At 33.0% G+C, this 131,609-nt stretch overlaps 9 protein-coding genes, 2 long non-coding RNA genes and 2 other non-coding genes across 17 annotated transcripts; 5 read left to right on the top strand and 8 right to left on the bottom strand.

Moving 5' to 3' along the window:
- Positions 1 to 8,436: 8,436 nt before the first annotated feature.
- LOC112703647 (uncharacterized) lies at positions 8,437 to 12,709 on the bottom strand. Its single transcript, XM_025755198.2, has 9 exons — positions 12,522 to 12,709; positions 12,350 to 12,416; positions 12,181 to 12,259; positions 11,420 to 11,501; positions 10,555 to 10,663; positions 9,715 to 9,803; positions 9,564 to 9,628; positions 9,395 to 9,473; positions 8,437 to 8,839 (listed from the first exon to the last, which is right to left on the bottom strand). Exons 1-9 carry the CDS (start codon positions 12,597 to 12,599, stop codon positions 8,669 to 8,671), a joined length of 819 nt encoding a protein of 272 aa, XP_025610983.1. The 5' UTR covers positions 12,600 to 12,709; the 3' UTR covers positions 8,437 to 8,668.
- A 22,288-nt stretch (positions 12,710 to 34,997) lies between these two features.
- Positions 34,998 to 39,647, bottom strand: LOC112703648 (uncharacterized). 5 transcript variants are annotated; one of them, XM_072199805.1, is made up of 6 exons: positions 39,437 to 39,638; positions 38,520 to 38,916; positions 36,899 to 37,379; positions 36,399 to 36,814; positions 35,603 to 36,226; positions 34,998 to 35,412 (listed from the first exon to the last, which is right to left on the bottom strand). In XM_072199805.1, exons 3-6 carry the CDS (start codon positions 37,356 to 37,358, stop codon positions 35,401 to 35,403), a joined length of 1,512 nt encoding a protein of 503 aa, XP_072055906.1. In that variant the 5' UTR covers positions 37,359 to 37,379; positions 38,520 to 38,916; positions 39,437 to 39,638; the 3' UTR covers positions 34,998 to 35,400. The 5 variants fall into 5 exon arrangements, 4 of the variants coding, with proteins under 4 accessions (XP_072055906.1, XP_025610985.1, XP_025610987.1 ...); XM_025755200.3 differs by having other exon boundaries at positions 34,998 to 36,226; positions 38,520 to 38,921; positions 39,437 to 39,647; XM_025755202.3 differs by having other exon boundaries at positions 34,998 to 36,226.
- Positions 39,648 to 54,218: 14,571 nt separating this feature from the next.
- On the bottom strand, positions 54,219 to 56,085 carry LOC112704160 (uncharacterized). The gene is made up of 3 exons (XR_003154807.3): positions 55,664 to 56,085; positions 55,021 to 55,168; positions 54,219 to 54,569 (listed from the first exon to the last, which is right to left on the bottom strand). It is a non-coding gene; the product is annotated as an uncharacterized lncRNA (long non-coding RNA).
- A 2,895-nt stretch (positions 56,086 to 58,980) lies between these two features.
- LOC112704161 (tetraketide alpha-pyrone reductase 1) lies at positions 58,981 to 60,365 on the bottom strand. Its single transcript, XM_025755688.3, has 3 exons — positions 60,078 to 60,365; positions 59,257 to 59,801; positions 58,981 to 59,188 (listed from the first exon to the last, which is right to left on the bottom strand). Exons 1-3 carry the CDS (start codon positions 60,363 to 60,365, stop codon positions 59,032 to 59,034), a joined length of 990 nt encoding a protein of 329 aa, XP_025611473.2. The 3' UTR covers positions 58,981 to 59,031.
- A 4,211-nt stretch (positions 60,366 to 64,576) lies between these two features.
- TRNAR-UCU (transfer RNA arginine (anticodon UCU)) lies at positions 64,577 to 64,649 on the bottom strand. The gene has a single exon. It is a non-coding gene; the product is annotated as a tRNA-Arg (tRNA).
- Positions 64,650 to 71,033: 6,384 nt separating this feature from the next.
- LOC112704162 (dehydration-responsive element-binding protein 3-like) lies at positions 71,034 to 73,473 on the bottom strand. The gene has a single exon (XM_072199808.1). It carries the CDS (start codon positions 71,963 to 71,965, stop codon positions 71,120 to 71,122), a length of 846 nt encoding a protein of 281 aa, XP_072055909.1. The 5' UTR covers positions 71,966 to 73,473; the 3' UTR covers positions 71,034 to 71,119.
- A 6,480-nt stretch (positions 73,474 to 79,953) lies between these two features.
- LOC112703651 (uncharacterized) lies at positions 79,954 to 84,488 on the top strand. Its single transcript, XM_025755204.3, has 13 exons — positions 79,954 to 80,118; positions 80,215 to 80,368; positions 80,455 to 80,660; positions 80,839 to 80,876; positions 81,234 to 81,313; positions 81,669 to 81,736; positions 81,840 to 82,167; positions 82,589 to 82,701; positions 82,775 to 82,840; positions 83,105 to 83,195; positions 83,366 to 83,433; positions 83,820 to 83,857; positions 83,987 to 84,488. Exons 1-13 carry the CDS (start codon positions 80,029 to 80,031, stop codon positions 84,171 to 84,173), a joined length of 1,527 nt encoding a protein of 508 aa, XP_025610989.1. The 5' UTR covers positions 79,954 to 80,028; the 3' UTR covers positions 84,174 to 84,488.
- A 1,165-nt stretch (positions 84,489 to 85,653) lies between these two features.
- LOC112703650 (proteinaceous RNase P 1, chloroplastic/mitochondrial) lies at positions 85,654 to 89,193 on the top strand. The gene is made up of 6 exons (XM_025755203.3): positions 85,654 to 86,933; positions 87,054 to 87,143; positions 87,218 to 87,399; positions 87,670 to 87,790; positions 88,070 to 88,138; positions 88,476 to 89,193. Exons 1-6 carry the CDS (start codon positions 85,797 to 85,799, stop codon positions 88,617 to 88,619), a joined length of 1,743 nt encoding a protein of 580 aa, XP_025610988.1. The 5' UTR covers positions 85,654 to 85,796; the 3' UTR covers positions 88,620 to 89,193.
- An 876-nt stretch (positions 89,194 to 90,069) lies between these two features.
- LOC112703652 (aquaporin TIP2-1) lies at positions 90,070 to 92,375 on the top strand. The gene is made up of 3 exons (XM_025755205.2): positions 90,070 to 90,894; positions 91,048 to 91,298; positions 91,823 to 92,375. The coding sequence occupies exons 1-3, from the start codon at positions 90,768 to 90,770 to the stop codon at positions 92,189 to 92,191; spliced, it is 747 nt and encodes a 248-aa protein (XP_025610990.1). The 5' UTR covers positions 90,070 to 90,767; the 3' UTR covers positions 92,192 to 92,375.
- Positions 92,376 to 93,163: 788 nt separating this feature from the next.
- LOC112703653 (photosynthetic NDH subunit of subcomplex B 3, chloroplastic) lies at positions 93,164 to 95,074 on the bottom strand. The gene is made up of 6 exons (XM_025755206.3): positions 94,626 to 95,074; positions 94,423 to 94,533; positions 94,268 to 94,324; positions 94,127 to 94,189; positions 93,652 to 93,714; positions 93,164 to 93,542 (listed from the first exon to the last, which is right to left on the bottom strand). The coding sequence occupies exons 1-6, from the start codon at positions 94,863 to 94,865 to the stop codon at positions 93,462 to 93,464; spliced, it is 615 nt and encodes a 204-aa protein (XP_025610991.1). The 5' UTR covers positions 94,866 to 95,074; the 3' UTR covers positions 93,164 to 93,461.
- Positions 94,999 to 95,072, bottom strand: TRNAN-GUU (transfer RNA asparagine (anticodon GUU)). Its single transcript has one exon. It is a non-coding gene; the product is annotated as a tRNA-Asn (tRNA).
- A 3,935-nt stretch (positions 95,075 to 99,009) lies between the features above and the next one.
- Positions 99,010 to 103,130, top strand: LOC112703654 (tRNase Z TRZ3, mitochondrial). The gene is made up of 11 exons (XM_025755207.3): positions 99,010 to 99,532; positions 99,605 to 99,649; positions 99,727 to 99,781; positions 99,938 to 99,981; positions 100,068 to 100,490; positions 100,605 to 100,855; positions 100,946 to 101,072; positions 101,158 to 101,208; positions 101,334 to 101,737; positions 101,833 to 102,463; positions 102,553 to 103,130. The coding sequence occupies exons 1-11, from the start codon at positions 99,104 to 99,106 to the stop codon at positions 102,868 to 102,870; spliced, it is 2,778 nt and encodes a 925-aa protein (XP_025610992.1). The 5' UTR covers positions 99,010 to 99,103; the 3' UTR covers positions 102,871 to 103,130.
- Positions 103,131 to 114,181: 11,051 nt separating this feature from the next.
- On the top strand, positions 114,182 to 116,743 carry LOC112703655 (uncharacterized). Its single transcript, XR_011864271.1, has 2 exons — positions 114,182 to 114,613; positions 115,991 to 116,743. It is a non-coding gene; the product is annotated as an uncharacterized lncRNA (long non-coding RNA).
- The last annotated feature ends 14,866 nt before the right edge of the window (positions 116,744 to 131,609 follow it).

Below are 131,609 nucleotides of genomic sequence, written 5' to 3' on the forward strand. Positions count from 1 at the left end.
CAAGGAGAGGGAAAGGGAAGCCAGGAAGAAGGAAGAACCCGGTCTCGAAAGGCCCAGAAAGTATCACTCTTATACTCCTCTAAAGACTTCTATAGTGGACGTATACAGAGAGATTTGCAACACTGAAAGATTGCCACCCCCAAGACCTATTAAAAATAAAAAAGGGGGAAGTCGCGGCGATTATTGCGAGTACCATAAGATATATGGTCATTCCACTAACGACTGCTACGACCTTAAGAATGTGATAGAAAAGCTGGCTAGAGAAGGTCGGCTTGATAGATATCTCATAGAAAGGTCGGACGGTCACGGAAAGAGAAAGCGAGATGACATGGATAGAAGAGATCCACCTCCACAGACCCCAGAGAGACATATCCACATGATCTCAGGAGGGTTTGCAGGAGGTGGAATCACCAAATCTTCTCGCAAAAGACATCTCAAAAGAATCTATCAGGTCGGGGATGAGACACCCGACCTCCCTACTATATCATTCACAAAAGAGGATGGGCAAGGGATAATCCCCGGGCATGATGATCCCGTGGTGATAACTATAATCCTAGCCAACGCCCATCTCCACAGAACCCTAGTAGACCAAGGAAGTTCGGCGGACATCCTTTTCAAGCCCGCCTTCGACAAGCTAGGGTTAGATGCAAAAGAGTTGAGAGCCTACCCTGACACCCTATATGGGTTAGGGGATACGCCAATAAAACCACTGGGATTTTTACCCCTTCACACCACTTTTGGAAAAGGGGAAAAATCAAGGACTCTGAGCATAGACTTTATAGTCATCGACGAAGGGTCAGCCTACAATGCCTTAATCGGCAGGACTACCCTTAATCGCCTCGGAGCAGTGGTATCCACTCCCCACCTTTGCATGAAATTCCCGACTCCAGGAGGAATAGCAACGGTAAGGGGAGATCAAAAATTGGCAAGGAAGTGCTACAACGAAAGCCTAAATCTGAGAGGAAAGGGCAAAGAAGTCCACACCATAGAGCTAGGCGGCGCAAGAACCAGAGAAGAGCTACGACCCCAACCGGGAGGAAAAACCGAAGAGATACAAGTCGGGGCGGAGGAAGGAAAAAACACTTACATAGGAGCCAACCTAGGGGAAACCCTAAAACGAAGGTTGGGTGAACTCCTAAGAGCTAATTCCGACCTCTTCGCCTGGAAGGCTTCCGACATGCCCGGGATTGATCCCGAGCTCATGTCCCACAAACTCTCAGTTTACCCAGGGTCCCGACCTGTACAGCAAAGAAGACGCAAGCTCGGCCCAGAGCGAGCCTCAATAGTGGAGGAACAAGTACGGGCGCTCCTAGAGGCCGGCTTTATCAGGGAGGTCAAATACCCAACGTGGCTAGCCAACGTAGTGCTAGTCAAGAAACAGAATAGTAAATGGAGAATGTGCGTCGACTATACCGACTTGAATAAGGCATGTCCTAAGGACCCTTATCCCCTACCGAGTATTGATACCCTGGTGGACTCCAGCTCGGGGTACCAATACTTATCGTTCATGGACGCCTACTCGGGATATAACCAAATCCCGATGCATGAACCCGACCAGGAGAAAACATCGTTCATCACACCAAGAGCCAACTATTGCTACGTGGTCATGCCATTCGGGCTCAAGAATGCAGGAGCCACATATCAAAGGCTGATGAACAAAGTGTTTTCCCCCCATCTAGGGACCCTAATGGAGGTATACGTCGACGACATGTTGGTAAAAACCAAGCAAGAAGTCGACCTCTTAACCGACCTCTCACAAGTCTTCAACACTGTAAGGTTGCATGGGATGAGGCTAAATCCCGCAAAATGCGCCTTCGCGGTAGAAGCAGGAAAATTTCTAGGATTTATGCTAACACAAAGAGGGATTGAAGCCAATCCCGACAAATGCCAAGCCATCCTAGAAATGAAAAGCCCGACTTGTTTGAGAGAGGTTCAACAACTCAATGGCCGACTTGCAGCCCTCTCCAGATTTTTGGCAGGATCGGCACTAAAATCCCTTCCATTATTCTCCCTATTAAGGAAGGAATGCCAGTTTGAATGGACTCCGGAATGTGAGGAGGCGTTCCAAGAGTTCAAAAAATTCTTAAGCCAACCTCCTATATTAACTCGACCAATACCGGGGAAAGACCTCGTCCTATACCTATCCGTCACAAACAGGGCTGTCTCATCAGCCCTGATCAGAGAAGACGAGGTCGGGCAGCACCCGGTCTACTTTATCAGTAAGGTCCTACAAGGCCCTGAACTAAGGTACCACAAACTAGAGAAGTTTGCCTACTCCTTAGTGATAGCCTCACGAAGGCTACGACCTTACTTTCAGGCTCACACAATAAGAGTCCGTACGAACCAACCCATGAAGCAAATCCTCCAGAAGACGGATGTTGCAGGGAGAATGGTTCAGTGGGCGATCGAGCTCTCCGAGTTTGATCTGAGATACGAAACTCGGACAGCAATTAAAGCCCAATGCCTCGCCGACTTCATTGCAGAATATGCCGGTGAACAAGAGGAGCTCTATGTAGACGGGTCCTCCAACAAGACAGGGAGCGGCGCGGGCATAATATTGGTAGATGGAAAAGGAACCCAGATAGAGGTCTCCTTAAAATTTGAATTTCCAGCTTCAAACAATCAGGCAGAATATGAGGCCTTGATTGCCGGATTAAAATTAGCAGAAGAAGTCGGCGCCACAAAGGTGATGATCTACAGCGACTCACAAGTGGTGACCTCCCAAATAAGTGGAGAGTATCAGGCAAAGGACCCCAATATGAAGAAGTACTTGGAGAAAACCTTGGAGCACCTTGGGCGCTTTGCAGAAACCGAGGTTAAGCATATAACTCGGGATCTAAATAGCAGAGCTGACGCCCTATCCAAGTTAGCAAGCACCAAACCCGGAGGGAACAATAGAAGCCTGATCCAAGAAACTCTCCAAGAGCCCTCGGTGTCAAAAACAGAAGACGAACAAGAGGTACTTGAAGTAGTCGGTCTAGACCTCGGATGGATGAATCCCTTAGTCGAATACCTGAAATTCGACATCCTCCCCAAGGAGGAGAAAGAAGCTAAAAGGATCCGAAGGGAAGCACAGCTTTATACCTTGGTGAGAAATGTCCTTTACAGAAGAGGGATATCAACACCATTGTTGAAGTGCGTACCGACCTCAAGAACCACCGAAGTATTGGAGGAAGTGCATAGTGGGACCTGCGGAAACCATCTCGGAGCAAGGTCGCTGGCCAGAAAAGTAATCCGAGCAGGATTCTATTGGCCGACCTTGCAGAAAGATGCCACAGACTTTGTGAAAAGATGCCAACCATGCCAGATGCATGCGAATTTCCACGTAGCTCCACCAGAAGAGCTCATCAGTATCACTTCCCCCTGGCCTTTCGCAAAATGGGGAATGGATTTGTTAGGTCCTTTTCCCCAAGCACCAGGGCAAGTAAAATACTTGATCGTGGGAATAGATTACTTCACAAAGTGGATAGAAGCAGAACCATTAGCCACCATTACCGCTCAAAGAAGTCGCAGGTTCCTCTACAAAAACATTATCACAAGGTATGGAATACCTTATTCCATCACCACTGATAATGGAACCCAATTCACCGACGCCACCTTCAGAAGTCTAGTGGCCAGTATGAAAATCAAGCATCAATTCACCTCGGTAGAACACCCACAAGCCAATGGGCAAGCCGAGGCAGCTAACAAGGTCATACTGGCAGGATTGAAGAAGAGATTACAAGAAGCAAAGGGAGCTTGGGCTGAAGAGCTCCCTCAAGTGCTGTGGGCTTATAGGACAACACCCCAATCCGCCACAGGAGAAACACCCTTCCGACTAGTATACGGTGTAGAAGCCATGATTCCTATAGAAATCAGTGAGCAAAGCCCAAGGGTAATTCTCCATGATGAGGTCGAAAATGTACAGGGGCACAAAGAGGAGCTCGACTTGCTCCCCGAAGTCCGAGAGAACGCCCAGATAAGAGAAGCAGCATTAAAACAATGAATGACTACCAGATACAACAAGAAAGTCATTCGAAGAACATTTGCTGTAGATGACTTGGTCTTAATCAGAAACGACATTGGAGTCAACAAATCAGGAGATGGAAAGCTCGCCGCAAATTGGAAAGGGCCATACAAAATCAAGGAAGTGTTAGGGAAAGGTTATTATAAAGTAACCGACCTGAATGGCACTGAGCTACCAAGGTCGTGGCACGCTTGTAATATGAAAAGGTACTACAGTTAAAAGCGAACTATACTCCCTGATGTACTCTTTTCCCAACTTCATAATTTTTTCCCAAAAAGAGTTTTTTCTGGAGAAGGGTTTTTAACGAGGCATCATAGTAGAGACTAAGGGAAAAAGCTATCAAGACCCTTAGTAGCAAAGAGGTACCTTCCCAATTAATAAAGATCTTTTTTACAATATCTCTCTTAAAATCCTCCTTTATTTTCATAAGTCTTTCTACGAAACGCGCCGACTTAAGCTCGACAAAGCGTGAAAATCCCATGAACCGACCTAACATGGTCGTCAGGATGAAACGACGAGGTACAAGTCGGCGTAAAGAGGTTATATGAGTTGATCGTATTAAACTCGGAAACTATCCGACTCTTAAGTCGAAAAGAAATCCGAGTAAAGCAAACTCGAAAGAGCTCCGAGTAAAAGAAAACCGAGCTCCGAGTAGATGAAAAACGCATCACAAAAGTAACCTAAGTCATAAAAACTCACTAAAGCAAAGTTGAGTATAAAGGATAACAAAAGAGATATGAAAACCTGAAAAGTTTGAAGTTTGCATACAAGCCTTTGCACGAAAAAGGCTCAAGAAAACAATGCAAGCTAACAAGAGGTTTTTCCGAAAAGATCAAACATACTCAAAACAGAAAAGCATGTACACGCGTAAAGTAACTTAAACCCTTATCCGAAAAGGGGCACCTACTTCGATTAGAGAACCCTTATCCAAAAAAGGGCGTTTATTTTGTTTAAAACCCTTATCCAAAAAGGGCACCAAACAGAATATTTTGTTTACGGCCTTAAAAGGCCAGAAGGAAATTGTTCACAACCACCAACAAATAAATAAGTTTTAAAAAGGGGGGACCCACAGGCCGGGCCCCCATATAGCCATAAAAATAAAGAAGTCATTTCTTGAGTGGAGTAGAGGAATCACCACCACCAGGAGAAGCACCGCCAGGACCGGGAGGAGGAGCCGAAGAGGAAGTCGGGGCAAGGATTGAAGAACTCGGAGCGTCTTTGGAATGAGGAGGAGACTCTACAATCCTCTGTCCCCGAGTCTTTAGGTCTGACTCGGAAAGGACCTCGGGGGCAGGAGGATAAACAATGGCGCCATCAATAACTACCTTGTCGGGATGTAAAGGAGAAAGGTCCAAGTCGGGAGCGATGACTCTGACTTGTTCCAAGAAAATTCTCCAAGACTCCTCGGCACCCTCGGCGATAGAATCCTCCAACTCGGCGTATGCGTTCCGGGAATTCAGCAAGTCCTTCCTCACAGCAACAATATCTTGAAAAAGACTGTGATAGCTCTCTTGCGCTGTTTTCCTCAAATTTGCCTCCAAGGTGCATTGGGCCCGCAGCTTACCCTCCTCCTCCTTAAGGTGATCCCTCTCCTTCCTCAGTCTATCTCTCTCCTCCTTCAATTCTTTCTCATGTTTTTCATAAATGAGAAGTCTCCCCTCCAACTCCTCAACCCTCGAGGATGCCCCCAAAGAGCTGAGGGGAGCCTTCTCAAAAATGTCCAAGAGTTTGTTACAAACACCCGCTGTCCTAAAACTCTCCTCGGCCATGGCGGTGAGGTGGTTTCGAACAGAAACATCATCCATACTTATAAAAGGATAGATGTTCTTTCGGACGAATGCCAAAGCATCCGCCTTAACCCCGCCATCAAAAGAAGAAGAGCCAGACTCTGAAGTCTTGCGCTTCTTCTTCTCGGGCTCGGAGAGAGTTTGGGCAGAAGGGGGTGGTCGGGGCAAACTTGAGGAAGAAATGACAAGGGGTTGAGAGGGAGTACCCACATTCTTAGGAGGAGGAGGAGGTGGAGAGATGACCGTCTTGGCCCTAGCCCGGGACTTTGCCTTAGCCTCCTGGACCCTTTGGTAGGCCTCCTGAGCGTTCCTTTTTGCCATATCTACAAAAGAAACAACCAAGTTACAAGTCGGTAAAATACAAGTCGGCGGGAACAACTCGGAAATAAGAAATGCATGCGCTACCTATACAAGACTGAACAAAAGTCGACGTCCCCTGAAGGATTTTCCTCGTGTCCAAGTATGGGGCCCTCCCCCATGCTTCTCGGAAAAACCCCACAACTGCCGCCTCCACCTCGTCCAGGTCATCTGGACCAATCTTTTCGCAAGGGGAGGCCGGCAACCAGTAAAGGGGAAAGCGAGGGGAGGAATGCTCGTCCAGGAAAAAGGGGTGGTGACCCTCTACGGCTTGAACTTTGAAAAAGAAGTTTTTGAAGTCGTGAAAAGATTCGTCAAAAAGGGTGAAAATCCTCCGACCTTGAATGGCTCGGAAGGATACCCATTGTTGCTTGTTGTTTAGCCCACTGAAGGGCTTAGTCATATGAAAAAGGAAGAAAAAAAATCCTCAAAGAGGTCGGGAAGTCCAGAGCATGGCTTATAAACTGATAAATCTTCAAAAAACCCCAAGAATTGGGGTGAAGTTGAGTAGGGGCGACTTTACAGTGGTGCAAGACGGATATCTCGAAATCTGAGAAAGGAAGAAAAACACCCAAACGGGTGATCATACATTCATACATGAAGAAAAAATGAGGGGCCGCCTCATTGACTCTCCCAAAACAAACCCGGTCTTCAGGACCCGGGGTTATCAGTTCATATTTGGGCTCGTCCTCCTCCGAAGTACAGAGCCTATGATGAGTACGAAGCTGAGTGATGAACTCAGCGTCGACTAACGGTTCCTCCCCAAGGACCGTCACGTCAACCCACTGAGAAAGAACATCTACAGAAGCCATTTTTTATATAAAGAAAGGTGGCAGAAACCTACAAAAAGGGAAAAAGAAAAAGAAAATCAAAAAACACGGCCACTAAAGAAGAGAGATTCGAAACTAGAATCTATAGGTCAACCTATCTACTCGCAAAACAAAACATGCAAACATAAAGCATGACATGGAAAAAGCAAAACTAACCTTTATCCGAAAATGAAGGATGGAGAAGAACAGAAATCTTCGAACGCAAGGAAGTAGTACGAACAAGATAAGGAGAAGTTTGAAAGATTGCAGAAACGGAAAATAGAAAGAGAGGGAAAGTATTTATAAATACACCCAGGGGCATAATGGTAAAAAACGGGGCAGTCATTAATGAGATTGCACCGTTACCAAAGCCCTCAACACTTCCTCAACGGACACGACGCTTGAATTGACGTAACTGTCAGAAACTAAAGGTCGCGAAAATCACGTCGGTTTCCAAGACCCATGCTCTTTCAAACAAGTCGACTACGCACCCGAGTTGAATACTTGAACCCAAACTTTAAAGAAAATTCGGGCTCAAGTAGGGGCACTGTTCATACCCTGGCCCAATGCAAAGGCCCAGGTCCAACTAAAAGGCCTAATCTAAAGGATTAGAGCCTTGCTAAGTGCCGACCTTCACATAAGAAGTCGGTGTCAGCCACGACTTGGTCTGAAGAGGTCGGATGTGAGATTAGCTGGCAGATAAACACTCATTCAAATGAGTAACCACCCCTAAAATCTCTCTAACCGCCTCATAAAGCCATATCTTAACCTCCCCAAGATAATAGGGACGGTTATCACCCTAAAGATACGGCACTACATCAACGGTGGTTATTGGCTCACCACTATAAATACACTGACACCCCTCAGGTATCTCTAAGCCCAATACTCTCTAGACCTGCTTACACCCTTGCTAACTTAGGCATCGGAGTGTCTTTGCAGGTACCACCCCCCATTCACACGCGAGCACAAGTCGGACGGAGCCTCCCGAGCTGCGTACCTACCCGGAGTTCTCATCCATCGCACACTTGGGCCGCCAAACGCCATCCGTTGTACTAATCTCCGGTTACCTACCGTAACAACTATATACATAATTTTGGCCATCATTTTATTTCATCTAACTATTCGTACTTTTGGTCATTTTATTTCATCTAACTATTCGTACTTTTAGTTTATATTACGAAGATTCAACTAAGTTTTATTGAAAAAGTCAAAGGAGATCTACGCGTAAACAATCTCACTGTAGATATGATACATAATAAGACTCAATAATAACTCATGTAGTCGACTCTACCTAGTGGGATAAGACTTTGTTGTTGTAGTAGTATTCCATGCTTTGTGAGGGAAAAAGAAAAGGGAAAAAAATATTAATTATATTTTTCTGATTGTGAAATATAGCTGCTGATTTATATTTTGATTGGAGCAGACATCAACCAACTAATGAGGTTTTGACAGTTACAGTTCAGAAAATACTAAGATATCAAAGATAAAAGCATCAATATGCTTAAAACCTAACAAACAACATCCTTTTTTTGTACTTGTAAATTCTACAAATTTCTTTTAGAATAACAAAACTTGCAACAGATTTAACATATTTTTGCCACTTAGTATACAATTGAGCTTATAGTAACAGACAAAAAACTACATTCCTTTTAACTGAAAGTTCTAATTCAAAATTTAAGCAAACAAAATAACCTTTGAAGGTGGCAATACTATGATTCAATTATAGCATGGTTGGCATTTGAAGTATCTTCATTCTTTGGTTTCTTTTTATTCTTCCGTTTATTTTGCTTCTTTTTGAGCCTAAACTGATCTCTTAAGCTCCTTTCCCACTCTTTTCTATTTCTTTGGTAAAGCAGCATAGCAGCACGAGCATCTTGTATCTGATTACAACATAGGTTAAGGTAAGCTTAGTAAAATTGTTTTGTCTTAGGATATAAATACAGAGACCATGAGAGAAACAATCTTATTTGAAAAGTAAAAAAAAAAAAAAACAATCAAACGCACAAAAAGAAGAGCACGGTAAAGTATACTTTTTATCAGTAACGTTTGTAATTTTTTCAAAAATACTCCTAACATTTAATTCCATTCGATCTTATCCCTAACGTTTTCAATTTGTTTCAAAATTACACTAGACGTTAGCCATCTTCAACGTTAGGAACAAAATTGAAAACGTCCAAAGGTAGCTTTGACACAAATCGAAAATATTAGGGGCAAAATTGAATCAAATTAAACGATAAGTGTTTTGAAGAAAATCGCAGACGTTAGGGACAAAATGAATACTTTACCTGAAGGGCAAAACATATTTCTTATAGAAAACAATTGTCCTTTAGCCGACATACTGACAATTTTATTGGTAAAGTGATGAAGTAAAACAAAATGAAAGGGGGGAGATGGGAATGGGAAGGAGGTAAAACCAAAAAGTTAGTTAGACTAACAGGGCAGTGCTCTCCTGATTGGATCTCGGCACCAAGAATTTCTGCAGCAAGATGCCGCAGCGCTCTTCTACAACCTGACCTGCTCAAACCAAAAGGGAAGCTTGTTAGCATGAATAAAGGAGACATACGGATCCAAAACGACAAAAAGAAAGCAGTAAGGTGACATCACTTTAGAAATGGCTGGTACTCGGAGGTATCTCGAATGTCCTTTTTCGGATGACTTAATAACAACGCCTGCAAAAATACTGTCTAATTCTTAGTTTTACACACCCAAGATTGATTAGGAGAATAATTCTTTTAAAATAAATATGAAAAAAGACCTTAAGATCATTCTGCAAGGCATGACCAACAAGGATCCTTCCTTTCATCAACTCTGCAACTTTCTTCTGAGCAGTCCAAAAGTCAATTGCTACAATTGAAAGATGCATTTGCTTATCAGCATAGAATCATCATGCTAATCTTGAAAACATCATGACAAATCAAAATCCTAAAACTGATGAGCACGGAATACCTGCTTTCAAGCATTTCGACATTCTAATTATCAAACAGTCTCTAACATTACTCTAAACAATAGTCCACTTCCAATTTGTAATCAAATTAAAATAAATTTCCCATAATAAAAAAGATTGAACAGAATGCAAATATTTAATGCTAAAGACTATGATTGGAACATTCATTGAAAATTCCACCAAATAAGCCAGATAGGCCCACTAAAAGTCTAAAATCAACAAAACGCACGAGTTGTAACTTTGAAATCAAAGAAATAAGCTCTTATAAAATGTGAAAACTTTGTGGGTAATTTTTGTATGATTACATTCCAAAAGTTGAAAACTCGGCTACTATTGTTCAGAGGAGTCCATATCATATAGTTCATGGCAACTTGTCCCCCCTTTTTCCTTTATAAACTAGCAAAGCAAGAGGAAGAGGTTCTAATATAATATTAATCTATGAAGCAAGCAAAAGTCCTTTTTCATGAAATGTGACTGCAAGAAATTGAAACTTCCAAACACTGACCATTAACATTTCCACAGGGAAATTGAAAGCTAGTACAGTTACTACAGTAGATTATGGTGTTCAACCTCGTTGCATTTTTTGGATTTTGACGTATAAATACTTCCAATTAGAGTTTAAAATTGTAGGCAAAGGAATACTAAACAAACCTTTTTTCAAATCTCGAGGTCTTATGCCACTAATTTTAGTACGGAAGTCAACAACCCGTTCTACTGGCCGAACAAACTCGTCATAAAGAACATTTCCCCACTTATTAACCTGCCATAAACCAAACTATTATTAGAAACAAATGACTCAACAAGGAAAAAAAATGAAATGAACAGCATAATATAATTGCAATAATTATTTATGTTACAAGAATTTGGAAAATGGCATTTTATCATTTAGTATTTTGCTTTCACTATTAGATCTTAAATTAGAACACCACACTGAGACAAAGGTGATGTCGACTTCAAACAGTCATTCGTGAAAGGTGATAAAAACACGGAAAGAAGTTCTTGTGATCAAATATGAAAATGAGGAACTCAAAAGAAAAGTTCTGTGAATAAATATATATCTTCCAAAAGAAATCAAATCCATTTTTTCTTGGGTCTCTAATCCACCCTAGGTTTCCGATGGCAATATGGCATAGGCATGGCTACAAGGTGCATCCATTTAAGTTCAAAAATTGACACCTTGAGGCTTGAACAGGTAAACTTATCGCAAAATGAGCTACGATTGCTGAGTCACAACAAATGGTTAAACAACATATGATCCTACTATATACAACAATTAGCAAATACATGTTAATCTTCAAAACTTTCCACATTATATTTAAACTAGATAAGATAAAGGCAATTTTCAACAAAAATTTTAGGAAGAACAGAAAATTGGATGGCAATTTCATTATATGAATTCATCAATCACTAGTAAGTTTTGTTTTTTTTCCTTGTTTTTTTTTTTTTGGGGGGGGGGGGGGAGGATGACATTCTACACATGCATAGATATAACAAGGTGAAGAGAACAGATTAATACCATTGTTACTCTTCCCAATGCACTTTTGTTTCCTTGACCAACGCCAACCATTTCACAATCTATGGCGACTGCATCTGTCAGACTGCCAAATGGTTAATAAGTTAAAGGACGTTGAATTTTAAAGCAGCATAGAGACAGCATACCACAATGTCGTATCTCTTATAAATTGAATGATAGTGAACTTTACAACAGATTAGAAACCTCCAATAACAACATAGCACGCCTAGATAAAATTAACATAACCATGAAAGAAAAAGCCAAAGGCCAAACCTGTAACACGATTAAGTACTTGCTAAATCCAGTGCAATAACAGTCGAGTCCTGACCCATTTCGATGGTTGGCTACATGCAATTAATAATACCCTAATGTTCTATTGTAAACCATGTATATCTTTGAATAATTTCCATCTACCTCCGACTAATGAACTACCCTCCATCTCATCTACTTTATACTCACTATAGGCGTTCTCCATGTATGACCAAACCACTTAAGGCAAGATTCTAGCATGCTTCTACACAAAGTTTCCCCATATGCATTCATTACAAATTCTATCTAGTCTTGACACAGCTCAAATTCATTTATTTGCTACAAAAGACATGTCCAATTTCTTAGAGGTAAAATAAAAGCATGGTGTTACCATGCATATGCATTCAAGTTTAGGAAGCAAGCACAGCCTAAAGTCATCAGCAACAAAGTCGAATTGCAAATTCCAGAATAAATATATAACAGACAAATACACGCTCAACACTCAAAATAGTCACCTTGAGTCGTCATTTACAGGAATAAGAGGATCAATCTGAGAGTCATCGGATTCATCATTCGGGCTCTCTTTACGTTTCCCTGCCCAAAAGATTAAAAGATAAAAATAAAACTCACAACATAATCTTCAAAAGCTGCATACTTTTTCAACACAGACAAATTATGGGGTACCCAGTATTGATTTTGGGGTGTCTTCTTCTTTGTAGGTCCTTGAAGACTTATTATTGAGCTTTAGCTTCTGCAAAGAGACAAGAAAACACGCGAATGAGTTGAAGTTGAACAATGGGTAGTGTCTCTTTAGATGGATAGGTAAAAAAAATGTGAAGAAGAAGAGAAAATGTACTCGTTGGAGTTGAACCCAATTGGGGTTCAGTAGGTTTTGCTTCGCTTTCTTCTTCATGGGTTCGCCGGCGGCAACCATGTGGTTTTCTGCGCGCTTCACTGAGCCAGGGTTCTTCCCAGTTCCTACACCTGTAGAAGTTTCGCTCTTTTTGAAACCCAAAACAAAAGGCAAAAAAGAAAAAGAAAAAAAAAATATATATCCGATGCAAATTGAATATTTTTTTGACAAAATTAAAATAAAATAAAATTTAAAAATATTTTTAAATTTTTTAATAAATTTTATAGAAAAAAATATTCTTTTTTCTTATTATTAAGTATGTTTTGAATTTGTCTTTATTCACACAGAGGATTTTACTCATCAAAAAATAATATGAATAGAATTCACATGAATTTTTCATAATAGAAAAGGGACTCGATGTTATAATACTAAGTTTTGTTCGAATCCTTTAATCTCACTCGATAAAATGGTTGATAAGAGTGACTGGAATAAGCATTTAAAGTATTATAACATTGTCCTCCTGAAGTACTGGAGATCCACCCTTATGGTATCAAAGCCTCAGGTTTATAGGAGGAAGAAGAAGGTCGGTTCGTCTTCTTCAAAACCTATACATCACTCTACCTCCTTAAGCATAAACTGATTATCCTTTAGTTTAAAGAAAATTCTTGCCAATAAAATTGATCAATTGGTAGAATTTACTCATGTTCCAAAAGACTCTCGAACTCCAACCACTGAATACCTTCTCATTAGTCCCTATTCTTTCTACCAGAAACAAAAGAAATCAACCCTCACCTCCATCCGCCATCTTATTACCAGAAACCTTTCTCCTCCTCCCAAAAAAGTCATCCAATCTTTCCATCTACAATAGTGTGGTTTAAAAGCCACTACTACTGAACAATATATAACTCTAGAAATACCACAAGAACTCATTCAAAATTACCAGAACCAAGGCTACACTCAATTGCATCTAGGAGCAGTTAGGCTTATTCTAACTCTTCATGAAAGAAGATCTTTTCCGGTGACAGCCAAAATTGTTCTTTTGGATTCAACTTTCAAAGAATACCAACATGCCTTGGAGCGTTAGTAACTACACTTTCAAATAGAAGTGTCATTCTTATTATAGCTCCTAATTTCATCATGAGATTATCAGACCCAACCATATCTCAAAGATTAAAAATACAAATACAGTTAGTTGGGGTAATTTAAGATTCAAATGTTGAACAAGCCACCTTGCATCACCAAGTCCTCTATAGAGTTCAAGACCATGCCCTTGATCTCAATCTCCCAAACACTGTAGAAGAAACATTATTTATGTTCACAGATAATGACAGAGGACCAGCAATAGTAAACATTTTAAGAATTATCACTACTAATGAACTTTCTTCTATCATTCCATTGGAATGGATTATTGATTATGAGAAAGCTTTTCCAAAGAACAGGTAGATATTCATACTACAACACCTCCAACTATTACCCATAATAGTGATGGAATGGTGACTACTGCTTTCCAGAGACCTGGAATAATCAAGCAAAATTCACTGCGAGGATTGATGATTGGATTTTTGATGGTATAGAAATTCACAAATGAATTCTCGTTGCAAGTATAGTTTCTAAACCAATCACTAATCCTTTCATACAAAAAGTTGTTTGTCACTAAAACAAACCCCTAAAATTTATAAACCGAAATATTCAAACCTCGGGTCGTTTAAGTGCGAAGAGGTCGGCTTGACAGCTTTCCGGTTCTTTCATTTCTTCATGAGTTCTCCAACTTTTCATGCTTTCTTTCTTCATTCCCTTGATCCAATCTTTGCCTCCTAAACCTTAAATCACTTAACAAACATATAAAGGCATCTAATGGAATCAAGGTGAATTAAATTTATTTATTTTAAGACCTAAAAAGCATGTTTTCACTCTTAAGCACAATTAAAGGAGAATGTACAAAACCATGCTATTTTATTGAATAAATGTGGGTAAAAGGTGATAAAATCCCCTAAAATCAATACAAGATAAGCCCTACAAATTGGGTTTATCAACCTCCCCACACTTAAACCAAGCATGTCCTCATGCTTAAACCAAGAATGAAGTAAGGGTATGGCATTTATTCAATGGGAACTAACTAAATGCGCCATGCAATCTACCTATATGCTACTATCTAAATGAATGCAATTTGCTTGGTCAAAATAAATCAATTCCCAAGAAGCATATATGCACAAGGGCTAAGGACTAGCAAGTCTAATCCAAAATTGAATTGAGTTATTAAATATTTTTACAAACTTGCATGAAAGGAGATGATCATAGGTGGAGACATGTAATTGAGCATCAAACCCTCACCGGATGTGTTTGCACTCTATTCGCTCAAGTGTTTAGGGTTGATTCTCTCAATTCTCCCCTAATCATGTTTTCTAGGATTTGTTCTTCTTCTAACAATCAACATATATTTCATGCATGCATACATCTATCATGAGGTCTTTTCCTTAGGTTGTAATGGGGTTAGGGTCAAGGTAGGATGCATATTTAGTTAAGTGATCTCGAAATTTGAATCTTTGATAAGCTTAAACTTCCCACCTAACCTATGACATCCTATACGATTAATTTCTAACCTAACTACCCATTTTTCACTTTTTCACATACTCATGCATCCCTTTTCATTTCACAACACTTATGCATTGATTTTATTGAGCTACACCTTGCTTTGGGGCATTTTATCCCCTTTTTATTTCCTTCTTTTTCTTCTTTTTCTTTCTTTTTCTATATTTTTTTCTTTTTTTTTCTTTTCCCTATTGTTTTTCTTTTCTTTTTTTCTTTTGTTTTTCTCATTTTTTTCTTTCTATATACAAGAACCTCAATGCATAAGGTTTTACATTTGATCAATACATGAGTATGTACCCAATTCCCAATATTTCCAATAATAATACAAAACTACCCTTTTATTCACCCAATGTCCCAAGGTTCCCACACTTGAATGATACTCACACACTCTAACCTAAGCTAATCAAAGATCCAAATAAGGACATTTATTGTTTTTCGCTTTAAGGCTTGTAATGTGCTAAAATTAAGAACAAGTGGGTTAATTGTAGGCTCAAAATTGGCTAACAATGGAAGATAAAAGGTAAGGCTTTTTGGATAAATGAGCTAATGAAATGATGGCCTCAATCATATAAATGCATGTATACACAAAATAATGGACATAAAGAATCAAACAAATCAAAGATTACATTCATAGAAAGAGAATAATGCACACAAGAAGGAAAATAAGTGGTTATAAGATGTAACCACACCATTAGGCTCAAAACTCACTTGCTTGTGTTCTTAGCTCAAAAACCATGTTTCACAATATATATAATTCAAGCAAGTTTAATGAAAAGTTTTCACTCAAATCAATTGGTGCCCTATAGATAGAATTCTTGAAAAATTTCATTATTTTGACTAAGCTTATTGTGTATATATATGCAAAAATAAAAAAAATGCAAGTAAAAATCCTAAAATCCTAGAATGAAATGCAAAAGTGTTGGGATTAGAAACTTGTCACCCAAAATCGCCGATCGGTCGGACGACCTCCCCACACTTAAAAGTTTGCACCGTCCTCGGTGCACTCAAAGATAAGCAAGGGGGTACGGCGACTCTCCGGATTGCTACGTGTTCTTAGTCTTGCTTCCGTTATTGCTTGTGGTGCATCATTTATGAAAAACAAAAATATAACACCATAAGATGAGAAGATATAAAAACAAGGAAGCATACATTGTTGGAATGAGGTAAATCACTAGAAATGAGTGAGTGAATTAGTGTGACATGAATGACGAATAAGTGTGTGAATTCTAAATTGCGCGGTTTAGAACACACATTAGCATAAAAGTTATGTCACAAAAGAAGCATGCACTTTACTCATTTTAGTGTGCTTGAGATGCTTTAAGTGAACTTGTAAGGTAAAACAAGCATTAAAGAAGCATGAAAGCATTCAAGCTAAAACATATGGATGCATATAATCATGAACACAATGCATTAAGGTAAATGCATAACATCATCCATCATCAAGAGGTTGCCTAATCACAAAATAAGACTCAAATCACATGGTGGCCAAATCATACAATTCAAAAAAAATCACAAGCTCGAAGGCAATTCTCATCACTTGGTATTGTTGAAAAGGTAAGCATGAAAAACTCAAAACCAAGTAGCAACATATAACCTCAATCATAGGATCCAACAAAGATTATCTAAAAATATTAATGCTAAATTAGCATTTAGGCAATAAGGGGGAAGCAATGCATAGTAAACAAAGTCAATAATCCAACACTTATAATGAAAAGAGAGAAAATAAAATGAAAACTAACTAATTAACCAACTAAAATAAATGGTTATCCATGGTGTTAGGAAGTGTTGGATGAGGGGTAGAAGAAGGAAAGAAGAAAGGAGAAGGAAAGAAATGGAAAAATGAGAAGAAAAGAAATGTAGTGAAGGAAGGGCATCCAAGCGTACGCGCACATGGCGCGCCCACGTCGATGGCTTATTTCGAGAGTGGCGCGTACGCGTCATGTGCGCGTACGCGCAAGTGGGGTTGTGCCAAAGGCACAATGCGCGCACAGTGCAGGCCTAACTCTCGGGTTAATGCATGGAAGGTGGAACTTCTCAACCCACGCGTACGCGTGCATGGCGCGCTCGCATGGATGGTCGAAAATGCTCAATGTACGCGTACGCGTGCAGTGCGCGTACGCGTGGATGGTGCTCTGTTTTTTAAAAAATTTTTGGTATGTTTTTACACCAATCCAAGCATTCCAAACCTCCAAACAGCTACCACAACACCATAAAACCTTATTTAACATACTAAACTATCAAATGCACTTAACAAACTACCAAAACATGAAATTAAACTAATTCTACCCATATATACAAAAGAGAAAATGAAAAGATTTTACCATGGTGGGGTGTCTCCCACTTAGCACTTTTATTTATTGTCCTTAAGTTGGACTTATGGGGAGCTCCTCATTAAGGTGGCTTGTGCTTGTATTCATCTTGGAACTCCCACCAATGCTTGGTTCTCCATTGTGCCCCAAGATTCTTCATGGATTGAGCCAAGTCTTGATGGAGTTCTTCACAAGCTTGGGGCTCCCAAAGTTGATCCTCTTCTTGTAATCTGGGATCCCACACTTTATTTTCACACCCGTCTTGAAGTTGATCATCATTATTAGTCCATCCGGGTGGTGAGTAAGGTGAATTCTCTATATAATGGCCAACAATCCTCCTAGACCCATCTATTTGAGCACTACTCCAACCTTTATATCTCATGTTTGATGCATCAACCATAATGAGCCTTGATTTGCAACGCCCACCACAAAACCTTTTCTGCTTACACTTCATCCCACAAACTTCCCTAAGTTGGCCATCCGTTTCAAGCAAACCATATTCAAGTGGGATAATAAAGCTAATAGAAATGAATTTCACCCACTCAAATGAATGTGTATATGACAACCTAGGCAAAGATGCTTCCAAAGATCTTGACAAAGCATAACCAACCCCCGTTCTTCTATTTCTACGGACTTCCACCTCTTCACAAGATCTCTTAATCTCAATCCTTTGTTCAACAATTTTATCTAAACCTTTTCCTTTACTCAAATCATAATAGGGAGGGTGAGAAAAATTTACCTCCTTAACGCTTTCAAATCCAACCGGAGAAGGTTCTTCATGCTCAAAGGATTCTTCACCACTAAGACTTGATGCTTGATCTTCATCACCAAGGGAACTCAATTCTTTCTCTATCCCATCCAAGCCTTCATATGGAATATGCCTTGGAAGGTGTGCACTTTCCTCCCTAGCATCAATTTCAATCATCTTGGAGGGGTTTTCTTCAACTCTATGTTCCCATGGAGGCTCCGCATCTCCTAAATCTTCTACCACTTCTTCCTTGTCTTCAACAATTAAAGCTTCCTCCAATTGTTCCAATACAAAGCAACTTCTCTCATTTCCCACTAGAGTTCCCAATCTCTCCTTCATGCTATGTTCTTCATTTGATTCTCCACATGTAGCCATGGGAGTTCCTTGAGTGTTCAAGCATTGGGAGGCTAATTGATTTGTTACCGCATCCAAGGCGGCCATGAAATTTTGCACATCCCTTTTCATCTCTTCTTGCCCTTGAACAAGAACACCAAGGATGTCATCCATTGGAGGTTGGGGTGGATGGAAGGATTCATCATTTTGGGGGAAGGGTTCATAGTAGGAAGATGGTTCTTCTTGGTAGAGTTGTGGTGGTTCAATATTTTCCATTCTTTCCACTTGTTGCACAACACACTCCATGGTTACTTGAAATTGATCCAATGCTTCCTTGAGATGATCCCTTGACTCTTGTTCCTCTTGGATAATATGATTAGGATCATGTGGCTCTTGGATCAATGGATATGAGTGTTCTTCCATGGGAGGTTGTGGTGGAAAGTAGTATTCATCTTGTGATTGAAAAATTTTATTTATTGGAGGTGGTTCATCTTGGTAATAATGTGGAGGAGGTGGCTCTTGAAAATATTGATGTTGGAATGGTGGTGGCTCTATATGTGGTTCATATGGCTCATATGGTTGTTGGTAGGATGGATATGGGTTAGGGTCATATGAAGGTGGTTGGTGAAAATGGGCTTGTGAGTGTGGTTGAGGGCTATGTTGAGGATATGATTCATAGGCATATGGTGGTGGTTCTTGAAAATCACAAGGAGATTCACCATAGCCATTGGATTGATATGCATCATAGAATGGCTCTTCTTCATAGTGCATTGGTGGAGGTTGTTGCCATGAAGATTGATCATATGCACATTGCTCCTCCCACCTTTTGTTATCCCATCCTTGATACATTTCTTCATTGTAATCTCCACTTCCTACAACATAGTTGTAATCACACTCATAGCCAAAATGAGAATTCATAATGGAGAGAGAGAACAAAAATCAAAAGATAATGGAAAATAAGAGAAATAAAATTCTACAACTAGCAAATAAAGCAAAAAACAAGATATTCACACTATTTACATATGTACAATAACCAATAACATAACACCATTGCAATTCCCCGACAACGACGCCATTTTGATGATTGGATTTTTGATGGTATAGAAATTCACAAATGAATTCTCGTTGCAAGTATAGTTTCTAAACCAATCACTAATCCTTTCATACAAAAAGTTGTTTGTCACTAAAACAAACCCCTAAAATTTATAAACCGAAATATTCAAACCTCGGGTCGTTCTCCCTAAGAATTACAATAAAGTGTCTTGTTATTGGTTGTGAATTATTTTGGGGTTTTGATAAGAAGTATGAAAGATAAATGGCAAGAAAGTAAACTAAGGCCTAAAAAGGCCTTGGCAAGGGTTGGTGGTCAAGGATCTCTATCCTAATCACTAACCACAATATGAGAATTGGCAAGGATTAATTTCATTAAATCATCCTCTAACTAGTAGTAAAGAAAAGTCAAATGAGTTATATCAATCCTAGTCTATAAGTCCTAACTCTCCACTAATTCAATTAGTAAGAACTAAAGTCAATGGATCCCAATCATCAATTACTTGGACATTAGTAACTCAAGAGTTCCTAAGTTACCTTTCCAAGCCAAGAACATAAAGCTCTACTCTAAAATCCAACCAAGCATTTCATCAAACACTTGGAAGGCATAAAAGGAAAGCATAGTAAATTGATAACAAGAATAGAATCTAACAACAATTATTGAAATGAATTAACAATAACAATCAAAAGGAACACATTTATTATGAATTACCTTGATTGAATTGAAAGAGAGTAGAAGAAACAAAAGTAGATCTACAACAAAGCATAAGAACAACATAAAGGAAATTACACCAAAGGAATGGAAGAAGAATGAATGTAACTACAAGGAATTAAGAAGATAGAAGTTGAAGAAGATGAATTAAAATCTAGATCTAAGAACTAAACCTAATCCTAATCCTAATCCTAGAGAGAAGTGAGAGCTTCTCTCTCTAGAAACTACTTCTAAAACTAAACTATGACTAATGATCAAAAGTATGAAAAGTATCTAAAAGTATGTTGATTCCCCTTCAATCCTTGGCTTAAATAGCATCAGAAATGAGTTGCATTGGGCCCACAAGGCCTCTAAAATCGCTGGCCACATGTTGCATTAAGTGGGTCATGTGCCACCATCGGCGCGTCCGCGTACCGTGCGCGTGCGCGCCCCTATGCGTAATGCAACTATGGAAAATCTTATATCGTTTCGAAGCCCCGGATGTTAGCTTTCCAACCCAACTAGAACCGCATCATTTGGACCTCTGTAGCTCAAGTTATGGTCATTTAAGTGCGAAGAGGTCGGCTTGACAGCTTTCCGGTTCTTTCATTTCTTCATGAGTTTTCCAACTTTTCGTGCTTTCTTTCTTCATTTCCTTGATCCAATCTTTGCCTCCTAAACCTTAAATCACTTAACAAACATATCAAGGCATCTAATGGAATCAAGGTGAATTAAATTTATTTATTTTAAGACCTAAAAAGCATGTTTTCACTCTTAAGCACAATTAAAGGAGAATGTACAAAACCATGCTATTTCATTGAATAAATGTGGGTAAAAGATGATAAAATCCCCTAAAATCAATACAAGATAAGCCCTACAAATTGGGTTTATCAAGGATCATCCTTCAAAAGAATTAATATGATCTCTCTTGTTCATGTGCAAACAACCCATGATCAAGATGATCCACCTGTACATTTCTATGAAAATAGAAAACCTGTTTATGTTTTTCATATAAATGGCCACTTCATTTGGGATGTTGATCTTTTCATGTGTGATTCTGACTGTGACTGTGCTAACCAATGGAGTGACACTGATGATGAAGATTACAGTAGGCGGCAGAAGAACAAGAAAAAAAAAGAAGAGGTCACTACAAACCCCTTGCTCATATAAAAGGCCTGAGCCCCCTGATGATGCAGATGAGTCACCGACGCTCAGGAAGAAAAGACTGTCCCACAAAAGTTCTACAGATTATCTTTATACAATTCTATGCATTGCAACCCTCAGATCTTATAAGGAAGAATTTTCACCTTTAGTAACTCAGACTGATGAAAAGAAAATCACTAGAAAACCTTATGTAATTCTCCAGGGGATTACTCCACATGGACATCAAGCAACAACTCTTCAAGAGGAAGTCTTTAACTGGCACACGGATAATATAGCAAGTTAAAATAAAGTATTACTCCGAATAGACCATACTCTTGATGCTCTTGTAGAAAAAACTGAAGGTCTTTCAGCACAATTAGGATCTGTGGCAGAGCAAGTTACTAAACTCAGAAACCGGCTCTCTACACAGGCCTTTCAATTTGACCAAGAACTCAAGACCTATATTGATAATAGGTACTTTGGCCCAGAATTCACAAGAAAAATAGAGAACGGGATCAAGTTAAGGCCCAACTTTGACAGATTAAGATGGACAAAAACAAAGCAGATGTACCCCAGGCACTAGCTATAGACCCATTATCCATGTATCCTAAACCATATCCCTCATATTCACCTGTCTTATTTCCCTCAACATATTCACCACCTGAAACCCCAAATTATGAGTCCATCTTCAAATCCACTTATCATTTAGTCAGACAAGCAAATACCAAAAGATCTATATCTCCTAAAGGGCGGCGTTACTCATCTCAGCCACAACCACCTCAGTCTCAGCCATCTCTCCAACCCAGATCTCGTCTTCCTTGAAAATCATGAAATTTTTTAAGAGAAGATACACTTTTTAATGCCCCTACAAAAGATAAGGACATCAAAGAAGGGTCACTTACCCCAGGCCAGACAATTAATACCTTTACTCTGGATAATCAATCGCACAGTAAAAAAATAACTGATGAATCTAATGATGAGACTGCTGAATCTAGTGAAGAAACCGATGAATGGTCCGAAGAAGACTATGAAGCAGACCTCTCAGCAATAGCCATAGTCAACCCTGTAGAAGAAGAAGAGGAAGAAATAACCTCTGAAAGAGATGAACCAGCAGCTTTAGCTAATCCTACTCAAACAGGATCCTCTGAAGTAACAACTTTTAACAGATGGTTCACCTTTGATGATATTCCACCATCAAGATACAGAGAAAGGTTTTTGAATTTGGTGCCTGGATTGAAAATACCATGGCCAATCTAAATCTTTCAAGCAGACAAGTCTTTGCAGATTTCATAAATCGGATGACTGGCAATCTCCGAGAATGGGTTAACAACCTTTTTGAGTATGAAAGACTCCAGCTCATTAATAGTACTTCTTCTCAGTTTTTGGGGATACTACATCAAGAATTTTTTAGAGATATTACAATTATCCAGAAAAGAAATTTTCAAGAATATTTTGAAATGAAATACTGTTCACTCAATAGAAAAGACTTGGAGAAACATTATAAGAAGATGGCTGTTAAATATCATCTTCTTTGAGGAAACAATAATCCGCCACTTAAATAAGTCTTCATGGCATCCTTGCCAGATGAACTTCATCCAGAATTACAACGGATGATGATGACTTTTCGCAAAGAAGTGGCTACCACCACCATTGGAGAAATATATCAGTTGGCTCTAGCTGCTCTGGATAAGCTGTGTGAAAAACAACAAATGTTCAAACGGCTCAATCAAAATTCTAGTAAACTTAAAGGGGCATGTAATAAATCCTACTTGAAGATCAAATACAAAGAGTCAGGCATGTGTGAATGCAAGCCAAAGAAGAAAACACATTGGCAACCACAATCTAGAACATTCCAATAGAAGGCATTCAGAAGGGAAAGAAGGAAGCAAAGATACCGTTATTTCAAAAGGAGAAAGTCCCATACTAAATCAAACAAATGCTTTATTTACGAAAAACAGGGCCACTTTGCTAAATCATGTCCTAATAAGATAAAGAAGGAGATAAAAATGCTTCAGTTTTTAATGGATGCAGCTTCCATCGAGGATGAAGAAGATCTTGAATCAGTACTTGAAGAACAAGAAAGCAAAGATGGTGAGACCCAATATGTTTTCCAAGACTCTGATTTAGGAGGAAGCAGTTCAGAAGAAGACCTCCCACCAAAAAGGTCAATCTTTACCATATCCTCCATCGCTTCTATCACCACAAGAATTTCTAAAGGATCAAACATCCCAAAAGAAGAACTTAGATATCTAGGATCCTTTGGAATTAAACAGATTGATGGCACTCCCTGACCTCATTTTGATATAAAGATCAAGACGTCCATCTATGACAAACCAATAAGTGTTGTTGCTTTAATAGATACTGGTTCTTGTGTCACTGTCCTAAAACTACATGTCTTACCAAAAGAAATATGGGCACCTTTTGCCAAGAGATTCACGACAGCTAACAGTGAAGTCTTCACCATCAATCTCATTTCCAAAAAATCAATTGGATTGGAAATATTTGCAAGCTAGACCACTTGGCTCAGAGTACTGAGAAGTTATCTCCCAGATAAAGATGTCTTGTTTGGATTTGATGCCTTTTTTTCGAACCCATGGACTACACATTAAGTCCATTGGCCTAAGTTACAAAGGGCAGTTCTTGCCTTTTACAGGAATACAAAGCATCTTTAAAATTCAAGAAGCTCCAGAAGAATACAAGGAGATCCAGCAACAACTCCTTAATGCCTGCTGCGATAGTCATGATCAATTCAACCATCCTGCACCTTTGTGAAAAAATCCAGATTTCTATGTTCGCCTTCCTTTTAAAAAAACGAAGACATCAACCCAACAAAGACCATACATTCGGAAATGAATCCTGAAGATCTCAGGTTGGCAAAAGCTGAATGCGCAACCCTTCTTGTTCAAGGACTCATTGACCCAACCAATTCTAACTGAGCATGTCAAGCCTTTTATGTTGAAAAAAGGGCCAAGCAAAGTAGAGGAAAAAAGAGGTTTGTTATTGATTTTTAAGCCACTTAATGTCTTTTTACAAGATAATCAATTTTCTCTACCAAGAATCTCAGTTATTACACAAAGACTGAGTGGAGCAAAAATATTCAGCAAGTTTGACCTAAAGGCTGGCTTTTGACAAATCGAACTCCATCCTAAAGATAGATACAAAATAGCATTTTGTATCTCTAAAGCCCAATATCAATGGACAGTAATGCCATTTGGACTCAAAGTAGCCTCATCTCTCTTTCAAAAAGCAATGACCAAAAACTTTGAGCCCATGTTACACTCCACACTCATTTACATTGATGATATCTTACTGTTCTCAAAGAACAGTGAAGCCCATAAGGAGTTTCAGGCCCAATTCACTAAAATCGTCAAAAATCAGGGAATCATGCTATCATAAAAAAAGAGCTCTCTTGCAAAAACAAAAATTGAGTTCCTCGGGATGGTCTTCGAAGATGGATTCTTTCAACCAGGAGATCATATTGCCAAAGAACTAATCCACTTCCCTGATGAAAACATGATGGTTAAACAAGTCCAATGATTCTTGAAAATTATAAACTACATCAGAGACTTTATCCCATATGTGACCAGACAACCAACCAGCTGTCAAAACTCTTGAAAAAGAAGCCCTCTACCATGGGGACTTGAACAAACTACAACTGTCAAAATCCTAAAGAAGATAGCACAAGACCCTCTCCTTTAAAGATTCCCAGCATGGGAAAAAGAATATTGCAGACATATGCTAGTGATGAATTCTGGGGAGCTGTGTTACTTGAAGAAATTGATGGGACAAGACACTACTATGCACATGCTAGTGGACAATTCAAAAAATCTGAAAAACACTAACATGCTACTTACAAGGAGATCCTTGCTATTAAACGAGGGATAGAAAAATTCAATTTTCACCTCAATTCTTATCATTTCACTATGGAGATGGATAACACCTCTTTCCCATCAATGTTGAAAATAAAAAAAAAAAGATTCTGCTAGACTCTCAGCTCTTACGATGGAAAGAATGATTCTCTTGTTATAAATTTGAAATGAAACACATAAAGGGACACCAAAACATACTTGCTGATTTTCTGTCTAGACCTACCAAGGAACCAATCCCAAAATCAGTCTATTACATTTGCACTATGAGTACACACAATCCTTCATACACCATTCTATTTTCTGATTGTCCGCTTCACAAAAGCCCATACAGAAAAAATATTGGTCTTTTTTCTCTCAAAGCAAGACTCCAGACAGAATTTTAAATAGATTGCCTAGTCGGACAAACCTTATTTTACTCGTTACACCAGCTCCTTATCATAACCCAAATCCATCCGAACCCAAGGTACTTCAACATGAATACCCTTTTTTGCACTATACCAATAATCCAGGGACCTATATCAGAGGAAATGATGTGGTATATATGGGCTCTGTCTTCCATATACACATGTGCTATTATAGTACCGATCTTCCTTATTTACCATATCTTGTGTAACAGCACTCAGGCACAATTTCATTTAGTCCGGTTATTCTCCATGTATGCTCCACTTGATGCATGGAGAGGAATGTTATATAACATGCTTGACTGCCATCAATTGTGGGATAAAACTTCTCAAGCAAAATGAAAATTCTGTTATTTTATCACTCTACAGAGGAGTTATTTTACTAGAGGAGACCCACACACCATGAACAAGATCAATATTGTTAAATACTCTACAATGTGACCCACAGATGAAAGACAGTCTTAAATGCCTTAGCCAAATACCTCTGTCAACTTTGACAACCTGGATTGTATGGAGAAAGAGATGCAGTCGAAGGACTCCCATTCTAGATAGATGTCCCGCCAATAACACTCCAAGAGTTCTAGTCTAGATTCATAACCTCAGAAAAAATTAATCAATTTTGACAATACTCTTTTTACGCTTCAAGAGATCAGCCTAGCACATCTAGACATATCCCAATAGCAAACAGAAATTTTGATGAAGATCTAAATTCTGAAGATCTAAGTGGAAGAGTATATGCCCTACCACCAAACCCAACCATAATTGATTCAGGGATATCCAATGACACTGAAAACCCATACTCAGACCCATATGACCCGTATCTGCAAGATGCTTGAGATCTTAATGAAGGAAACATTGAAGATCCGTTTATCTATTTACAGGACCCGGATATGGATCTTAGAGAAGTTAATTTGGCCTCTGATGATACGTCATCTTTCTCAGACGGTGACGAGACACTTCCAGAAGACTATTTTAAACTGTCCATTTACTAAAAACAATGTCCCCACTATGTATAATTATTGAGTGCACTAAAATAAAGTGATCTCCATCACTTGTCTAAGTAAAGTCAGAAAGAGATAAGGCTTATCCTTATCTTCCAGCTGACATTGTATGATAGGTTTGTTTAAATTCTGTAAGATATTGTTGTCATCTCGAGACTCCTATAAAAGGAGAAACTCACCCCAATTGTAGACACATCTCAATGAACATTGTAATATATCCACTTTTTCTATCTTACAAGATGTTCTAAATCTCCTTTTTCTTCTCTGAAAGTTTAGTTAGTGTTATTTCCTTCTTCCTCATCCAGTGCCATTAAGTATGTTCTGAACTTGCCTCTGTCCAAAAAGGATCCTGCTCATCAGAAAATGGCATGGATAGAATCCACAGAAATTTCTCATAGTGAAAAAGGGACTCGATGTTATAATACCAAGTTTTACTCGGACCCGCACTCGATAAAATGGTTGATAAGAGTGACTGGGATAAGCATTCAAAGTATTATAGCATTGTCCTCGTGAAGTACTGGAGATGATTTTGATAATAAATTTTAAAATAATATACATTCAAGTCTTTTTGTTAATTAAATTCGATTAAACTAGTTTAATATAACAAAAATTAATTATGACTAGTTTTATTTCAAGTCTTATTATTTAACTTGATTAAATTTAATTCATAAAAGACTTAGATATATAGTACTACTCTAAATTTAAAGATAGGAAAAATAAAAGAAAGAAGTAAAAAGAATTTAATGTCTATATAAAATTATTTTTTTTAAATAAATTCTTTTTAATAATTTAAATATAAGTGTTCATTTTTATCAATAAATTAGTGATAATAGTTACGAAGAACTTAAATAAGACTTAAATAAGTTTTTATTTTTTTTTATAAAATATACGTATTTTGGACAAAGTAAAAACATATGTTGTGTTCTATATGAGATAATACATAAGAATATATCAAATTTTTATTTAAAAAATAAACAAAAAATATATATAGATAGTAATTATTATAAATATTTTACAAAATTATAATTAAAATTAAAATTTAATGATTGTTAATATTAAAAATATTAAAAATAATTAATATTTATTTTAATCAATTTGGATTGGATGAATAGTTATTTCTCTCGTATGTTTAGGTAAGTATTAGGAGTTTAAATTTCACATTGCGTATGTAGTAATTCATTGGCTAGCAACATACTTTTAATAAATGGAGTTGCAATCCGTAGTAAATTAGTCTTTGACCTACCGAGTTAAAAAATATCATGAAAAATAGTATTTGTCTTTAAAATAGAATAATTTTTCATTGATAGCAATACTTATAGAGATTTATTTTTATTAAAATTTATCAAAAATAATTTTATTTGTTGATATTATATTCATTCCTAAAATCAAAACAATATGATTAATATTTTTATCCGTTAAAACTTCACATTTTATTACCATAATACTATTGTTGAGTATTAGTTAGTATGAAGAGAAGTCATAATAATTTTTGTTATTCAATATATAATTTATTGATTTATTCCATTGAAAAATAAATTATTATCCCCTAAATTGGTCAATACATTTTTTTATTTCTTACGCTATTTTATCTGACAATAATTACCATTAATAAAAAAAGTAAGTAACCACATTATCCAATAATATAAGATACAAAATAATTTTTTATTTTAAAATTAAGTCTAATAAGTGAAATAAAATTTAAAATAATATATTATTTTTTATTTAAATTTAAATTTGAATTCAAAATTGATTAGCTCACCTTTTTAATTTTAATAAAAAAAATTAGTTCATTGCAAAAATTTAGCATTTAATAATTTTAATTTTAATTTTAATTACCAAAAATTAAATTTAAAATTAATTATAACTTAACAATCGAGATATATATATATATATATATATATATATATATATATATATTGTATTAATATGTAATAATATCTAATGTATAATTTATTTATTTATTTTGGCAGGGTTAATATATAATTTATTAAGAGTTAATTTATTGCAAAAAAATTTATAAACTTTATAATATGTGAAAATAATAATCTCACTTTTTGTTATTATTTGAGAAATTATTCACAATTTTTTAGTATGTAATTAACTTAATTAATAATTTTTTTTATTGTTTTTCTACTAAAAAATATTAATTTACACTATTTATATAGTTTTTTTAATATTAATAAGTAAGTAAGTATTTATACTATTATATTTATTGTCTTAGATGATGATTTAAGTTTTTTGGTACGTTAAATAATATACCTAACATCTTATACTTTAAATTCATTAGTTTATCCATCTTACGAAAAAAATTATACAATAAATCATATGTAATAAAAATTAATTGATTGACATGCACATAATTAACTATATGGTCATCACAAAAAATAAAAAATTATTTATCATATATAATAACTTTTATATATAAAGTGTCGTGTATATATTGAGATGAGCTATTTTAATTATGTGAGTAAATATTATTATTTTATTTTTTTATTATATTAGTAAATAATATTTAAAATTAAAAGAGACAAAAAAGATAATTAATTTTTTTAATTTATATTTAATTTTAATATATACTAAATGTTATAATATTTAATAATATAATATTTGTTACAGTAATAAGTTAAAATATTAATCTAAGATATACTTAGGCTCAATAAGATCCACAAACAAGCAAGATCAACCTAAGCCTATTGTTAAGATTCTAAATTCAACTTAAATTTAAGAGAAAATGACAAATCGATCTCTGACTTTTTGGTCCAACCACATTTAAGTCCTGAAATTTTAAAAATACATTTAAGTCCCTTACTTTTTCAAAATCTAGGCACATCGATCTCTGAGTTTAATTTGTCCAATTTTAAAAATTCTCTCATGTGTGTATCTGTATCAACTAAGCCAGTACAATAGAAGTCACGTTTGATTTTTCCGTTGGGTCTGACAGGCCAAAGTGAACATGATGGATCGATATGTCCAAATTTTGAAAAGGTCAAAAACTTAAATGTATTTTCAAATTCTTGAGAATTTAAATATCCGCAAATCAAAAAGTTAAGGACCTATTGGTCCTTTTCTCTAAATTAAATATTTTAAAATCTAATGCAGATAAAATTCACGTGTCTCTTGTCAAATTGGCTCGGATTAGATCTCCATTACTATTTAGAGGTGGTAATGGATATTTTGGAGGAGCAATAGACCCCTTTTTCATCCCTCACTCCTGTTTAAAAAAATCTCCCACGTTTCCCTTTCTATCTTTGTCACAAGTTCTTGTTTAATTATTTTCTTTAGGGAACGTAGATACTAAGTTCTTGTTTAATTATTATCTTTAGGGAACGTAGATACCACACGTATCTATGGATTATAAAATTTTTGAATAAAAACTTACAAAAAAAATATAATATAATAATTATAAAATAATCAATTTAATATAATTCAACACAATTTATAATATATTCATTATGAAAATAACATTTCAAAAGAAAAAATATAAAAAAAAATCTTCTAACATAATAATATAACATATTTTTTTTGTACAAGACTAAGCAATGTAGTGACGGACTTGAAAGGTATAGAAAGTGAGTTAGAAAGAGAGATGCAAAATCGAGGCTGAATATAAATATAAGTATTAATTATTTTAAACTAAATTAATTTATATTCATACCAAAGAATATTTATTTAAAATTATAATTTAAATTTCGATTTTACTAAGTAGACAATGATTTTTGTAAATAATATAAACAATGGGTTCTAGAATTGACCAATAAAGTAAAAAATACTCCACCCCAAATTACCTCATAAATCTTAACATTAAGATAAACACATCTAGTGAATTGAACATTCAACCATTGTTAACTGTGCATGAATAAATCGAATCAAAAGAAATAATCATCCAATTAAAAATAATGAAGATAATCACCTGCACACCTATTGAATTGAACATTCGACATATCTATTATTCACATTGTTTAGTATTCTCATTGTCTATCATTACTTTTCTTTTAAATTTTCGTACGGGGAATGAAACTAGTTTTTTCTTTTTCTTTTGAAAAAGTATAGGTAGACAATAAAAATACTAAATAATGTGAACAATTGATATATCATATGTTTAATTTATTAGGTGTGCTAATGATTATCCTCATTTTAAGATTTAAGTGGATAATTTGGGAGTGTATTGCGTTTTTATTCTATTAGACTAATTTTAAAGCCCATTGTTCACATTATACACAAAAATCATTGTCTACTTAACAAAGTCACTTTTCTTAAAAGAAAAAGTATAGGGAACCAAGTATGTAACCAGCCAAGAATTAAACAACTCAATTCATTATAATTATTAATAATTAATTTTAAATTTTTTAATTCAAAATTTAAATAATTACAAATTGATTAAGTAAACCTAATTAAAAACTATAAAAACTTTCTCCATCTCTTTCATATTAACCTGCACACCCCAACAACAACAACACACAGATTCTCCCTCTCATTATCAAGTCCTCTCCACCTCTGTCCTCACGCAACACGACCTCAAAAAATTTGCCGCTGATAAAACTGTCGAGTACGTCAAATCCGGCATGGTCTTCGGCAACGAGTTAGGGTGTGTTTGGAAAACCCGTTTGAAAAGAATAAGTACGTTAAAATTTGTTGAAAGCTTCAACTTTTGGTTTGGCAAATTTTTTTCTCATGAACCCAGAAGTGATTTTGCTGCCAAAACTACGTTTACAAGAAGCAACTATTTGTAGCTTCTGCGTTTTCTTAACTGGCTTTTAGCCATAGATACTAACAATTTGTTTACCTTTTACCAACTTTATCCTTTGTATATGTTATTGTATTAATTATAAAATTCTTGTTGTTTCTATTTATATGAGTTCTATTTTCTATTTTTTATTTTTTTATTTTTTTCAACTATTTGTTTGACATTATACACTTTTATAATTGTGATTTTTGTGTATTATGTTTGTTATTATCTTTTTTATAATATAATTTATTAATTCTATTAGGTAAAGTAAATTAAACAAAAAATTAACTGTAAATAATAATAATAATAAAAAATTATAACATGCTAAAAAACTAGTACCAAAAATACTAAAAATATATTATATAAAAAGATCATCAAGAACTTTTAGATTTGTTTCGATCACTATAAAGTAAATATTTATTTTTTTATTATTCTCGGTATTCTCTTTTATAATTGTAATTCTCGTATACTATGTTTTAGTGTAATTTTTTATAATATAGATTATGATTCCATTAAAAAAGATAAATTAAATAAAAAATTAATCATAGATAATAATAAAATCATAAACGTTGGATTTCAAATTAATATTAAGAATAAGATTATTGAGAGTACTAGAATAAGAATACGATGTAAAAAATATTAAAGTAACATTTAATACTTAGAAAATGTAACATATTTGATTAAATATTCTTTTATATATATATATATAATTTATATTTTTTTATTTTTATTTAAAAATATATTTTATCTATTTTTATATGTTATTTTTATTTTAATAAGTAAATATTAATTTTATTATAAAATTAACTAATAAGATGTATTTAAATATTTAAATTAAAATAATAGAATAATATAAAAAAATTTTAAGTTGATGTCTATTTTAGTAATTTTTTATCGAAAAGTAATTTTAAATGGTAGAAGGCAAACAACATTTATTTTACTATAATCCATTTTGATACAAAAATTACCAAACATAAATCACTTTAATACAAACTTACTTTTGATCAAAATCAAATTTACAAAATCAATTTTATGCAAATTCTCGTTTGAAAACTGTAATCCAAACACACACTTATCCGTGGCTCTCCCTTAGTGGCGCCACGGGAGTGGATCCTCTCCAGTGAATAAAAAACTGGATGGTGTGCAGTGTTTAATCTAATCATTTACTACTCTCTCTCTCTTATTTATTTCTGGTCTTACTATTAAAATTAAAGGTGAGAGATTGCACTGTATTTTGTCAAGTGTTGAAAAAACTGGAGAGGATCCATTTCCGTGGCGCCACCATTGCTATTCCTATCTTACCTCTATTCATCATGTTGAAGGCGGTAACTTCCGAAGACCAACTCATTTTTTAACCTTCCAATTCCTCAAAAGAAATCAGTAACATCATATATCCTATACCCGCGGCATGGATCAATTATTCATCGGGTGGTTCCCTGTCCCTTCAACTCACTTCATACAGCTCTGGCAACATCTCCGTCAGCCAATTCACCAATAAATCGGGTGGAATCTTTTTTACCAGATTTTCGTCGGCCAAAAATGCTAGTTTAGTTGTCTAAATCTAGATAGAGTCGGCACTGACGATTTTTCCGTTGAGGCACTTAGCAAGTTTAAGAGCGAGGCGGCTTTTGTCGGGTGTTCAAAGAAGAAGGAGTAATGGAATAGTAATTTTTTTGAATAATTATAAAAATATATAAAAATATTTATTTAATATAAAAAAATATCTTAATATTTAAAAAAAGAAATATTTAGTTATAAAATTTAAAAAAATCCATATAATTCTTAAAAAATAAAAATATTTATATTTATAATATAAAAAATTTGAAAAATATATTAAAAAATATCTATTTAGTATTAAAAAAAATATTATAATGTTTAATAAAAAAATATCTATATATATTAACTTACCTTTATTAAGACGAATTTGGAGATTTAATCCATTAAAAAGTTGGTTGAAATTGGCTAGAGCTAATGGTTCCTAAGGGTACTCTTCTTAAAATGAATAAATAAATAAAAGAGTATGTGGCAACTTGCATGCATGGTCACGTTAGCTATAGCGGCGGCCATATTCGAAAACCACTAAAGATTTGACCTTGATTGTTGACCATTCTTTGACCAAATTAACTCATACCCACCAATAATGGCCGCACCTTAGTCTCAACTTTAATAACTACCCACTATGTATAACTACCTAAACACACACTAATCACTATCATGTTCTTGTGTTATATATACACACACCCTGCACTTTGCATTGGTTTATCACCACTTTTTGCTTCTTCAACATCCATTCTTAATAAAGCATGTCACATCTATTTAAATGTGTGATTCTTTTCGTCATGCTGTGTACCACAGCTGCGAGGGAGTTCAAAGTTGGTGATCACTTTGGTTGGCGTGTTCCTGATCCCACTGACACTTCATTCTACACCCATTGGGCTGAAAGAAACAGGTTCCAAGTTGGAGATTCTCTCGGTATATATCTATCTCTATATCTATGGCATTTGCACTTAGACTTATGCAACTTATGAATGTTAATTTTCTTTGTTTTTTGCAGTATTTGAGTACGAGAATGACTCGGTTCTAAGTGTGGAGAAATGGGACTACTTTCACTGCGATGCAAGTAACCCCATCACAGCCTTTGACAATGGCAAGAACATTCTCAATCTTGATAGCCCTGGTGCCTTCTACTTCATCAGTGGAACCGCTCATCATTGTAGCAGAGGACAGAAGCTTCTTGTGGAGGTTATGTCCCCACAACATCATCCAGTTCCAGTTCCAGAATCCCCACCACCCTCTTTGCTTGCACCTCAAGGTATCTCGCCTATCTCGTCATCGCCGATGTCTCCTTCGCCTGAAGCCTTCTCCCCAGTAGCTTCATCTCCTTATGGGAGCATAGAAGAAGATTCAGCCTCTATTATGCTTAGTAATTCAGCAGTTATGGCTCCCTTTGCTACATTTTTGGTTGTGTTACTCTTAGCACTCTGAATGTACCTCTTGTTATGTTTTTTTTTTTGAACTCCCTAGTTGTTTAGGCATTAGTGCATTACCATTTAACCTATTCTTTTTCTGCAGCAGAGACTCTGATATATTGTATGGATTTGTATTGTATTTAATTATTTATTTATGATCATGCCTTTAGTTTCTCTCATTTAAGTTTCTTTTTTCCTCTTCTGTGCTCAACTATTTTATTAGCTTAGTCATTTTTACTTAAGTAGAACATTCAGCTTTCTACTTTATTTAGTGATTCTAATTGCAGGATATTGCACTGCTTAGGTGTATATAATTATATATATATGTGTGTGTGAAAGTTTTTAGCAAATAAATTTGAAGACTAAGAAAGGGTAAAACTAAACCCAGCATAGACCAAATATACAAATGCATAACATTAGTTAATACCAAATATTCTATTTGAGTATGTAATTAGTAATCAGTAAACAAAGGATACATAATCTCTTCAATGTGTATACAGGGTCAAAGTATTCCCATGGAGTGCAATGTAACTTTCATAGTCATATATGATATCAGCTATGAATTGGTAAAGAGAACTATTCTATTCCTAATTTTATGAGGTTGGACAATTCGACTTTGAACCAAATCTTAATTTAAACAATTTTGAATTCAAATTAAGCAACTTTGTAATACCATATATTATATATATTATATACTATATATAACAATAGATTAAGATCAAGTAGCTTTCTGGGCATTCCTGTATGAAATACTTTGGAATGTATACACATTGGCCACTATTATAGGGATGGTGACACATTATTTTCATTATGAACCAAATTAAGTTAATCAATATGAATGATAGCCATGTAAATAAGAGCTCTCAACATCTGAGTTTTGACTTTCTCCATCAGAATTTGCACCTTCCTTTCTTGTCTTTTTCCACTTGAATTTCCTCAGCCAATGTTCAACCAGCATCACACTAAGACCAATGAAGATTGTCCCAAGAGAGCCACCACCAAGTGCTATCAGCATCACAGATAGCCACTGCATCCCTTCACTATGTGGCAAGATCACCCATGTTGCTGTAACATAACCACTTGCCATAAATGCAATAGCCATCCACATAACCTTGTGAGCTATACTCAATAGTCTCATATGTGGTTTCCTCTTAAAAGGAATGATACTAACAAGAACAATGACTATAGATAGAGAAGTGAATAGTGCTATGTCGTTGCTTATTGCAAAGACCTTAAAAGCTGTTGTATTACTCACCATTGACTTCCCCTTCATTGGTCCTTCTTGGTATACACCACCAGGAGGAGAAATACCAGCAGCAAAAGTCACAGTTGCAATCAAAACAGCAACTAAAATGATGGTGTTTCTTGCATTCAGTAATGCCTCTTTGTGCATCTCCATGTGCTTACTCCTTTTAGCATAATAAAGTTGATTCAGATTTTCCATTTTCTTTTGGCTCTGATGCTTATGTTTCCCTGAACTTTTTGGGGACAAGTATTGTGGCTTGTAGGCAGCAATATCAAATCTCTCGCTTACTTGAGGCTGCTGAGGCGATCTAGAGTCTGCGCTTTTGCTAAGTTCTGGTGGGCTTGTGCATTCAATAGATAGAATTTCATGTGACATTTCCAATTCATTAGAAATGTACCTTCTTGAGAGGGAAAGCCTAGAAGCTATAGGTGACAGAAAATTGGTTCTGTCTCCTTCGAGCGCGCGAGAGGAAGATTGGATGCTTCTTTTACCACCGGCTCTGATAAATATGGCTTGCAATTGCCTATTTTCTGCAGTGTCCTTAGCCTTCTCAAGGATGTCAAGTGCTGTGAATCCTTCGCTGTTCCGAGTATTAATGTCCAGCTTTGTCTTGCTGATCAAGAAATCTGCTATCTAAATTGATCATAAAACTATAAGCACAATCCACAGGTATAGTTTATCATTCAAATTCAATATAAATTTGATTGGCTATGACATATAATAACAAGGTTTTCAAATCATTGACACATATCAATGGATGTAATGGAATTCCAAATTTGATCACAAATTGAATTTTACTCTTCACCTTGTGGCGCCCTCCGGAAACTGCAAGATGCAAGACACTGTTGCCATATCTATCTTGGCAGTGCAATAGGTTTGTGCCATTAGAGACTTTCACCAAGTATTCTAAAGCATGATAGCACCCGTACCTCACAGCTATATGAAATACTGTTTCTTCTTCTGTGGTGAGATAGTGAAATGATGCAGAACAAGTTGACACAAAATCTTCAAGGACAGAGACTCTCCCATTCTTCACTGCCAGATGCAATGGTGTGTAGCCATTGTTGTTGTATTGTAAAGCCAGATTCGGATCACGCCTTAGTAGGATCCATATAATCTCTCTGTATCCTTCATTACAAGCATGATGCAGTGATGAATTCCCATCTTCATCAATCACTTGAACAAGCTCAGGCCACTTATTCAACAACTCCCTAACAATATCTGCAGATCAAACACAATCCATAAAGGTAAGTTGTAAAACATAAAGCAACATTCAGAATTGCTATAGAAAACTATGATCCCAACCTGTGTGTCCTCTTGATGCTGCTATAATGATACAAGTTTGATCGAATTCTGCAATGCTTCGCTCCGCGATCTCAGGTAGATTCAGGAGGTGGTTAACCATGTCAAGATGGCCATGACTGCATGCTAGAAACAAAGGACTCTTGCAAGAAGCATAAAGCTTATAAGCAGCATTAGGATTGGCATCAAGCAGCAACATTAAGACCTTAGTATTCTCTTGGCGGCACGCCTCATGAATCGGAGTCTCATGTTTCTTATTCTCAACACAAACCATGTCAGGACACATGCTGATAATCTCAGACACCATTTCAGTGCAACCATACTTGGAAGCAATGTGCAATGGAGTGCTGTAGGAATCAGCTGTTTTCTGATTGAGGATTCCTTCATTCTCCTTAAGCAGGCTTGAAAATGTTGCTATATCATTTTTTCTAATTGCATCAAACAGATTTGGATCCATATTCATGGGCTTGAAATAAGGCAACTCCTGAAAGTGAGAAAGTGAATAGAGCAAAGTTCTGTGCCCCCTTTATATAATGTTTAGCAGTTAATCAGTTATACCGAGTGAAGTTACAGAAAATGTTTGGAAACTTACTGTACAAAAAATGAATACGTTGGTTATAGACTTTTAAAAGTCTCAAACATGTTCAAGGAAAATTCTTGTGGAGTTGTCTTTCAAAGTGTCAAATTTATTCAGCAAAACAAACTTCTTGGTATGACTTTGAATGTGAAAGTAAAACTTCACATTCTTTCTATTCATTTATCAAGTGTATTATAAAATTGAGCATATTTTATTAACTAAATCCATACGCATATAATTGTTGGAATCATTATAAGAGGCGCTTTGATGATTTAGCAGTGACCTGAGACTTAGCATAATGGCCAAACAAACAATAATACATTTCAAAATTTTTCATTCAATTTCGCCGAATATAAGTTGACTTGGAATATAATTCACTTAAACCAAGATTTTGTGTTTTATTCTTAATTCGAAAATAGGGATGGAAGTGAGTCGAGCTGGACCAAGCTTAAGTTCGATTCACAAAAATTGTACTTGACTCACAGCTCAACTCATTAATAATTGAGCCTATTTTTTAAACTCAAGTTCGGCTCACCGAAAACTCACGAGCTAGCTCAAATAATAACATAATCTATAATTTTATATCAATTAATTATAACTTATATATTTTAAAAAATATTTAAAAATATTAATTTTATATACTGTTTATCTATCAATAAATTATAAATTCTTTATTTATATCCTACATCAAAATTATATATAAAAAATAAATATAAAATTTTAAATAATTAAGATCATATATATATATATATATATATATAATCGAACCAACTCACAAGTTAATGAGCTAAACTTATCCAAGCTCAAGCTCAGCTCATTTAATTTATGAGCTCAATTTCAAATTCAACCTTGACTCACCAGCTCACGAGTTTAGCTTATCGAGCTTTTATCGAGTCGAGCTCGAACTTACTTATGAGCTAACTTGACTCACTTCTAGCCCTATTCGTAAGCATTTTAGCCTTTGCTACTTTTCCTTCTCAGCACCTAAACCATATGTAATCTAGAAAAATAATTGGTTTCCACAAATCTTCAGTGCAGTTTACTCACACTTTGTTGTGTAGTTTCTGATGGGACCTAACAACAGCATGATAGCATGATTCTTTGAACTTACCAGCTCCAAAAGTCCTGACAAGTAGAGAATATAACTACGAAAAAACGGTCGCAAAAATGTTGTTTTGTTGAAATATATCACAAATCCAAAAATGAAATGTTCTAAAAACAAAGAAAAAGATTAACATAAAAACAAAGATGTCGCGAATTTAAATCCAAAAGAACTCCGCTATCCCAGGCGGTGGCGCCAGGTCATCATCCGGTGGTGGCGGCAGCACATCGTCCCTTGCGGTTGTAGTCACTATCTGCTCCACCGAGTGTGTACGCACTGCTCGCGGCGGCTGTGAACGCCTGCGAAAACTACACTGGTAACCCAAATGGAGTGTAGCGATTGCTGCGCTGATTAAGAAACCCTCGTCGTCAAAACCGAACTAATAAAATCAGAAAGCATGTTTCTCCCTATAATACAAAAATATTCTCAATACATAGGACACAGCAAAATCGAAAAAAAAAAAATCAAATTCTCAGGGAACAAGTTCAGAATTCAACTCAAATGTGACACAAATTCAAGTCAATAATAATACAAATTCAACTCTAAATCCTACTGTATTTCTATCTCACAGAGTTACTAAATATTTTTCCTATATGCAATGAATTCAAACTTTTCAATGGCCACAGCAGCTTTCAAATCCACCACAGATATGATAATTTCAATAACAGTCATCAATTATTACACAAATCTTATACCAATTTCACAAATTTCACTCCAATCTCATCAATTTCATCAAATATGAAACCAATTTCATCAATTCTTTCTTACTCTTTGACACCAAAATTTGAAAAAGGGACAAGACCAGAACATGCATTGAATGTAAATACTGAAGAAAAGAAAGAAAGAAGGAAAGAATCAAAACCTGAAGCTTCTTCCTTGGCTGGCGACGGCGTTCTCCTCCACTCGGCCAGGCGCGGCGACGACGTTCTCCACGGGATGGGATCCAGGCGCAACGAAGACGAAAATGAAGATGGCGATGCTTCTTACTCCTCGCGACGATTCTGCTTCTCCCAAGCTTACGTATCATGTTTGTTGGGTCAAAGATTGATACTAAAATTTTTGTCTCTGTTTCTAAAATTTCAGTATTTTAGTACTTTCAAAAAATAGGGACACAAGAGACTGAAATTTTTATAGACGGAGACTAAAACTTTAATAACATTTTATACTTAAAATACCCTCATTTCAATTAATTAATTCCAATTTTATCCTTTGTGTAAATTAAATTAGAGTTTTATTTTTGTTTCAATTTCTGTCTCTCACTTTGCACCAAACAAAATACTAAAATTTATTTCAGTCATTGTCTCTTAGTCTCTGTCTCTCAGTCTCAATCTTTCAGTCTCTATCTCTCTATCAAACGCTACCTAAAGGCTTAGGATTCGACTATCTCATAAGAATTGGACTATTAAATAGTTTAAGAAAAAGTATTAAAGAGACAATAATTTTAATATACAAGGTATATAATAGGATTTAAAAAAAATAAAAATTAGATCATTAAATATTTAATTTTAAATTTTAAATTTTAAAAAATTAGAATTAACATTTAAATTTATTTACAATTTACGATTATTTTTAATCTTCCAAGTTTCTTATAGCCCCTTCATTCTCCAACTCTGTTTTCTCCACTACTGTATTCTTATCCTCTAAATCTGGATAACTGCATCACCCCTCATCAAACATATGTTAATGTTGCAAGTATGAGGAGTATATGAAGTTAGTCTCACACCAAATAAAGCAAGGAAGAGTGAGGAATTTATAAGATGAGAGACTCATTAACTTGACACTTTAAGGTTTTGAGTTTGATGTGGTGTCTTTTCATCTTATGTTCGGACAATTCTTCGCACCTCCGTCAATCTCCTTCCCGACTTGATTCTGCTCATTGGGACATTATCACCTCCGTCACTAGCAACTAACTTCCACGCTATACCAAGCCTATTTGTTAGACCCGAACCCTGTCTTAGACCCGATGAAACCTACACACTTTCGGACCACGATTAAACCGGGTGAAAACCGGGCCGTTAACATTACCTTCTTGTAAGCTAGCATGTGAAAATATCCAAATTTTCAAAACTTCAACAATTATTCATTATTTGACACGGTAAAATTTACTTAGAAAAATATAACAAGAACCAACATTCCCTAAAATTAAATCACAACCACAATCAATACTAATATTGTCTAATAATACCAAATATTTAAATCAATACAAATAACACAATATTATGTATTAGTCTAAAATTTTATACATTTTAAACATAAAACATTAACTTATAGTCTTATAATGACTAATAACACAAAATATTAAGGTTTACAATACTTAAATTTCACATAAGAATAGCCATCATCCATCACTAATAACACAAAATATTAATTGTGTATGATGACCAGGCCATCGGGCCGAGTTCGGGTGACCCGAGTTATGGCCCGAACCCAACCTAAAATAATAACCGGGTCTATTTTTGAGACCTTTACCCTGTCTTAGACCCGATGAAAGCACACCAAATTAGCCTTTAAAAGGTTCGGGGTCGGGCTGAGTCTTCAGGTCGGGCCGGACCATGAACACCCTTACCCTTCGCAAACTCCATGACCAGCCATGCCATTCTCTTCACCATCGCCTGCACCAGCCAACAAGGAGGCCCTTTTAAAGCGCACAATGACGTACTCTTTGTCGCACCACATAACCACTTCGCTGCCACACTCTACTAACATATTGGGCCTTATATGCTTCAACCCAGCCCCAACTGAACTTTTATTCAACACCAAACTAACCCTTTCTTTTCGTTTATCCCCATATTTCCAAGTCTCTGGTCTTTCAGAAATTGCTTTGTTATTGATTATTTGTGTAAGAACCGAATTTTTCACGTAAAACTGTTTTAATAAAATAATAATTTTAAGTGCTCGAGATGGATTCAAAATTTAGAAGTTTTAATTTGAAAATATAAAGGTGAAATTTGGTTTCAATGAATTTTCTGAGTAAGAAAATGTATTTTCTGAAAAAACCGAGAAAAGCTGCGAACCGGCAGCCGAACTGGTCGAACCGGCAGCCGAACCGATCGAACCGGTTTAAGTCTATCCGGTATTGTGTTTTTAGAAAAATAAGATTTTGAAAAATTGGTTTATTATTTTAAAAGGACAAAAATAATTTTTGAATTAAAAACCGGACACTAACCTTAAAGTTTTGGCTAAACGGACCAAAAATACTAACGGATTGGACCGGACCCAAACTGGGCCCAAGGTCCAACATATATAAGCTTACTTAATGAGCTTTTTAGCTCATTCATACCCTCATTTGATGAGAGGGGCGCAGCTGCCATGAGAGGGGAGGGGCGCAGCTGCCATGAGAGGGGAGAGAGAAGAAAGAGTACTATTCACCTCCACCTTTCGGAAGCCATAACTTTTGATCCGGAGCTCCGATTGACGAGCCATTTACGGCCACGCGAAGCTCTTGTCGAGCTCTATATTTCTATTCAAAGAAATTTGGTAAGAAATTTCTGTTCACTCTCAAGTTTTGTGCCCTAACTTCTGTGCATTTTTATGTTTGATTTTTGAGTAGATTTTGTGGTTTTGGTTGTTTAGGTGATCTCTAGTAGCTGGTAATTATTGGATTTTATCCCTAATCTCATTGGATAAGGTAAGGTTCCACTAAATCCTTGTGTTTAGTTGTTTTGTATATCTTAGGTTTTGATTTTGGTGATATGCGTGTTGTTAGTTTGAGCTTTGGTGTTTGTTGGAGTTGGTTGAGGCTTTGGATCAACTTTGGTGGCTTCATTTTGGTGTTTGATGCGTTTGGGAATCAGCCAATGTATGATTTCAGTTTTCTTTATGTAATATGTAATGTTCATAGACGCTTAGGCTAGTTGACCCTAAGATAGGATTGAATGTTGTTGGTGTATGAATGATTATATATGAATTGATGTTAATTGTTGGTAGTATTGGAATATTGTGGTTGAGGATGGTTATTGGAAATTGTTGTTGTTAATGAGTATTTATGATTGGTGTTGTTGATGTGGATGGATTGGTGTTGTAGTGGTGTTGTGTGGAAGGAATTAGAATAATAATGATAATGAGTATATGATTTGATGATGATTGTTGATATTCTAATGATTATGAAGGTTAATAACGAATGTAAAATTTATTATTATTGATGAGGAGTGGTTGATATAGTTGATGATTATTGATGAGTTGTGTTGATTAGTAAATGATGGTGTTGGTGTATAATGTGGGAATTAGGTAATGAAGATTTTGAGGATTGGTAATAATTGATGTGGGTTTATTGATGATAGTGATAAATTGATGATTGCTGAATGTATTGGTGGAAGATTAATTTTAATGTTATATGTATTTGATGTTGGTGATTGAGGATAGTGAAATGTGAATTAGGGTGGATTTAGAGTTATTGAATGATTTAGAAGGTTGTGTGATTGAGAAAATAGTTGAAGTAGTGTTTGGTATAAATTTTGGGCTGTTTTGGTATGGTTGAAATGTGATTGAATTGGTATTGGATTGAGGTTTGGTTAAAAGTTTAGTTTTTTGAGATTTTGGGTAAAAGTTAGTTTTTGATGAACTTTGTCTGATCATAACTTTTGTCTCGATTTTCAAAATCTAATGAAACTTGTCTAGAATTAAAGATCTTTGAAAATCCTTTAAATCGATATAAAGTTTATGAAATTTGGAATTTTGTAGAGGAAATTATGATCATTCAAAGTTGGTGTTAAAAATATGAAATTCTACAAAGTTGCAAAATTTCAGGATTTTCTGATATGGCACAACCCTGCGAGAATTCTATTCTTTGCGGATGCACAAACCTGTGCGTACACACAGGCAGGGGAAAGGGCTCTAGTAGCAGCGCTAGCATAGGTTGTGTGCGCGCACATCAATGAAGAATTACAACTTGTGCGGACGCACATCCCTGTGCGCACGCACAAGTCGGGAGGGACGTCTGTTAGGGGCGCTCGCACAGCTTGTGCGAGTGAACAGACTTTATAAATTTTTGTATCTGTACGTACACATACCCCTGTGCATATGCACACTTTCAAAATCTTCCTGGGCGTGCACACGCACACCTTTGTGCGTACGCACACGCCCTGTTTTGCAACTTAAACTTTGTTTTCAATTTTTTCACCTTTCCAACAAGGTTGTAAGCTTCTGTGACACCATTTTATGATTCTTGGGCTTTGTTTTGGGCATTATAACATGGGAAAGGTCCTAGGAGGTTTGGTTTGGTTTTATTCTGAAAAGTAGCAAACGGAGGTTTAGGTTTCTGGTGTATTGAGGATGAGTTTGGTTGAGAGAGAAGAAAAAATAGTGAACTTGATAATTATAGACAACGAGTTGAGAAACTGATGGACTAATGAACTTAGAATAGAAATCATGAATTGATGTTGGTTGTGATGAGTTGAGGACTCAAGATGGGATGAGGATCTTGATGAATGTTGAGAGTGTGTCAGGCACTATCCTTGGAATGACAATGATTGAAAGAGAGTGCGCCAAGCACTATATCCTTGGAATGTTGAGAGTTGATAATTGGAAGTGATTTGAGATGAGAAATGATGATGATTTGAGGTTGATGGAATTGTGGATGTGGATAGTGAGCCAAGCGCTATATCCTTGGAATGATAGTGTGTCAGGCATTATATCCTTAGAATGATTTGTGATGAGTTATATGTGTTGTTATTTTCCTTCTCTGCCACAAGAGTGTGCCATACACTATATCTTTGGATTGAGCATGCAAGTGGGCCAAGCACTATATCGTCGGAACAAGAGTGGGACAGGCGCTATATCCTCGGAATTGGCAAAAAGGTGACATCCAAAAGGATGTGTCGAGTTGGCATCCATAGACCGACAAGTGATATCACGAGCTAATATGATAGATATTCATCATATGCATCTTCTATATGCTTGTTTGCTTTGATTACTTGAGTTTGCCTAATTGTATAACATGCCTACTTGCTTCTTGAATTACTTGCTATATATGAAAACTATTTGTGTTTTATTTGTTTGCATTAATTGTGTTTGTCTTGTGCTGAGGCGGTCAGGTAGGCGGTGGCGATGGGATCACACAGAGGTTAAGTTGGCGAAGGCTGTGGGATACAGCGGTATGATTAGTATTAGTTAGAATTTCCCTAAGTTTAGATAACCCGGTTTATGGTTTAAGTTCTTTATGTATTTATTTATTTTGTTCTAAGCTTGAAAACCCGTATGCGATGTAAAGTTCTAGGATTGCCTTCGGCGTCCCGGTGCCTTACATCTTACATCATTGGGCACTGTTACCATATTGAGAACCTCCGGTTCTCATTCCATACTTTGTTGTTATTTTTCAAATGCAGGTCGTAATCTACTCCGATGAGATTGCGGATATGGTGACAGAGTGGAGTATGGTTCGTTCCTTGTTTATTTCTGTTTTACTTTCGTCATAGTGTTCTCTCACCTTTTGTATATTTATCTCTTGGCCTTAGAGGCTTATTTAAGAGATAAGTTGTATAAGCTGTTTTAATTCCAAAACTCTGTATTTTCTATTTGTAACTAGTCGGCTTAAACTCTGCAAGCTGCGGCTAGTTCTCTATGATTATAATAATATGGTATATATATATGTGTGTGTGTGTGTGTGTGTTTTATTCTTTTACATCTAAACCTCGTGTCTTTTGCGTTAGCTTCGTGTGACGTTTCGCGCTTTTGTAATTCTGTTTTTTAGCTTAATCCTTCATCAGGCTTCTAGAATATATTATTCCCTTCTATATATATATATATATATATATATATATATATATATATATATATATATATATATATATATATATATATATATATATGTATAAGCCTTAGAACTGTCGTAACCTCTGATTAACCTCTGCTTTACGGCTAGAGGTAAGGCTTAAGGTAATTGGGGTGTTACAGTTTGAGATTCCATAAATTCTGCATTCACCAAAACTGCCAGATACACCAAAGAATTATCCGTTCGCGTTTTCAAAAAACCCTCATGCCACTCGTCCAAATCTTCAACGATAATTACCTTTCTATCCTTGTCATGCTCTGTCTCCCGTAGCCCTTTGGCATCATTCATTACTGCTGCATCTCATCCTAACTACAACGGTTCCCTAAACTTCTAGTTTTTCGCTTCCATGGTGTTCCAAGACAACTCTCTTTCTCATTCACCTCAATATCTTTTTCTTTAATTCTTTCGTGTTTTCCCTCACGTGACTCCTTGTTATTTTTATTGTGTGTAGTAGTTTTTTTTCGGACATCAATCCTCCTCCTATACTTAGCCTTACCCACGAAAATCTCTTTACTTTTTAATTGCATTCCATCATCTCTTTGATGGCCTTTAATACCTTTTCTTTTACGGTATACATGATGAAAGTAAACAGATGATCCAGTCATACCTTCTTTCGTGATAATTAGATGTTATTTATCCTTCTGGTCTGCATGAACATATGAAACAATTCATTTTTTAAAATCTATTACATTATCCACCAAAATTGTGAATGATTCACTCTCCAATCTTCTAGTTTAAAATCCGTAGTCTTTTTAATATGGAGTTGCCTAATTTTATCTCACCTTATATTAGATATAGATAGATTATAGAGTACGAAGAATACGTACTCTCATATTTTAAAAGTCTAAAGAAAAAAGCTAGATAATCTCGCAAAATAAAAAAAATAAGAATATCATCTTACATGGAGCAACAATTGCTGGCATGATCTTTGTAGAGTAGTATAATTTTGCTTGAAAAAAAATTACATAAAAACACAATGATTGGATGATTAAATAGAAAGAAAGAAGAACACTAATCCAATCCAACCCATTTTAAAATTTGCCTTTGTTTCAAAGAAAATGAGGATATGTAAATGTGAGAGAGAATGATAAAGGAACTACCAAATATATATATATATACATATAAAATTTGTGTCTACTTTTAAACTAACAATAATGATGGACACAAAATTTAATAAAATAGACATGAAATTTTTTATGATATTTTTTTAAATTTTGTTATCTCAATATCATTTTTATTTTATTGGTTTATAGATTAATTTTTTTATAATCTCTGTACTCCCATGTACTCTCATTCTCTATTAAATTAGTTATATTTGAAGCAAAACATTTGGAATCACATAGTTATTTTAGTTATTTTGTATAATATTTTAGTCTTATACATGTCTATTCAAACATAATATAAGACATTACATTAGTGTTTTGTACATTGTATTCAAACACAATATACAAAGAATAATTTTAGTATCTCTATCTTAATGTCATATTCTATCATGTCTACAAGAACAAACACAGCCTAATTGACTAATTTGAACCATCCCGACCTCCTCTTCTCCTTCCACAAATCTAGAGTTTCTCTCCCGCACCAATCACTTGTATTTTTATTGAATAAGGTATTTTTTATTTATTTAATTTAATATTATTCTATATTTCATTGTTTATTTAATTGAATTTTTTATATTATGCAAAAAAATAGAATATTCAATAAATATTGGTATTATTGTATTTTTATAAATTAATAAAAAATATTTAATAAATATTATAAATTTTAATATTTATCTTTTTAACTTTTTTTTACATATTTCACAATATATATATATATATATATATATTTTCAATTTTTTGTACAATCATAATGATAAAAAATTAAAGAATTTATGCATTTTTTAAGAGGAAGACTAATGTTCAAGAAGAAAAAAATCTAACTTCTACAATATCAATGTATGTAGATAGTTCTTCTACTTCAATGAATCATGAAGAAAGTGAGATGCAACTTTCAATGGTTTTTAAAGAGTTGCATCTGATGAGTTTGATCTTAATTCTTTGGAACAAAATCCTGGAAAACGGCTTCAAATTTGGCAATATCATCTAAACCAGAGAGTTGAGGTTAGACGAGCTTATCTTAAATGGGGTCCATATCAGAAGCATCTTGACAATTATCCTTTATCTGGTACGAAGCATCCAAGACGATTTCAATATGCTTGGTTTGGTATTTTTCCTTCATGGTTAGAGTATTTACCTTCTGAAGATGTTACATATTGTTTATTTTTGTTATTTGGTTAGCAAAAAACTCAGCGGACATAATAGTTCATATGTTTTTATTAGTAAAGGATTTAGAATTTGAGAAAAGGTTAATGATGGAATGAATTGTGCTTTTTTTAAACATATTGGAGATCCTTACTCACCACACAATAATGCAGTTGGAGCATGTCTAGACTTACTAAATCAGGCAAGTCACATCCAAAATGTAATTAAGGATCATATTTCTAAAGAAATTCAAAAGAATTGATTGCGTTTAAAATCTTTTATTGATGCAACTCGTTGGCTTACATTTCAAGATGGTGCTTTCAAAGGCCATGATGAGATTTCAGAATTAAAAAATCGAGGTAATTTCTTGAAATGATAAAACTTGTAGCTTCTTACACTGATGAAGTTGTAAAAACTGTGTTAGAAAATGCTCCATATAATGCTAAATATACTTCACATCAAATTCAAAAAGAAATCTTGTATATTCTCTCAAACAAGGTGAGAAAGCATCTTTGTGAGAAAATTTGAGATTCTAAGTTTTACATAACAGTAGATGAAGCTCGTGATGAATCCAAAGGAGAATAAATAGCACTTATTTTGAGATTTGTTGATCTACATGATTTTATTCAAGAGCGTTTTTCTTGATCTTGTATATGTTAAAGATACTATATCATTAACTCTAAAACAAGAATTGTGTGACATTCTTTTTCGACATGGTCTTTATATCTCTAATATTCGTTGTCAAGGATATGATGGCGCCAGTAACATGACAGGGGAATGGAATAGTTTACAAGCCCTCATGCTTACAATATCCACTGTTTTGCTCATCGATTACAACTTGCATTAGTTGCTACATCTAGAGAAGTTATTCCTGTGCATCAGTTTTTTTTAAATTGACTTTAATTGTCAACATCATTTGTTCTTCTAGTAAGCGATATGATGAGTTACATGCTATCAAGACATATGAAATTGCTCATTTATTAGAGATTGATGAACTTGAAACTGGTAAAAGGACAAATCAAATTGGTACTTTAAAACGAGCAGGTGATACTCGATAGAGTTCTCATTTCTCTTCTGCTTGCAGTTTGATAAATATGTATGGTGCAACGTTGACTGTTTTACAAAATGTTATTGTTGATGGATCAACTTTTTCTCAGTGTGGTGATATAGATAGTACTTACAATACTCTGACCTCATTTGAGTTTTTATTGATCTTGCATTTGGTGAAAAATATTATGGGAATAACTGATGTTCTTTATCAAGCTTTACAAAAGCAGTTTCAGGACATAGTTAATGTTGTGCAACTACTTTATTCTACAAAAATACTTATCCAAAACATGAGAGATGACAGATGGGAGGAATTATTAAAAAATGTGAAATCATTTTGTGAGCAACATGATATTCTAATTCCTGATTTAACTGCTTCTTATGTAGTAAGATAAGGACGCTTGCTCTCCAAAAGATCATATTACAGTTGAGCATTATTTTAGAGTTGGGATATTTTTAGTCACAATTGAAAAGAAATTACAAGAGTTGAATAATAGATTCAATGATCAAGTAATGGATCTACTAAGTCTGAGATCTACTTTCATGCCTAAAAATGCTTACAAAAATTTTGACATTGCTAAAATTTTTACTCTTGTTGACGATTACTATCCTGAAAGCTTTAGAACAAGAGAAGGTTAATTTGCCTTTTCACCTTCAGCATTGTATTCTTGATGCTCGTCAGCATCTAAAAATGAATAATTTGTCAACTATTCATGAATTATGTAGATGTTTAGCAGAAACAAAAAAAATCAAAAGTATATTACTTGATTAATAGATTAAGTTGTCTGATATTAACTCTTCTAATTTCTAATAATGTTCAAAAAATCAGATCAGACCGTCCGATTGAACCGGTTCAACTGGGAATCGGCAAAAAAGGTCCGGTCCAATGTATAAAACCGTCCAATAAAAAATTATTTGAAAATCACTAAACCAACCGGTTAGACTGGACCGATAATTGACCGGTTCTTATAAATCCCATCATTTTGAGCTTTAACAGAAAAAAAAGAAACAAACGCGTAAACGCGTCACCCTACCCCCCTTCCCCCTTCGTGAAGAATTGAAAAGCTTAGCAAGTTCAAAAATTAGGGTTCTACCGCCGCCATCCGTTGTTGTTGGCGCCTCCAAGGCCCCCTCCTTCCCCCTGTCTTGAACCCAGCCACTCTCTTGTAGCTCGGCACGTCATCTGGTTGAGGGTTGGAGCTGCTCGCTGTCGTCTGTTCGTCGTTCTGCTCTCCGTTGAAAGTTAGTGGCACTGCTTACAGGCTTACAGGCTTACAAGATTTTTCACTTCTTCGGGTCTTGCTTTTATGCTCTATTTAGTGATAGACTAATTTCTGAATGTGGATTGAAATTAAATTATTGATTTTATGTTGTTAAAAATGAATTCGTTACTCTTCTGCTGCTCTTTTTAATTTCTAGGGAAGTGAGTATGCTGTTTTTGAATTTTAATTGATATATTTATTGATTTCTGATTTAAGGTGATTAATTGTTGCTTTTTTTATTTTTGTTGCTGATTGTTCTTGAGATCTTTGGTTTAATTTCTAAGAAAGTGAGTATGCTATTTTTTAATTTTTTTTTGTTTAATTTTTTTTTGGAATCCTTTAAGAGCTGCTGATAGTGTGTTGCCTTTGATTTTAGCTATAGAATTATGGATGATTAATTGATATTTGGCTGTGTTACTACTGTTTTTAACTTTGTGAATGATTTATTGATTTTAGTCACTCCCCCTTCTCCAACCCTAACCTTTCTCCAAGCCACTGTCGCCGCCCGTTCGTGGGGAGAAAGAAAAGGGGGGAGAAAGATTTTTCTTACTAGCAATCCTTTGAGACTTCATTCATTTGAGTTTCGGCAAATGCTACATTATTTCTTCGGACATTAAAGATTAATTGTTAATATTTTGATGTTTGTACTTTTTTAGGATATTTATTTATAATTTATTTATTATTTTATTATAAACAATTTTTCTGCTTGAACCATGGTTAGACCAGTTGAATTAGTGAATTAGTGATTAAAACGGTTTAATGATCGGTCCAGTTTTTAGAATCTTGGTTTCTACAGCTACTACACAGCACTCATTTTCACCAATGAAAATAATGAAAACAAGGTTAAGAAACAAGATGGAGAACAAATTTTTCACGGATAATTTGGTTATTTACATTGAGAAAAAAATTGCTGAAAAATCTAATTATAATTCAATTATTGAAAATTTCAAGTCACTTAAAATTTGAAGAGTACCATTATAAACTATTTTATATTTTTTATATATAAAATTATTTATTTATTATTTTATTAATAACCAACTTAAAAAATAATTATATTTATAAATTTTATTTTAATATAAATATTATTATATAATTTTTATATTAAATTTTTTGTCCCTAAAATTTTCGCTTAATTTTCGATAAGCCACCTTTATTTACCGTCTTTTAATTTATTAGTTATTTTGTACATGGTAAACCACATGCACTTTTTTTGTCATGTTATTCGGTGTTATTATGGAACAAAATTACTTTTACACATACATCTAATCTTATATTATCTATCATTAAAAATATTTGATTTAACTAAGTACTTATTATTTCACTAGTTACATAAATACAAATATTTATAATTTTTTTCAAATTTCGGTACATACTAAATAATCTGTTAAAAATTATAAATGTTTTCCTTTCCTTTGCTGCTGGTATGTATATATGCGTTTGATAAAAAGGATTTGATTATCCTGAAATTATTTGAATGAGTGATCAATATTATTAAAATAAAATAAAACTGTAAATACAATATATTATTTTTTGTTTTTGGTGAAGAGATGAAAATATAAAATCTACGATCACGAAATCCATTATGAATGGGCCCAAATGTAGTGGTCCAGTTAAAACCAAACCAGCCATGAGTATGTTGCATGTGAGCTTGTTTCATTATTTATGTGATCCTTTTGAGTAGAATACTTTTGTCAACAGAATATGGAAAGCGTGTTTAGATAACTTTTGGAGCTGTTTTTTTTTCTATTTAGGTTAAAATTTTATGAGCTTATTTTGCATGGATACTTCTCACTTCTGTCAACACTCAACAGGAAATGGCTTTCAAAAACCTATTATAGATGTTGCATCCATTTTTAAATGAAAAGCATTGCTCTAGTTTTAGTTTCATATTCTCAAATCTAAATTTCGTAGGAAATATAATTTAAAGGTTTTAATATTACCCAATCAGACAAAAGAATCTGTGCAAAAAAAAAAATCAGACAAAAAAAATAGTTATTCAGTCTAGTTTGGTCTAAAACTTATTAAAAAATTAACAATTTTTTTACAATAAAATTATTTTAAAATTTTTTAATAAAAATATTATATATAATATGTTATATTTAATATTTATAAAATTGTTTAAAATATTTAAAATATACAAAAATGTTTATAATAAAATATAATAAATTTAAAATATTTAATAATTTTGTTAATAATAAAAAATATTTATATGTTTAATTATGTTTTAACAAACCAATAAGATTAATTAGTAAGTTTAAGTCTGACCATTAATATATTAAAACTTTTACAAAAATTTTAATTCGTGTCTATTTTATAATAAGTAAGACTAAAGTCAAATATATATTTCGGATAAATAGCAAATTGGTTGTAGTGAAATAACACACAAGCTATTGATGTTATTGTTATATTATTCAGGTTATTTACACCTGCTATGAATGTTGTTACCATCAAATGATGTAGAATCCTACCCTCTGGTCTTCCGCAAGTATTTTTATGATATGCAAATCCTAATGTATTATTTAACCGCCACAAATAACAGATGGTCATGACTGCATGCTAGAAACAAAGAACTTTTGCAAGAAGCATAAAGCTTATAAGCAGCATTATGATTGGCATCAAGCAGCAACATTAAGACCTTAGCATTCTCTTGGTGGCACGCCTCAGGAATCGGAGTCTCATGTTTCTTATTCTCAACACAAACTAGGACACATGCTGATAATCTCAGACACCATTTCAGTGCAACCATACTTGGAAGCAATGTGCAACGGAGTGTTGTAGGAATCAGATGTTTTCTGATTCAGGATTCCTTCATTCTTCTTAAGGAGGCTTGAAAATGTTGCTATATCATTTTTTCTAATTGCATCAAACAGATTTGGATCCTTATTCATGGGCTTGAAATAAGGCAACTCCTGAAAGTGAGAAAGTGAATAGAGCAAAGTTCTGTGCCCCCTTTATATAATGTTTAGCAGTTAATCAGTTATACTGAGTGAAGTTGCAGAAAATGTTTGGAAACTTAACTGTACAGAAAATGAATACGTTGGTGATAGACTTTTAAAAGTCTCAAACATGTTCAAGGAAAATTCTTGTGGAGTTGTCTCTCAAAGTGTCAAATTTATTCAGCAAAAGAAACTTCTTGGTATGACTTTGAATGTGAAAGTAAAACTTCACATTCTTTCTATTCATTTATCAAGTGTATTATAAAATTGAGCATATTTTATTAACTCTCATATCATGTCAATGTTAATATTGAACTTTAGTCCTAACTGAAACCTCAAAACTAAATCCATTAGCATATAATTGTTGGAATCATTATAAGAGGCACTTTGATGATATAGCAGTGACCTGAGACTTAGCATAATCGCCAAACAAACAATAATATATTTCAAAATTTGTCATTCAATTTCGCCGAATTGCCCGAATATAAGTTGACTTGGAATATAATTCACTTAAACCAAGATTTTGTGTTTTATTCTTAATTCGAAAGTAGGACTGGAAGTGAGTCGAGCTGGACTAAGCTCAAGTTCGGCTCACCGAAAGCTCACAAGCTAACTCAAATAATAAGAATATAATCTATAATTTTATATCAATTAATTATAATTTATATATTTTAAAAAATATTTAAAAATATCAATTTTATATACTGTTTATCTATCAATAAATTATAAATTTTTTATTTATTCCTACATCAAAATTATATATAAAAAATAAATATAAAATTTTAAATAATTAAGATTATATATATATATATATAATTATATATTTCTATTTCATATATATATATATATATATTTCTATATAATCGAACCAACTCACAAGCTAATGAGCTGAGTTTATCCAAACTCAAGCTCAGCTCAAATTCAAGCTCAACATTGGCTCACCGGCTCACGAGTTTAGCTTATCGAGCTTTTAATGAGTCGAGCTCGATTTGACTTATGATCTAACTTACTCACTTCTAGCTCTATTCATAAGCATTTTAGCCTTTGCTACTTTTCCTTCTTAGCACCTAAACCATATGTAATCTAGAAAAATAATTGGTTTCCACGAATCTTCAGTGCAATTTACTCACACTTTGTTGTGTAGTTTCTGATGGGACCTAACAACAGCATGATAGCATGATTCTTTGAACTTACCAGCTCCAAAAGTTCATGAATTGTAATTTAAACACTACTATGTAACAATGCTCTAAACACAAGAAATGAGTTTTGTATAGCAAGTCTTCCTTCACTGATGGTAGTTATTTATACTTTTTCGGCACATTAATAGTATGCTAGTTAGAAGTTAGAACCCTGACAAGTAGAGAATATAACTCTACGAAAAAACGGTCGCAAAAATGTTGTTTTGTTGAAATATATCACAAATCCAAAAATGAAATGTTCTAAAAACAAAGAAAAAGATTAACATAAAAACAAAGATGTTGCGAATTTAAATCCAAAAGAACTCCGCTATCCGGTGGCGCCAGGTCATCATCCAGTGGTGGCGGCAGCACATCGTCCCATGCGGCCGTAGTCACCATCTGCTCCACCGAGTGTGTACGCACTGCTCGCGGCGGCTGTGAACGCCTGCGAAAACTCCACTGGTAACCCAAATGGAGTGTAGCGATTGCTGCGCTGATTAAGAAACCCACCAGAATCGTCGTCAAAACCGAACTAAAATCAGAAAGCATGTTTCTCCCTGTAATACAAAAATATTCTCAATACATAGGACCCAGCAAAATCGAAAAAAAAAATCAAATTCTCAGGGAACAAGTTCAGAATTCAACTCAAATGTGACACAAATTCAAGTCAATAATAATACAAATTCAACTCTAAATCCTACTGTATTTCTATCTCACAGAGTTACTAAATCTTTTTCCTATATGCAATGAATTCAAACTTTTCAATGGCCACTGCAGCTTTCAATCCACCACAGATATGATAATTTCAATAACAGTCATCAATTATTACACAAATCTTATACCAATTTCACAAATTTTATTCCAGTCTCATCAATTTCATCAAATATGAAACCAGTTTCATCAATTCTTTCTTATTCTTTGACACCAAAATTTGAAAAGGGACAAGACCAGAACATGCATGGAATGTAAATACTGAAAAAAAGAAAGAGAGAAGGAAAGAATCAAAACCTGAAGCTTCTGCCTTGGCTGGCGACGGCGTTCTCCTCCACTCGGCCAGGCGCGGCGACGAAGACGAAAATGAAGATGGCGATGCTTCTTACTCCTCCTACGATTCTGGCTTAGGATTCGACTCTCTCATAAGAATGGCCTATTAAGCCTAGTTTGTATAAATAATTTAATTAAATTTTTTTAAAAAAATAATTTAAATAATAAATAATTATATTAAAAATAATTTATAAATAAATTATTTTATATTTAAATTTTTTATTTTAAAAGTATTTATTTTATAGAAATATAATAAAAAGTAGTAGTATTACGAGAGAAGTTATTTTTTAATTTTTTTATAAATTTTTAAATAATTTTTTAAAAAGTTACAATTTTATTTTAAAAATTGCACTAGACATTAATACTATTATAAGTCAAAAATTAAAAAAAATTACTTTTAAAACTTTTTAAACGGACACTAAATAATTTAAGAAAAAATATTAATATACAATGTATATAATAGGATTAAAAAAATTAAAAATTAAATCATTAAATATTTAATTTTAAATTTTAAATATTAAAAAATTAAAATTAACATTTAAATTTATTTACAATCTACGATTATTTCTAACCTCATCATAATCTTTAATACATGTTTAAAACTTACTGTCATCTTTTTATGCTCCTCATATCATACCGATACACTGCCCGCCAGAGATATCGACACCGCCATAGCCTCTCACCGACACTGCCTCCACTTCGGTCGGTTAGCCTGACGCGTCTCTTTCTGTTTTGCGCCACTCTCCCAGCAACCATCATCGCGGACGGCAAGTCCTACCTTTCCGCGCGTTTGTTGTGCCAGATTTGTCTCTCTCCCACTTTGGAAGCTAATGTCAAACTCGTTTTTAACCACCGCCATCTCTCTCTTTTCATACGCTCGTACTCCTCTCTCACTCTTGGAAGCAAGACAAACTTGTAGAACACGTTCTGCTTTTTTTAGTATTTAAATTAGAAGCAAAAATCCTAGTTACTTGATGCAAAGCATGTGATGAGATCTCTTCCTATTGTGGCAGGTAAGAGACGGGTTTGATTGCTTTGGGTAATTTACCTGTGGTATGTATTTTTAATTATCATTGCATGAAAGATATTTTTGACTTTGAAATACTTAAATGGCCACTATCATAATTTAACATATTATAGGATAGTTATTTTAGTAGTATGCATATATTTATTTTAAACATTTTAAGAATCTATTTTAGTTATAAATTATGTAAGCTTTGTTTATAGAACAATATATACAATCTTAAATTTTCATCTCAGCTACTTTTGTTCTTTTTAGATTTTTGATCCTTTGTTTTTTCATTTCTAAAATAAGCAAGTTTATGCTTTATGAGTTTAGGCACATTTGCTCTTATTCACGTAGAATTTGTCACTGAGTGGTTGTTCTTTGTATATAGTCATACATTTAAATTTTAGACATACATACAAGTTTGACTAAATATCATTTAATAATTTTTAATTATTAATTTTATATAAAGACAACTTACAAATATATTTTTATTTATTATTATATATTACAAATATTTATTAAAAAAATAAATTATGAATAATAAAATTTGTTTGTTTATCTTTTTAATTGATTTAAAAATAAATAACTTTAAAATTAAAATAAATTGAATAAAAATAAAACTAAATATTGCTATATATATATATATATATATATATATATATATATATATATATATATATTGAAACTTGGCAACGCTGGAGCATAGGACATGGTGGATTTGTAGAACGTAGGAGTGTGGTAAACTCGCCTTCAACTGGATCAAGTAGTTCGATTTGGTTCGATCTAAATTTTATTAGATTTGACCGGTTTGTACTGATTTATTCTAAATTTGACCGATTCAGTTCGGTTTATTATCTTAAACGGTCGTAATTGCAGACTAAATTAATAATAGATCTAATTTATTGATTTTTCGGTCGAATCGACTGGTCCAATTCAATTTTAATAACTATATTATATTATATATACGGTCAAAAAAATTTAGTTGACCATATTTTAAAATTAAAATTTTAATTTTAATTTTTTTGTTTTATTTTTTTAAATTGAATTTTAAAATTTTGATAAAAATAAGATAATTTTAAAAGTGAATTTCTATACGTCCTTGAAATTTGTTTGCATTGAGTCGAGTTATAGATAGGCATTCCTTTAATTTATCTAATAATGTTACTTATCTTTCTAATTTATCTAATAATACTAGTTATCTTTTAAAATTTAGTCTTTATTTAATCTTTTAATTTAATAATATTATTTAATTAAATCACTTTTTTAAATTTTTAGGAATTAACTACTTAAAAAGACTCACAATACCAAATTTAAAAATAATCCTAACTTCACTTTTCTCCTTCTCATTCACAATAAACTATACAAATTCTTATTCTTTTTTCTCTAACCATGTTGTCTAGCCACCGAGAATCATCACATCTGCCTTGCTGCCAACCTGCACAGCGTCTATCCGTCGCACAATAGGATAGCGTTTGTTTTGAGGTACTGAGATAGAGATTGAGAGACTGAGATTCAGTATCGTGTTTGTTAGTTCTACTAAAATTTTTGTCTTTGTCTCTAAAATTTCAGTATTTCAGTACCTCCAAAAAGTAGAGACATAGAGGACTGAAATTTTTAGAGATAGAGACTGAAACTTTAATAACATTTTATACCTAAAATACTTTCATTTCAATTAATTAATTCTAATTTTATCCTTTGTGCAAATTAAATTAGAGTTTCATTCTTGTTTCAATTTTTGTCTCCCATTTTGTACCAAATAGAATACTAAAATTTGTTTTCAATCACTGTCTCTTAGTCTCTGTCTCTTAATCTCAGTCTTTCTGTCTCTGTTTTTTCACCAAACGCTACCTAAGAGAAAGAAAGTGACAGAATGGTGTTACAATAAAAGATAAACATTAACGGTTTAATTCAAATAGTGACATTTTAAAAGGCGGTTCAGGTCAAGTGGAGGGCATCTGGAATAGTGCCATTTTTAAACCAAATAGATGAAACAAGCAGAAGGAGATACACTTAGGTGTGATTCGTAGTAGTGCTTCTTTTACTCTAATTTTAACATTTTCTTTTGACATCTCTATGAGAAATAATATGTGGTACGGTGATGCAAATGATCAAGTCAAATATTATAAGTTTATAACAAAATCCATTGTTATAAATAACACACTAGTTTTGATATACATCTAAAATTTATTTTAACACATCTAAAATAATAAAATAACATATAAAATAATTTTGGTATACATTGGAAACTCATGCAAAGATTTTTGTATTCATTATTGCTAACTAAATAATTTCTCAGTACATTCGAAATTCATGCAAAGATAATTGTATTTATTATTTTTGTTAAATAATTATATACCCACTTTGTCTCTATCTCTATAATTATTAAAATTCAATACAAAAAATTAAATTTTAAAATTTATATAACTACCATCATATATATATATATAACATAAATTAAAATAAAATTTAAAAATAATATAATATTATTAATTATTTTACTAATTATTTTGACTAATTTGATTAAATTTTCTTTTAATGACTCTCAACTATCAACTTCACGTGAATTCGATTACACCAGAATTTTCACCATATGCAATCCAGACTTTAAGAATTCAGTATTACGGAACGTATATATAAATTCCTGCTTTTTGTTTTTTTGAGTCAACAAGAAGGCAGAAGCAACCTCTTCTACTAGTTTTCTAGATATGTGACTCATCTTACTTATATTTTACCAAGCAACCTTTCTAATTTTTCTTCTTTTGGATTATTTCTATCCACAGTGTTATAGGGCCTAACCTAACAAGTAACAACAACTTTGATTTCTTGGCCGGCAAGGTGGTTATAAACAATAAAATAATTCATATGCAAAAAAGAACTTGACAACTTTATTAAGTGATGGATAATTTGGTGTTAGATTACAAGAATGATCATTCTGAAATAATAATGTATAGATGGAAGATTGATGATTAAATTGGAGCTGCAGGTTGAAGTGTGAGATGGCCTTGCTGAACAAACGATGCAATGCAGTCATCAAACATTTCTTCAATTGACTTAAACTTGACTCCCAGACTCTTCAGTCTTGATGTGTTCAGATCGTAATGCGGTCTATCTAGTTTCTCGAACCTGAAAATCCAACTAATTCTATTTAATAATTCACTTTAAACCCAAATTAAACATAATTAGCAACAAACCTTTTAGGAATAGGCAGAGTAGGATAACGAGCTGAAAGCAAAGCAACCAAATCATCATTATCCATCACAACAGAGCTGCAAAGGTATCTGCCATGGGAGGCTTCATTCTCATACACAAGGATATGGCAGAGTGCCACGTCATCGATGTGAACGTATCCCATCCTTCCATGCCATTGAAATCTGTCGGTTTCACCTTTGAGCAACCCTAGCACATCAGATGCCGTAGAACACAGATCTGGCGGCAAGCTTGGTCCAACGATGAACGAGGGTAGAATCGTCACTAAATCGATCCCATTCTCTCTGCAATACTCCCATGCCGCTCTCTCCGCCATTGTCTTCGACATCACGTACCATGCCTGCAGTTTCTCGCAGAGATCCAAGGAGCTCCATGAAGACTCGTCTAGAGGTACTTTTGGATCAAGATCGTCTCGAACCCTAAGAGTTGAAGAAGATGAAGTTAATACCACTCGACGCAACGCCGGATTCTTCTTACACGAACGCAGCACGTTTAGAGTACCTTGGAGAGCCGGCTCCAACATCTCCGCCTGTTACATGCACCAGATTCCATCAAAACTTGAAAGAAAAAGTTTAGGAGCCAGTAACTTTATTAAATTCTGGTCAACATATAATTAGCAAAACAAAAATGAATAATTTTATATTATTGTATGAAATCTCACACCATTAAAAATATTATCGATAGTTATTTGATAACTATAAATCACAAAAGTTGCTGGCCTCTAACACTCCTCAACTTAAAAAGTTAAGTTCTCATGTTGCGCCTCTTTATAAAAGACACAACAAAATTTGAATGAATAATGTACCTTGGCATTTGACGAAGGCTTGAGGACAGGAGAGGCTATGTGGAAGACACCTTTGCATCCATTGATGGCATTGTCGAAGCTTCCTTCTTCCATTAGATCAGCTTCGACGAGGTGCAGTCTCTCTCTTGCACCTTCTAGAGTCCATAAGTGTTCAAATTTCTTTTGCTTACGTAAATCTCTCACAGTTCCAGTGACATTATAACCACACAAAAGAAGTCGCTTGATAAGCCAAGAAGCTAGAAAGCCTGAAGCTCCAGTCACACACACTCTCTCTTTCTCTTTTTCCATCTTCATATCTCTCTCATTCTTATAACATGCATATATATATATATATATATATATATATATATATATATATATATATATAGCAACTCTTTCCACAAGGATAGAATGATAGAGCTAATTAATTGGCAATTTATTATATTCAACTCCTTGCACCAACAATGCATGACCTTCCTACCTTTGCTCTAACCATGCTGCTAGCCTCCATTACAAATTTCAAACCCTATTCCGTTCAACTACTATATTCATTAACTAATTCAATTCTCATGGTGGTAATTCGTATATAGTATAGTATATATTGTAATTGTATAACAAAAAAATGATACGTATATTTTAGAACTTTCTTATTATTATTATTATTATTATTATTATTATTATTATTAATATTATTATGATATTATCATCAATTGCGTTAAATGTGTACACTAAAATAAAATACTAAAATTAATCACCAGAATATAATATACGTTAAAAGATAAATTTACATTAAAAATATATTAATCAGTACTTATATTTATACATCAATTATATGATAAATAATTTAATGATTGATTTTAATATATAATAATATTTTTATATTATTGTATATACAACAAAAAATATATGAAAGCGAAACTACAACATCATGTACTTGATTGAGCAACCCACCAAAGTCCAAACTAGACCCAGAGACAGCGGAACAACTAGGTGTTCCAAGAAAAAGAAGGTCATGGCCCAAATCTGAATATAAAAGCCCGTTTGATTTTTTTTTTAAATTAGGTATGATATTTAAATTTAAGACTTTTAAATAAAGATGGAGAATCTATACTATAAACGAAAAAGAAAAAATGTTTAAATTTAAAATTAAAAGACTATAACATTTGAGTTATAATTTATTAACGATTAAAATTATTAATTAAAAAAATTTATATGTGTAAGAATATATATTAACTAAATCAATTACATTAAATATATATTAAAATATAAAATATATATAAAAATAAAATAAATTAAATATATATTTATATATAAAATACATAATAATTAATTTACTAACTGATTTTTAATTTGCGTATCGAATTTTTTAAACTCAATCTTTAACAAATATAGCTAGATTCTTTAATCTTGACCATAACGAAATGGTATTATATGTATATAGGATAGGTACGTAAAATCCAAGAGAACAGGACCCAACTAAGTACGGATATCTCTATTGGCCAGAAATAAAACCAAATTTCTATTTCTAAATTTTCCACTTCAGACTTCTGCTTTGAAAACGGTTCTGTTAAAAAACTAATTAGGAGTGTAGTTAATTATTAGAGCCAACTAATTAAAAAAATATTTATTATAAAAAAAATTATTATCTTAATTTTTAAAATTTTAAAATTAAAAATAAAAAAAATTGAATTGACTTATGTTATAATTAATTTTCTAAATTTTTTCTTCTAAAAATTAACTTGCTTAATTACCACCTTGTTTAGTATTTATGTTAAGGTTGGCTCCTTAAATTTTTTCTTTCAATATATATTATTGTAATGTTTACTTTAAGACACACGTCAAATTAATAACAGTAAATAATTCACCTTCTAATTTTGTTAATGTGAAATAGACACTTATTATATTTTGCAATGTTAAAAAATTATATATATATATATATACAGGAAATCTAAACTGGAACATTGTTGATTACATTGCAATTATTGGTTGTACGGGAGAACCCACCATGGAAGGGGAATCAATCCACCAATGCCTCTTTAAATAATGGCCTATCAGTATAAGATCACTCCAAATATTGTGTTTGTTTGATTGACATTAAAAAGTGAATGCAGATATTGAAACTACAAAAAAATTCACAGTTGTCATCCACAGCTAATGGCTTTAATTTCTAATAAAACACATGCAAATATTTTTGTTTTCTAGCTATATGGCAAATGCTTTTCCAAGATGATGATTGATATATGTGACATATAATAATGTATATATATGTATGTTCTGAGTATCAACAAAATATTTATTATTACAACGTTCACTAGCCTTGTATTAAATTTTTCTTCACACATACAAACTCTGTTAATTTAATTATTTCTCCCTTTCAATTTTTCCTCGTTTTGGTGTGCATATATTAAGAGCAATTCCAACACTGAGTTTCCTTTATATTTTTTCTGACAAATTGAGTTCCCAACCGTTCGACAGAAATAAAGTTGGGTTCCACACAATTTTCAATAGAAATAAATCCTTCAGGATTTGAGATAGCTAATAATAACTTGTCATTATTATTTAAATAAATAATTATATAAAATTTTAATTAATTATATTAAATAATTAAATAATAATTAATTTAATAATAATTATAATAATTAATTATATTAAATAATTAAATTTTTATTTAATTAATAATTTATATTAATTATTTATGTCATAATTAATATTAAATATTAATTATATTATTATATTAAATTATAATTAATTAAATTTATTTATATTAAAAAATAAATTTAATTTTTTCACTTTTTTTTCAATTATTTAATATTAATATTTTTTAATATTAATATCTTTTAACAGTGAATTTTTTTTAAGTTTATAAATTTAAATAATATTATTAAAAAAAATTAATTACATTAATTTTAAGTATTTTATTTAATTAATTAAGTGAAACCGCAATAGAGACTAAAGTTAGTTCTTTCTAATGAAAAAGAGAAATACTTTGGATTCCTATTTACTATTTATGACGTAAAAATTACTTTTTATGACAGGTGGGTCATAAATAAAAATTAGGATAAATTTTTATTAGAGATGGTCTAATTAACTCGTCAATCATATACTTAATTAGTTAAGTTCTTCTATTAAAACAGAGTTTGGAGAACTTGAAAACGGAATAAAGAGCAATAAAATTAAATTTTTTAGGCAAAACAAAGTAGTAGTACAATGACTTGACAATGATTATAAGAACCCACCATTGACAAAACCACCATAACTTTCAAGATCACAATCCCTGTAGAATATTTCCTTTATTAGCACTATGCAATTTTCATGCAATTGAAAATGAAGTGACTTCTATCTCCAATTCATTCATATTCAGACACAAAAATATAATCATAATCAGAAGGGTATGCATGTTAATTAATTATTACTATTCTCCAAATCTTAGCCCAAATTTTTGTTTTCGTGAGGCATCCAACTTCCCTCAGCTTTGCCAACTGTATTCAAATTTTCTTAGTGTATGTATGCATGTTAATTATCTATGGACAAAATATAACAGGAACAAAGATGCGGGTCATATATATAAACAATGTAACAAAATTATGACTTATATATAACAAGTGTATGCAAATATGCATAATCATTAGTAAAATCCATAATTTGGTTCACGTTTTTCATGGAAGAAGGACATGAATCCAAGTTGGCAAGTCACGTTGCGTTGAAAATATTTGGCACTTGTTTCAGTGTAGCAAGCGTTAAGGGACACATACATCTTGTCCCACCAAATTAACTTAATTATATTTATATTATATTGTTTTTTAGCTTAGCTTGGCCATTATTTTACTTTCGGCTTTGATTTATAAGAAGATAATGTTTTATCCATACAGCTTTCAATTTAAATCTCACGGCTTGTACTTAATTATTCGAAAAGGTGAAAACTCAAGTGCAATCGACTTCACGTGAAGTTGATAGCTGAGAGTCATTAGATGAAAATTTAGTCAAATCAGTCAAATCATCTAACAGTTCTTAGCTATCAACTTCACGTGAAGTGGACTGCACTTGAATTTCCACCATTCGAGAAACTTGCGCAAATTGTCAAACTCATTATTATCATTACTGCTCATCATTTTAATGTGTTTATATTTTTAATATATTTTAAAAATAGCTTTATGTTAAAATTCTTAATTTTCTTTATTAGTTTTTAACATTAAAAAAATTAACAAGCAAGGATTTATCATAGTGAAAAATAAGTGCCTAGTGGCAGGAAAATGAAGACATATAGTTAAGCCAAAAAGAATCTAATCACATGTTAATGTTCCCATTTTCACTCAAATCAGTGTCTCCAAGTAGCATTTTTCTTATTTTTATGTCCATCTAGAAGCATATATTTTACATTGTTTAAAACATGACGGTAGTGGATTGAAACCTGAGGACGAATATACCCAAAAAAAAAAAACTGAGATGGAGAGATTAGAGTATGTATGTAATCGAGGCAATAAAATAATATATTAATTAACAAAATTTGAAAAAAAGAGGAACACGCCCAGTGGGACTCGAACCCACAATCGCTTGATTAGAAGTCAAGCGCCTTATCCATTAGGCCATGGGCGCTGTTGTTGAACAACTAACAATATAATTTTAATAATATTAACTACGATAACACCAATAATGAAAACTATTAAAAAATAAGCAAATTTTATTATTTTTTGTCATTATTTTTAATTATTAACTTAATTTTTTTAATTCAAAAATTTAACAATATATTTTTATACATTAATGACTAACTACTACTAGTTAAATTAAAATAATAAATTCTGATAGTTTTTAATATTTCTCACTAAGAATATCAAATTGAACTTTCAAGCACTATCATTAACTATTAATTATGTGATAGATTTTTTTTTGGTGACTGAATTATGTGATAGATATGTCATGTCACTCTATTTGATTCAACAACCATCATAATTTTATATTATTTTTTTAAATTATCATTTTTAATTTGTTGAATACAAATAATTAATCAATATCTAATAATAATGAAACCGTAGAAGCTAAGAAAATCCAAGTAATTTAAATAATTATGCTAAATAAATTAAAATAAATGAGAAAGGAACAAGAAGCAGGTTCTGGTCCTTAGCTTCTATATTGCTAAACAGCTAAGCTAGCTTTAAGCAGTGACTAAATTATCTTAACAACCAAATTCAGATTTATTTAGTTGTACTTTGCCAAAAATGTGGAATCGTCAACTGCATTAACAAAATTGGTTCAAAGTATGAATCATATTGATAAAGGCTACTATCCCCAGTGATTAGACATAAAGTTTTATTTTCAATATATTTATTTAAAAAATTACGGAAACTTGGTGTTTTTGAAACCCTTTATATATATATATTTCATCAATTAAATTAAACAAATAAATAACTAACATATAACGGCTAAAAAATTTAGATATGAAAGTAGAATGAGTGTTATACCTTAACGTGGTAATTTTTGATATTTTTTAAAAATTATGGAAGGTACATAAACCGTACCTTCCGATTTGTATTTAAAAAATTTTAAAAATTTGGTTCTGATTTGTGTTGAAAAAATTAAAAAAATATGAAATACATAAATCGAATTCCAAATTTTTTTAATTTTTCAACACAAATCAGACGGTCAAAGTACAGAAATCAAACGGTCCGATTTGTGTACCTAATAATTAGACGGTCCGATTTTTGTACCTCTTAAAAATTGAACGGTCCGATTTATATTTCGTACATTAAATAATCCTACATTTTAAAAAAATATAACAGTAAATTACAATTTTTAAAAAATACTATTATTAATCCAATATTAAAAATAAAAAAGTGACATATAAATATATAACTAATTGAAACAAATTAAATAATATACTATTTTACATAATAATATATATTAGTACAAATACTTAATTATTAGCAATTGAGGACATTGGTCATTGGTGGCAATGATTGAGTAGAATATAATATAATATAAAAATTTTAGAACTGTTACACATGTCATGGTAGATTGCGATTACGAAGACAAAGCAATCAAAACCACCAACCCCTGCTGCCTCCTTTGTCCATTGTCCTTTTCAACCTAAACTTGCAATTAATATTTGCTGAATCCTATGTATAATGCCATGTGTTCATTTAATTATTACATGTACAAAATTCACATAGCCAACATATTACATTGATGTAAATTAATGGATTATTTATTTTTTTTTCCAATGTTGATCTTGTTGAAGTAAAATGCAAATGTATATGCATCAAGGAAGGAAAAATACGGGAATTTTGTGTTCTTAAAATGTTGATGTTCGTAGTTATCTAAAGCATTAGGATCTATTATTCTTTGAGCTGGTGAGTTATTTAAAGTGTTGGAATCCACTATTTTTTAAGTTGGTAACTTTTGCAGTCTCTAATTTAATTACAGTGGGATGATCTGTAGAGATAATATGATGATCGAATCAGAATGAATCTTAGAAATAGAATCAAAAATGCTATTTGTACATTAAAATTAGTCACTAAAATCAGTCACTAATATATTTCTGTATAAATATATATGTAGTTTAATTTATTTTCAATCTGTGTTTGTATTTTAGCATGTATTTTATATTAGTAGTTGACTTTGGTGGCTAATTTTAGTATACACGTAGCAGGGAGTAGATTCTCTCCATTAAAATAATTAGATGGTGTCCAATGTTTAATTTAACCATTTATTATTCTCTTTTTCTTATTTATTTCTGGTCCAACTTATAAAATTAAAAGTGAGAAATCACACTGTATTCTCTCAAGTATTAAAAAAATTGGAGAAGATCAATTTCTCACGTAACATATAACTCAAATAGAATTAATAAGATAGGAATGAGTTAGGTACTTGTAAGAACTCAGAACTCTCTTATTTATATATTTGGTTGCTTATGTTATATGTTAAATAGTTATTAGAAAATCAAAAATTTTAAATTTCAAAAATTCAAAAGGATTGTATTGCACGTACAAAGATTTTTGGATCTAGCCTTAATCAATATGGAGTTAGAAACATCATATCATTTTAAGATTGAGCGGTCGTTAGACTTGGAAGTCAGGTATGCAACAATTGATATTTCAATTTATTGAAAAATGATATCATACATCAATTAAGTTATTTGAAACAAAGATATATACTTCATAAAATTTCTACAACTAAAATAATAGTCTTAATTTGTACCCAAAATTAAAAAAAATAGTCTTAATCTTACCCTTTCTATCCCAAAAGAAAAAGTGTCCAATTTCGTGTGTCTCGTCTTTTTCTCTTTTTTTTCTTTTTTTTTTTTTAGTTTTTAATGATGTAGTGAGTGAAAGTGTGTGGTCCGGCATGAAACCATACCACATAAATAATGGAATAATCTAAAATCTAATTAAATTGTTTATTATGATGAATGGAATCATTAGAAAGACGAAGATATATAGTGTAGCTTAAGTATCAAAATGTAGTGAAGTTTGAATTATTAAATCAAACTTGACATTACAATTTTATTTCCATGCATTAATATATACTTTATATTTAAGTTAATACTAACTAATTGTGTCTATTGTATTACCCTTTATTAACTTTTTAGCATTTTCTTGGAATTAATACAAATTAAAAATGAGATGATGACATCATATATAAAAGGCTAATAGGAATAGGTAGGAAGAACGTAAAATATAGCAGTGTAGTGACCCACACAATGCATGGCATTGTTAATAATAATATTATTGGGGACACATTCACAGTGCTGTAAGCTTCAACTTGCATGGAAGATTCAAAAGTGACAAAAACAAAGCCTAGTTCTAAGGCTTTTTTATTTGTGTTTTGTGTGGACATCCATCACCATATGCATGCATGCAATGCAGTAATAATATCTCTTATGTAATATAATTTGGAGAATTATATAAAATGAACGGTAGACAAAATATTTTTAGATGAAGTATATATTATGATCAAATAATAATAATGTGACATATATATATATATATATATATATATATATATATATATATATATATATATATATGTATGTATGTATGTCGTAATTTTATTATTAGTTAATTTTTTTTATTGAGCCCACAATGGTTAAACCAACTTAAATAACTGATTTTTTTAAATTAAAATAAAGTAAAATAGTTAACAATAAAATACACTTGTAATCAATATTAAGTATTTTATCTTTTTAAAAATCCAATTGGTATTGATTCAATTGATTTAATCTTCTTTTTTGTTGTACAAAAAACTAAGTTTGAAGGAAAAAAAAATTCATACTGCATAAAAAAAATGTTTGAGAGACAATACTTTTTATTAATATTAACTAACACGTTAGTTAAATATCTTATTTTTATATTACTAGAATATTAAATTTAAAATTTAATATTTAATATTTAAAATCATTCAAATTAACTAAAACTGATAAATTTTATTAATCATATAGCATTACTATTATTATATGATTGTGGATGAAAAGTAGATTTTGAAAAGATTAGATAATGTTCTCAACTTGCATTGCAAGATAAACTTCGAATTACTATTGCTACCGAAATCATGTCCTCAATAATAATATTATATTATTATTGTATAGTTTAAGAGAAACATTAGATAAATAAATTATTTTTATATTCAATTTTATTTTTATGTTTTTTTTTGTAACTAAAATTTATAGTTATCAATCATTAAAAGATTAATTTAATTAAATACGTATTATTAAAATAACTTGATAATGTAGTATCATTGATAATTTAATTTCTTCCACATTTATTTGATGGATGATGATGAAGATAGATGGCAGGACATTTTGTAAATGTGATAAAATAATAAAAATACTTTTTTGTTTGGTTTTTCGTGTCTCAGATGGGTCGGAGATGTTCTCAAGATGAGATAGTGGAGGTCGGTCTGAATCTGGTGTTTGGTGAGTGAGATATGAGGGCAGACGACTTTTTAAATTGTTGTGGTGTGAAGGGGGTGTTACCTGCACGCTCAAGTAAAAAATGATACAGATAACAGTAAGAGTAAAATGATATATATCCTATCAGTAGGGCGGATCTCACAGAATTGGTGCCTTTTTTAAAAGTTCTCTTTTCCAACTATCAGATAACTAGTTACTGGAGAATAAATGTCCGGGTCATGGTCCGAACGCGCGACACTCGTCAAACCGACCGTTCGAGTCGAATAGTCTTATACACCAAGTCGAATTAGACAAGATGTCAGCTTAACTGGACCGTAACACTTTCACACTTTTTTTTTAGTTTCTTTGTTTCTCCCTATAATAATACTTTCAAATACTTATGTTCTTAAAAGGATTAAATTCCTATCCAATGTAAGCCTTGTATATAAGAAGGTGGACACTAAGGTGCAGCTGACTTCACGTGAAGTTGATAGTTGAGAACTGTTAAATGGTTTGACTTATTTGACTAAATTTTTATCTAACGGCTCTCAGCTATCAACTTCACGTGAAGTCGACTGTAACTGAGTTTCCACCATATAAGAAATAGTAATTAAAGAACGTGGAAATCAATTTTATGTTTCCCTACACGTTTTTCTCCCTCCCTTTTTTTTGCATGTTGCCCTATTAAAATTTTTTTATTAATAACAATTTTAAATACATATTAGTTAAACTCATATATATATATAATAACATTTAATTTAATATCAGTATAAAATTATTTTTAAATATTGAGAGAAAAATGTATTATTTTCAAAACTTGAACAATGAATTGTCTCGTGCATTTTTTGTAATGGACGAAAATGTTGAGGTTTACTAAATTTCTATATGTAATGAAACATTCTTTAATAATATATTAAAAACCTTGTTGAATTTAAAATCACATTTATAAAGGCATGATGAATTGCAAATTTGTAATTCATACAATATTTAAAAATATTAAAATAAATATGCTAGAGAGATTTCGGAAAAGATAATTTTTTAGACCCGTCAATTTATAATATTTATTTATGATGTTTTCTTTTTAAATGCCTCAATCTGATAACAGTGATAAGTAAATAAGTTCCGACAACCTTATTTAATAATAATAGGAAACGAATAAAGTACTACTGTTTACCATGTAATCATGTATGAAGAATTGCATAATTGCCATGAAGCATGAATCACGCGTTAACCTCGTTCGTACCTTTCCTTACTCACCACTATATTAAGAACTTGATGATTTATTATTCATTTTAAATTCATAGTATATATTTAATTTAGGTACTTTTTGTTAGGTTTATATTGTAGTAGATAATCGCATATAATGAAATTTCTAGTTGAATACTATTATATAATTTAATATTTAATTAAATTATCATATGATAATTTTAAACTATTATCATATTGATATACTAGAAAACTCTATATTGTATTGGTAGTTCTTTTTGGTAGGTAAGGGAGGAGAATTCTCAATGGTTCATAATCCTTGACTAAATGACTCATTATCATGAAGAAAATTATTTTTCAATTATCTAAGCATAATGCACAAAGAATAAATGTAACTTTGTCAGGAAATAAAAATTATATAATTAATAATTTATTAAGAGTAATGCTAGGAGCTCAGTAATTTTTGTGATTGTTAGACATCAACTAATCATCAATGATGATTTGATGGTGTGAGATTGGTGTGAGATTTCATCCAATGACTCACTTTTCTCTGCTGGTTATATGTTAGTTAAAATTCAATAAAACTGCTGTCCCTAGACTTTTTCATTTATTAAACAACTTAATAAAGTGACGGCAAAATCAGTGACAACACAATATAAGCATTGGAGAGTAAACACTGATATGAGTGATATCATATCATCATGATTCCAATAATTAAGATTATGATAAAAAAATTTAAAACCTCTTTTATACATTATTAAGATTTAAATCATTTGATCATAGGAAAGTTTCTCAGAACAAAGAAGATCATTGTAGAAGAAGAGGAAGGAAACAGAGAAAAAGCAAGCATTATATTACAGTTAGACCAAAAATAACGAATCAGCCATTGATGGCAACATTCTGATTATGATAGCAAAATGAGGCAACATTCACGAACACCTCCAAACACTTTGGAACTGAATGATTCATGTTTCTACTAAACAGAACCCCAAATTGGAACCACACACTCAGAGGCAGAGATGTCTTCTGCTTCAAACATCATCATCATTTCCGACAAAGTTGAAGCCGCCATTGGCGGGAACACCCAACTGTCCACCGAGTCAAGAAGCATGAACTCAGTCCCCGAGTCCACCGAGTCGAAGCTCTTTTCTTCTATATTTGGCAGCTCTACAATCTCGCTCAGCTCCGACGACTCTGTTTCCTCTGTTCCTTCGTCCGAGTCAGAGGAAACAGAGTCGAAGTCTACCATGGCCGCGGCCTCTGCGGCCGCGGCCTGGATGTCACGTGGAGTCGGCGTGACTGGTCTAGGGAGCAATTTAGCAATCTTTGGGAAGTTAAGAATGGCTGCTTTGCCCTTAATGCACAAGGCGGCGACGTCGTGCGCACGCGCCGCCATTTCCGGCGTAGCGAAGGTGCCGAGCCAGATTCGAGATTTTTTGCGAGGCTCGCGAATTTCCGAAACCCATTTGCCCCAATTTCGCATCCGAACACCGTGGTAGACGGGGTGCTTGCTGCAGTCTCTGGGTTTCTTGGGCTTGCTCTGTTTTCTAGGGGAGCGTGTTGTGGAGGAGGTGGTAGAAGCTTCAGCCATTGTAGAATTTGGAATCAGAAGGGGAATGTTTGTGATGAAGAAGAAGAAGAATATTGTGTTGGGAATAAGACACAATTCCCCCTTGAGAAAACACCTTTGACAGAGAAATAAAATAGACACAATCACAACACAAGAATTTAACGTGGAAACTCCAATTACCGGAGAAAAAACCACGGCCGTTGTCAAATGACAACCAGAGAATATCACTATGTGAAAATTGTTACAACACATAGACTTCTTTCTCTCACCGGCACCCCAGTACACCCACACTCTTTCAAAGCAAATATCTAACTACACCTCACAACACTCTCTAATCAAAGAGTACAGAGGAAAAGAAAAATCAGATACAAGCTTAAAGTGTTTCTGACTGGTGCAAAAACAAATGGAGAACTTAGCCTCATATTTATAGCCTAGGCCACCCACTCCATTTGCTATCCTAAGCAATGTGGGACTAATTCAACCAAATCCTAACAATCTCCACCTTGATTGAAATAGTCACACATCTTCAGCTTCCATTGTCAACACCGACAATTCTTTGCTGCCATTGTCTATACCGACAATCATAGTTCAGAGAACTATCATACTCCACCATGAAAGTATACTCACTTGGAATTAGACCACTCCAAGCATTTCGCCTTGGTACAGATCGAAACCTTGCTGAAAATTCATGGTGCAACTTCCAAATTGGCTTTTCCTGGAAGTTCTTCAGCCATCGACCTAACTCCGCCACACACCTTGCATCTCAACGCCAACCAATGCCCGTGTGCAATTGTGGACCTGATTGCCACAACTCATCCTTATCCATGGCAGTGCGGTAATACCATGAGGATACTTCTTGTCTTCTAGAGAACATCATCTTCTCTCATAGAGAGAGCAACCAGAGATCTTCTCCTTCAACGCCTTGTGCAAACCTGATTGTATCAACACATCCTTGACTTGTACTTGCCACAAGCCAAAATTGATTCTTCCATCAAATTTCTCTATTTCAAGCTTCACAGCACTTGAATATCCTGACATTGTTGCAACCGTATACTGGAATATTATAACTCAACTGTAGACCGTGCACTAGGAAGGGTCCCCAGGAAAGAGAGGTGGGTCACAATGGACACACTTAAATACCAAGTCTTTCCTTAGCCAGAACCTTTTCCAAACTGCACTCTCACAGAGTCACACTGCCTTCCAGCAACAACAACAGCAACCAAAGATCAACCTCAAGCTACAGGACAAAATTCTTTTCTGATGTGGAAGGTCAGACTAGGCTGCAACCACAGAGCATACTAAGAATAAATCCCACCGAACCGAAGCTCTGATACCACTTGTTGGGAATAAGACACAATTCCCCCTTGAGAAAACACCTTTGACAGAGAAATAAAATAGACACAATCACAACACAAGAATTTAACGTGGAAACTCCAATTACCGGAGAAAAAACCACGGCCGTTGTCAAATGACAACCAGAGAATATCACTATGTGAAAATTGTTACAACACATAGACTTCTTTCTCTCACCGGCACCCCAGTACACCCACACTCTTTCAAAGCAAATATCTAACTACACCTCACAACACTCTCTAATCAAAGAGTACAGAGGAAAAGAAAAATCAGATACAAGCTTAAAGTGTTTCTGACTGGTGCAAAAACAAATGGAGAACTTAGCCTCATATTTATAGCCTAGGCCACCCACTCCATTTGCTATCCTAAGCAATGTGGGACTAATTCAACCAAATCCTAACATATTGATAGTACATGATAGTAGAATGATTGATATAGAGGCGCCAAGAACAGAGGCAGGAGGCAGAGGAATAGCAGTGTGTGATGAGTAGAAATATAGCTTATGAGTAGGCTTTTTGTAGCCAAAATGGTACGCTCCCATACAGGAGATATAGCGACCTTTAACCTACCAATAATATGTTCAACTATGTAAGCTCTACCCTCAAATTAGTCTATTAGTATAAAATATATATTAACATATAAAATAAGATAAATTTTTTTTGTAACTATCTAAAGTTAATATTTAAAAATTATTAAATAATTTAATAAATTTAATTAAATTATTATATAATAATTTTTAATTATTAATTTTATACAAAATAATTATATATAATTTTTATTATAATTAATTTTAATGATTAATTTAATTTATATATAATATTTTTAAAATACATTTTTGTTTGGACTTAATAAAAAATATTAGATAATTTAACGTATTTAATTAAATTATTTTTAAAATTTTTAATTCTTTATTTTATATAAAAATAACTGTAATAAATTTTGAGCTTTCAATATATTTTAGTTTGAAAAATGTTAGAAAAAAGTCGACTTGATTCGTATATAGTTTCATCACATGTATTATACAACATGGTCAATAGTTGCTACAAGCTAGACGTTGATTGATGATACGCTCTTGTAAACACAAACTAGGGAAATTTTCAGGGAGGGCAAAAGGAAATAAGTGAAGAAATGTGGATACTTTATGAGTAATAAAACATACTGGGGTTAAAAATGGAAATGCATAAAGATAGAAATTAATGTTTCCATTAGGGTTGTCTAGTGAAGAAAACACTACCAGGTGATGTAGTAGCGATTTCGATTTAATTTTTAAAATTTGTTAATATTATGATTTTAAATAAATTAATAAATTTTATAAAGTTTTTACTAAATTTAATAATTTTACAATTTAAATTTTGTTAAAATTTTATATTTTACGTACTTAATTTATTCTTTTGAATTCAGATAAAATCTTAATTTTTTCTATCTTACACAACATCACAAACATAGGCCCTACACAGGTATTTTGTACTTAGTATTTTGTACTGGCAATGTTGTTATTAATTATAAAGTTTTAATTATTTATTTAATGCTATCAACCTGGCCTTTCTGGCTAAGCCTCATAAGTCCACATCTCACCTTTCTTGTGCTCCCTTATTTAGCCTCTAGGGGTCAAAATTGTCTGGTGCATTGTCCAAACCCCATTCCCCACCTATTTAAAGGATTTTCACATCCAATTGCTGCCTTCCACAATTTCATAATTCATTAGCCCTTGGACAAACTCTATACTACACTCACCACTACTCTTACCATCATTTCTTCTTTTTCTTTTGTTTTTTTCCTTTATTTAATTATTATTATTAGAATTTAATTTATATATATTATCAGTATAACTAAATTTATACAAACAACTAATTATAAATTAGAATAAAATATATTTTTTATCGTCAAAATTTATTTCAAAAATATCTCTTAAATTTTTTTATTTGCATCAAATATATTTTTGACAGTTAAATTTTTAAAAAGGTTAGGACTAATTCAATAATAATATTAATATATGACAATTATATTTAATTTACTTGTGTTAAAGATTATTTTTGAGAAATTATTGTTGAGTTGGTGTTAAATTTTTTAAAAAATTAGTCGTCAAGGATATGTTTCAAGCAATTCGAAAATTTTTTGACATAAAATTGAAATAAAATAAAATTTAGAAATTTTTTTAAATTTTTTAATAAATTTTAAAAATAGAAAATGTATTTTATCCTCTAAATTATATCAACAAAAATAATTAATTTTTATATTTAAAGAAATAAATCTAATTAGATAATCGTATAAATTTTTTACACTATTATTGTACTAAAATTAAACTACTATTATTATTATAAAATGTTTTAATTTATGTGGTTTCTAATTGTTAGGACTTGGGATAGTACTAATTGAGATAGCAGGGAATTAAAGTCTTAATCATCCATTCTAAGAAAAATGATGCATGGGATGATAACGCACTTGATCTTTTGGGAGTCTAAATATTCCATTAATGTCTTAATCATTGTTTGTAAGTTAGTAAGCATAGCTACACATTGACATATATATAACCAAGTCCATAGATTATAGACAGATATAGGTTTGCTTTGCTTTCGCTTATTAATCAACGACACCAATATATAATGCTCTAGAATCTAGATTTGTAGGGGGTGGTAGCCCTTAATTGCTAATTGCTATGGATTATTCAGAAACCAGCGGGTGAAAACTCAGGTGCAGTTGATTTTACGTAAAATTGATATTTAAGAATGGTTAGATGATTTGACTAATTTGATTAAATTTTTATCTAACGATTTTCAGCTATCAACTTCACATAAAATTGACTGTATCTGAGTTTTTACCCGATTCACATTACCACTATGAAAATGACACATCTAAATTAGATGCACTAAAAGTAAAAATCATTTCAGCATCACCATCTATATCATCATCACCAATTATTCAAGATATATGTAAGCGTGAAAATCACATCAATCTACACATGATAATAGTATATGCATATATAAATGCACAATATCATATTTAGTAAAATAAACAAATATTGATATGATATATATTTTTTAAAATATTCACAGGTTAAATTCTTGAAGAGTAATTTGAGCCTTAATTAAGTGACCATACATCATAAAGGAATAAAAGAATATATATAAGCTAAGCATGCTAATTCCAGCATTATACAATCAAATTACTTAGCATAATTTCTTAGGGTTTCCATAAGTGCTTTATTTTGAAGGTAGACTAGGGAGATATTAAATTATTGCGTGTTTGTTGGAATAAATATAATATAGAATACTATGTTGTTCGCAAACAGATAATGATTACTGATTAGGAATACTTTTATAATCATTTTTCTATTACACTAAAATATGCTACGTACTGTTTTCAATTTTCTGCAACAATGAAGTTTTGGTATACACATTGATCGCTATTGTCGTGACATTCATTATGAAAAGTAGTATAATTTATTATTTTCTATATTTTACCAATATTTCGCAACGTATTATATCTACAATAATAGTTTGATAATGCTAATAATATATATTGAAAGTAGTCGTCTAATATTAAATAAATCTTTGAGGTTGTAACTTCTAAATTAAGAATTTCATCGTCAATTATTATTAGAGTAGAATGATAAATAAATTTTCGATTATTTACATTTTGTGTTAATTAGTTTTTAAGAAAATTATTAATAAAGTTTTTTAAATAATAAACATAGATAAATTAGTTTAAATTAATATTTTTTATTTTAATTATATAGACTAATTAAAAGATAGTATGTCTATATTTATTATTCTAAAAATTTTATTAGTATTTTTTTCGAGATTAATTTAATTTATTCAAAATATAAATTTTTAGAAGTTTATTTTTATTATTATTATTATTATTATTATTATTATTATTATTATTATTATTATTATTATGAAATTCTATAATATTAATGTGTAACTAATAACATAAAAATGATGATAGTCATGATCTTTTTCCCACAATTTTAAAATTTGAATTTGTTATTTTTAATGGGATTTCATATTAAATTTATTTAATAATTTATTATAATAATATTAACTGAAATAATTAGCTGCTATAGTATTAATTTTCTGACATTATCTTTAATTAAACACTATGCAAGATTCTGAATACCCAAAACACTAGATATTTATAATATTTTGTTTGGTCTAAAACACAATGCCCCCTAATTAGAAACTTATGGCATTATTCAGAGAAACAGTTTTTGCCCCCTCTATTCTGCTGGATCACGTGGCCAGGCCTTCAGGCTTCAACACAAAAACACAAACACAGCTATAACTAGCACCTTGCTACATTTCTGAGACAAGAGTTAGTTGTTTGATCCATCTTCTGCATCTGACAACTTGTAATTTAGTTATCACCTTAGATATTATATGGGAAAGTATGAGGAGCCAATGAAATATTTATACAATATGTACAATGGAGGTTTATGGAGTATCAGAAATATAATCATAGTGTTACATTTTTCCATCAGCTGAAGCTTTTGGGATGAGCGGTATCATGATATGGTATTAAAGCGCTAGATCCGAAAAGTCAAGAGTTTAATCCGTGGTGAACCCAAAATTAATTTTTTGAGAAGATGTTTATTATCCCTTGTACTCGGATGGTTATTCTAAATAGTATAGGGGATGTTCATTTTATAACTTAATAGCTATTGTACACATTGTACAAATAGTCCATTGTCTCCCTAGCAGGATCCATATTATATTGGATCAAACTTTATTTTTAAATTATCAATCAAGGACTCATCATATTACTATACAAATATACTATACGCATATGAAAAATATTTGATAACAAAAAAAATTAATTAAAAATAGTAAAATATGTTTTATTTAATATTTATTAATTATTATAATAATTAATAAATATTAAAAAATTAAAGTGAGTTTGTTTTTTTTAACATTTTCGTACACATATATAATTGCTTCAATAATAATTAGGGTATGATAATGAATGATGAGATTCTCATGCTTAAGTTTATTTTATGTATGATGAAAATTGTTGTTTTTTAAAAATGTTATTTGTTTATTAAAATCAGTTATTAATGTATTTTTGTATAAATAATATATGTATGGTTTAATTTATTTTTAATGTATATTTATATTTTAACATGTATTTTATACTGATGGTTAATTTTAATAGCTAATTTTGGTATACACGTAACATAGTCTTTTATTTTTATATATAATTGAACAAAGAACAAATTAGATAAAATATTAGAAAGATATTAATAATTTTATAATAAAATAAGATTAAAATTTGTTTTTAAAAGAATTAAATTAAAATTTATATATAATTTATAACCAAAAATTAAAATTTAGGGAGGTCATTACCCCCTTCTCACTACAAGATTTCGCCTCATCATCACTAATTGGATAAACATATAAAACGTTAAAACTAAAAAAAAAATAACATATATATAGTTGAGTTACATAAATATCTAAGAGAATATTATTCACAGCAATAATAACATAATAACTTTATTAGCATTTTAAATTTGTTCATTTTTACCTTTTCTTTTTATGAGAAAGAGTGATATATCATATATGACATCACATTTCTGTAGCCATAGCGAAAGTTTTGTTTGTTACGAAATAGTCCGAAGGTCACTGCCACAAAAGCTTGTTATTTTTGAAAACTCCACAAAATAAATGCTGATGAGAACTTTAGTTACTTGAAGTGTGTGAATGAATACGTTTAAATCTTTAGCCTTAGCTTCCATAAGTTTATTAAGATACAGGGTAGATCCCAGTGTGATGATTGCTAGGAATATTACCATAAATTCCAACTCAGGCAGGAATAAGAATCATTTACAGCTAATGACAATTAATGTGATGTGTCTTTTTAACAAGAGTGATATCAGGACAAGAGCCACTGATCATAAAACAATTCCACATTTGTTTTATTTTTTAGGCACTCCAAACCTTCATATATATGAATGCATATTCATTGAGCCTTCGTGTTTGAGGTACGTATCTAATACATACATGGATACGGATGATTGTATATACGTACTTCCATGCATGCATGACAAGATAATAACTAAGACTATATAAATACAACTATGTTATTTATACATTAAAATTAACCATTAAAATTAATTATGAATATAAAATATATGTTAAAACATAAATAACATTAAAAAAATCAACAATAATAAATGTATTTATACATAAATATATTGGTGACTAATTTTAGTAGCAAATTTTAATGTTCAAATAGCATTTTGGTATGCCTATAGTGAGTTATATACGTTCTAGCTAAACTTAAAAATGTTTTTTAAGTTTTATTTTGTTTTAATTTTATCTAAAAAAATTTTAATTTACATCAAATTAAATATATATACCACTGATAGTTAAGTTTTTAAAATATTTAAGACTAATATAACAATAATGCATGACAATTATATTTGATTTACTTGTGTTGAAGATTGTTCTTATATAATTATTGTTGAACTGATTTTAAATTTTTTAAAAAATTAGCTGTCAGGATTATTTTTGATGCAAATAAAAAATTTTTAGGACAAAATTAAAACAAAATAAATCTTAAAAATATTTTTAAAATTTTTATATTCAAAGTTTGATAACTATCAGTAAAGATCTAATTAAAAAAAATCTAATATAATAATTCATTGATAAAATTTTAAGGACAAATATAATAGTTAACCCAATTTTTTATTTATAAATAAAATAATATTTTGTTTAAAGTTTTGTTATGCTCTGTAATGTTTTTTTTTTTGGACGGTGCTCTGTAATGCTTAAACTTTTTTTTGTTTCCGTTAGGGATGTTTAGATTTCGTTTTCAAAAAAGTGAAGCCCAGTACGGGTATAACCATTGTTAAGGCCCACATAAAAAGGCCCAAAAATATTCTGAGACAAAAAAAATGACACGTGAATCCTGCGTGTTCGTGCGCTTTGGGTTTCTGCACTGGTGTGTGAGAGAGAGAGTGGAGAATGATAGCGTGCAGGTCTGTGTTTCTGAAATTCACCAACACATATGTTGCTGCTGCTACCACTGCTACTGCATCAAATCGTATCTTTCAGGTTCCCTCATTCTCCACTCGATTTGTATGTTTATAATTTTTAAATTTGTTCTAAGATTTTGATTTGAATTAATTTGAGAATTTCGGAACTGAGTAGGGAAAGTGCAGTTATCATAGTTTGAGGTGTAATTACATGATGCGTGGTAGAAATAGAAAGAAGAGAATATGCATTGATGATAAGAACTCCAATAACAAACCCAAAACCATGCTCTGGAGACCAATTTCCACTACTGCCACTTCTTCTTCTCTAGGTAGCTATTACTATTACTTAATCCTCCTATTAATTCAGTAAAAACTTGAGTTATCTGAGCTACTATTAAATGGTGTGGTTTTCTAGAAAGTTTGGCTATGAAGGATTTAACGGTTGAGTCAGAAGATGGAGGGCAAGTTCGAGCCACTATTTCAACTGATCATACCATCAACGAAGCTGTTGTAGTTACTGATGAAATTACTGAATCGGCTACCTTTTTTTCCAATGATGAACAGAGAGTAATAGAAGGGGAATCGTCTAGTTCCATTGAGAAGCATTCAGTTTCTGTCGAGGCAAGATTAGAAATTTCACTTCCTTTCTTGACAAAATCACAGTGGAAAGAAATGCTGTCAGCCTTGATTAAAATTGTTCTTCACACCTACTTCAAGCGAGTTTCTTTTCTGATTATGAACTGGATAGTAGAAAAATTTCTGCAGTTTCATCTTTGTTTTCTTTGTGTCTGTTGTGCAGGTTGGCACTTCGCTATTTCGATTTATTAAAGGAAAAGGGTAAAGCCGTAAAGCTAGTTTTAAATTTATGTTTGTCTTTGCTTACTACATTGCTTTGCCAACTTGAAGTAGATAAATTTAAGAAGAAAATGAAAGGGAGGGTGCCTATTACATGGGTAAAGCTGATAAAAAATTTCTTTCATAGTTATAAATAGAAAACAAATTATGGGCTGGGCTGAAAAGACAATTAATAATGCATAGAGGAATTTTAAATGGTTTTGGCTCTTGGATTCATATAGCCAATATATAGGACAATCGTACAAATATCATTGCTGTTGTCATATGCAAAGGTTAGAAGATTGAGTTTATTATTTGCGAAGTATATTATATGCGTATTGCTTATACTTATTGTTTCAGGGGATCCACACAACAGAAGATAGAAGAGGAATTGGGAGTTAAGATAATAATACCTACTTCAAAAGAAGATGATTTTGTGAGTAAGTTCCTGGCTGTACCTAAGTTACTGCCTAACTTGTATGGATCAAATTGAAATGTTTATTTTCTATTATGCTTTCATTTTAACTTTGATATGGTTATGCCATAGCTGATTTAATATAGTTCATTCATAATATAATATATTCAATTCATGAGTGTTTGTTAACTCTATATATGTAGCACTTGATTGATTGAGAGACCAGCACATAGTAATTATATGTGCAGGAATCTTTCATTGGCTTAGTTGGTGGATTTTCATTTAAGTAGAGGCTCTTCCCTCTTACCAGCTTGACTCCTTACTACTGTGCCATAAGGAAATCCAATATCTAAATGATTTGTTGTAATTGTCTTTTGCAGCCATTGAGGGTATTTCTTTTGATAGTGTGAATTCAGCTGTAGAGAAGATACAGGCTATAATTGACGAGGTCAGTCTCCTGTCCATACCGTTTGTCAAAAGTTCTATGGCTATGAGTACATTCGTTGTCCAACTTATGCAAAGATTCATGTATTTTCTTGTGTTTGTACCAGTCAGTTAATAGTCGAAATCTTGATTATTCACACTTCATATCACTTCCATTGGCCATCCATCCTGAGTTAGTTGATAAACTCATCAATTTCCAAAACTCTATATTGGGAAATGAAGATGCTAGCACGAATGAGGATGCTAGCACGAATGAGGATGAGGATACTACTGAAAATACAGAAGTAGATCAATTGACAAAAGAAAATGTTGATGTTGCAGTTGAACTTAAAGTCGAAGATGGTAGTGCAGCAGTTAAAGTTAATCTTACTAACATACCACTTGTCAGTTATGCACCTAAAGCATCCAAGTCTTCCAAGTCTTCCACTTCCTCTGGTATGAAAACAATCTATTTTGATATATTTAACATGCGTAATTGGTTTAGAAATTCCCATTAAGAGACTCTGGAATTAATTCTTCAGCCTAAATATTTTTATGTATGTGCTTATGTTTGTTTTATTGCATTTTAATATTCCTCTTCATTTTCCACTTTGTGGAGCCTGAAGCCTAAACTATGTTTCCTGGTTAAATTCCCAAGATGATTTTATTATGCAGTGACCAGGACCATTTTTATAGTGTGTGAATATAGTTTATCGCATACAAGCTCGACGTGATCTGTATGTCTATGTTTTACATCTCCTAGTATCTCATAACATGTTATTCTCTCTCTCTCCCCCCCCCCCCTTTTCCCCCTCTCTTTTTCCTACAATCATACAGTCAATATTAAATTTCACTGAGCTTTGTCACACTTTTTCAGATTTGGGGATTGACAAATCTATATTCATAAAGCCTAAAACCTTTCACCTTACTGTGCTCATGCTTAAGCTCTGGAACAAAGACAGAGTTAAGAGAGCCACAGAAGTCTTGCAGGTGATGTTTGTTAAGTTCAGCATTATGACATGTTTAGATTGTTATGTTTATACTTATATATGTAACTGTGCAGAGTATCTCCTCAAAAATTATGGATGCTTTGGATAATCGGCCTCTTTCTATAAGACTAAAAGGATTGGTAAGAGTCTATTTTGTGGTCTATTTTAGCAAAAATGATTTTCATTTATAACTACTTTCTGATTACCCATTGCCTAAATATAAAGTGACATTTTAGGACTAAGATATTCAATAAAGACTAACTGTACACGACTCAAAGAATCGACATCTTAATAGTTTTAATATCTTTTGTTGAGTAGAACTTTTTTCCTTTAACCATTAAATTTGGCTCTTGTGGAATTTGTTTGCTATCTTTAATAAGAGAAATATATTCCCGATCTTGCAGGATTGCATGAAAGGTTCTTTGGCAAAAGCCCGTGTTTTGTATGCTCCTGTGGAAGAAATCGGCAGTGAGGGCCGTCTTTTGCGTGCATGTCGTATCCATCTATGAATTGCTTTGTGTGTGTATATATTTCCTGGTGTAGGGATTTAGGAGCTTATTTTTGTTCTTCTCTGAATAACGGATAATTATGGATCAATAACTATGCATGTTTTTGATAATATTTTGCTTTCCAAAGTATTATTTGTGTTTTCTGAGCTTTTCTAGAAGTCATAATTGATGCATATACTGAAGCTGGACTTGTCTTAGAGAATGATGCTAAGCAAAGCCTCAAGGTAAATCAAATTTAGCGGGTTCATTGTACAATTTGCTTCTTTTGGATAGATGGTAACTAAAATATTGTAACCTACATGCCTGAGAGTTATGTTAATGCATTGTTAGCACATGTTTTGACATGAATTATGATATCATTTATATATTTGTCGATATGTACTCCTATTGTGAATGCTATTTATCGTTGCTTTTAACTGAATTATCAATCTCATTCTAGCAATAAAATGTAGTAGTTTGGAAATACCACTTTAATGCGACAATAAAGGAAAGAAGGAATACATTCTTCTTATGAGCCTTTTTTAGGAAACTGTATCCCCGGAATCATGCTTCACAACCCCCTCTTCTGTATTTCGGCAATTTTCAACCATCACTTGTCTTGTTTTTGCAGTTGCACGCCACTGTGATGAATGCAAGGCACAGGAAAAGGTAATGCTGCCGTTTGTATTTCTTTTGTTCAAGTACTCTTTTAACTTTGCACTATAAACAACTTCCCTTGATCTTTAGAACTTCGGAACAGAACTTATCCGATCTCGATTGCTGTTGTTCACTGTTCAGGAAGACATGGACAAGAAAGGTTGATTCTTTTGATGCTCGTGGCATATTCAAGCGGTATGGATCAGAGGAATGGGGGGAGTATCTAATTCGTGAAGCTCATCTTTCGCAGAGATTTTCCTTTGACGAAAATGGATATTACCATTGCTGTACTTCAATAACTTTTCCTGAAGAAATGCAGGTAGAATGATCGATGTCACAAAATTTCTGCCTGGCTCTCCCATGTGTAATAGGAATAAGGATTTGGATAAATTTTCTGGTTAATGTTTCTACTTGCAAATAAATAAGTCAACTTGCTAATCCTAGTTATTAAAATACTCTTCAGGAAGAGTTATTGAAGTACAGCAATGGTAATATATGGATCAAATTGAGACCAGAAATAAATAAGATCTTTTCTTAGAATGGTTAATTTTGAAGATACTAAAATACTCTTATATGTTATATATGGATCAAATTTTGTGACCAAAAATAATATTTTTATTCCACGTTATTGTTTATTTAAAAATTTTCCTTGTTTATATATTCTTTGTTGACATCGTTCGTAATATATCCATTTCCTATGCATACTAAATTGACGTTTAAGAAACGCTGCACAAATGAGTTTTTATTACCATTGACCTACATGGATAAACTTTCTTAATCACTTGAAGCATCATTGTAAAAGACTAAGATTATTCATTTTCTAATGACCAGTAGGAGAAAATATGGTACTGTTTTTTTTTTTTTTTTTTTTTTTTGTGGTCAACAGGCTGGCCTAGACGGAGAAAATCAGGTAGTTCTATCGTTCTATTGTTTGAAACAAGATAAGCCCATTTTAAAAGAACTCCAAAAAAACGCAAAATCATATTTTTGTTTTTTTAGGTTCCGGAATTTTAAGCATAAGAACACAATTGTTTCTAAATTTTTTTAAAGAAAGAACAAAATCAATCGTCAAAATATTTTTGTTTATAAACGAAGAAATAAAAACAATTCTTAATTTTTGTGTTACTTACAATATAAAAAAATCTGAATTTAAATTAAGACATTGTAAATGATTGCGCCTTTTGTCAATCCAAAGGACAAACTATTGAAGTTTAAAGTTTCAACACTTAATTTGTTGTCTTCTTTCCAGCTATTAGTTGTTCGGGTCCCAAATTTATAAATGACAAATCAAAATTTTAACTATTATAGTTTTCTTATATTTATGTTTACTCAAGTGCAGTTTACTTCACGTAAAATTGATAGTTAAGAACCGTTAAATAATTTGATTGAGTTGACTAAATTTTCATCTAACGACTTTCAGTTATTAACTTTGCGTGAAGTTAACTGCACTTGAGTTTCTACCTTCCCAAAAAGAAAAATAAAACTCATGTTCTTTCGGACTTATGACTCAATTTTTTTTTACGGCATCCTTAATTCGATAGGTTAAAGTGTTGCATATATAAGATGCGATTCGAACATCTGATATTAATTTAAGTGGAAGAGTGAACTAGCTAATGGATCAATGCAAATTGGTTAATAGTTGATATTCTTTTTACACAAAAAACTCATTTTTTAAAAGTTTTTGGAATTTTTTTTTGTTTAGGTCTTGGGATTTTGGTTTAAACATGGAGAACATTCTGGAAAATTGGGCCGAAAGCCCGAAATCTAAACTCAATCCAGTTAAAAGAGATAGATTTACCAAAAACGAAAAGATAGACTGGGTGTTAGTTTTGTAACGTCATAGACTCAGATAGATAGATAGCAAGCACTAATTTCTCACTCTGAAAGAAAAGGGGGTGCTGTTAGTTTGGTGCAAACTGCGACGGTGGTTAACGCCGCCTTGTGAATTGTGATGCCGCCGCGTCCAACCTTTCTGACGACTCGGCTCACTCCTCTCTTCTCCTCGCTCTTCTCTCATTCCCAATCTCCCTACTTCTCTTTCAATTCCAACACTCCTTTCTTCTTCCGTCGCAATGCAGCACGAACACTCACCACAATCGCTTCTTCTTCTTCTACTTCTTCTTCTTCTAGAAGAACCTTCTCCAGGTACAGGAAATCTCAATCTCACCACCTCAGCACGTTAGCTGAACCCACCGCAGTTAAGCTCTCAACCAAGGCACGGAGAAGAATCGCACGTGGATCTCCCGAGGGAATCTTAAAGCACAAGCTCGACGAGTGTTCTAAGACCGGTAACCTTGTTGAAGCGCTTCGTCTCTATGATGCCGCCAGAAACGACGACGTCTCGATGAACCTCGATCACTATAACAAGCTCCTATACCTCTGTTCTGCTTCCGAGTTAGGCCTCAAGAGAGGGATGGAGATTTTTCAGCAGATGTTGATTGATCGTGTTTTGCCTAATGAAGCTACCTTTACCAATGCTGCTAGGCTTGCTGCTGCGAAGAACGATCCTGACATGGCATTTGAATTGCTGAAGCGAATGAAGGATTTCGCCATTGCGCCCAAGCTGCGGTCCTATGGCCCTGCTCTGTATGGCTTTTGCAAGAAAGGTGATGCTAACAAGGCCTATGAAGTTGATGCCGACATGATTGACTCCGGCATTGCGGCCGAAGAGTCCGAACTGTCTGCTCTTTTGGAAGTCAGTGTGAGTTCAAACAGGGAAGATAAGGTTTATGAGATGCTGCAGCGGTTGCGCACCACCGTGAGGCAGGTGTCTGAATCGACTTTCGACGTGATTGAGAGTTGGTTTAACAAGGAATTCGCATCCAAAATTGGGGAAAAGAATTGGGATGTTAACCGGATAAGGGAAGGGATTGAGCGAGGAGGTGGAGGGTGGCATGGACAAGGGTGGCTTGGAAGTGGCCAATGGAAAGTGGCAAAGACTCATGTGAATCAGGATGGACATTGTCTTTCCTGTGGTGAGAAGCTTGTTAGCATTGATATTGATCCCAAAGAGACTGAAGATTTTGCTGACTCTTTATCCATATTGGCTTGCAAAAAAGATCCTAAGTTAAGCTTTATTCATTTTAAGGTATAACATTTTTTCACTGAGAATTCTGTTGAATTTTGATGGTTGTTCTTGTTCATTATAGTGCCTTTACTTCCAAGTAATATTGCCATAGGGACTGATGTGTAGGTTTAACTTTTGCAGAAATGGCTTAAGCGTTATGGCCCTTTTGATGCGGTTGTAGATGGTGCCAACATAGGCCTTGCGGATGGGCAGCATTTCAGCTTTGCGCGTGTGAGTTGAAATCATTCATTTTATTGGCACATGACAAAAGCATCTGCTTAATGGTTCTTTGCCATTGGTTGTAGCTTAGATTCGTTGTTGAAGAATTACGCCAAATGAGCCCTACGAAGAGATTGCCACTTATAATTTTGCATGTAAATCGAGTAAATTGTGGTCCTGCTCTGAGTCCAAATAACAGGAGACTTATAGAAAGTTGGAAAAAGAATGGCGTCCTTTATGCTACACCTCAGGGCTCAAATGATGACTGGTAACGAAGTACTCCATCATATTTTAGTTAGATTGAGTTGGCTAATATTGTTTTCTCTTGTTATGAATTTCCAATTAGCCTAACGGTGCTGAAGATCCATGTAGTTAACTACATCTAGTGAGTTAGGATTTGGTTTCTGGTTACTTGTTTTGTTACATATTTAGGCCAAGGCCATCATCAATAGGAATGTGAAATCTTACGTATAGATGTATCTTAGTATTTATGCTTACAGTTACAAAGCTGTGATGTACTAAAATGTTGTTATCACAGGTACTGGTTGTATGCTGCTGTTCGTTGTAAATGCTTACTCTTGACAAATGACGAGATGAGGGACCACTTGTTCCAGCTACTAGGTTCGAGTTTCTTTCCACGATGGAAGGAAAAACACCAGGTATTTCAAACTATCAGAGAAATTCTTTTACACTATACAGTTACATCCTAATCCCATTGATGATAGATGTGTTTCGTCTTGATCCATTTCCCTAACCATAATTTTTCCTGACAACTATTCTAACATAATAAAATTGGAATCATGGGCTATTGAATTCTCAAGAACTTAAGCCTTTCTTGATGCTGAATTTCTAAAGCACCAGTTATCTTCTGCTAATGACTTCAGTATATGGTTTTTGACTCGGTTGAAGGACTGCTGAAGCCTTTTTTTGTTGTGCAGGTTCGAGTGTCAACCTCCACTGGCAAACCTGTCCTCATTCCACCTCCCTGTTACTCAATAGTTATTCAGGTGAGATGATCACCCAACTGCTCTCCTTTCCATTGAATAAGAGTAGCATGTTTCCACCAAGCCTCAACAGCATGGTGCTTTTTCTCCACACTTGGTACTGAAATGAACTCACACTTGTGGTCTCAATGGTTTGGACCCATAATTTTTTAAAGAAAATGAGGAATTTGGTGATTGTCTAACTCCAATTATATATTTCTCTTTATCCATCTATCTAGTAGTAGTAGAAAAGATGATTTACAGATAATAGTATGCTTTGTTTTTAGTTGTATACGTGAGCTAATAGTCTAATACCATGGTCTCATGAAAGTTAAATAAGCTTTTGGATAATGTGCTGCAGGAATCTGCAAATGGCAATTGGCATGTGCCGAGTGTAACTGGCGATGATCTTGATATACCGAGGAAATGGTTGTGCGCTTCTAGATCCAGAGAAAAATCATTACACAATCTATGGAAATCCACCTCGACCACTGTTTACACATGAGAAGTGGAAAGGAGTTTTTTTCTTATCCTTTTTATTTACTTTCAGCAGCCATAAATATTTTCCTTATCTTAAATTTGCAGTTGCATCCTGCAGTGACAAATGCAGGAACAGGAAAAGGCTGCTACCATTCTTATCTTTAGGTTTCCCTCAGTAGTTGATATTCAGAATGAAATGAGCAAAATAGTTTGGTTATTTTGATTCTTGAGGCAAGTTCAGGTAGTATGGACCAGAGGATTAGGGCTAGCTTGTAGGTGATTTAGCGTAGGAGCCTTGGCTCAAGTAGATAAAGTCCCATTTTCCTCCTATTCATTCTACCTTCTTTGTAAGAAAATTCTGTTGTGCTACCACATCTATTCCTGAACTGAATATGCAGGTGCAGGTAATATATATGATTGATGGATTTATTTTTACGGATTTGGGCTCGAGTCCACAGTATTTAATACAAAGCTTTTGGTGATGAAGAGCAAGAGGGAGCAAAATTGGAAGGAGAAAAAAATTGGTGTTTGTATCATTTTTGTATTTGTCTCTTTGGTACAATTTTTTATGGTATAATAGATAATTTCTTTTTATCTTATCTTATTTTTTATTAATTATTTTTAACACCAAAAGTGAAAAAGTAATTTCTAAAAGAGTTGACTAATAATTTGCTATAAGATCAAAACTATTAATATCTTAAAAAACATAAGTAAATAGCTAACGATTAATAAGTCAGGCTAAAAATTTTGGAGAATATCAAATTCTTCTCATAAAATCATGTGATTATTTTACTGTATCCATAACCTTCTTTTAATAACAGCATATGATGATATATGATAGGTTAAATTAGGAGATAAGATGCGTGTACAGATCCATATCTTTAAACAATTGTTGGACGTTAACATGTTTATTTTATAGCCGCCTTATGGGTCCATCTCTTCAAACAATAGTTGGCAGATAAGATTTCCTTTTTAATTAGTGGCTAATACGTAGTTATTGAGACAAAACATGGGCTGCTGCGACTGCGATGGCAGTAGTCTAGTGTTGAAAAAAAGATCTTCACATAAAACTATAGAAGTATATACTATTTAGTATTTACCTATTAGTCCTCATTAACCATTTGTGCTTAATTTGAATGAAACTATGTACCTAATACCTATTATTAGTGCTCATCAAATTATTTATGATGCTTTGAAATTAACAATTGAAGCTCTTTCATGAGTTCCTACTTCCTATCCATGCATGGCAATAACATGCAGCCATGGCCCAATCACAAGCCACTCCATGTTCAACTTTTGGCCTATTACCGTAGGACAAAGAGAATCACATGGGAATATCCAAATTAAAACACTTTCTCTTTTCTCTTGTTCTTTGATAATGTACAATAATTGGCAAAGGGTTTGTTACTTTGTTGGTGTATACAATTTAATGATGACATGATCATAAATTCATAATTAACAGTGCTTTTTAAGTTGTTTTTGAAAAGTTTTCTTCATTTTAACGGTGCCCAACAGCTCCTTAAGACTCTTTTATTTCATTAGCTCCAATTAGCCAACAACTTTTCCATGACCAAAACTACTAATCCGAATAATACAAAAAACAGAATTGGACCTTGCTATTCTGTGGACCAAAGCAATTCATGCATTGCATAGTTGCACTCCTCCTTTTGTTATATGATTATTATTATTATGTCCTTCACAATTTGCCCCACCAAACACCACCTCTATCTCTAGTCTCTACTGTACTCACATGGAGGAATCATCATTCATTGGCTTCGAGACATTTCTAATGAATTACGTCAATGACAGCTAAGATTGCCAGAAAAAAGACCCCATTTGATATGAATTGATATTTCGTATTTAACCATATTCTCTTTTACTCCTTTCCAGTTTCAAACAATAAAACATAGACAGTAATATAATATAATATAATATAATATAATATAATAACAACAACAATAATGCAACTTCAACATGGCCTATCTAATAAGCCGTGACCTTATTTAATAAAGCTTTAATAGCAACTAGGCAAATTAAATCCTACTATATACAGATATAAATAGCTCAACAAAGAAGCATAGTGTGCTATATTATATGTATCTAGTTCTTATAACATTTTCTTATCTTATCTTCTCTCTATCTCTGAGGCTTCCATAGAAACTTTTAGAGAGAGATGGCTCGCATAGCATTCGGAAGATTCGATGATTCCTTCAGTTTTGGCTCCATCAAGTGCTATATTGCAGAGTTACACTCAACCTTGATCTTTGTTTTTGCTGGTGTTGGTTCTGCCATTGCCTATGGTTAGTTAGTTACACTGAATCAAGTGATATTTTCTTATATAGTACAACAAGATGTCTTTTTTTTGTTCTGGGCATGTAGAGATATGTTAAAAGTGTTGTGCTTTTTTAGTTTCAAACTGAGTCTGACTTTTTTGTGTTTGGTTTTTGGCTCAGATAAGTTGACATCAGGTGCAGCTCTTGATCCTGCTGGGTTGGTAGCAGTTGCTGTTTGCCATGCTTTCGCTCTCTTTGTTGCAGTTGCTGTTAGTGCCAACATCTCTGGTGGCCATGTCAACCCTGCAGTGACTTTTGGCCTAGCTCTTGGTGGCCAGATCACCATTCTCACCGCTATCTTCTACATAATTTCGCAGCTTCTTGGCTCCATAGCCGCTTGCTTGCTCCTCAAGCTTGTCACTGGAGGCTTGGTAAGTTCACACTGAACCAAGTCAACCAACCTATATGTTTTCCATGATGATTTCAAATCATTTTGTGTGTCAACCATGGCAAAAATTGTCATCCTTGGGCCACAAGCTTCATGCGCCACACAAGGGCATGTCTGCTATTTTTCCTCTTTATCACATTGATTGAGGGGACAACTTGTTTTATTGTGTTGGAACTTGGAACATAGTTTCCTGCATAATTTCTTTAGTATGTGAACTATGAAGTAGGACCTATTTTTGTTAGAATTTTCTGTTGTGGACTTTTATTAACTGTTGGTTTTTGTCTTTGTGAAAACGGATTGAATGTTTAAGCTTGATATTTCTGTGATCACATAAAGTAATGGAGTGATTCAATTTGGGTTTTGAATGTTACATGTATTATAATTGGTGTAGGACCCCTTGTAATTTAAGTATTTGATGGTTAAGACTTGATCCTATTGATATAAGAGATTAACTGTGATACATTCTTAAGCTAAGAGAAACTAAATGGCAGTGATTTTTGTGTTCAGACTATTCCAATCCACAATGTTGGAGCTGGAGTTGGAGCAGGAGAAGGAGTTGTTGCTGAGATTATAATCACATTTGGATTGGTGTACACTGTGTATGCAACAGCAGCAGATCCAAAGAAGGGTTCACTGGGAACAATTGCACCCATTGCCATTGGTTTCATTGTAGGTGCCAACATCTTGGCTGCAGGGGCATTCTCTGGCGGCTCAATGAACCCTGCACGCTCCTTTGGACCTGCTGTTATCAGTGGAGACTTCACTAATCACTGGATCTACTGGGTTGGACCTCTTATTGGTGGTGCTGTGGCTGGTCTTGTCTATAGCTTTTTTTACATGCCTACTGAGCATGCACCATTGGCCAGTGATTTTTGATGATTTCTTGGAGATTATTGCCTTTGTAATTCAAGTTCCTCTGTAATAAAGGAGGAAAAGCAAATCTTGTTTTTCTTTCTTTCTTTTCTTATCTGATTTATCCTTTGGCTTTTTCAGCTTGGCATGTAAGAGAATTCAAGAGATTATTGATATGTGCAGTGGATCAGTAGTGTTTAATTATTCATCTCTGGTGTTTATTTCTTTTTTCTTTCTTGGGTTGCTATTACTTTGTTACTAGGGGGGATTAGCCTGCCATTATTGGCATCTAGAAATGAATTGAACACAAGTTTATGATTCAGAGATATTTTAGGCTGTAAATTATGAGAATTTCAAATGAGAAAGCATTAGACATATAAAAAATAATAACAATAGTCATAACACCTTTAGGTTTGTCATTTGTGCTGTCCAAATATGAAGAGTGGTTAGAAAAGAAGATACTAAGAATCCTAATTAAAGAAGATAATCTCTTAATTAATGCAAAAGCTTCAAATGGAATGATTGAGGTATATGCCAAAAGGGTGATAGTGCAGTACAGCAAGCAAGAATTATTGATGTTGAATAGTTTTAATGGCAAGGGTCCAAGCAATACATAACAAGACAAATGAAAACAAGAAAATGGTCACATCCATTAAAAACATTTAGGTAGAATGGACCCTATGCTCTATGGGGACCCTCTACCACATTTGAAAGATAAGGCTGCAAAAATATCAAACTAACTTCACTGCTTCTATACACTGTAGTAGCAATTCTCTACTTTGATCAGAATTTAGCACCAAAGTTCCTTTGTCTTCATAAATGTTGATGTTGATGTACAATTTGTGTTTCCTAAACTTAGAATAATAATTGCACTTGATATAACAAGAGAGCTATCTTTGCCTTGCAAAAATATCCAATTATCCACAATTTTTAGCAGATAAGGTGGAGTTACCTCCAGTTAAAAATGTTTGAGTAAAGAGAAGATAAACTACTGAGTTATTTAATAGATATGTTTTACTTCTTTTTGTTTCATATATTGATTAATAAATCGTTTATCCTGATTTCTTTCATCACTGTATGGAATTGACATTATGATGTATGCTATGTTTCTCATTCTTTTTTTTCTCCCATCTCTTGAAGTGCCTGCCTCTAGAAGATAGAATTTAACTCCTAATTACAGGTTCCAAGATTTTCTTCATCATTTTGCAGATTGCAAGAAACCAAGAACAAAAAAATGCATCATGAAGACTACTTCATTTTCTATTTACTTTTGAGTACAACAACAAAAGCCTCCTTAAGAATCCTCTGAATCATCTTCACGGTTTTGATACTTAAATTCATGGCCTTTCCACTCTGGTAGTTGTTGGATCACAAGCTGCATTAAGTTAAAATGAAACCAAAAATCAATCAATATATACTATACTATACTATATAGTTCCACATAAAAATAAAGTGATGATCCAAAGAGTTTAGAATTGACGAACCGCGCCTGTTGAATCTGGTTTACCAACAGTTATTTGACATGCTAATCTCCAATTCTTTGGTTTCTGACAGAATGAAAAACACCAACATAGAAAATGTTACTAGCAGAGTCCAGTTCAGAGACTAGGGGCTCGTTTGGGAAATTTTAGAAGTAACTTTTTTAACTTTTGGCTTATGAAAAGTAGTAGTATTAATGTCTGATACAATTTTCAAAACCAAATTGCAACTTTTTAAAAAGCTATTTAGGAGCTTATAGAGAAGTTAAAAAAATGATTTCTCTCATAATACTTCTATTTTCATCATATTTCTATAAAATAAGCACTTTTAGAATTAAAAATCTAAACACAAAATAACTTATTTATAAGTTACTTTTAACAGAGTCATTTATTGTTTAAGTTATTTTATTAAAAGGAACTTAATTAAGTTGGTTACCAAACTGGACCTAAGTATCAAAAACAATGATCCACATTCACTCACCCTCTTGAGATGCTCTTTCTCTTTATCAGTGCGAGGATTAAGAAGCCCCCCATCTTCAAGAACCTAACACCAATTGTAAAATAGTACAAATCAATCAATATGCTAAATGTTGTGGTAACATTATACAGAAATGAAATTCACCTCGACCATGCAAGTAGCACAACTTCCACCCCCAGCACAATTCAACAAAGGTCTACCCTATAAAGAGAATAATCAAAGTAGTTGTTAGTTAGAAGAAAAAAAACAAAAGAACATGATTGTAGAAGAAGGAGGGTGTGTGTTAGTGTGTTACATACATAGGGTCCATAGAGATCAAGATTGGAATCAAGCATTATGTCCCTAAGCTTCTGGCCACCAGAAGCAGTACGATAATGAATGTCTGGTGTTCCATCAGGTAGCAACACAGGCTGAAGTTAACAAGAACAACACCAGAAATTAAGATAAAGACATTTAACTATAAATGCATGTAAGATATTAGTTATGGCAAGATAAGATATACATGTATGAATGCGAAGCCAACAGAGGGAGGAGCTTGGGAGGGTTGAGTGGTGTTTTTGTCTGTGTCTGTGTTTGTGTCAGGGACAGTGCTGATGGCTCTAACAACTACTGTTCTTGTTGCAAAGGTGTGGTTCTTATTAGAGGAATGAATAGGAATCATGAAGCTCTTTCTCAAGTTGTTATGGGAATAGGGTGAGAGAGAGCATAAGCCATGAGAGGAGTTGAGTTGGAGGAGTGACATGATTTTTTTGAGGTTTTTCAGTGGGTTGTATTATGTATATGTGGTTGTTCTTGTGATGATGATCTTATCTCATCTTCAACTCTCTACCTAGGTGGTTGTTTCAAGAGAAAACAAAAAATTGCATAATCCAAAGCGCTAGAGGAAGGGCTTGAACCTTCGACCTTGTGGTTAACAGCCACACGCTCTAACCAACTGAGCTACTCCAGCTTAGTTGATAATCTAGTTGGTAGTCATTTAAAATATTCAACTAATAAAAATATAACTCCTTTAATATTTTAATTAATCTTAATATTAAAATATATATTAAAAATAAGTTAAATAACACGTGTGTATATATATATATATATATATAATTATTAAATATTTTAGGTACAAATTATGACCCTTACACTAATGTATTAGTTGAATGATTGACAATTAATGAGTGTTTATAACAAAATTATTTTAGTGTAATTGCTAAATTAGAGAGAATGATTTTTTTTTTTATTTTAGTGTTAGAGCATCTAATAGTGACTTAATACAACTATATATAGTATTCAATTTTTTATAATCCACATAGTACTTTTATAAAAATAATCATATTATGGTTCATTTTTTTGGTTATGGAAGCTATATATGTATTATGTTTGGTTATGGATTCTGGGGATGCTAAATAAATGTGTGGGACAATTTTTTTTATTTATAGTGTGAAGAATTCGGACCAGCAAATTTTTTGTTTGAAAAATTTGATAAACAAATTGAAGGGTTCAATTTAAAAGGAAGAAAATTTTGAATTTTGGAGTAAGATAATCGGATCGTCCGTGTTGTATATATCTTTAATTTTTTATAATAATGCGAAAATCAAATCGCACAGTTTGAGTTGATTATTATAAAAAAAAATTTGAATGAGCTGAAACTAATTGTTGGGTCCGATTTATATATATATAAGTGTGTAACTCGTAAACAATATATCAAATCCCGTTTTCTTTTCTTTTTGTTTGGCTTCTTCTTCTGCTTTTTTTTACTCGTGTTTCTCTTTTCTTTGCTATGAAGTAAAAAAATTTGGGAGTGAAGTTTTTGTTTTTGTTTAGGTGAGTGAGAGAAATGGAAGATAGAGTTCTTTTAAAAGTGTATTATTTTGATCAGATTTTGTTACAAACATCTGAAGAAGTAAAATTTATGTGTAAAAATTCGTTAGATGTTGTTATTCCCTTCATAATCTCATTTGAAGAGTTCAAAGATATGATTTGTGAGAAGATAGATTCTAAGATGTCAAGAAAAATATCATGTATTTTATACAGATATCCCATACCAGTATTTGGTGGATTCGTCCAATTTCAAACCAAATATGTAACGGACGAAGCGAGTATGCAAGAGATGTTTTCAGTGTATATCGAAAGTTGTGCTCAAATCTTATTCATCGAGTTGTACATTGAATTCGAACAATCTAAAGCCGACCGGAATATTGTACGGGAAGAATACAATAGTGACAGTGAATAAGAGTTCGAAAAGAAATTACGAAGTTGTTGGTCCAGACGAAGATGAAGATCAAGGTGACGACACTATGACTCCAAATGTGACAGACATGGTAAATGCACTCGCAAACGAAGTGTCGTTTGAGGAGCCATCTTTCATGCGAGTTTTGGATTTGGAAGCATGCATGTTTTAGAGTTTCCGGAATATATGAGTGCAGGTATGTAATTGCCTATATTTATAAAAAAGGATTAGAATTTTGTAATAATTTATCTTGATCGATGGACCAAATAGTTAAGTGACATGTGAAAATATACTCAATTAGCATTTATTTATGTGTTTATTTAGTTAAGTTTAAGATAATAATTTTTTGTTAGTTATTGATTTAGTTAAATATAAATTAGTATTTATTAACTAGTATTTAATTGTGTTTATGTTTTTATTTTGTTTAGACTGAAATAATAACCTTATGTAAAATTTATTTATATCATAATTGATGTAGTGAGTATTGATTTACTTTTAATATCAGTTATTAAATATTCGTGTATTAAGTATTTTTCGTATGACTGCCATTGCGGCAGAAATTTCTATTGTCGCAGATGGTGAATTTGTCGTGGGGATGGAATTCAGTTTCAGGAAAGCATAGTAAAGATACATAAAATAGTTAATTGATACATAGAGAAGTTATGCAGCTTCTTCTACAGTCCAACTTTGTCGGTGCAACTCCAAATTGGTACAAATATTCCGCCTCTAAGACTTCAAAACTACTCATAGTCATCCCGATCACTGGAAGACCGTCCGTCGAAAGACCAAGAATTATAGCTACGTCTTCTAGTGTTACGACACATTCACCAACTGGAAGGTGAAAGGTATGCGTGTCTGGGTGCCACATTTCGACTAGAGCATTTACCAGTGCTTTCTGACATTAAACTACTCTAATTTGGGACACATGATAAAACCCAGTAAATCATAAATGCTCCTCAACCTTATCATTGTACCGATCCAGAAAGACAAGGTGATCACATGTCAACATCTATAAACTCTATAAAAACATAACAAATTATTATTCAAATCATTATTAACAATTACTAATTAACAACAAAAATATAATAATTTTCTAACTATAGCAACTAATTTATTAATATCGTGCTAAACTTTTTATTGATTACCAAATTTACTAATTACCATGTTAACCTACCAATTAATTATTTATCATTATTGAAAAATTTTTACAATTAACTAAACAAAAAATATTAATTGACATCCCACAACTATCATACATAATTTTACTAAATCTAATTAAAAAAAAAAATTTTCTGAATCCAATTTACTAAGTAATAATATTTTAACTTCTAAATTTAATTAATAATACTACAAATTATTTCTAACTTACTACTAATAATAATAACTATTAGATACTTTCAATTTTTATCTATCTAATAATGTTTTACTGTAATAATATTAAAACCTCAACTACAATAACAATTAAAAGGCTAACAATAAACAAATAATTATTACCAAAAATAAAATACATTATATTTTACAAAACCTAATTATTAAACAAAATTATCAACATTATTCCAAAAAATTATACACCGATTTAGTTTATTTATTGTTACGAAAAACTATTATAATTTATAAAATTATAATTTCTGAAATTAATTATAACAGTTAGTTAATTAATTATAATTACTAAAATTATTACAAAAAATTCTACACATGTATTTTCTACTAATCTATCACATTAGTCTAACTTAAATATTATCATTGATTAAAATATTTTTTAACTACATTTAAACATACATATTTCTAACTATTATTTAAACATATATTCCTAAATTTCTATCAACAATAATAATAATTCTGTCACATATATGTTCCTCAGTTCAACTTCTAACAACAACAACTATAATTAAATTTCTAAAAATAATATAATTCTAAAATATAAAAAATTAATAAATAAACTTATAAAATCAGAATGATTGAGATATTTTGTAATATAAAATTTAGGACGATTAACATTTTTAGATTTTTATTTTTTGGCATTTTAATTTTCTTTGAATGAAGTAGAGGCAGGACTTGTTGAAGGAGAAAGAAGAAGAGAGAATGGCTGCTTGGTGGGGATGAGGGTGAAGCTGTGAAAGTGACTCAGAAGGTGGGTGTGGATGGAGTAAAGGGGGTATGTTAGGTTAAAGGGGCACTGTTGTAGGGAGCAAGACGCATGCGATACGTGACTGGAGTGAACAACTTGGACTGTCCGATAAATCCCCTCCCACTCGCACCGTCCGATTACTCTTTCGCTGACATCACATGTAGGTAAAGCACACCTAATCTCCATAATGAGGTCCTACCTCATTCTAGCCTCCATATTAAAATTAAAAAGTGTCATATTATATATATAAAATATCAACAATCAATTAACTATTACATATAGATTATAGAAATTATAAATAAAATTTTTTATTATACTACTATACATAATCTAATTATTTATTATATTATATTATTTACATATTAATTATTGTACTATAATATAACTGATTATTTAGTTAAAAATATAAATTAATATATATAATTATTGATTTAATAATTAATAATAAAAAACATTATGTACCAATTTACCAATATCGTATTTTAGATATATTTTTCAAAAAATATAAAGTAACTACTGAAAACTAGTTTTAAATTTTTTATTATCCCTTTGGGATTTGGGTGCAGAGAAAGAAAGAAAGTGTGCAAAAGGCTTAAACCCTTGAAATAAAAACAGGGTGGAGTGAGAGAGGGGAATGGCCCGACTCTCAAATTTTCGGCTCCTTTTTTCTTCATTCTCCCTCTCCAAACCCTCCACCCTCCACTTCCGATCCATCTTCTCGACGGTTATCGCTTCCTCTTCTTCTCCGAGACGACACCGTAACGCCCCTCTCCATCTTACCCGCAGAAACAACAGCAACACCCGCGGTGGCAGAGGAAGAACCACTCACCCAATGGAACTCGACAAGAACGCTTCTTCTGCTGGCTTCAACAAGCGCAGAGCAGAGGGAAGAGACAACAATGACGCTCCCAAGAAGGACCTCCAATTAAAGCATCGCAAGGTCAATCCAGTTAACACCATAGCTTATCTTCAGATACTCGGAACTGGCATGGATACTCAGGATACTTCTCCTTCCGTCTTCCTCTTCTTCGATAAACAACGTTTTATATTCAATGCTGGAGAGGTCACTCTTCCTTCTCATTCTCTCATTTCTTATCTCTCTCTGCATTTTCTCAACCTCTCTTGCTTGTTTCAGGGACTACAACGATTTTGCACTGAGCATAAAATTAAGTTATCCAAGGTTTGAATTTGAATTTCAAGTTCTTATCTTTGTCATCACTAGTTATCAGCTCACGAAATGTACTTACCTTTTTGCAGATTGATCACATATTTCTAACTCGTGTTTGTTCAGAAACCGCCGGTGGCCTTCCAGGTTTGTCTTCAATTTTTAAGAATCTTGTGGGTTTACATGCAAGTATTGCAGAAAATAGCATTGCTTCATTGCTAAGATACTCATACTAGAAGAGTAGAACTTGATATTTAGATTGGATTACTAGAATGTTGATACATATCAGTCTTCGACTCACAGGTTTGCTGCTTACGCTGGCTGGAATGGGAGAAGAGGGGATGTGTGTAAGTGGCGGATTAACTTCGTGTTGTTGTTCAACTGTGTAATGCATAGTCTGTTGTAGTGATTGATAGGTTCATGTGATTTGCAGGTCAAGATATGGGGCCCTTCAGATCTTAAGTTTTTAGTAGATGCCATGAGATCATTTATTCCCAATGCCGCCATGGTTCACACAAAGAGCTTTGGCGGCACCGATGATACCACTGTGCTTACTGGATGTAAGCTATTGGACAATCCCATTGTTCTCATTGAAAACGAGGTGGTCAAAATATCTGCTATCATCCTGCGACCACATCACCCGATGACACCTTCAGAGACCCTTAACTCACCCAACGGGAAAAACCAGGCTGCTGCGAAGCCTGGTGATATGTCTGTAGTATATATTTGCGAACTGCCTGAGATCAAGGGAAAATTTGATCAAGATAAAGCGAAGGCCCTAGGTTTGAAACCTGGGCCAAAGTATCGTGAACTGCAATTTGGAAATTCAGTGCAATCAGATCGCCTGAATATTACGGTAATTTATGGAATATGCACTGATATTTCAATCACCATTTAGTTTGCTTTAGTTAATTTTAATTAATACCTGGCTTCCGTACATATTAACGTAACCATTTGTGTGACACAATAGGTTCATCCAAGTGATGTCTTGGGTCCTTCTGTTCCTGGACCCATTGTACTCCTTGTTGATTGTCCAACAAAATCTCATTTGGAATCGTTATTGAATGCACAATCACTCACTAGTTACTATGATCAAGAAGCTGGGAAGAGCGTAACGTGTGTGATTCACTTAAGTCCTGCTTCTGTTGTAAGTTCTTCAGATTACCAGAAATGGATGAAGAAATTTGGTTCTGCACAGCATATCATGGCTGGGCATGAAAAGTAAGTTGCTAGTTTTTCTGGAAATTCCTCCTTTTTTGTTTCTTCTACAACACATTATTTATTACTCTTGTTTGCTTCTATTGTTCTCAGGAAGAATGTAGAGATTCCTATCTTGAAAGCTAGTGCAAGAATTGCATCTCGACTTAATTATGTTTGTCCTCAGTTCTTTCCAGCCCCAGGATTTTCATCACTTTCAAGTGCTCTTGCTTCAAGTGAGGTTTGTAAAATGCTGGAAGGGGAACTTATACTGTATTTAACAATAAATTAGTCTAATCTGGGGGATTGATTTGTGTTTTTTGCAGGGTTCCTTTTCTGAATCTTCTAAAGTCATTTCTGCTGAAAATCTTCTCAAGGTATCAAAATCTGACTCGGCCCTGCTGTTAATTTCTTTTTTCTTGTAGAAGTCTTTGTATAAAGCTTTTATAGTCTGACTCCGCAATATTTGTATACTTATGAACATATTAACTGTGTTATGCAGTTTACATTGCGTCCTTATGCTCGTCTTGGGTTGGATAGATCCGGTACTCCAACCACGGTGACTTCCACACAAATAATTGATGAGTTACTCTCAGAGATTCCAGAGGTCGTGGAAGCAGCTCATCATGTAAGTCAGCTCTGGCAACAAGCTAATCAGACAAAGGAGGATTTAGTTCCCGCAGCAGATCGAAATATGATGATTGAGGAACCTTGGTTGTGTGATTCTACTGTTCCTTCGTGTTTGGAAAATATAAGGAGAGATGACTTGGAGATAGTTCTTCTTGGAACTGGTTCATCCCAACCATCCAAGTACAGAAACGTGAGTTCAATATATATAAATCTTTTCTCAAAAGGAGGTTTGCTCTTGGATTGTGGTGAAGGAACCTTGGGACAACTCAAAAGAAGGCATGTCCATCTGTATTCTTTAAACACATTTTCACTTTACTGCATTTTTTGCGATTTTAATGTAAATAGTTATTTAACACATCCTTTGGAAACAGATATGGTGTAAGTGGTGCTGATGATGTTGTGAGAGCTTTAAGATGCATTTGGATTTCACATATCCATGCTGATCACCACACTGGCTTGGCTAGGATCCTTGCTCTGCGCCGTGAATTGCTGAAGGGGGTGCCTCATGAACCAGTTCTTGTCGTAGGGCCAAGGCAGCTTAAGAGATATTTAGATGCTTACCAAAGACTCGAAGATTTGGATATGCTGTTTCTAGATTGCAGGCACACCACAGCAGCTTCATTGGATGCTTTTGAGGATGGCTGTGACCTGAACAATAATAATAGAGAAGTATCCGCATCAAAAGTTGATTCAACTTTGTTTGCTAGAGAATCTCGTATGCAAAGTTTATGGAAAAGACCAGGCAGTCCTGTTGACAAAGATGCCGTTTCTCCTATCCTAGAGAGATTTAGGGGGGTAATCCAGGAAGCTGGTCTGAAGTCCTTGATTAGTTTCCCTGTTGTGCATTGCCCACAGGCATTTGGTGTTGTTCTAAAAGCAGCAGAGAGGACTAGTACTGCTGGAAAAGTGATACCTGGCTGGAAGGTTGTATATTCTGGCGACACAAGGCCCTGTCCAGAGTTGGTAGAAGCATCTCGAGGCGCAACAGTTCTTATACACGAGGCAAGTCTTCCTATAAATTGATTAATGTTATCTGCATCTTAATGCCATCAAAGGGAGACTTGTTTTAACTTGTTTGAGAATTGATGCAGGCAACTTTTGAGGAAGCTATGGTAGAGGAGGCTATAGCAAAAAACCACAGCACCACAAATGAAGCCATAGAAATGGGAAACTCCGCTGATGCATACCGAATCATTTTAACTCATTTCAGCCAAAGATATCCTAAAATACCTGTGTTGGATGAAGCAAACATGCACAAAACGTGTGTTGCATTTGACATGATGAGTGTGAATGTGGCAGATTTGCCCGTTCTTCCAAAGGTTCTTCCATATTTGAAATTGCTTTTCAGAAACGAAATGATAGTTGATGAGTCAGACGATGTAGTAGACGCTGTGACCGCCGCATATTAACAAAATGACTCCTATTCTATTCAATTTTTTTCGCTTTGCATGTATATTAGATTTTTATAGACACAGATTATAGAATCATGCTATGCAAAAGCAATATATATAGTCATTCATTTCTCCTTGAAACATCAAGTTTCCTTCATAAGCCAAAATTGACCTGTTTCCCTAGATTTTCGTTTTTTATGCACTTGTAACTTCACTGAATTATTAGTTAAAAGTTAATTTTACATTAATATATATATATTAATGAAGTTTTCTGGTCACTTTCGCAGGCTGCTAGAAACATTAAGCATTACTGTTGTATTAATCCATCCTTTTAATTAGTAAATATGTAAAATTATAACAAACATAGGATTATTCAAAATGATAAATGAATAGATTCTTTTTCTTTTTCGTGCATCAAGAGAGACTAGAAATAGAGACCTCTACAGAGGAAAGGAGAACAAATAGCATTTGAGCTATAGTTCATTGATTGTCTTGAATAATTTTATAAGTATAATATAAATACTGAGTTAAACTCTAAAATGGTTTAATAAAAAAAATTCAGTTTATTTTATTTTATATAAATAGTTTGTTTGGATAGATTAAATAATCACTTTTAAAGTTTTTTTTTTAATTTTTTTTACGTATTATCTTTAAACGATAAATTTGATATTTTTTTTTCTCTTTCTTCAAATTTATTTTTTTGTTTGAAAAGTAAAGTTTGATATTAAAACAAAAAACTCACATAAGAAAAATTGAAAATCGAAAAAAGAAAAAAAAAATAGAATTCATATAGAAATAAAGAGTCATAGATGATACCAATCTTTTTTTGTTTCTTCTGCTTCTGTTTGTATGTTTCTGGGGAGTTTTGTTTTGTTTTCGATGACTAAGTTTTCACGACTCAAGTTTTCACTCTAAATTTCTTCTCTAACACCTATTCCAAATTAAGGTGTAAAAATGGATTCAATTACAAATTGCAAATTTACGGTTAAATTAGATTTCATGATAATCAACTATTTAACATTTATTTTTCTAATGAATTATTTTCATAAAAATTATTGTCGATTTTTCAAGATTATTTTATCAATAAATTATTTCTTTTAAAAGATTAAGATGATAATTCACTCGTATAGAAATAATATTTTAATATAATGTACGCTTTTGTATTTTTACTAAAAAACTTGAATTTATTTTCAATAAAATAAAAGTATATAATCAAATCCTTATATTTCAAATTTCAATCATCAAATAAATAAGAATAAAATAAAATATAAATTCATCACTATATACAGGCACATGAGTCAACCTTCTAATTACAAAGCCTTATTTTTGAGAAAACCAATTCGAAGCATCGTCATTGCAAATAAATTTGGTTGAAAACTCAGCATAAGTCAAATTTTGAGCATAAAAATATGATATGTTTGCCGCCATTCATCTCAAAAATACAGACTTATGAGATACTACTATTTCGATGATATCATTCTTATTAGAAGTTTCACTATAAACTACGGATTGTTCATCCTCCAAATGAATTGGAAGTCTAATCATAAATGATTCTTTCTCTTGGATTTTGTATCCAAATATATACTAAGCTGCCTCACATGCCAAAATGTACTTACAATCATAATAATTCCTAATTTCATCGACAACTTGTGTCGTTTCTGATTAATCAACAACATTGTATAGGTTAGTTGTTACACGATTATTGTTCTTGTGTACATATTTAAACAGATACTTGATATAACTTATTTGGCATGTGTATTCCACATTTATGTAGCACCCGTCCACCCGAACTTGAACAACAATTCTGGATTATACGGAATAACAAACTTATTATCTAGTACACATTCTTTTTTTGTCACAGTTCGACCGTTATTGGTACGCCTATATTTAGGAAACCCAACTTCGTCAATGAGTGTTTACTGCCTAAACTCTTTGGGATAAAATTTTAAATTGGATCCATTCTTTATACAAGGTGAATTCTTGTTGTATAGGCCACATGGACCATGTACCATGTAGTTTTGAATAGCTTCATGTAAATTTGGCCTTTCATTTTTATCAGGAATCTCAATCGTTATTTGTTTGTCTGTCATTTAGTGTTTGTGACTTGAACTCATTACTCATAAATAAAAAAATATGTGTGTGTGGAAGCGCTCTCTTTTAAAATTTTATAGTACAAACATCTGAAAATTGAAAAGATAAATGACTAAAACATTATCTACAGCATAAGATTTTAATAAGGTGTTGCATAAACACAGACTTACATACCATAATTTTGCCAAATATTTTTTCCTCTTTTAGGTCCTCAATCAAACCATCAATCTTGATTTTGAAAACTCAATACAATATATCGGGGCGGTATTTTACCTTCAATCTAATAGGAGTCACTTCTCTCTTTATCTCATCCCATTTAAGGTTACAACTTACAAGTCATAGTGATAAAATAGCTAGGATATTATATATATTTGCAAATTGCAAGTGCATCTTTGAAATTATTTATCATGTACCTAAGTCCATCAATAAAAGTACTGGAAATAATGATTCTTTTGCCAAGCCTAGCAACATTTACATCCCCGTTTATAAGACTCTCATGTAAACATTTGTATTTATCAAATCCTCAAATTTGGTTGTTTATACCTGAAGACTTTTAACCTCTCTAATTTCACAATTGTGTAGGCATCCACAAAAAATTGTTGGAATAATCTCTTTGATCTCAGAATTAACGGAGATTCACCCATCCTTTACTGTAGGCGAAAAGTAAAGAATTGTCGCAAAGTGTTGTTTTGTTTTTCTTTGTAGACCTAGTAGAGATAGAATCTAATGTTGCAATACCCAGACGAAATCCATCCTCCCCATGGAAAAACATTAATGGATATTGCAAGGATAAATAAGACAGGTGAAAAACATAAATCTATTGAAATTTTTTAGATTGACTCTCTACACCCTATTTTTGCTTAGTTGTTTGACATCGCCAATAATCAATGCAGTTACTTCAGATGCAGAAGGCAAGTTATACGTTCTGCCATTTGTATTCTTTTTACTAATCAACTTAAGTTTTATGCCTATGCAATTTTTTTTTTAGTACAATATTGATCATAGACTATCCGGAGGAAGTAGCCTACCAATGCTATGGTAGTTTTGACCCCAAGCTTAAAAATTGAATTGGAGGAGAGTCTCATTGTTCACTCCACGGTTAATTTTTTGGCCATTGATGTAAAACAAAATATTGAATTAAATGTCCTTATATTTTTCAGAAAATAAGCTCTTCTTTGATCTCTATTTATATTTATTTTTCATTATTGCGTTGGTAGTAGAGAATGTAAAATAAAACATTGAATTATAGTCTTCTAATGTTGTAATACCCAAACGAAATCCATCCGGAAAAACAGTAATGGATATTGCAAGGATAAATAAGATGGGTGAAAAATATTAATCTATTGGAGTTTTTTAGATTGACTCTCTATACCCTATTTTTACTTAGTTGCTCGACATCGCCAACCATCAATGCAATCACTTCAGATGCAGAAGGCAAATTATACGTTCTGCCATTTGTATTCTTTTTACTAATCAACTTAAGTTTTATGTCTATGCAATTTTTTTTTGGTACCTATCTCTTGCGTAGCAAAAATTTATTGTCAAATTATTATATTTGTCTAGCATGTTTTCTAATATTATCACAATTTTTCTATCCCGCGTATTTATAGCTTTATTGGAACTGCATAAAAGAAGATACAATAAAATTTATGTTATTCTCTTTTAGATTAAAACATAACTAAAGTGTTTGACTGGTTGCATGAAAATTATTGAAGTGTGCCTATTCGATTATCAATCTTATTTTCTGTGTCATAGATATATAGCTGGACAAATATTGATCATAGATTATCCAGAGGAAGTAGCCTACCAATGCTATGGTAGTTTTGACCTTCCAGCTTAAAAATTGAATTGGGAGAGAGTCCCATTGTTCACCTCACAGTTAATTTTTCGGCTATTGATGTAAAAAAAAATATTGAATTAAATGTCTTTATATTTTTCAGAAAATAAGCTCTTCTTTGATCTCCCTTAGTATGAAGTTGAATAAGCTCTGGTATAGACAATAGATGAAGCTCAATCTTCCCTTCCTTACAACATAATAAAATGTTGGTTGCAGTTACTGGTTAAATTTAGCAAGTCTTTAATGAGACTACATCCATGCTTTACAGTGTTGATATTGGTAAATAGGATCTCCTATATTCCACACACCTGCCAAATGCACTTTCTTTAAATATTCAGTTATCATATTGATGCAATTTAGTCTATGATGTACACAAAGATGCAAATAAACGTACAAATAAAATTTTTACATACCGTCTAAAATTTTTGAAGATGGTATAAAATAATCTTCTAAATTCACGTCCAACATTGAATCGTCATAAACATTAACAATTACAATCAATAAAAAATTATAAAAAATAAAAATATATATTGATATATTATTAATAATTTGTATCTTTTGTAAACTGTCAAGTTAAATTCTTGGTATAATAGAAGATTACTTTCATAATCGACAAAAAAGTTAATATTTGGCCACTTTATGTGTCACCGTTGAGTAAATACACTCTAGTAATCGATAAATTTACATCTTCAAAAATATGCGCTGAATTAATAGCTATCGATTCAATAATAGAAAAAGATTGTCTTTTTATTTTCCATTTACGGCAGAATTTCTTGAAAAAAAAGTTAAATTTTATTCAATCAAACATTAATTACTGCAAGAAATAACGGAATATAATAATGATTAATATATTTTTTAAATTATCTTTTTGTTAGGTACGATTTTTGGGAATTAAAGTGTGATGCAAACTGATTTGGCGGAACGACTTGCGTTAGATTATTAGTGAATTCGTTTGCATTGGAGTATGCTAGAATTGTAATAAATCTATGTTATATAAATGATTGTCGAGGAAGCATGATGAAATCAAATATTGGTGCATGAATCATTTAATAGTCATTAATTACACATACTATTTGTTACTATGGACAATGGAGTTCTTGTCGATGAGGGATCTATTAGTAAAACCGAAGATTGTTTAGGGATTTAGATCCTCTAAAGTTTGAATTTCACTTTAGAGAGTAAAGTGTGATCTTCTACCCTTGAATAGTTTCTCTTTCATATTTATTATTGGTCCCACCTATGAAATCAATGGTGAGAGATCACACTTTACTCTCTAAAATGAAATTCAAACTTTAGAGGATCCAAATCTATTGTTTAGATCTTATCTCCGAGGTAAAAAGTTTTATATAAGTAAGAGAAATATTTTTTTATTCAATTCTATGTGACGCACAATATACACTATACATAGAGAGTTGTTTCCCTATAAATGGGTAATGAGAGATATTTAAAATCTTTTTTTATCATTAGACTGGGATTTCAAAAATATCATGAATACGAGTTACAATGAAAAAAATATTACATTTGTCTCCACTTAATTGTAACTTGAAAATATTAGATGAGACATACCAGATTCTTGATACATTATTATTTGACTTGCATCAGTATATTATGCATTTTTATGTATATTAAAATTTGTATTATTGTTATTTTTTTAAGACTAGTATTAAAAAAAAATAAAACTTACAAATAATTATTTAATTAACTAATCTCGTATTTGTTAAAAAAAAGTTAAGCAAGCACCTCGTATTTTCCCATAACAATATCAATAGGTAATTTATTTTTCCATACCTGGTAGCCATATGAATAAGAATAAAAATAAACCTATTTATTTAACAAAATAGATTAATTAATTTCTTAATCATCATTTAATCTACTCCTCCTCATATTTCCGTTTTAGGTAATCATAACAAATTTTCACAAATAAATTAGATAGAAATAATATATTCAGTAACAAAATACTCAAAATTAACTTTTTTTAGAAAAAAAGATATATTGGGTGGGTCCATCCCGATCTAGGATCTATTATGTTTTTTTTTACTCTATATGTATACATATATGATGTTTAGTAGTAAACTTTGAGATAATATTCAATTTGATCCCTGAACTTACACGCGAATCTCAATTTAGTCTCTGAGGTTTCAATTGCCTCTATTTAGTCCCTGAAGTTTATAAACGTGCTTCATATTAGTCCCTAAGACCATTTTTAGTATAAAAACGTTAATAGAGCGTTGTTGTAAACTATCACATGTCACGTTAAAACTTGTAAAATGATGCAGTTTTGGTTTTGACATTTAAATAGCTCAAAAAGGCATCGTATTACTTATTTTGTTAGGTAAAATTTCAATAAACACCATTTAGGATGTTGTTTTTGGGTTATTTGAGTGCCAAAACCAAAACGACATCATTTATAAAGTTTAGTGTGGCATCCGGCTGTCACGACAGTGTTCCGTTAACATTTATACGTTGAAAATTGTTTCAAGGACTAACATGAGTTATGTTCATAAAGTTTGGGGACTAAATAGAGGCAATTGAAACTTCAGGGACTAAATTGAGACTCGCGTGTAAGTTCAAGGACCAAATTGAGTATTATCTCAGTAAACTTTCGTAGTCAATGAAATTTTTTTTTATTGATTTAGTTTAATTTGATTATTTTTTAAAATTAATAAATTAAATAAATAATTATCTATATAATATTATTTAAAATATACTAAATTATCACTTAAAAATAAATACAATTCAATTTAAATAATAAATAAAATTCTAAATTTAAATATAATTTTAAAATTATAATTTTTTAAATCTAATTAAACAGATCTAAATTAAAGCATCAAATTCTATATTCCAGCATTTAATATAGAGTTTTATGTATTAATTTAGATTAAATAGTATGTAATTTTAAATCATGATTGAGTATATCTTAAATAATATATGAAAATTTTAAGCTTAAATATTTTTAATTTAATTTATAGTTTATTAATCATGAATTTGAAAGAAAGACTTCTATAAAAATGGATAGTTGTTTAATCACTAAAATTAAAATAATTAAAAAATTATGTATATTATAAACTATCTTATTGATATTCTCAACAATGATGATAATCTAAATTATATTTTTCATAAAAAAAAAGAAATAAAATCTCACAAAAAATACTCTCCAAAAATGTAAAAAGAATAAATCTATTATCATCAAGTCTTTTTTGTTTTCTTGACAATATTATCCTTCCTCTTAATTAACATTGCAATTTTGAATTGTGTGACCGGAGTAAAATACAATTTTACTCTTAATCCACTTATCCACAATGTATCTCCCTCGCAACAATGAGCTATAAATATAATTTTTTCAAATTCCAATACAAATTTTGAAATTAAATTTAAATATCCATTAATTCATAATATTTATCTGTACCTTTCTCTAGCATTGTAGACTTTTGCTGCAGTTGGCCACCATCTCCAACCCGGCTCGTTCCTGTCTGCCTCGGAGAAATGATACTCCGAATCAAATGCTTAATCTCAATAGGAATTGGAGTTGCCAAATGATCCATGTCCCAAGTCCCATCTCTTCACAAGTTAGCTACTGTAAAATCAATTTTAGATATATGCACCTATGGTGTAAATTCACAAAGTTTTTTTAGAGAAGACCACTCATCATATCACAAGGATTGCTGTAAGTCTCCGACACCCCACCTAAACCCTCCCTTAAGAACGTCGTGAGCTTTAACTATATTTTCCAAAAAGTCGAGAAATTGTAGGAATGAGTGGTGTCAAAATTATAATGATTCTTGAGGTATTTATGAGTAAGTACCTGCAGGCACACCGTGAATCTATTGTTGAGGCAATCTTAAATCAGCTAACCGAAAATTGCCATATTAGCGCATTTAATATTCAGGCTCCTACCATTTTAGGAGTTGTAGCTATGTTCTACTTGACTAGCGGCAACCCTCTAGTATTAGCTTGACCTTTTCATAAAAATTGTGGCATCAAAGAATCTATTTTATGATGAGCATACTGCGGGAGAAGAGTAATTTGCATGTTATAAATCGGAAGAGAAGCCATAATGAACTTCACCAAAGAAAGCCTTTCCGCCTTATTTAGCAGGCATCCCTTCCAACCAACCAGGTTACCAGATTTTTTCAATGACTTCCTGAGCTGTCCTCCTAACCGCCCTGTCATGCCAATGTTGACACCCAAATATCTATCCAAATCCTAACAGAATTGCATACTAGAAATACCAAAAAGCACATCTTTCTTTCTAGGAGTAACATTTTTTTAACCGTGTGTTTTGGATTTATTAAAATTCACTTTCATACTAGAAGCTCTTGAAACCAAATCCAAAGTCTTCATAACCTCCACCACTTGAGATTTAGTAGCTTTGTAGAATAATAAGAGATCATCCACAAATATTAAATGAGCAATCTTCGGGCCATTCCGAAAAACTGACACTGGAATCCACATACCTTAAAAAATTCGGTGAAAAATGAAACAAACTAAATTCTTCGTGCATAAGACAAAGAGGTATGGAGACATAGAATTCCCTTGCCTCAATCCCCTCTTAGGGTTAAAATTTTGGAGTCTATTACCATTCCATAGAACTTTATGATATGTGTTCAAGCATTTTAATAATAATAATAATAATAATAATAATAATAATAATAATAAGAAAAAGTATGAGGAAACAATGTATATTTTATACAATGTGTACAATGGAGTTAATGTGAAATTAAAACTAAATTATAAGCAACTAATTAATTTTGAATAGTTTCTAATTTGAAATTTAAATCAAATATTAGGATTACCGTCAGTTTTAGAAACAAATAAACTACCTCCCTTTCTCACTTCTCTCTCTCTCAAATCTGAATACGGTTTGTCAACGTTCTATGCCTTTCTCATGGAGCCTCGCCAGTACACTACCACCACGGTCATCAGCCGTCATCGAAAATCGCGCCGACACTGTTCCGACTGGCGCCCTTGCCACACAAGCCACCGCCAAGGGAGGATGCGCATATTGTGTGGGTCGAACTAACGGCACCGCAACAACCCGGACGTCCAGCGCCTCCGACGCAGCCGGTGTGTGCCTTCTTTCCGATACCGTCCTCACCTCCTCTGATGTGCCTTCGCTTTCTCCCATTCCTTCAAGTCTCTTCTCACTGATGATACCACCATGCTCTTCTTCTTCTTCGGATCCAAGCATGGTTAGCTTCTTTCATGATTTGAGCCCTATGCTTCACAACAGTGCTCCTTTTGTCATGACTAGTCCTTCAAAATTATGTTTCACCACAATAATAGTTTCTTCTGTTTATTCATCTTTTTCTTCTATTTTAATGGTCAATTTAGGATGGTCATATGCGGATGTTTATTTTATTTTTATGTAGATGATTATTTTGATTGGATTGAGTTTAGTTATATATAATTAAAATATGTTAGATGTTCAATTCATTAGGTATGCGCATGATTATTTTTATCCTTAAGTGGATGGTTATTTTTATTAAGGGTGAGTGGCGTGTAGCAAGCCAAGTAGCGACTGTCAAATGGGATGATTATTGATGAAGGTGGGGGTGATCGCCGGTTGAAAAAGAAGAGAATATTGGAAGATTTCATATGGTTATTTTTTTGAAATAACTAACTAGATTTTTTAAAAATTTGAAATTTGAAATTGGACAATTTGAAATTTAAAATTTGATGTGAAATAAATGAATAAGAGTTTTTATCATATTAAGTTAAATAAGCATCTCATTGTACATATTGTACAAATACCCCATTAATTCCCTAGCGAGACTCTAATAATAATAATTATCGTCGACGTTATACACATGAAATATATTACTATCGTTCTAGCGATATATAGTTTTCAAATTTTAATTAGAAATAATAAAAAATTATTGAATAATTAGATTAAGTGAAAAAGAAAAATTATTATCCAAACTAAACAAACTGTAATCCTTCTGATAAAAAAAAATTGCACTTACATGAAGACATGGTATAATGTACAGTAGTAAATTTATAGAGAGTGTCTAATAATCTTATTTATTTTTAAATATTCAACAACTAAACAAATTTTATTTATTTATTTTTAAATACTATGATAATAATCTTACAACAAAGGAAAAATTTGAAGTCTTATACTTAAAATGAAAAACTTAGAACATTATTTATTTAGTAACATGGTTAGCTGTTTTAAAAAAGATTGTCTTGGCCATACAAATCCTATTATTAAAGGTCCATCTTTCTTATTATCTCAATAAAAAAAGGTTTTTATGGAAAAAAATATTATTATTTTGTGTGTAAGACCAATCAAGCAAAATAATATCAAATATATGAAAAAAAAAGAATTACATAAAATTTGAACAAATTAAAATAAAAATACTAATAAATAGAAAATACAACCGACACCTAAAAATCTATTTAAAAAAAGTAAACTTACATAAAAATATGGTGTAATATGTAGCAATAATACTATAAAGAGTGTCTAATAATTTTATTTATTTCCAAATATTCAACAATCAAACAAAAAACAAAATATAAATGGTTGATGAGACTAATTCGTAATAACTTCGCAGTGTAGCACTAATAGCGACTGAAAAATGTCTCTACTTTTTTTTTTTTTTTACCAAAAGATAGGAGACTCAAACTCGCAACCTCTTAATTGAGTATGGAAAGACTATGCCATTTGAGCTATTACTCATTGGCTGAAAATGTCTCTATTTATCAAATACTAAACATGAGAATCGTATTTATTTATGGGTTTATCTATCATATGTGCTTTAAGAATATATGTTAAAATTATAAAATAAAATTTTTTTATTAAAAATGTAAAAAATTTAAATTTTTAATGTATTTGTTTTATATTTATTAAATAAAAATATTTAAAAAATTTTATTAATAATAAATTTATTATGTATTTTTAGAATACATGTTAACTAAATCTTTTATTTATATAATTTTACAATAAGACTATTGTAATTTGGGCCAGTCCAAAATTTTAATTTTTCAATGTTCTAAAAATTGAACCGGACTAATAAATTCGACTAGATTAACTGAAAATCGGTCTTTTAGCTGGTTTGGTGTTGTACAGAACTCTTGACCATCCGGATATTTTAATTACAAAATGAACATCACTCATAATAACTATCCGGATATTAAGGATAATAAATATCTCAAGTCATAAAATCACTCATCCCAAAAGTTTAAGCTGATTTTGGAGTTCACCAAGAACCAAACTCTTGATCTTTCGGATTTAGAATCCTGTTACTATTTTATGATACCACTCATCTCAGAAGTTTACACTGATAAAAAAAGGTAATACTAATAATTATATATCTAATACTCCCTAAATCTCCATTGTGTGTATTATTCAAATATTCTATTAACTCCCCATATTTTTCCACGAAAAAATTAGTCGAACCCACAATTAACCGGTGAACCTTCGGAATCGGTCCGGTTTTTTAGGCACCCTGTTCGCCACTCTGTGTATACATAAATCAGAGAGAACCCTCTTTTCGAACCGTCTTCTCTCTCACAACCGAACTAAACCCTACCCTAAACCCTATCAGAGATGTAGCGACCTTCAAGCTTCAAAACGCGTGCCAGACCCCGCCGCCGACGGTGACAGCCAGCGGTTGCCGCCTTCGCCTCTCGAAGGTCTGCTCGGCCCTCAAATCAGTCGTGGACTTCTCTCATCCCCGTCGCTCACGCTTGTTCGCTTCTCGTGGGCGTTTTACTGCTTCGTCTCTGTTCTCTTTCCTTCGTTCTCTGTTCCCGTCCTCGTCGTCTTTCTCTGATCAAGGCTTCAAGCTCTCTCTCTCTCTCTCTCTCTTAGCTCAGTCACTGTCACCGTTGGTAAGCCTCCATCTCTCCACTGCTTCTTCAGTTTCATTTTTGGAAGTTGATTGCTGTCTTCCTGGATTTAATTATGTTGATTGTTCATTGTTGCTTGTTTGATTTTCTGGGTTAATTGTTGTTTTCTGATTAAATTTTCTTCGTTGTTCGTTGCTGTTAACAGGGCTAGATTGTTGTTGTTTTGTTCTGATTTCTGAGTAAATTTTTTTCGTTTTTGGCTTTCTGAAGGAAAAAAATGAAACCCTAAAGGCTACCCTCTCCCTCCTCGACTCCTCGAGCACCCCTAACTGTGCAAAAAATCCAGATTATGGATTTTAAACCCAGTCCAAACCAAACCATTTAAAAAAAACCAGTTTTAAACCAAAAAAAAAATCCAAACCAAATTGCATCAATTTTATAGTTTGCTTAATTGCTTAGCTTTGTGAAATTAGTCAGAAATGATAAACTGGCAACATATATAGTTCCTGAAACAAGTAACTGTGGACATATTTATGTTGCTATAATGCTATGTTACTAAGTGTTCTAGATTGGTATTATTTTTTAAATGATCATCTAATTTATTTACTTTGCTGTAGTTATAGACTTATAGTATATGATCTTCTATATGCATATGATCTAATTTTATTGCATTTGAATGATGACTTTGCTATTATTATTTGTAGATATAGTTCCTAATAATTTTGAAAAGTTATCAAAGTAAACCTTGCTGCTATCTCCAAGAACCTTATTTGTAAATATAGACCCTCCATTGATTCCCATGGTCCTTGCTCCTTATGATCTTTGGATTTGGAGCGTTTATTTGACGCCAACTGTTTAATGACTCTGATTCCTATAGCACAAGAAATTCCATGGTTTTACTTCTTTGTTAAGTGTGCTTGCCAATAATTGAATTACACGTTATCTTTGCTTGTAAATTTTATTGTATCAAATGATTGAATGAGAGTAAATTGTGGAATCTGAGGCCTGTTTGGTGTCCATTTTCATTTTAGTGTTGATTAAGTTTTCTTTTAACTTTGGACAATTTCATTATACGATTACCCAATTTACATAACAGCATTTTAATCTGGGCAGAACTCTGTCACATAAATTGATTGCTACGCAATTTAGCTTGTTGGATAAATTTGGATTAGTTTGTGTTAATTTTATATCATTATGGTGAATTGAGAGGCTGTTTTTATATTGTTGGTGTTGTTTTTATTTTGTTATGTGAATTTATATTGTTGGATAGTGGATAACTTCTGTGAATTGAGCTGCTGTTTTGTCTATATTGTCCTGGATAGTGGATAGGTTCTGTTAATTTATATTGTTCTGCTCATGTTTATTCTGTTGCATAATTGTGCCCTTAACCAGAAAATTGTTGGCCTATTTATATTACAGATGGAGGTTTCTAATCGTCTTGAAGCAGCAATGACTAACATAACAGTGGACATCAATGTGCATGTGTTCGACAATTTTTATTTTGTTGTCAGAATTCCTATTTCTCTGGTGAAAAACTTACTGGAGCTCTTCATCTCTGTAATACTGGCTGCAGTGATCTTATATTCACTGCGGCCAGTTATTCAGTATGTACGTGGTCTGCTGGGTCGATCCCCAACGTGGTGGGGTTCCAGAAGTTTAACGCCGCCGGTGTTTACAAGGGGAATTTGGTGGCACGGACACAACTCAACCGGCCAAGAATCAACTGGCCAAGAATCAACCAGCCAAGAATCAACTGGCCAAGAATCAACCAGCCAAGCATCAACTGGCCAAGCATCAACCCCGCCACCATCTACAGCATGTACACCTTTCCGAGGTCCGGCTTTAAAGCGAAAAGGAGTTGCGCTATTCTTGAGGATGCGAATGGACACTTGAGGGTGATTTAAAATGTAGAATTGAGTCAAATGAGACAGTGGAAGAGTTTCTGAAGAGATACTTTGGTTATACAAATGATTTTGTAGGAGTTGCTGCAACTCTGGCTGTTGCTTTTGCTGTGTTCTTTGCTATTATCTTTGCTGTTTCTGTGAAACTCTTCAATTTCCAAAAGAGATAGAATAGAAATTAGAATACATGCTTTCAAGTTCAAGTCAAACATTGTATAAATAAAAGAGTTGTTTAGTTTTATATCCAAGGAGGTACAGTTTTAACTTTTAACTCTAAGTGCTCTCCCTCTCTATTTTAATTTGGAAACCGAAGACTGAAATATTTATAGAAAAGAAATGTTATTTACATATATTTAGTTGTAAATTATAATTCTTAATAAAGTTTAACCATCAAATTAATTTTTAATCTTTTGTTTTATTACAAATCAGTCATTCATTCCTAAAAATTTGGGACAAATAATTCTGTGTTGTTATTTTATAAAAATAAAAAAACTAAATTTTAATTTATCAAATAAGTCTTTTCACATAAAAAGTTAATTTGATGTGAAAATTAATTTATTTAATAAAATAAACAAAATTTAAAATTAAGTTTATTAAAAACTAAAATTTTCTTAAAAAACAGATTTAGAATATTACTTTGTTAAGATGTGATAAAATCAAAGACATGAAGAAAGAATAATAAAATGAATTTATATTTGTATATTAAAAAAAGAAAAGAAAGAAAATCAACAATCTAGAAGCAGAAGGAGATTTATGAAAAATATTAGGGATGGTAGGGCCAGCGAGTCATGGTATGAGAACGCAGACTAAGATTGATTGAACTTGTTTATTGTTTTTTACGTACACGCTGTCAACGTCCAACTTGTTTATTGTTTTTTACGTACACGCTGTCAACGTCCAGATCTTAGACTATAATAAATTAAGGTGGATACTACCATGAAGATTTTACTATTGTCTTCATATGAAGATACTTCTTTTTTACCATTAGATGATAAAATGTATGGTTTGATTTTGATGTGTTGCAAAAGTGTTATTTTTTTTAAAGTGTGGCTAAACAAACAAAGTACACTTTTAACACAAGAATCTTCATAAAAAGATGTTTTTAGCATCTTCATTTGAGTAGTTGCCATAAATTAATTAACTAACAATCATAATAATATGTCTAATAAAAAAAGTAAACTATCATTTTTATCCACAAAAATTGAGGACACTGATATATTTATTCATAAAAAAAATTATTATTTATATTCATAAAACATAGATTCTATACAATAAAATTATCCAAACATTAAAAAATTACATAAAAATCTCAATTTACCTTTATCATCATTGTTTTCAACTTTTCATTTAACTCAGAATAGAGTGTTACCACCTAATGTCCTTGCAACAAATCAATTATCAAACTCAAATAAGCCATGTGGGGAATTAAACGAATTGAGCAATCCTCACCTGAGCCAAACTCTGAGAGTCAGGAGTGAGCTTGTTCTATTTCAACTCTATTTCGGTGAGAGAGATGCTAGCTACGGCAGTTGCTCTGAAGTTTGGCGACTGAGAAGCTGATGATGCCATCGCTGATAGCTCGTTGAAGTAGAAGAGTGAGAACAGGGGGCTGAATTAGGGTTTGGTGGAGGAGGTGCGAGACTGGTTAGTGGCTCGCTGGCAGACCAAGAAAAAGAACGACTGGGACGGTGATGGTGGCTCGGATTCGCCGCAGATGGTGGAGACGATGGTGGTTCGTGGCAGTTCTGGCGGCTGAAAGTGCGGACGGCGATGATGGCAGGGCTGTGATGGTGGTTCGGAGGTCTTTGGTTCTTGAAGAGGAGAGAAAAAGGGGAAGAAAAGGAGAAGGAGAAGAAAATTAGAGTTTGGTGGTTTAAAACAAATGGCGAAAGAGACAGAAAGAGAGAGAGCTCGCTGCAGTTTTGGTTCGCAAAGGGGACCGCGGTGGCGGCGGCTCTAGGATTGCTGGCGGTGGCGAAACAGGGACTGGTGCGAAAATCTTCTGGTCGGCGAGGGCGAGATAGGGAAAGAGAGAATGAAGAGTGGCCACTGCGGAAGGAGGATGACAGCGGTGGTCAATTGATTATTGGTGAGAGATAGAGGATGGGGATAGTCGTGGTGGTGGTAAGGTGATGAGATGAGGATGATGGAATGGTAAATGGGAAGGAAAAGACGTTGCAAATGATGATAAGAGTAATTTGAGGTTTTTATGTGATTTTTTAGTATTTGGATAATTTTGTTGTATGAAATTTATGTTTTATGGATACAAATGGTAATTTTTTTTATAAGTAGATTTATCAATGTTTTTAACTTTTGTGGGTAAAAATGGTAGTTTACTCCTAATAAAATAAGCCAAAGCATCAAAATTGATAGGCTACGGCTTGGTTTGGTAAAATTTTTCGAAGAGGTGCTTGTGCTTTTTAAAAGGTCAAGCTCCTCTTTTTGTATTTGGTAAATAAAAAAGATCATATGCTTGTACTTGTAGTTTCGAAAAAATCGGGATACTTTTAAAAGCATCTAAGATAGAACTTTTCAAAGTTGGCTTGTACTTTTCAAAATTTAAAAGTCTAATATAATCCCATATGGTAACTAATTTTTAAATTTAATACTTGTATTTATGTCTATTATAGTATTTTTAAATTTTAAAAACTATTTTACTAAATCTTGTTATTGTTGCTTGTGTTTATTGAAAGCTATTTTTAATTTGATTTACTAAACTTAAATGCTACAACTTTTAAAAAGTCATCTTTTAAAGTTAACTTTTATAAGTTATTTTTAGAAAGTAAAAATTTTACCAAATTAAGCCTACATGTTATAATGTATTGAGGGCTGCTTTGCTTTGGTCTCGTCTAGAAGCCAAAGACCATATGAAATATATTAGGAAAAGTATAAGTAACTAACAACACTTTGGAACAATATGTGAATAATGTGAATAATAAAATTAAAAGAGTAAATTAATCTTAAATTTAATTAGTAGCATTAAATTAAGATGTAGTATCTTTTAATTAAAATGGATCGATTTTAAAATTTGTTGTTCATGTTATTTAAATAAATCATTAGTTACTTAGCATTGTCCAATATATTAATGTTAATTATTGGCTATGCAATATTTCATTGGGTTAATAACTCAATACTCCATAGACTCAACGACACACCCTATCATCAGTAGTTGGAATTGAATGCCAACCAATATTGGTCCGATTCATAAATATGTGATGTGCTAATAAACAACACAAGGGACGTCAATTTAGATCCCCTTTTTCTCCCATAATTACCGCTTATTTTGATTAATTAATCTCATCACGATTATTATTGTACTAAACTCTCAAAAAATAATTAAAGGTTTTGAGCTTGTTTTAAATCAAGTTGGGCAAGTTGCCAACTTTTGCAAATTATACTCTAATAATTGAAACTATAGTTGGATAGTAAATCACAAATTTCTTAACAGTATGTGTTTGGGGAGATTAAAGCGTAGAGAAAAAATGATGTAAATATAGGCATCTAGAAGCCAAAGATGCGTGTTGATGGGTCAGTTGAAGCTCCATTAGACGAAGGATGGCGTCCTTGCTGCTATATGACTTCCAAGATAAGATAGTATCTAATAACTAATTAACGATAATCTGAATATGTGACTTCCATATCTCAGGATTCTTGTGACCTTTTATATGGACACCCACTGCAATTCATATTCAACCGGTTATTACGTCATTACATCGAACTTTGCATTAAATAATCTGAATGCTAACACCAATATTTTTAATAGAAAAAACAAATAAGTAGTTAATACTAATTCAAATCTAAAGTGAATAGTCACCAAAAATCTGAAGTGAAAAAAAAATGTTGATAATTTGATATTTTTTAAATTAAAAAAAAATTGTGAGACTATTTCCTAAACGATGGAGTGTTTGACTAGTAATTATCCTAGTCAAGCACTTTAACTTCTTCTCATTTGAATGATCGTCTATTTTTAGTTACTATTAGAGACGCATATGATTCGGACCAGTCTAAAGATTCGGTTAGCATCCGAATATTTTATGATTAATTTAGTGTGATTTTATCGGATATAAAGTCGAATAAAGATATCAAAAATAGACGCAATCATTATTTTAGGTCATGTTCGGATCAAGACGAATTTGGCTTACCCATCCCGTATACTCCTTAGAGAGACTAACCAAGATATATATGTTTTAAATTAATTCTAATATTATGTTATATTAATTATAAACTTATTCTTTTGTTTTTAATCATATTTGTTGAATTAGAAAATAAATCAAAGAAGTATACAATTAAAATTTATAGACCAATTCAAGTTTAAGTATGGATATCAATTTTTTAGTAATAAATATGTTTTTTTCTTTATAAATAAATATATCATAATTTTTTGACATAAAATTTATTAACACTTGGACTTCATGCAGCCTAGACCCGATTTTAGTATAGCTCAAAAATAGTATGATTCTATCGTGTTTAAGACCGAAAAATAATTTCAAAAAATAGATCTAATTATTATTTAAAGTCAAATCCAAATAAAGACAAACCTAATTTTACCCAACCCCACATGCACTCCTAGTTACTACTCTCCAATCTTCATCCATACATCATACATGAATAACTTCCTTAGCCGCCACGTCTTAATTTAATTATAATATAATAAATATAATAATCAATATTTTTCTCTCTTCTTTTTACTTTTAAAATAAAAAATAAAATAAATATACAAGTAAATAGTGAAAAGTAAAAATAAATGGTTAATTTTAAAAAATTATTTATATTCTAAATTAGTCTCTAAAATTTTGTTTAAATCAAATTTATCTTTTAAAAATATTAAGTTAGTCATATTAATTACTGTGTCTAGAGATGACAAAAAAATTTACATCCACAGATATGTGCGAGATTATTTTTTGACGAATAAATTAACAAAAATTTATAAAATTTTTATTGGACAGAAATCTGCTCCTACGAATAAATAAAAACGAAACAAAGATTAAAGTATCTGTCTCATAGAGATCCACACAATTTCTACGAAATAAAATTTATTTAAATATTCTTTATATATATATATATATATATATATATATATATATATTATGTAAATAACTCTAGTTTATTTTAATTTAATTTATATATTAAAAATTTTATGTTTATATTATGTTAAATTTGTGTTTAAATTATGTTTAATTTGATATATTTAATTAATTCATATAAAATTTTATTATAGTTGCATTAATTATTTTTAAAAAAGAATTAAACTTTAAAGAGAGACCCATAGTCCAGATAGGATGGGGAAGGAAAAATATTTTATTAAACGGAACATGGTGGAAGAAGAGTCTCTACTCTCATAAAAACTTATTATCATTCTAAACTTCCGTTGTTTTATTATTAATGACATCAGAATTTAATTAAAATTTCTGAGAATTAATTGAGAAATGATTGATTTTTTTGGAGTAAATTTGACTATTTATCATAAATAACAATAATAATAGCCCTCTTCATTAATTCACTGTATCTACTTCTGTGGTTACAGACTTACACTAGAAATGAAAATACAGTTTTACATGTACATGAGCCATTCATTCTACGGCTAGTAACTAATGAATAAGAGCAAGTATAGGGAGCCAATGGAATATTTGTACAATGTGTACAATGGAGGTTTATGAAGGTTTAGAGATATAACCATTAGTGTTACCTTTTCCTATCAGCTTAAACTTTTGGGATGAGTGGTTTCATGACATGGTATTAGAGCTCTAAATCCGAAAGGTTAAAAGTTTGATCCTTGATGAACTCCAAAATTAGCTTATCCTTTTGGGATGAGTGTGTTCATGACATGAGATGTTTATTATCCCTTATCCCTACTACCCGGATGGTTATTCTGAATAGTATGGGTGATGTTCATTTTTTAACTCATATTGGGTCAAATAAATAGCTCATTGTACACATTGTACAAATATTCTATTGGCTCCTTAGCAGGACTCAATGAATAATAGTAATACTATTTCTAGATGAATGAATTGATGCACTAAGTAACCAGGAAAGTTCCCCTTTCATATATCTTTGACGGAGCTTTTTTCGGTGGAGAAAGAATAATCTGGACCTCGAAGGACCAAGTTATAAATTCAAATAATAAAAAAATGCATGGATTAGTTCACAAATAAAGCAAAATAACGGTCGAGAGAAATTTAAAAGAAGTTTAGAATTTCTTATTACAAGAAAGCACCAACAACGCACATAGTGGAAGAGATCCAGTAATTGAACTCCAAAACCCTAATCAAAATTTTTCGATTCCAATAAGGGAGAAACACCGCGATGCCGCATCTCCAACTCCTTCCACCACCACTGACTCACCCGCATCTGAGCCTACATCAACGTGTCACCGTGTCGGAGCTCTAAAGCGCAAGGCCAGCTCCCTCTCACTATAGCGCGTCAAATCCGCACGGTGTCATCGCTGCGTCGTCTTCCCCGGCAAGTTTTGCCGCTTGTTCTGCTTTTGTTATTTAAATATTCTTTATATATATATATATTATGTAAATAACTCTAGTTTATTTTAATTTAATTTATATATTAAAAATTTTATGTTTATATTATGTTAAATTTGTGTTTAAATTATGTTTAATTTGATATATTTAATTAATTCATATAAAATTTTATTATAGTTGCATTAATTATTTTTAAAAAAGAATTAAACTTTAAAGAGAGACCCATAGTCCAGATAGGATGGGGAAGGAAAAACATTTTATTAAACGGAACATGATGGAAGAAGAGTCTTTACTCTCATAAAAACTTATTATCATTCTAAACTTCCGTTGTTTTTATTATTAATGACATCAGAATTTAATTAAAATTTCTGAGAATTAATTGAGAAATGATTGATTTTTTTGGAGTAAATTTGACTATTTATCATAAATAACAATAATAATAGCCCTCTTTATTAATTCACTGTATCTACTTCTGTGGTTACAGACTTACACTAGAAATGAAAATAAAGTTTTACATGTACATGAGCCATTCATTCTACGGCTAGTAACTAATGAATAAGAGCAAGTATAGGGAGTCAATGGAATATTTGTACAATGTGTACAATGGAGGTTTATGAAGGTTTAGAGATATAACCATTAGTGTTACCTTTTCCTATCAGCTTAAACTTTTGGGATGAGTGGTTTCATGACATGGTATTAGAGCTCTAAATCCGAAAGGTTAAAAGTTTGATCCTTGATGAACTCCAAAATTAGCTTATCCTTTTGGGATGAGTGTGTTCATGACATGAAATGTTTATTATCCCTTATCCCTACTACCCGGATGGTTATTCTGAATAGTATGGGTGATGTTCATTTTTTAACTCATATTGGGTCAAATAAATAGCCCATTGTACACATTGTACAAATATTCTATTGGCTCCTTAGCAGGACTCAATGAATAATAGTAATACTATTTCTAGATGAATGAATTGATGCACTAAGTAACCAGGAAAGTTCCCCTTTCATATATCTTTGACAGAGCTTTTTTCGGTGGAGAAAGAATAATCTGGACCTCGAAGGACCAAGTTATAAATTCAAATAATAAAAAAATGCATGGATTAGTTCACAAATAAAGCAAAATAACGGTCGAGAGAAATTTAAAAGAAGTTTAGAATTTCTTATTACAAGAAAGCACCAACAACGCACATAGTGGAAGAGATCCAGTAATTGAACTCCAAAACCCTAATCAAAATTTTTTGATTCCAATAAGGGAGAAACACCGCGATGCCGCATCTCCAACTCCTTCCACCACCACTGACTCACCCGCATCTGAGCCTACATCAACGTGCCACCGTGTCGGAGCTCTAAAGCGCAAGGCCAGCTCCCTCTCACTATAGCGCGTCAAATCCGCACGGTGTCATCGCTGCGTCGTCTTTCCCGGCAAGTTTTGCCGCTTGTTCTGCTTTTGCTCCGACGGATGTGAAGCACTCGGAGCACAGTTTGGGCATGGACTCAGTGCCGCTGGCTGAGGAGATCTGAGAGAAGAGCAAAACAGAGAGATTCAAATAGGAGAGAGAGCTCGCCTCGTCGTCGTCGTTGCCGTCGCCACCGCAGTTCATCGCCTCTCCAGATCTGGTCGCAATGCCCAAGCCTCTGAGGATGTTCCATTACGACCTCCTCGACGAGACGCAGAACAAGCTCGATTACATCCTCTCTCTCTCTCTCTCTCTCTCTCTCTCTCTCTCTCTCTCTCTTTCTCTCTCTCTCTCTCTCTCTCTGTAAGAACCGGATTTTTCACGAATAAAATTATTTAAATGCACAAATTAGATTCCTGAAAGTTAGAATGAGAATTTGGGGATTTAAATATGATTTTTGGACTCAGTAGATCTTTTTGAGTCAGAAAATGTGTTTTCTGCGAAAAATCGCGAAAAACTGCAAACCGACAGTTGAACCAGTTCAAGTCTGCTCGGTGCTGCGCGAGAAAAAGTGAAAACAGTCAAAAACCTTAGAAAAATATTAGAAATAAAAAACCGGGCGTTAGTGTTAAAGGTTTGGCCCAAAGTTGGGCCGAACGGGCTAAAAACGCTAACAGGTTGGACCGGACCTAAGTTGGGCCCAAGCCCAACATATATAAGGTTCATTTAATGAACTAATAAACACAAACCACACTCAAACACACACACCCAGCTGAAAGAGAAGGGGAAGAAGAAAACCCTAGAGCACTATTCATCATCTTCTTCCCAAGCTCATATATTGAGTTATAGAGCTCCGATCGCCGCATCGTTTGCGGCTACGCGTTCCTTGTGAAGAGCTCTACAAAACCCACCCAAGAAACTGGTAAGGCAATCTCGAATCTCTCTCAGTTCTTCTCCTCAAAGTTTCGAGTTTTAGGGCTTTTGGCTAAGTGAGGTTTTGTGATTTTTGGGTGTTTAGGTACACTCTAGCCTTTGATTGATGTTGGTTTTGGCTTCCAAAACTATTGAGAAAGGTAAGAGGCATTGAAACTCTTGTGAAATTTCAATTATAATGAGCCCTAGGTTGATTTGTGATGATTTATGTATATATAGCTTGATTATGGTAAGTTTGGAGCTTGTTGATGATTGTTTATGTTTGTTGGAGATTCTTGGTGGCTTAGATTGTGATTGAAAGCTTATCTTGGGCTCAATTTGGGGTTTTGGTGCATATTGGGAATCGGCCAAGGTATGATTTTGATTTTTTCTATGTAGTATATAATATTCATGGACACTTAGGCTAGTGACCCATAGGATAGGTTTGAAAATTATATGTTGTTGATGATTGGTTTGGTTGATAATGTATAATGGTTTGATGTTGTTGTTGTGGTTAAGTGATGAGGTTGAGATATGATGAATTTGGATGAATAAATATTGTTGGTTTTTAATGTGAATCATGGTTGAGTTGTTGATGAAAATTGATAGTGATGTAATGATGATTGGTGGATATGTGATATATGTGATATTGTGGGTGAGAATAAAATGTGGCAATATTGGTGTAATATGACACAAAGGGTTGGTTTGGGAAAAAATGGGAGTTTGGTATTGTTTTGGTTGGATGTGGTTTGAGGATTTTGGAAAATTTGGTAAAGTGTGATTATTGGTAAAAGTTAGTTTTTAGTGAACTTTGTCTGATCATAACTTTTGCTTCAGTTTTCAAAATTTTGTAAAAAGCTGTATGAAATTAAAGTTTATTAAAAACTCTTTGAAGCGATATAAAGTTTGTAAAATTTGAAATTTTTAAGAGGAAGTTATGATCAAACAAAGATTGGTGTTAAAATTTGAAATTCTGCAAAGTTGCAGAATTCTGTGATTTCTGGTATGTGCGCAAGCACAGCCTTGTGCGCACGCACAACCTTGCAAAATTTTAAAACGCACAGACCTGTGCGTACGCACAAGCAGGGAAAGGCGTGCTGTTTGCAGCGCTAGCACAGCTTGTGCGCACACACACCAATGAGAAGTTGCAACCTGTGCGTACGCACAGCCCTGTGCGCATGCACACGTTGGGAAGGTCAGTCTGTTGGGGGGGCTAGCACAGCTTGTGCAAGTGAACAGATTTGTAAATTTTCGTACCTGTGCATACACACACCCCTGTGCATACGCACACCCCTGTGCATATGCACATGCCCTGTTTTACAAATGTAAACTTTATTTTCAACTATTTCACCTTCCCAACAAGGTTATAAGCTTTTATAACACCATTTTAAGGCTTTTGGGCTAAGTTTTGAGTAGGAGAATATGGGGAATAAGCTAAGTGTTTTAGTTGATGGTTATTATGAAAAATTAGCAAAACGGAGGTTTAGGTTTCTGGTGTACTGAGGATGGGCTCGATGGAGTGAGAAAAAGGAACGGAAATGTTGAGTTGACAGTGGTTGAGATGAGTTGAGGACTCGGATTGAGATGATGGATCCATGACCTACTGAAAATATTTTTTGAAAACACTGATGTATCACTTGTATATTGAGACTATGAGACGCTATGCGCCCGACAGGGACGGCGGTTGGATCCCGCCTATCGAGGTAGCGGCGGCGTAATGGGATGGTTCGTCCCGCTTGCGTTGAGATGTGAGGTCGGTGGCAAGAGTATCTCGCTCGCATCCCTTCGGATCTCTAGAGTGTGCAGGCACAAAACCCTGGACAGTGATCCGAGCACTATATCTCGGGGGTTCCCAATGATGATTCCGAAGGGCGACATCTGTCAGGTTAACAGTTGAACCGACAATGTGATATCACAGCCAATAGGACATGCATTCATCATGTGCATTTTCTATCTGTTTGTATGCTTTGCTGACTTGATATTGTTTGCCTATTTGTATAACATGTCTAATTGCTACTTGAGTTATTTGCTTTAGATGCTCCTAATTGTGTTTTACTTGCATTGTATATTATCTGTGTTTCCTACTGGGATTGAGGAGGGTGATGGGATCGCATGGAGGATAGGTTGGTGAAGGCTTGGGACAGCGGTGTTTGGTTAGAATAGAAATCCCCTAAGATAGAATACCCTGTTTATTATGTTATGGTTTTATATTATGCCTTATTGTTTTAGTATGCCCTAAAATTGAAATTTTGTGAGGGATATGAAGTCTAGGATTGCTTTTGGCGTCCCGGAGTCTTATAACTTACATCACTGGGCACTGTTACCATACTGAGAACCTCTGGTTCTCATACCATATTTCTGTTGTATTTTTCAGATGCAGGTCGCAACCCACCTCGGTGAGTTGCTGAGTGGTGACAGAAGCGGAGGATTCGGATACCTTTTTGAGTCTTTTGATTTACTTTGTTTATACATCTCTCACTTTTGTATTTTGTTTTGCCTAGTGGCATGTATTTGAGAGAACAAAACTTGTATAAGTTGTTTTTACTGTCTGATTCTGTATATCTGTATATGAGTAGCCGGTTTAAACTCTGCGAGCCGTGGCTAGATTCTTATGATATTATACTATGATATTTTGTTATACTGTATCTCTTTCTTGTGCTCTAAGTTAGTTGCTCCATTTATACGTTTTGCGCTTTTCAAATCCTAATTTTGAGCTATATCCTTCATCAGGCTTCTAGATTATACTATTCCAACTATATATATATATATATTATGTATGAGTTTAGAACTATCGTAATCTCGTATTAACCTTTGCTTGACAACGCGAGGTAAAGTTTAGGCTAATTAGGGTGTTACACTCTCACTATCGAGAACTTCCTCGAGTGCTGCCTCCATATTCTCGTCTTCAAGTCCGGCATGGCCAAGTTCATCCATCAGTGCATATTAGGTCTTTTTACATCTTTTCACATTTTCCCTCAATTTAGGATTTTTAAATTCCTAATTTTCTATCACTCATGTTTCTTTGTTTTTCTGTGCTTACTTTAAAGGTTAGAATCTAATTTCTTAAACATTCAAGTAGCCCAAAATTTTAGTCTGACCTCTTTGTTGGTTTCTAGGCTTTTGATATATTATTTAATTATGTATCTAGCTTGGTTCAAATGATTGTAGATGAAGGATGATTTCAAGAAGTGACACAAATTTTACTGTGAGCAGCTTTTTCACAGGCCACAGAGGAGGTTCATTGAGCTAGAGGCTCTGGAAAAAATCATACAGGAAAGAATAGGTTTTTACTTGTTTTGGACATCTAAATTAAAGCAATATAGTTGTACTAAAGATACTAAATTAGACATGCTTTGGACATCTCACATGTTTACTCAGATTGAGAATTGCTAGTGAAAATGAAATCAGTAAACCTTGTCCCCAACCTGATTTATTCAAATTAGAGCATTCATTCAAGTCTTGTGTGCTGTGTTTTGATTCTTCCATATTCAATAACCTCTCTTATTTGAACTTGGTAATTGTGAAAAAGGGTGACAATGATTTATCAGCCATTTCCCCATTCATACTTGCTTTTCTAAATTCACCTAAAATGTGAGGCAATCAGGATTGTACAAGACTGCTATCACCTTGCAATTGGGATGTTTATTCAGAAGGTTTTTTGTCAACTATGTTTTCTGGATTAAGTGTGCTAACCATAAGAACAGCTTCATTTGAGCTTTGGCACTATCTAATATGTCATAGTAGTTCATGGTGTTGTGCACATTGGAAGAGACTCCCTTTTGACATCTTCTAGTCTTTGACTCTTTGCAATGCAGCTTCAATACCATGCTCGGCATCACCTTCCGACATTTCAGTTGATCTTTGTACATGTAATTGAATCACTGGTTTTTGTTCCTGTAAGCACTCATTTTAACTGATAAACAATATTTGTCTAAATGCTCAGTTGTGCAATTTCATTTTAGTCATAGCCATGCTGATAGTTTTCTTTTGTTTTTCTTGGGTTATTTCTTCGTATTATGATTGGTATTCTGTTCTTTCTCTTTAAGTTTTACGACGACCAGCTGCTTGCCTTCATTGTCTTGATTCTTATCTGGTTGTGCGAACTCTTTACTCTCATTAGGGGTCTCTGGTATGGTCTTGGGTTTAGACATTCACTGTTTTGAATTTTGCTTTTGACTTATTGGATAACTATTTCCTTTTAAGGCCTAGTCTGAATGTTCTTAGCCAAATAGGGAATTGTAATAAGGAGCTACCGCTTAAGTAACACTACTTTTTTTTAATAAATATATTGGCCATAATTATAGATTCTTTTGATTGGTGTTCATATGAAGCTTCATTAATTAATTGAATCCTTATGCAATTGTTGAAATGACAAATAGTCTTGCCTGTTGCACTTTTCTTAAACATACGTGTGATTAAGCAAGTGTTTGGCTGATTTCTGATATGGTTTTGCTATCTTTCATGCAGTGTTCGAACACCAATTTCAATGAAGTTCTTCCCTCGCTTCTTTTTGTTGTATTTTCTGGTCTTTCACATATATTTCTTCTCTTATTCATATGGTAATGTCCGTAGACCGTAATGTTTTATTTTCTCGGTGCAATTTAATTAATATTATCTGGAAATTATTTTTTTTTTAAAAAATTCCAGGTTTTTCATATTTGGCTCTATCTACTACAGCAACTTTTATGCAACATCTTATCTTGTACTTTTGGAATCGTTTTGAGGTAAGAAATGATAAAGGTTGGAAAGAGCTACAATCTGGAAAGAGGCATTTCCTTACCGTGTGACTCAATATGCAATAATAGGGAAGAAAGAAGAAGGGATGAGGTTGTGGAATATTTATAAGATGGATGGGAAGTTACTTAAAAGAGACATTCAGCTGTAATAAGTTCATTTCTCAAGTTGGATGACATTGAACTTGCAAAGAGTATCTTTGAGGAGTGAGAATCTAGAAACTGATATTTCAGAAATTTCGTTATTCCGAACATGATGATAGCAGTTTACAGCAGAAAGGGTAATATGGAGGAAGCTGAAACCATTGTTAATAGGACAATCATGAAGGGAGGAAAGCCAAATTTATGAACTTGGTCAGGGCTCTTGCTTGGATATATTCCACAAAGAAATTTTACGATGCCTGTTCGATGTATGAAAGAGGCAGTTTCTATCTGTGAAGTGGGGTGTAAGTGGAGGCCACTACCGGAATCCTTAGCTGCCATTTTTCAGTACTTAAAATTTAATAGAGATATGGAGGAGACAGAGGATTCGATAAGGTTACTCAGCAGCAAGAATATTGTCTCCCTTGATGTTCATAACAAGCTGATGAGTTGGATTAAGGATGTGGAATCAAATGTGCCTGCAATTGATGTGCTGGGAGGCGATTCACATAAACAAATTGGTGAAATTTCAGAGCCAGAGGAAGATGGGAACACGAACAACCTTAACTTCAAGCCCGAAGGTGTTGGGGTGTTCGAGGTCATCTCAATTGAGCTAGTCACAATACTGCAGTCAGTCCGGGGTGTTCGAGGTCATCTCAATTGAGCTAGTCACAATACTGCAGTCAGTCCGATGTCGCGGCGAAACTGGAAGCTGATCAATCTTGCTATTCTTTTCTTTATTAATCATACTAGTATTTTGTGGATTATGTTGGTATATAAATTTTTAAGAATTCCGTTACCTGATGTACTCATTCTGTTCAAACAAGACACTATGGTTTTTGATACTCTATTACTATTAAGAGTGTATTTGGCAAACACGTTGAAAAAGTGCGTTTAAGTTCTTTGAACACTGTTCTTTGATGTTTGGCAACTTTGACGTAATTTTGTATCCTAAAAGCATGTTCACTTGAAGCAAGAAATTGTAGCTTTTGTGCACTTAACGTTTGTTTAGGTTTGTTGCTGGTCATTATTGGTTTTAATAATTTTCTCCATAATTTTTTTTATCATTTTTAATACTTTCTTTTATATTTTGATTTTTTTAGGGTAAAAAATGGCATTAAGCCATGGGAGGAAACATTTAACTCAAATCAGCCAAAATGAATTTTGATACACCATTCAACCAAAGCATAATTTAATATAATTCGAATCTATACGTTTCGAATTATACTTGTACATAGTTCGAATTGACTAACGTCAAATTACATGCATGCATGAAGTAGTAGTAGTTCGAAACAATATGTAACGAATTAGGTAGTAATAGTTCGAATCAATTCAATTCGAATTACTAAGGAAGAGTGACGTTAGGGTAATTCGAATTACTAAGGTTTGTGAATTCGAAATTAGTTTATTCGAATTATATATATAGTGCGAATGAAGTTGATTCGAATTACTGTGAATCAAAGCTCTATATATATGTTGTAAAC

This window comes from Arachis hypogaea, chromosome 7, assembly GCF_003086295.3.
Source record: "Arachis hypogaea cultivar Tifrunner chromosome 7, arahy.Tifrunner.gnm2.J5K5, whole genome shotgun sequence".
Lineage (NCBI taxonomy): Eukaryota > Viridiplantae > Streptophyta > Magnoliopsida > Fabales > Fabaceae > Arachis > Arachis hypogaea.

Bases quoted from the DNA above. Each gene is read 5' to 3' on its own strand.
- LOC112703647 (XM_025755198.2), bottom strand. From the start codon at position 12,599: ATGGTTGCCGCCGGCGAACCCATGAAGAAGAAAGCGAAGCAAAACCTA. The intron at 12,417-12,521 runs GTACATTTTCTC...GTCTCTTTGCAG, and splicing joins ATTGGGTTCAACTCCAACGA to AAGCTAAAGCTCAATAATAA. The intron at 10,664-11,419 runs GTATTAATCTGT...GGTTTATGGCAG, and splicing joins CATTGGGAAGAGTAACAATG to GTTAATAAGTGGGGAAATGT.
- LOC112703648 (XM_025755200.3), bottom strand. From the start codon at position 37,358: ATGAATATGGATCCAAATCTGTTTGATGCAATTAGAAAAAATGATATA. The intron at 36,815-36,898 runs GTTGGGATCATA...TTTGATCTGCAG, and splicing joins AGCATCAAGAGGACACACAG to ATATTGTTAGGGAGTTGTTG. The intron at 36,227-36,398 runs GTGAAGAGTAAA...TGATCAATTTAG, and splicing joins TTTCCGGAGGGCGCCACAAG to ATAGCAGATTTCTTGATCAG.
- LOC112704161 (XM_025755688.3), bottom strand. From the start codon at position 60,365: ATGGAAAAAGAGAAAGAGAGAGTGTGTGTGACTGGAGCTTCAGGCTTT. The intron at 59,802-60,077 runs GTACATTATTCA...TGCATGTAACAG, and splicing joins AGCCTTCGTCAAATGCCAAG to GCGGAGATGTTGGAGCCGGC. The intron at 59,189-59,256 runs GTTTGTTGCTAA...TTGGATTTTCAG, and splicing joins ACTCTGCCTATTCCTAAAAG to GTTCGAGAAACTAGATAGAC.
- LOC112704162 (XM_072199808.1), bottom strand. From the start codon at position 71,965: ATGTGTTGTAACAATTTTCACATAGTGATATTCTCTGGTTGTCATTTG.
- LOC112703651 (XM_025755204.3), top strand. From the start codon at position 80,029: ATGATAGCGTGCAGGTCTGTGTTTCTGAAATTCACCAACACATATGTT. The intron at 80,369-80,454 runs GTAGCTATTACT...GTGGTTTTCTAG, and splicing joins TGCCACTTCTTCTTCTCTAG to AAAGTTTGGCTATGAAGGAT. The intron at 82,702-82,774 runs GTGATGTTTGTT...GTAACTGTGCAG, and splicing joins GAGCCACAGAAGTCTTGCAG to AGTATCTCCTCAAAAATTAT.
- LOC112703650 (XM_025755203.3), top strand. From the start codon at position 85,797: ATGCCGCCGCGTCCAACCTTTCTGACGACTCGGCTCACTCCTCTCTTC. The intron at 86,934-87,053 runs GTATAACATTTT...TAACTTTTGCAG, and splicing joins TAAGCTTTATTCATTTTAAG to AAATGGCTTAAGCGTTATGG. The intron at 88,139-88,475 runs GTGAGATGATCA...AATGTGCTGCAG, and splicing joins GTTACTCAATAGTTATTCAG to GAATCTGCAAATGGCAATTG.
- LOC112703652 (XM_025755205.2), top strand. From the start codon at position 90,768: ATGGCTCGCATAGCATTCGGAAGATTCGATGATTCCTTCAGTTTTGGC. The intron at 90,895-91,047 runs GTTAGTTAGTTA...TTTTTGGCTCAG, and splicing joins TGGTTCTGCCATTGCCTATG to ATAAGTTGACATCAGGTGCA. The intron at 91,299-91,822 runs GTAAGTTCACAC...TTTTGTGTTCAG, and splicing joins AGCTTGTCACTGGAGGCTTG to ACTATTCCAATCCACAATGT.
- LOC112703653 (XM_025755206.3), bottom strand. From the start codon at position 94,865: ATGTCACTCCTCCAACTCAACTCCTCTCATGGCTTATGCTCTCTCTCA. The intron at 94,534-94,625 runs GTATATCTTATC...TGTTAACTTCAG, and splicing joins TTGGCTTCGCATTCATACAT to CCTGTGTTGCTACCTGATGG. The intron at 94,190-94,267 runs GTGAATTTCATT...AATTGGTGTTAG, and splicing joins GTGCTACTTGCATGGTCGAG to GTTCTTGAAGATGGGGGGCT.
- LOC112703654 (XM_025755207.3), top strand. From the start codon at position 99,104: ATGGCCCGACTCTCAAATTTTCGGCTCCTTTTTTCTTCATTCTCCCTC. The intron at 101,209-101,333 runs GTATCAAAATCT...TGTGTTATGCAG, and splicing joins CTGCTGAAAATCTTCTCAAG to TTTACATTGCGTCCTTATGC. The intron at 101,738-101,832 runs GCATGTCCATCT...CTTTGGAAACAG, and splicing joins TTGGGACAACTCAAAAGAAG to ATATGGTGTAAGTGGTGCTG.